The sequence below is a fragment of the Betta splendens genome, chromosome 4 (assembly GCF_900634795.4).
Source record: "Betta splendens chromosome 4, fBetSpl5.4, whole genome shotgun sequence".
In the NCBI taxonomy this organism is placed as follows: domain Eukaryota; kingdom Metazoa; phylum Chordata; class Actinopteri; order Anabantiformes; family Osphronemidae; genus Betta; species Betta splendens.
The window spans coordinates 16,966,366-17,067,577 of NC_040884.2; the positions used below are offsets into that span (position 1 = coordinate 16,966,366).

General features: G+C 44.2%; 2 protein-coding genes and 3 long non-coding RNA genes across 42 annotated transcripts in view; 3 read left to right on the top strand and 2 right to left on the bottom strand.

Moving 5' to 3' along the window:
- Nucleotides 1-628, top strand: part of LOC114854133 (musculin) — a 1,817-nt gene extending 1,189 nt beyond the window's left edge. Inside the window, exon 2 of the mRNA XM_029148253.3 lies at nucleotides 18-628. Within this exon, the coding sequence (XP_029004086.1) occupies nucleotides 18-98 (81 nt within the window). The 3' untranslated portion in view covers nucleotides 99-628. The remainder of the gene's footprint in view (nucleotides 1-17) is intronic.
- A 13,943-nt stretch (nucleotides 629-14,571) lies between these two features.
- Nucleotides 14,572-17,756, bottom strand: LOC114854270 (uncharacterized). Its single transcript, XR_003785753.3, has 5 exons — nucleotides 17,619-17,756; nucleotides 16,622-16,934; nucleotides 16,432-16,464; nucleotides 16,127-16,314; nucleotides 14,572-16,039 (listed from the first exon to the last, which is right to left on the bottom strand). It is a non-coding gene; the product is annotated as an uncharacterized LOC114854270 (long non-coding RNA).
- On the top strand, nucleotides 17,725-71,339 carry eya1 (EYA transcriptional coactivator and phosphatase 1). 37 transcript variants are annotated; one of them, XM_055508236.1, is made up of 22 exons: nucleotides 17,730-17,923; nucleotides 18,642-18,908; nucleotides 21,330-21,390; nucleotides 28,046-28,117; nucleotides 32,028-32,100; nucleotides 43,157-43,284; nucleotides 43,798-43,863; nucleotides 45,100-45,177; nucleotides 46,656-46,722; nucleotides 47,088-47,233; nucleotides 47,889-48,026; nucleotides 51,209-51,294; nucleotides 51,783-51,969; nucleotides 52,515-52,657; nucleotides 53,369-53,452; nucleotides 56,522-56,611; nucleotides 64,551-64,609; nucleotides 64,707-64,867; nucleotides 65,069-65,183; nucleotides 65,532-65,653; nucleotides 66,335-66,435; nucleotides 68,461-70,603. In XM_055508236.1, the coding sequence occupies exons 6-22, from the start codon at nucleotides 43,161-43,163 to the stop codon at nucleotides 68,539-68,541; spliced, it is 1,848 nt and encodes a 615-aa protein (XP_055364211.1). In that variant the 5' UTR covers nucleotides 17,730-17,923; nucleotides 18,642-18,908; nucleotides 21,330-21,390; nucleotides 28,046-28,117; nucleotides 32,028-32,100; nucleotides 43,157-43,160; the 3' UTR covers nucleotides 68,542-70,603. The 37 variants fall into 37 exon arrangements, with proteins under 37 accessions (XP_029003570.1, XP_029003556.1, XP_029003559.1 ...); XM_029147716.3 differs by lacking the exons at nucleotides 28,046-28,117; nucleotides 32,028-32,100 and adding an exon at nucleotides 36,169-36,458 and having other exon boundaries at nucleotides 18,642-18,702; nucleotides 18,795-18,908; XM_029147739.3 differs by lacking the exons at nucleotides 28,046-28,117; nucleotides 32,028-32,100; nucleotides 68,461-70,603 and adding exons at nucleotides 36,169-36,458; nucleotides 70,979-71,339 and having other exon boundaries at nucleotides 17,727-17,923.
- A 744-nt stretch (nucleotides 71,340-72,083) lies between these two features.
- LOC114853878 (uncharacterized) lies at nucleotides 72,084-73,061 on the bottom strand. The gene is made up of 2 exons (XR_003785682.3): nucleotides 72,784-73,061; nucleotides 72,084-72,566 (listed from the first exon to the last, which is right to left on the bottom strand). It is a non-coding gene; the product is annotated as an uncharacterized LOC114853878 (long non-coding RNA).
- On the top strand, nucleotides 72,815-92,983 carry LOC114853877 (uncharacterized). 2 transcript variants are annotated; one of them, XR_003785681.3, is made up of 4 exons: nucleotides 72,815-72,970; nucleotides 73,454-73,586; nucleotides 85,670-85,826; nucleotides 92,826-92,983. It is a non-coding gene; the product is annotated as an uncharacterized LOC114853877 (long non-coding RNA). The 2 variants fall into 2 exon arrangements; XR_003785679.3 differs by lacking the exons at nucleotides 85,670-85,826; nucleotides 92,826-92,983 and adding an exon at nucleotides 80,232-81,246 and having other exon boundaries at nucleotides 72,826-72,970.
- The last annotated feature ends 8,229 nt before the right edge of the window (nucleotides 92,984-101,212 follow it).

Genomic DNA, 101,212 nt, shown 5'->3' on the forward strand with positions numbered 1-101,212 from the left:
TGTGTCCTTTGTGGCAGACGTGGCCATTCTTGATGACAGGGCGAGCAGAGGACCCGGAGCCCTCGTCCAGCGGAAGACTGTGTGGAGCCTCTGCGTAAAGACACCTGTCTCCACGGAGAAGACAATGAGAAGCGCGCATGCGTCTGCATCTCTGGCCAATTGTTAGGAGCGTGTTTGCTGAAATCAGTATCAAGGCCCGTTTACACTGAGTGTATTTTTCTTCCTATTTTAAATCACTGGATTTCTGTTTGATAGACATGAATCTCTCTTCTCTCTCACTGAACGTTTCCATGTAAACATCGTGGTCGATCATAGAACGTTCCACCTCAGCAGCACTCTGCTGAACGCGTTGGACAGATGTTCCGGTTTATCACAGCCACATGTGCAGCTGGTTGCTCCGTCTATTTATTGTGTAATATACTGCAGCATTAGTGCTTTGAAATGTTTGCCCTTAGACAGAGGTTTGGTTGTGGTTCCTGATGTTAAACGTGGTAATTCCACAGCATGCACATGATAGTGTTTACTCTGGAAGCTGTTTACAGGTTGATGTTTGTTAATGACTGTACAGCACGTCTCATACACACGTCCTCACAGGAAACAAACCAAATAAACAAAGTTGTACAGTAAGGAAGTTGATGAGTTTCTAAAAGACACAGAATGTTCTCCGTCATATCATTACAACTTTTATAAGTCTGTAAATTGTTTTTAGATGAAACTATTGTGTTATTTTTTCTTTCAACTTAAAAGGTCAAAGGTTCAAGGAGAAAATACTCTCTCAGTCATAAAACGAGGCAGACCATGATCTCCAGACTTGTTTTTTATTTGCTAAACCCCCCAAATGAGCTGAGTACAGACGGATGACGGCGCCGACGCAGGCAGTGTGATGGGACGGCCCAACGACGCGCCTACATGAAGGAGGAGACGGGGAGCAGAGCAGGACTTTTCATCGGCTCCGCGTCGAGCTGCAGCTGTCGCCGAGTTTCCCAGAACTGTGAAGCGCCCTCCTGGGAAAAAGAGCAGCCACTCCGCTAATGAGCTGCCTTCTCACACTCTGTCCTGCACCATCCACTTCACATGTGACACAAGGCGAAGCGCATGAAACTGAAGCGTCCTTTATCAAAACCTCGCATCCACAAACACGTTGGCGGCTGAAGTTTGGATTCCAGCTCGTTTGAGCCTGTTGTGAAGCGAAGACCCTCAGGCTTCAGCTCAGTTTGTAACGTGTGAGTGGCATCTAGTGGTGATGGATGTGAACAGAGCAAACTCACAAATAGACGAAACCCAGTCCCTTCATACAGTTCCAACATAACAAATAGGACATGTTTGCTTCCAGCAGCGAGATCACTGGTTTGACGCTGTACAGCTCCTGTGTGAGCGTCTCACCTGTGCAGCCGATTTCGTCCAGCAGAGGTCAGCAGAGCTTTACAATGGTCCCATCAGCAGCCGCTGCAGCTTCAGCCTTAATGACGCTTTCTTTTTTCCTTTTAGTTAAACTAAACATCACTTGTTCAAAACTGATATTAATAAATCAGCTGAGAATTAGTGCATCAAACCTTTAGTCAGATTTTTTTTTCCACATAGACGTGTTTTTAATTTTTCTAACTTTTTTCATATTTTAGGTTAATTCTGGTTAAACACGTTGCTTTCATATAAAACAGCTTTGCGAAGCATCAAAGCTCGGCTCGATTCGACTTCTTTTTCGGCGCTGAGGTAATTTTTTTTTCACTTGCAGACCTATTTCCATGAACAGGAAGGAGCTATAGGTCCAAAGCCAACACTGAGGCGGCCTTTGTAGCTGCCCCAAAATCACTAGCTTCAAGCTTTAAAGCCTGCAGGAATCCGGTCTGGACACTTTGAGCTTTCCAAACCTACTTTCAGTATGTTTGTTATTCAATATTCACTCACTCAATACCACTAATGAGAAAGGGGACGTGCAGATCCAGAACTATTTCAGTCATGCTTTTCTAACGTATACACTTCCCAACCGGGCGACCAGTTCCTCCTCTGCGTCCAGGCTATGACTAGAAAATCCATTCTTTCCAGGTATAAACATGCTGAGTGTCGCCCTAAAATCGGACTTAACAAATGGGCCCGTCTGCAAATTGATGCAATCGCAGTTATTGCCATGTGATAGCAGCGCGTGACGCAGATGCCGACGTTTGATAGCCACTTCTAATCACGCTCACTTTGTGAACCCGCGTTGCTGTAACGCAACACCTCCAAGAATGTGCCCGTGACCTCGTGAACTCCGGAGAGACCCGCGACGGATCCAAAGCTGGAGCGCCGGACTGCTGGACCGGGCCCGGAGAAGGAATTCACGCTGCCAGCGGCCGCCGAGCGAGTGTTTACCTTCTCGCTCGCATGCTAATACGTGTAAATGCGAAAGAGAGGCCGTCGGACAGATGCAGGGAGACGGAGGTCTGCCTTGTGCGGGAGACTTCCTGTTATTCTGTGCAGATGACACTCTTCTGTTAGATAGGTGATTGGGTTACAGTGGGGGGGTGGGGGTGGGGGTTCTGGCAGCCTCCTCTCAGGAGAGAATGGAGGCTTTTTGTGGCAGGATGAGCTGAACGGAGATAGGGAGTAGATGCAAACTGGCAGAGAATAGGTAACGGAGGGTGCAAAGTTGAGAGGGTTGCCATGACAACGTCCACGCAAGCCCAGAGGCCTCTTCCACACACCGGGCGGCAACCGAGGAGGCGTGCGCTTCATCTGTTCGTTGGCCGACATCGCGGCTGAGAAACAGATCCGTGCGTTTGCTCTCGGGGCATGAGCATCCGTCCCGGCCCCGTTTACAAGCACTGGGTGTCGGCCCCCGGCCTATTATCATGTCCTCGCTCTCACACAGGACACTTACACCGCCGGGCCGCGGCACCGGGCTTGTTTTACCCACTGCACGCCTGAGGGAGGTTCTAAAAGCGCGAGCTGTGTTCTTGATCAGGACGTAGAAATAAGGCAGAACGTTAATGTTCATACATTCCATCACTGGCTTTAAGCCTAGCGCTGTTGAGGTTGTGAGACATGCGCAGCGCGTCCCCTCCTCCGGTGGTGGCACATTCTTCCCAGGTTCATCTTCTCGACAATGGGGATGATATTCTCCCCCTCACAAAGGCTCCCAGTCTGCGCTCTGGGCGAGGGCTCAGTGCGCGTAAGTAGCCCGGGTTTTCCCATCCCTGTCAAACAGCAGCCCAGCCCAGTGGAGAAATGAGTCCCCAGGTTGCTCGGAGGCCCGACCTGTCAAAGGTCCCGGGGGATTAGCCATTCACAGCCCACGCATTGTTCCCGGAGCCACAATGGACTGACGGGGGCCCGGCCCTTTGTCATCAACTCTGTTGTGAACTTCTGCTGGGGCAACAAAAGTGGAACACACCTGCAACTACGGATTAAGACGTTTTCAGCCTCTTTCTTCTTCTCTTGTGTCTTTTCCTCTTTCTTCAGTGACACATCGCCTTTGGCCCCGCTGCCCACATCAAACACACACATTTTCCTGGTCAACGCCCCCAGGAATGGAGGATAGGATTTTTATTTTTTGACCTGTCATCACAGTGAAGGTTTATCATTTTATCAAACGAATTGCATTTTTAAGTGTTTTTTACTAATTAAATTTCAGGAAGGATTTGTTTCTCAGGCATCGTTCTCGGCGACGGCCCCTGCATCACCTTTAACCTCATAGAGAAAATAATCTGCCAGAGGTCTGCGGTGGCCACAGCCACGCAACTGAATCCCAAATCCAACCTTTACTCCAAGAGGCCTGAACTCTGCATGACCACATCAGAAATCAAAGCGATTTCATGGCGATCGTGTAGAACGTGATGTACCTAAAACTCTGGGTGAAAGGCAGGAACGCGCTGCGCTCTGGTCCTGTTTGAAGTTTAGTGTGCACAGCTGCAACCAAACATATTCACATTTTATGTTCGGAAAACTACAGAAAATCACAGAATTTCCTAACTGTACTTGTGTTGGTGTATTTTTATTTTGCAAGTACTTCCATTTCAAGTCTTCACTCATTTCACGTGTTGCCGTAACTCGGCCCACGTCCACGTCGGTCTCTAGAAAAGGTCCAGAAAATCCTCCCTAACCAAGCGATCCCCTTAGGGTAATTGTTAGAGACCTTCAGTCAGACATCATATCATATCACATAGGATTAGCTTTATGGTGCATCCAGTTCCAAATTGCTGAAGTGGGGATTGTCATTATGGCGCGTGATGGTCTCTGTGGGTTAACCTCAGGGGTCAGCATCATAGGGAGAGACACAGCTGACAGCGACACTCGGCCAGTTAACACCGCTTGATGGATCACCTGTGCGTGGAAGCATGGTAGCGTGCGCGCAGGTGTGTGTGTGTGTGCGTGTGTGTGTGTGTGTGTGTGTGTGTGTGTGTGTGTGTGTGTGTGTGTGTGTGTGTGTGTGTGTGTGTGTGTGTGTGTGTGTGTGTGTGTGTGTGTGTGCGTGCGTGCGCGTCTCCCCGGAGAGCCTCCGCGGCCGGATGGCGTATCAGGTGGCACGTTAATTACTGGGCCTTCAAAAGGAGGCTGTCCTGGGGAGGGGAGGGGGGGGGCGAGCGCAGAGCTGATGGCTGCGCAGCGGTCGGGGAGGCCGCCTGTGGGGAAAAGGCTGCGGAGATGAAGGGCATGTCGGGATCTACATGGAGACCCGGCGATCGCACAGACACGGGACCCCTTGCGCACCTGAGCAGTGACTAAATGGATCTGAAGCCTATGACATGATCAGAATAATAACAATAAGAGACAGGCCTGCAAAATGTTAGACATTTCAATGACATCTATTTTAACAGATGCACCTTTTTTTTTTGCTAATGCTAACTGGGCTCTCCAGCTGTTTGGGAGCTTTTGGTGTGTTTGTTTGGAGCAGCGTTTTCACTGAAAACAGCAGCTGCGCTGGCCGGCGACGACGTGGGGCGAGTGACTGTGGTGAACCAGAACCGTAAAGTCCAAATCCACAAACCCAAAACGGGCAGCTCGAGCACGCTACAGCAGCGAGCGGCGCTCTCCCCCGTGGCTTCTCCTCCAGAGCGTGTGCTAGACAGTCGAGATGGACACCGGCCTTTGATCCCACCTGACCTGGACCTCCTCCATCACGCACGCACGCACGCACGCACGCACGCACACACGCACGCACGCACGCACGCACGCACGCACGCACGCACACACACACACACACACACGCACGCAGCTCAGAGCTCCCAGACCCTCTCAGACCCCCTTCTTCTGTCCGTCAGATCAAAGCTGGCCTGAAGTTTAGTGGGACCTGACCCGTGGGAGAGGCAGAGTACCCCGCTGTTTGGCCAGTCGCTGGTGTGGAAAGAGACAAACAGGCAGCTCCGAGGAGAGCCGGAGAGCGCCTCCGGGCTGATGGAGCTCTAAATCCATGGAGCTTTCCCAAGGCCACGCATGACAGGAGAGGTTGTTTGTTCTGTCATCGTGGAGAGACACACTCACTCACTCACACACACACTTGGGGAGACACATGCACTTCATTCACGGTGTTTTCCTTCTTTTCTGGATCACTACATCACAGATACACAGACACTCATAGTGTCTTTCTCGCTTCCTATTTGCACCTATGTTTGTTACCATTCACCAGTGATGATCCTAATAATCATGTGCCACTGTTTAGTTCACAGAAACATATAGCAAATATAGTTTAGTAAAAATAATATGTAAAACTAATTTCATTATTAAATCTTAAACTTTGTCTATTTTTATATTAAATGTATTTTTTTAGGTCTTTGTTCAAGACGGATGTTAGTTTTTATTTTGTGAAACACTAAATGAGTTAAATATTCTATTGAATATATCAAAGCTTCTTGAATAATGAGATCATAATGTCTTTTAAAAACACATTTGTGGCTGTAACTCTCTTAACATGACGCGGGTCTTCAGCTGTTTGAGTCTTTAGGATTGATGCACATACTGTAGGAGCCATCTGTCAAAACGGCTTTTCAGCGTATATGTTTTATCATTATGTGATAATGGCCTCGCTTTTGACCTCACCCTCATCTTTCTTGCTGACTTTTCCAGCAGCCTGACACTCGCGCCTGTAGCACAGATTAATCTCTCCGCTGATGAAGATGCGCAACAAAACCCTGGTGGGTGTGTAATCATTTAATAATTGCGTTGTATCGTAACGAGCAGATGTTTAATGATCTGTTTACCCACTTTATCTCCACGTGATTAGATCTAGATTAGACTCTGTGTTTGTCTGTTTTTATTAATAATAACTCGTGGCTCCGGTGAATCTGGCTCTTTGCTCGGATGTGGAGCAATTGCAATGGCTCATTTGCATCTATATTGCAAATAAAGAGAATTGAATAATATCTAATGTCAACAATGGTGGACTTGTATTTCACAGTCTCTCTTAGCTGGGGACCATAAAGCAAAGTTTTGCAGCATGAAATTTCTTTTGAAACCCCAAAGACACCTGACGCTAGTTTGAGCTACTTCATGCGTCTCACACTTGCCTCCTCGACGTTTTTATTAAGCGCCGTGCGATTCCAGAGCCCTTGTTCCCCTCGTCCGCTCGCTCTCTGCCTCTGGTGTGCAACAAAAGCACATACCACAGCGCCGCTCATTGACTTCCCCACACTTCCCTGTCGCTCCTCTGTCGTTTACAAGGTGACAAAGCTCGCGGCGGTGTCCCAGTGCAGCTGGCATCCCCAGTAAACGGGGGGCTCCCATGTGATCTGGCTGCACAGCGCTCATGTTATCTCCAGCGAGAGCATTTAAAGATCTATGTCTTTTCCACATGGCCCAGACTAGTTTAATTACCCTGCTCGGCATCAGCTGTGACTGTAAACGCCCACCGCTCTCATTCACTATGTGGGAACCAGGACGGAGGAGGACAGGGTCTACAGCAGCGCTTCCTCACGCCAGCGTGTTACTGTGTGTGTGTGTGTGTGTGTGTGTGTGTGTGTGTGTGTGTGTGTGTGTGTGTGTGTGTTACATACTTAAGAGCAAAGGTGCACAGTATATGAATTGTTTTATTGTTTTGTGTAGGAAAAATATTTATTCTATGTCTTTAAATTTGCTCTTTAAAATAAATCTCCAATTGTCCAACAAGTCATAAAACAAATGCAGTGTATTTGCATTTTCACATGTGTTATGTCATTTAATGTAAATCTCTAAAAACACTCAAAATAACAAATGTGTTTTTTAAATATTACCCAGGTTCTTGTGTTAGATTTGGATCATTTAACCAACCAAATGTGAAAAACTGTGTTCACTAACACTGTGCCTCTGAACAGAATGAGACGGAGAGACATTTTGATACAATCACCCACTGTGACCTTTTCACTCCCAGCCTGTCTCTCCTCAGCTGCTCCTCCCACCCATCACCCCCTGGCATCTCTGGCCCTGGGTGGCACCCAGGAACCACTCAGCTGGTAGGTTGGCTTACAGCAGCCAGGGCCTCACATGTCCTAATAATTTCCTTAAATTATTACATGAATATGCAAATAAAGTCTTGATCGCTAATTAATAGCATCTGTTTGGTTGCCGTGGCAGCTACTGGTGCAGCGTACAGCCACGCAGATGCCCCGGCGAAGCAGACCTGCAGTCAGATGTGTGCGATGTGCAGACACATGGGAGGCTGCTGCTGCTGATGAGGTGAGACTGGACCATAAAAAGGGGCGAGATTTGGGGATAAAGAGGCTGAAAAAGCATGAGACGAGTGATGGTGACAAGAGGCAAAACGATGAAGATGGAAGAGAGAAGAGAGGTCCAGGAGAGAAGAGAGGGGGTGCAGCTGTTTTCCTAAAGCTCGAACAGAAGAATAAGAATAACAGACACTTGTTTATTTCAAAGGAAACCAGTAGTGGGTGGGTTTGACCAGCAGCGTGCAGACTGCCTTGATGATGTTCCAGCTCTGCTCCTCCAGCAGCAGGTAAGGTCATAGCTTCTATTCCAGCCATGTAGAAGCTCAGACGCTGAAGCCGTGGGAGGAAGAGAGCGTCCTGTATTTCCAATCAGCCCCATAGCTGCATGGCTCCGTCTGGCGCTTTATTCAGTCCCGCGTCTTTCACCTTGTCCAGCGTAGAAAACACAATCCGGGGTTAAAAAGGGCCATAAAGTCCGGCGCTCCCTCGCTTTAAAGACCCTCTGGCTCCAGAAAATGTCCGTCGGGCTGGAGAATTTAATCCAGGGGATTGTGGCGTCTGGATAAAAGTTCAGAGACGTCTGCGAGGGGATGTATGAGGTCACGGCACTAAAGCATCACTCTCCGCTGAGAGGTGGGCACGGACGGGTCCCGAGGACAGATTCATCTTGGTCAGGAGAAGACCTCTTGAAAGGAGGGCATGTAATCGTAATATGGAGCGTGACAGAACGTGTCTTTATTAAATGCTGGCGTTAAAGGGAATAAGAGGGAGAGGTCAGACTGGATGTAGACCGGCTCACCGTGACATCTGAGATGGATCCTTCACGGCTGGTGATAGATATAGAATAAAGGTCAACTTTGATGAGCTTATCAATTACAAGGGAGGCATTAAGATACACTTTGGTCAATAATTTCACTGCTGCATGACTCCTGACTTCAACTTAGTCCAGTTTACTTCATTCCTTCTTCTTAGTTGATACTAGTCTTCCTCCCATCTTCCTCCCATTCCCTGTGGCGTCTCCCAGTGATCTTACTGGTTTTCTGGCTTTTCTGCCACCTGTGTTGTCTCTGTCGTCCGTCTCCAGCGAGGTTTCGTGTACTTCTGTAGTTTCTGCTGCTGCTGCCAGTGTCGCTGGACACGAGGAGCCATGTTTACACCCACGAAGAGTCGTGCAGTGATGCTTGGACACATTCTCTATTCAGTCCCGTCTCAGAGGTGAAGACCGGTCTCCCCACCAGACAAATGCACTTTTCTTAATCACCACTTGAGGGAAACATTTTGCAGCCGTGGCACCTTTTTTTTTTCATGGAATCACTTCTGTGGAGAATGCGTTCTTGGAGGCTGCCATTTTAAATAGTTTCTGGCTAAAATGTAGGAAATTTGTAAAATAAACAAATAAATAACGTAATTTTAAAATCAAATGCCCTTAAAATATTTATTTTTGCTGTAAGTTAAAACACAGTACTTTATTAATAAAGAAAGCATCTATTTAACACATTTACTGAAATAAACTAGCATTTTTAGTTTTAAATTACAAACACAATTAAATAATTAATCGAAATACCCAAATGCAGTTTATGTCAGTTTTGCATCCTATAAAATAAAATTTTTTGTTTAAATCATAAACACACAGAGTTTATTTTTGTTTGTGAAAGGGAACAAATGAAAGTGTTAGACATTTTAATAGCAGATTAAATAAATTGATGACTGCTTGGAGGTCAGAGTTTAGGCACTTCTTTATTTACCATTACACCACTGGATATGTTCAACATCCCAGGACACCCCCTTCCGCTGCATATTCAGACTTTTATTTACTCCTCATCCGGAGGGGATCGCGTTGATAAATGACGGCGCTGCTCCCTGGGACTCTCCTGTTTAAGGAGCGGCGGGGCGATTTATGAGCAGGCTCTCGCAGGCTTCACTGTGATTAATCGACGCGGTCCTCGCCGGCCACAGGCGGGGCAGGGGCAGCCGGCCCTCCACTGTTTGGATAGGGAGATAACATCAAAGCGGCCTGCTGCTTGTGTTAAGAAAATACTGCATTCTGGGTCAGCGCAAATGAATCCAGGAGGAGTTTGAAACTGTTTTTAATGGCATTTCCATCAATATATTATCACTCTGCAGAATTTGAGGGGAGAGGTCACGAGTGACATTTGAAAATGTCTTTGTTCCTTCGACCCCGGAGTTTCCTCGAGGCGACGGCTGACTTTAATGATTTATCTGTTTATGTTAGGCTACATTTATGAATGGAAGGTATCACAGGGCGCAGAGTATTGTCAGTGAGACACTTTTACAACTGTGACAGCGCTCGACACGTGAATTACGTCCTATTTGTGTTTTGTGCGTGGCCTCCTGACATCACATCATAGAAATGTGCACCCACTAAAAAGTGAAACCGGCTGAGATATTTACCTGCCCTGTGCTCCACACCTGCACCATTGATCACTGGCCGCACTGATGAGCTGCATGCTTCAGGGCTGACACCGCTGCTCTTTTGATCTCATAATGACCCCAGACCCTAAATCCTTCTTTTCTCCTGACTTCTGACTGAGGTGTGATGCTCAGTGCTGATGCTCATATTGTTAAAGACTTGCAGTTCTGCATTTAGTTGATCGTTGACACATTTAGTCCATTAGTGAGTGAGCCCCTATTAATGCAGGCAGCAGAAGTAAATCAGGCCGGGCCCAGGCTCTTTTTTCTTATCTCATTTACACATCAAAATAGTTTCTCTCCTTTCCCATTGTGAGAACACCATACTCCTCAAGCCAACTGGGAATCGTTGGGCGAATTTCCGCTCTTTATTTTCTACTTCCAAGTGCTTCCCGTGGTTCCTAAAAGGATGCCAATTTAAGTGAATTCAGGCCGAGTTGAAAGGCGCACTGTTACCTGTCCGCTGGGGTAGAACCTCTGCGGTGGCTGCCCTTTCCCATGCTTCCACTGCGAGCCGCCGACCACAGGCAGACAGAGGGGACACCTGTTCCCTCGGAGAGGTTGGCCAGCATCTGAAATCTTAGCATCGGCCCTGCCTATTGAGAAGCGGGCAGCGCGATAAGGAGCCTGCGCCGCGATGGGGCGGAGGAAACCCGAGGAGGGAGCAGGAAAGAGGATGCCTACGGCCAGATGAATCTGGTGCAATTTGCCAAAACACAGTGCCTCCCTGCACAAGACGATTACACGCACCCGCAATAGAAAAGCCATTGTATGATACAAGTCCCCACTTACCTGTGCAACCTTTAATGGAAAATCATGGTTTGTCTGTGCTGGGTTGCTGCTTTGGCGCAGCGTGCTCTTTTAAATGTACCATTCAAAACAGAAAGACCAGAAAAATGAATATGATCCATGTGTAAAGCCCACCGCCGCTGCTTGACCTTGGTCATAGCTGCAGCTTCTAGATACTATTTCCCCCCGACCAGGCTGAATCCTGCCAGAGACCCGGGTCACGGGGGTGAACGCGGTGCAGTTCAAGTTTGTCCAAGAGGTTTCCTCACTGCCCCTCACTGCCCCGTCCTCAGTCCATATATCACCTTCCCTGGCGAGGGTGACTCACCTTCTCCCTGCTTCCTTTGAAGCCCTCTAGATCCTCGAGCACTACTTATAATCACCGCTGGACCGGGCCCCGGCGCAGCCACATGCTCGCTGATTGTTTTAATCCCTCCAACGTTTTATGGTCTGTTATAGTAACGCTTGGGAAGTGCACCCTTGCTGATGCGGCGGAGTTGCCTGAATTACAGCATAAAAACGTCACGCACCTCAGCACTCAGCTATGCTGAAGATGGACAGAATGGCCACCAAGGGGCCGTCGCGGAGGCCCGGGTTAACGTCTCTGTGCTGCATTCAGGGGCCGCGGGGAAATAACCAGCAGCTTTGGTTAAAAGAGTGGACAGTTTGTGAGGAGCACAGATGCTTCTCCAGAGGGTTTTTTTAGGACATCAAACATCAGATATACTGTTTGTGGAATTGGAATGCTTCGTACAGTATAATGGCCACACTGATGACAGTGTGATTCATACGCCAGCGGAGTTAAGTATAAACAACAGGATGCCATTTCGCCAATGTGTCTCTTGGAATAAACCAGGGGTTATTTTAAAGCGGGATGGTTTTTGTTTTCAGCGGCTCTGTCTCTCCAGTGGCTGTGGTCGATGCGAGCACGGATATAAAAAAATCACATTTTCGCCGGCTGCTGATGTTATTTCCTCTACAAATGATTAAGACCCAAGCAGCAGAGCCAGAATGTAAAACAAACTGTTATTTACTTTGTTTAATTGTCTTTCATTTAATGCCTTTTATTCATAAATGTGGCTCCAACTTGGGCCAGTTGCTGAAAAGCACTATCGAATGTGAACAGCCAGTTTCTGTTGTTCGAAGTCTTGGGTGACAGCTTAATGTGGCTTCCTAATTTATTCCCCCACCAATCTTTCGACCCGGGACTAAAGGAAAAAAATTCTTTTGTAGAGGCAATAGAAGAGGGCATGTTATTGGGGACAGCCCGTTAAGCTGTCCTCACCTTTCCACATGACCTGCGCTTGCTTGAGATGTTTTCTAGCTGAGGCATCCTTCCTGCCAGAGGAGCACCGCAGTGATTTATGGCCCAACATGTTGAGAGGGAAATACAAGAGCACACACACACCGAGTTTATCGATCCTGGGAATCAGCAGCGAGGAAGAAGCGGCGGAGAGGCAGTGGAAGAGTGGAGTATGAAGACAGAGACAGACAGTCTGACAGGAGACTGATGCGGAAAAGGGAGGAGAGGGGCCGCGCTGTGCGCAGCGGGGGCCATTAGCCTCTTCCCCTCGTGCAGGAGAAACCGGGCAATGATGCTCTCCTGTAGCGAGAGGAGTGGAGCAGAGGAGGGCTCTAATAGGATAACTCCCCCATTAACCCAGGGGAGCTGTCTTTCAGAGATGCTATCAATCCGAGCACACGTTTCCACTGGGCCTGCCGCACCGTTGCCATGCAACGGGAGAATAACATCTGTCCATCATCCAGACAGACAATATGTCAAATCTGCTGGAGAGGACACGGTGTCACGGGATGCAATTAACTTTAATGTCAATCTTGAGCACGGTAAATAAAGAGGAGGTGGTAATAGATGGCAGACGTCCTGGGTTTACATCATTCTAATATGTTTACAGTGCAAACATCTGCACGGAGCACTCAAAGAGTTGCGTTCCCAAAGTAAACACCGTCTCCACGGCGAGCGCCCTTTGGAAACGTCACTAACAGCGCTCGTAAAACTTCACGTGACGCCGCCGCTCGAGCCCCCGTTTCAAAAAGTGATGTAATCAGCGACTCGTTTGGTTTGTTTACGCTGCACCACAGCACGGCTGTGTGGTGCCAGACGCTTTGCTGCGGCGGCGGGGGACGCTATCACTGCAGAGGCGGTATTTCTAATTTACCATATCGGCCTAATGTTAAATATTGAGATAATAAGATTTTCAGATGTCAGATTATTACAGGCTCGTACAGTTTCCAGTGCTGTGCTTAGTTTTAGTGAATAAGCCTGTTGTTTATTGGAAATGTATAAAGAATGAGTTTCTGTGGACACCTTGAGTGGATAACCATATGCTGCCACAGTAGACCAGACGCGCCTCATATTGAGAGCTGTGTTGACCTGGGAATTGTGTGGGAGGTGCAGAGCGGGGGCGGAGGGGAGCCAGGGGCTTGTGTGAGTTTCAAGAGGTACAAATCAAGGATTTAACTACTCCAGCCTTCGCCTTCGCTCAAACTGCACAAACCCGCTGCGATCACCGATAGTCACAACACGGAGAAAAAACTCAATGAGAAGACAGATCCGTCAATAAAAAGTGAAGGAGAGAAAGACAGATATTGCATCAGTGCCATGTGTCTTTATTGGGCTACAAATGAAATCAAAGGCAGATGTTGCCTCCCTTTGAGCGAGCCACATCAGCTGTCGCTCTCCAGCCTCCCCCAATTAATTCCCCCCAGAACGGACAAACCAGAGCAGCGATCAGCAAACGCGCAGACGCCTCAAATTCCACCGACGTTAAGTTATACAGACAAGCCAGCAGCCAGGCGGTGTTTGTGTATCTGGGAAACCCCTCTCCCATTCTGACACAGAGCTGCAGCTAGCGCACTAGCTCGGAGGGGGGGAGAGGGGGGTTATTATGGTTTAACATACCAGCAGTTTTCCCTCATCACAGAGAGAACCCACCAGCCTGTCAAACAACTGCTGCCGTCTCGGGGCAGAACGTTATCATCTGCTCGGCTGAATCCTCCGCCGGTGGGTGAGCGTCGGGCCTGTGTCTTCATAAACTAAGGCTGGTGAGGTTGGACGAAAGGGGTAGAGTCCATTCAGCAACAAGCATCACTAATCCGTTTACGTCTTCATGGGAGATAGACCTTGTTCCCTTCCATTACTTTGATTGAATATTGCACAGTATGAAAATGCAACATTGGGACCGTGCTGCTTATTTAGCTCTGTGCTTGGCCTAATGGTGCCCAATCAGTTCAGGTCCATTCCAATGGAGTAGGCAGCCTCTGCCCTGATTACGCTGAATTGTGGGTATTTCCTGCCTCTAAGCCTCGCATATGGCTTGAGTAAGGAAGTGGCCGAGAGACTACTGTTTCTCTCCACTACATCTTCATTTCTTTCTCTCTCTCTCTTTTTTTTAACGGAAAAGCAAAACACTTTTGTTTTTTCTGGCTCTGCTGTCAAAATAGTGAGCTGGGCTTTGGCTCGGCGTCTGCGTCCATGTAGCCAAGGAAAATCCCATGAGACACGTGTGGCTAAATGCAGTTTAATCCACATGATCACTATCCGTCTGCGGACTCAGCCACACCTACAGCACTGCTGACCCATTGCTGTGGGGCAAACACATTTCCATTCACTGTACGTTGAGGATGTAGACATTTTCAATACATTTGAGTGTGGAAGGTGTATCTGCTAATAATTAAATCAGTGACAAACTCAAACTACAGGTAAGTTACCCTATTTTTATTATAAGACAGCAGAGTAGAGGCTCTACAAATCTAATATCTCACTTCCCCTTAAAGAAACTGTAACATCATCATGAAACACAAGCTTTTGGCAAAATGTGATGCATCTAGTTAGATGTTAGCTGAAGATGGTGCTCTCAGCCTGAACACCTGCCAGACGCTGGATTATTATATGAAACCACAGATAAATGAGGGGAAACCTGGTAGAAGGTGGTCAGAGAGAAGCGAGATTAAAGACACTGGTTGCAGAGGGTAAGTCGGTGAAATCGTATTACAGAATGTCCAAGAAGGTCCAATAATGCAATTCCTTTCTGATATTCCTTGTGACTTTTTTAACCTTAACACACATTACATCCCCCAAAAGCTTTTTTCCTATTAGGATAAAAACTGTTTCTAAGATTCTAACCTCTTTTTTGAAGACTATGGATTACAAATCTTTCCTACTTTATGATTTCTTATATGTCTTATCAAACTTTTTTAAACGTGGCTCCACTTTTAAACATGTGTCACTCTTCCTCACCAATAAAACCACTGATAGAAGACAGACTGAACTGGACTTTTCCTTTTTTTACTGTACATACCTGAAGGGGTATTTGATTTGGCAACAGGAAAGCTCTCAGCCCACAGCTATATACTACACTGCAGCAGCAATGAATCATAGTAATTTGGTTGTTATTGGATTTGTATATCTGGATGTCTTGCAAGTTAAACATATAAATGCCCACCAATGGAAATTAATTACCAGATGACACCCTAGATTGTATTGTGTGCTGAAGCTTTAAGTCTAAAGGAGTAAATATACAATCCAAATGTTGTATACCTTTCTATATTTTTATGATATCGTATTCATACTCATTGTTGTGCTCCTCATGTTACCTGCATGAGCAAAACACCAGTTATCATAAATCTCAATGCACACAAATAGGGGACAAAGAAAAAAAGCTCAACATTTAAATAAAAACACCACCTCCTCCTTTATACATGTCAAAAATATGTGTTTTTCTCCAGGTGTGGGGTTGTTTCATTTTGCTTGTAATGTAAGAGGAGACTAATACAAAACTCCTGACCTCAAAATGAAATGCAGCATATAATGTAATAAAGTGTATTGTCTGATTTGTTATGGTAATTTTTCATTTAGCCACAATAACCTTAAGCTCGGCCACGTTGGACTGCGCAAGAATCACTTGAAACCAGATGTGGCTCAAGATAGATGGCTCTCAGCAGAGGTGCCCCCAAACATGTGAGCGTCTTCATGCAGAGAAACCACTGGCGCATTGTTGTGTTTTACTGTGCTGCATGACATAAATCATAAAAGTGATAGCGGTGCTGAGAATGAAAAGCATCTGAGATGCCGAGCGTGACAGTTCTGCCATTTCTGCGCTTTAGTGGCGGCGGGAGCTTTGTGGTACGAGACTGAGATCTCCTCGTGTTAAGCACACATCCTGTAGGCTCTGTCCCGTGGCCGTGACCTGATCCAGCAGGAGGAAGCAACCAATCAGGAAGATATTAGATCAGCTCTGGGAAAAATTAATAAAATTCTCTCAAGTCCGCCTCACCTTCTATACTGAGCCATGAGATTCATACAAGAGAGGTTAGGCGTGCACTCATCAGAGAGGCTCCATTAAACACCCCCCTCCCCATTTCTCCAGGTTCATATGATCTATGGGCATCATGATATGCTTGTGGAAGTTGTTGTGTTCCTTACCGCCGACATCCAGACAAGGGTGGTCTATGCAACCGGATCCTTTGACATCACAGAGAACATGAAAACATGAAACATAGTTATTGATCACAGAGTCCACGCTAATCAAATAGCACCCTGGTTTGTTTGAAGTTAAAAATGGTTACAGTGGGTGTTTACCGTTGCACTTCAGGACCCTCTGGCCGCACCCGTCTTAAACATACACAGACAGAAGTGTTATTTGTATTGTTAAATTTACATTAAGTCTATTTTAATTGCATCATCTCACTAAATAGATCTTACAATAATGGGCCTGACAGAGAAAATTGCAATCATCTGTGAGGAGCCTGTGGCGGCATAATGGACAAACCTGATTAATTTAATCTTGTTGCACTCCATTACGGCTGCACTTTATCATTTCAACAGATGGAGCACCAAGAAATTAAAAAATGCTCTCAAGTATATGTGGCACTCTCCATCCGCTCGCATCCCTTTATCTGAAGGTGTGTGGGCAGCTGTGCTGTAATGAAGGCCCGGACTGGAACCTTTGGATGAGTGCATTTTCAAACCCAAATGAGATTATGTGAAGAGTCAATTGATGCAACAAATCATCAGAATTGTCTCGTGATGTATGGCTGAAGGTCGTTAAGGGCCGTCCATCCAATCATGAGGTCCAGCTGATACTATCAAATGAGAGAATGACAATTGTGTTACTACTGTGGATGCATTTTATTTAAGCATGCATGTTAGAATTGATTCATCTGTCATTTGCATTTTCATGCAGAAACTTTCCAGCCGTGTTCTCCAAGAAACACACAGCACAGAGTAAAAGAAATAATAGAAAATATTTTTCTCTACTCGTGGTAGTGGACAAAGCTGTGCCAGATCTTTTCTCCAATAGTCACATTTTATAATAAGAAAAGCAGTGGTTCCCAAACTTTCTTCACTTTGACTTCTTAATTTTAAATGTTCTAATTTATCATTGTGCTTTCTGGTTTTCATAGTTGTACAACAGCGGTTCAATTTTGTCGCCAGTCAAAAAAATAACAATAACCAAAAATAATAATAATAACAACAAATAAACACTTCAAATGGGTATTCCTTTCATTAGGCTCACAACCACTCGGTGAAACGATCAAATATAGATTTTCTTAGGCCCAAAAAGGCCTCTGAACTAAAAGATGTTTACTTTGGTGGATATCTGCAGAAACATGGAGAAAGTGGAGGTTCACTGGAACTATAATACAGTATTTTGTTGAAGATTTGTGTAGCTTACCAAAAAATATCTGAATGAAAATATTAGCACATTGTGATAAATGAAATAAACAAAAAGCTGTCATTTTGGACCAATTCAACAGTACGCTCACTTTTCCTCGTGCCTGCTTCACCTCGTGCTACACAAGCTCAGGAGTCGGCGCGCGTGCGCGCGCGCACAGGCGCACGCGAGCCTATCTTGTCAGTTGCTCGACTTTGCGAGCACGTCTGCCGCGAGACGAAACTGTTTGGCTTCGCCGTGTGACAGCAATTAGCTTTTAAATTCTCTTTTTTTTCTCTTCTAAACTCGCATTTTTGCCCCGCCAGCCGCGAGAGGAGCGGCCGCTGACGGGTCGGAGGACGCGGGGGGTGATGGTTGTCGCGTACGTCGACGGCGGAGGCGCTCAGAAAAGTTAAGGTAGGCGGCCATGACGCAACTCCCCGCGACTTTTGTCCGCTCCGCCGCCAGCTGTCCGGGCGCGAGCGTCGCCTGTTTACTTGACTTGTGCGGCGCATCGACGGCGCTATCGAGCTATTTTGAACATGGGCGGAGACAGCGGCAGTTGAGCGGGACAGCTTCAGCTCAATAAATTACAGCTCCACTATTAGCTTTGGCAGATGGAGCCGTGCGCAGTTATAAATTAAAGCTCGGTCATCTGAGCCCTTCGTAGAGCGGACACCTAACTGAAACAAAGCTGCACGTATTTATTTTAGTTATTAGTCATGGTTTTAATTGAAAATAATTCAGTTTATAAGTCCAGGTTATGTTTATAATGCGCGGGTAATTTGCTGTTTGATTCAAACAAGGATGTGCGTTGACGTAACGTTGTACAGTAGCAGTCATTTGTCGTGTGGTACCGTAAAAACTATAACTTGTAAAAATAAGGCTTTCCAGGTACGGTACGAGCTGGATGCTGAACATTAATCAAAATGCCGTTGGCCTTTAGTGCACAGCAGTTGTGCCCAGGCTTTTCTCTCATACATTTTGCCCCAGGCTGCAGACATTTTTCTAATTATTTACTCTTTTTACTGTACACCACGCCTGGCAGTGATGGATAGCAGGATAAAAAGGGACACGTTCTCCATAGTTAGTGTATGTTGGACTGACTCGAGCGTGCATGGTGTTCTTCTTCCAGACCAGAAGACCTTGGAGAGATTGTGTTCCCGTCCCCCCCCCCCTCATTCCAAAATGACACAGTTTGTCTTCATTTTCTCGCACTCGTTTTCATGATGTATAGTTGAAGCACATCGTCGAGACAGAAGTGCAGGTTGTGTCATTGTGATTACAGCCCAGGTTGCAGAGGAAGCCTTGCGGTATTACAGCAGCATCTCACCTGGTTAACCATGAAAAGGTGACGTCGTCCGACTCCGTGCTCACATTTCGCTCTTCTTTCTGTCTAAATGTAAGTGCAGCAACCGGCCATTTGAATGCACCTGAGTGACTGTAACATTGCGGTTACAGCTCAGTGTTCACCAGAGGTCAGGCTGAAAGTATGAGTTTGTGATCTAGAGTGCTTTTTATCATATATGTATGTGTTATGTAGTATTAAAAAAAACACTGAAATAACGTCATCAGTAGTCTGAGGCTTCTTGAGGCTGTTTTTGAGTCAGCCAAACAAAAAAAGCACTAAATCCTCCCTTTATGAATTTGTAATACTTTATGTAATATTTCTTTCCACAATTGAGTTCTCACACAAAAATAAGCAGTGTAAATGTCACTTTCTTCGTGTGATCTCACATTCTCTGTATGATATATTTTATGGGTGCTTTTACTGACATTGTGGAATATCTGGTTTTGTTTTGACCCACTTTCATTTTTTTGTGTGCTTTTTGGGTTTTCAGTTGTTGCACTGAGATGGAACAGCTGTGACCCAAAGGTCTGAGTTCAGAATTCATTCACTTATAAAAGTTTGGTAGCTCAGCAGGGAAACTTCAGTGTATCATGTCTGCAGCAATCAACAGAAACATTTTCATTCACACATGTACCGTATTCCCTACTGTACTCTACATGTGCTTCACGTTTTCTTTAAGACTTGACTTCAGAGGAAAGTTCTCCAGTCTGTTCTTCTTACTTTTGAAGTTACATGCTCCTTCAATTACGGGGGCCGTGCAGTCTCTCCTATGGTGTCCTTGGACAGCTCTTTGAGTGCCTGAAAATGTTGCGGACCATTAATTCTGGATTGTCTTCATCTGTTTGCATAATTTTCCTTCCTTAGCTATTTCAGTCTGTGCACTCAGGTTTATTTTTCTCTCTTGTATAAATGTTTAAATCTTCAAGAGATTTAGATTTTATATCGTTTTTTCAATACCAATGACAGCTGTTAAAATTTTACGTCAGCCACTTTTATGGGATACAGGCTGTCAGGTGTGTATTGTGCTCAGCTGGTATGTTTTACAGTTTGTGTACTGAAACTCTTCATCTGCCAGCAGATACCTTATGGGTCTTTGCCTAAATATATTTTGTTCTGTTATTAAACTAACGCAAAACCTAAATTCATAAATATAGGTGAGCGGCCAACAAACATAAAATTAATTTTGTGAGAAGGAAAAAAAACAGGTTGTTTTCTTCAACCTTATACATTTTCTAACTTTTTCAGTTGGACTAATTTGCTGTCAGGCAGGAGGTTGTTTTTGCAACTCAGGCAGACTCCAGAAATTAATTTATCCAAATAACCAAGTCCTCCTGGGCCACGGAGGTTGGGACACTGAAATGGCCCTGGTAGGCAAAGCCGTCTTTTGAAGTCTGGAATGTTTTGGCTGACTTAGAGCAGGCGACTGGAGTGGAGGGATCATTTTCACTGACCCATGGGATTTTTAACCATTTTCATATACTGAGAACAAAACAAAGTGAGGAAATATGCCTGAATTCATTTGCATCGACTTTACTTTAAAGAACCGATGTGGAAAAATGTTCCTGTTTGTTAAATTTGTATTTACAATATATTTAATCCACACCTTTATTCCCAAAACTTGTATCTCTGTCCTGAGGGATAAGAAGTGTTAACCGTGTTGTTTTTACATCATTATTCATATAACTTTCCAAATTACTACTATTAGGATTAGTCTGTGGCTTATTAATGAATCCAGCCACAAAAACCCTGTTTATTAATGTGCTTTGAGTGCTAATGAGGTGGTCATTTGGACGGCACGCAAAGCAAATACCAGGCCCTTTCTAATAATACCCCCTTTGATTGTACACTCTCATTGTATAAATGTGCTCATTAGGTGCTGTCACTGTATAATTAGTTATGTCCAATATGTAGAAAATGACCACAGGAGTTACATTAATTAGCTTTATTCCTATTTATACATCGCATCATCTTAAGGACTACAGCAGCTAAATGCTATGCTTTTATTAAACAAGCCCAAGGAAAGGAAAGTGCAAAAAAACAGGCAATCTGGAGTAACAGGACACTTGAGTTTCCAGCGTAATAAATAATTCACAGGTCCTGTGTGATGAGTTGCTGAGGACAGAAATCCCTAATGACAGCTTTTTATAACCTATGACTCAGCTGGCCATTATGTTTCTGACATCCCTACACAGACCACATCCCCTGTGCCGCTGCTCGCTCTTCTCTCACTTCTCACAGCTTTGCCTACCGCATTGAGAAAACAGCGTATTACTGTACAAAGTGTATATGCCGTCACTCAGCAAAAGAAATCAAAATGAAAAACATATTCAAATTGAGAAATTAATCTAATAAGTCATTTGTCTTTTTAAGGTGAAGAAACACAAGCGATTAAACGGGATGATGAGTAACGGCTCTCTCCCAAAAACATGTGTGGTAACGCTTCTGTTCCATGTTTGTCATTTGCTGCGTTAGATCCGAGCGGGAGTGATTGAGGCAACCTCAACGCCTGTTGCTTCTGCTGTGCATGTGTGAGGTAAGAGACTGAATAATTGAGTTTCTGCAGTCTGCGTTAGGCCTGTGACTGATCAAGTGTTACAGTGTTTGATTGGCATAATGGCACCGTACCCCCCCAGGTGAGGTCAGTCGGAGCAACATCAGCGTCTATTACGCCTTATGCAACTCCCAGTGAGCGAAAGGCAAGACCCATATGGTACTGGTTGATATGATTATTGTTATCATTTGCAAACCCCAGCCCCCACTAAGGATAGGTGGTTAATTTTAGATGCAAAAAAAGATCCAATTACTCAGGCCTCTGCTTGTGGTTGTCCCCAGAGTTAGTGCGGGGAAATAAATCCTGTGGCCTTGATTAAGTATCTGACAATAGAGTTAGCACAGCACTAGCAGTTTATAGTAATACAGCGGACATGGGCAATTAGGCCCACCAAGTAATTTACAGTACTACTTGCAGGTGGTGACCTGGTGTGAGCTGGGGACCACCTCAGTAACAAATTAGATCATATAGGCAAGCAGAGTAGCAGCTCTGTAGGCCGGCCAAATAAAGCAGAGCCATCAAAGATTGTAAAAAGCTTGATGCATATTTCAAACTTGTTATGATTTTGTTTTGGTGCAAGAAAAAAAACATTTGGCGCAGGCTTTTCATCCATAACTTTCTACGGAATGAATGATCACTTTTATATGTTGTTGATCTTTTTACGTCAGTGTGGCCCGTTTTCCCCTCACTGCTCCCTATTAATTATGAAATACTGTAGGTCTTGCCCATTTCACTTTTACTACTTCTTCCTGCTGAACTAGGTGTGAAAGGCTGCTGTTCTTAAATAGGTGCATAAAAGTAGGAGTGGGGAAAGTCCCCCCCAGCACTCACTCACTTCAACATTATGTCATCAGAGTCAAAAAGGCACGGATGAAGAAATACAGCTTGTTTCACGCATGATTGACACCTTAACATATGGAGCTAATGAAGTGCGTTGTGTGGCTACTTCTCTGTACTGTAACAGGACAGACAGTGGCTGCCTTAATCAGAATCTTATCTTTTTATTATAATTTTGTAAAGTTTAATTCAAGTGAATAAATTCACAAGAAAACATAAAGTCAAACGTTTTTAATTTTTATTAAAACAGGAGGGAAGTTAAATGGTAAAGGCTGCTAATGATGGCACAGTCCTAGTGTGGACGGTTAGACTGTGTTACTCCATGAATAACAGTGCCCTCTTCTGCCTGCCTTTCCTGTCGGCCAGCGATTGAAACATCATTTTTGCTGTAGTTTACGGTGTGGAGACTGGCGCTCAGGGTCTGTGGCTTATCAGCCTCTTGTACAGGTCAACCGTGGGGCCTTGGAGTGGCTGGACCAGTGCAACAACACTGACCGCCTTGATCCTCACTGTCAGCACATTGGCCCTAGTGCGAGCTGATTTCATCAAGGCTGCTCCACAACGCAGTGGCTGCCCTGCTCCTGACAGAGCACCGCTGGGCTGGTTTCCTCAGCAAGCCTGTTTCATTTAAACTCAACATGTCTCCTTCTTTTTCCTCCAGTAGAGCCCCCCATGAGTGTTTGTGGTCAGTCAATGAGATGCGAAACAAAGTAACGTTGCATTGATTGTAAATGTCGTTACAGACAGTCAGCTGAGTCGGTTTAACAGTGCAATTATTAAAAACCCGCGAGCTTCATAACCTGTCGGAGCAAGCGCACCGCTGCATGGCTCTAGAGGCAGCTCCATCTATTTCCAACTATGACGGACACCCTGCAAATAGAGAGAAAAGCTAATTGGCATAAACTGCAATGATGTAAGCACCATCGCCCCACTAACAGCTGTGTGTGGTCCGCCAGTGCTTGCACAGCTATTTTGGAGATCCAGTCCAAAGGAAATGCAGCATACTGTATATTCGTACCACGCCTGCACCTCAACTTGGTCTCGAAGACAGATGGTGTAGGCAGCAAAATATTTAGTTTTGTGTGTTGACAGCGAAAGGATTAGCTTTATTGAGGTCAGCTATTATTTCTGTGGTCTTTTGTCACAGCTAATAGGTGCACTATTGTTGTAAGTCTAATATTTTTAATTTGCGAGTGGCTTTTCTAGTCACTCGTTAAGGACATGCTTCCAGTGGTATTTTCACAGATGCATGTGTGAACGTCGTGCTGGCTACTGGAACAATATTTAGCATTTCAGCTACTGCTGTTTAATCTCTTATTAGACTGTAGGTAACACGAAACAGCATCAACCTCAATCTTGCATTTGCCAATCAGCGGCAGATTGAGTGACAGGCACAGAACAGCATATCCCTTATGTAAACCCTTCCTCTACCACCACGAAATTAGAGTGGCTGTTGCTACACGCTCCCACCTCCTGCTTCTACACAAATGAGAAAGTAAGCACTCTGGTTCAGAAGTTCACATTTTGGATGCGTGCCGGAACTACTTAAGGCCAGGGATGTTTTTCAGAGGAACAGGTGGTCACAGTGACATAATTCTGGCTCGCTGTTAGGATCTTTAGAAATTAGTCCCTGCTGCTCTGCCAGAAGGGTTATTACTCTGTCAATATGTATAATCATAAGTTTATCTAGCATGTTACTAATGTAAACTGATTAAAAATGGAAAGACAAAGTTGAGATTGTGACCTGCACACATCTCCGCTTATACTAAATGTGTCCACAAACCGACACGTCACACACATGTACATCAGCGCTCGGCGCGTCTCAAGGTTCGTCTGAGAAAGCTATTTATTCTCGAACACTGTTAACTACTGGCACGTATGTGTTGGAGTGGAATGCCATTCAGAATGCAGAAAATATATTTAGTTCTCACCAACAGACAGCAAAAGGCACCAGTGGGTCTAGCCCCTGTGTGGGAACAGTTATTTTTGTAGCAGTATGGACTTTCAATTACTTTAATCTGCTGCTTGAGTCCATCAGGAACAGGACCGATTAACTTTTAGATACACCTACAGGACATATAGTATCCTGAAACTGTTTTAATTGTACTTAATTATTTTGAATTTATTACTTTAATACTACTTTTCTATAATAAGTACTATACGTTAATGTTAAGATGATATTAAAAATTAAGACATCCCTCTTGTTTTTTATCTTTTTATATCTTAAGTCTTTCATTTATAGCTTAGTTATTTCCTATATTATGTCATACAGCTTATCAAAGATTAAAAAAAATGTGTCATTCATAGTGAAATGTTGCGTCCTCGTTAGTAAGAACAAATGCAACTGCTGCTTGGTTTGTGTTATTAATGGGTGTCTTTAGGCTCATTAGTTGGGTGCTTATGGGCAGTGGAAATACCCCACAGCTGTGCTCTGTTGCCACATCCTCCTGTCAGACCCTCAGAAAACTCTCACTTCACCACCGTTCACACTTGGTCTCAGTTTCAGCCATGCAGACATGTGTCCAACAAACGTACTAGGTGCATAATAAATCTCCAGATGTCACGCTTTAATTAGATTAATGTAAAGCATTCTGAACAATCCGTTCATTCTTAACATTCACATGCAGACTGAATTATTATGCAGCACATTTTCATGTGTAAATTATTATTTAAGTGGAGGTTCACATGTATCTCCCTGGTAACAACAAAAATTCCTCACGGTTTTAATTTGGCAAACCCTGTGAGGTCTGTGCTTATATTTGGTGAAGGTTTTATCTAAAGCTGGCCAAAGCTAATGGCAAAGCCGTGTGATTCAACAGGGATGAAGTGAGAACAATGCCCAGATAAGTGTGTTCCTACCTTGTGCGTTGGGACGCACAAGGCCAGTGTTCTGAAGCTAGGCAACTGGAGGGGCCTTTGTTTGTAGTAGAAAACAGTTGGGCAGCTTCTGCAAACACAAATTATCCTGTTCAATTGGTGTTTAATTCCTGCAAAGTGTCATTCGTGTCTGTTTTTCCTGCCTTGTACAAACAGTAGAGGGCAGTGTGAAGGACCATTGAATGGTTAAGTGGAGGCGTCTGTAGAAGAGCAAATAAATTGTGTCAGGAATCACCAGTTATCATCTGTCATCAGTCAACACTTTTAAAAATCTACAATGTTTTATACTATGAGAAAAGTAAATGAAAAACTTGTTTATAACATTTTAGGGAGCTTTGTTAATTTACAACTAATACGACTATATAAAAAATAATTAAGATGTACTGTAAAGGATTAAAAGGTGACAAATATGAAGGAAAGAGTATTTTTATAGAAATATAAAGATAAAAACAAACAAACTAATTGACAATATTAAGTACATCTTTTGTCAAAAATAGCAACAAGCCTTTTACAGTCTGGTGACATTGAACTAAAAGCTTAAACTATACATGGCATCCATTTTATGACCAGAGAAGCTTTAATTGTAGCTAATTTATCACTTTCATGATTCAGTGCATCTATGTTGTATTGAATAACAGTCACTGAAGCATCATGTTTGTCCATGGCAATGCAGTTATTAACAGACTCATTGAACATATTGTGAATATGTATGTTATTTATAGAGAACTCTACTTTGACTCAGGCGAGGACGACTGAGCAAAATTGGCTTTTGAATTAAATACAAATTTAAAATGGTGAGAATCTACACATGCAGTTTCTGTCTCTCAGGATATATCAGTGGCATCTTCAAACTAATTCTCCTGCTCTAACTAGACCAATCAAAGCTCAACTGCTTATCCACATCGTTGATCTGCTAAGTGAACAATACCTTCTCTCAGTCCTCAAACTTTTTAAATGTCCTGGAGGAGTTCCTGTGTGAGTCCCAAACCTACTGAGATCTCTAATGAAGGCTTTACCTTCCAGGCAAGCATATTTCTCCAAATGACAGTAATTTACATATGATGTATTTAGAGAAGAAGAGGGCAGGCTAATTCTATTTAGAGATTTTCCTTTGTTTTAGGAGTCATTAGCAGCTAGCTCAAATCTAATTTTTACAATTTCATCAGGCCATCTTGGAAAGCCTCTGTGAGCTCATCAGAGAGGAGCATTTATTGCTAAGTGTTCTCTATTGCATTAGCACACAATAAAGTGGCCAGGGGCTGCTACAGACGTTTATGTGGAATCCAGTTAACACTCCGCCAATTCGTTTTTTATTGGGACACAATCAATTTTTATTCATTTTAAAGCCAGAATGCTTTCTTTCATTGTGTGCCTACCCCAGCTTATTATGGCCTAAACTAATTACTCAGTTGTTTTCACAAAATGCTAATGTTTATGTTAAAGATTTCCTCTTTGAAATGCAGGCCTGACATGCATATACATATGTGAAATTTTGTAAATTCTAATTCTGTCTGTCACACATGTTTCTCATTACCACAGACTTCCCACTATGTTTAAACCGCACTAATTGTATTCATTTAATTTGTAGGAGTCTGGCAATAGCAATAAGGTTTGAGAAATAACAGTGTAGTATGTTGATCTGGGAGATTTACAGTGTGAACAGACCTGGCTCTTTGGCCAAAACTGCAACTCAAACAAAATTACCTAAAATTAGAATTGGCCACATTTTAAAATGTATTTTAACCCTAACAAATTGAGGTTAATTTAGGTCTGTTTAAAGCTAAGTGAGCCTTGAGTTTTGTTATTTAACAGGTCTTATTATGGACTGTAATAAAGGCTACCAGATAAACAGACTAATATATATATTAAAAAAACAAACATATTTTATCATTACTGTTTATGCAAAATATTTTTTTGTCTTTGAAATAGTATCAGTCCACTACTGCAGTGGACTTCTCACAATCATATATGTTCTCATTACTACAAATAAAGAAGTTAAAATGTAACTTTTAGAGAATTACTCCACTCAGCATGCTTCACGTATTACAGTAATCAAAACCCACAAACGCTATTTATTTTGGTGCTTGTGTGAACAGTCGAGAGTTCAATCAATGTGTGGCGGAAAAACAGCTTAAGTCGTCTCAGTGTGAGCTAGATGGCTGCAACTTCACTGCGGTGTGATAATTAGAGTGCTTAAGTGCTCCTGGAGACAAGACAGGCCCAGATCCCCTCTTCCTCTTCTACCCCTCCTTTCATTCACCAAGAAGGTCATTAATGGCTCCCGTTTGACTCTGATATCATTCGTTGTTTGGTATCAGATGAACGCCTTGTACCCTTCACCGTTGGCACTGAAGCACGTTTGACCTCAACTGTAACACAGGCAACAGGTGTCACGCCTGTACCTGCAACCTTTAGGCTCCTGCTGCTGTTCCGTCACTAAAATCATCTTCTATTTGGTGTTTCTATTTAAAGTCACAAACACTTTCTAGCTGCATCCTCGAATGAGCACAGTAAATGTTGCCGTATTTGCTTTTGTGGGTGCATGCAGATGTTTTCTGTTCCAGTTTTGGGATTTGTCCTGCACTGGACTCTGGAATGCTTTCAACGCATTGATGAGATGACAAGTTATCATTGATCTGTTCTTACTTAGTGGGATCCATTAAATAATGTATGTGCTCCTGTGCATTACCAGTGCACTCTGCTGTCCTCAACCCATTAGAGGAGTAGGCCATGGGGCCCTAGTGGCTCTAGGCCCTCAAAGGTCCTTGAGCTTTCATTTAATTAAATTATCCTATAATGAAAACTCCCATAATGGGATTAATTTTAATTATTTATCAGTGACCGATTTGAGGGAGAGGCTGCATTAATAATGCAGGAAAAGTCGAAACATTTTTCAATTCATCACCTTTTCCTTTTGTTAAAGGTGCATTTTATTAAATGCTCTGCAGCTGCTGGAAATGATGGATAGTGGAGGTGCGGACTGTCAGGCCCAGAGGTCAGTCACAAGGGCTACTGAAGTGCTTGTCTGTCATTTAACAGTGTGTCATACTGATAAATTATCCTCAAAACGACATGCATGGTGTAATTGCATACAAATATATAATACCATCCCCTGATTTATATTAATGATTATTGGATTTTATTAATATTAGCATAATAATATATAGCCTGTAGTCTACTTTGTAAACCTCAGGTTGACTTGTTTTTAGAAAAGAAGAAAAATAGACATTAGAAGACTTTGGCGGTTGGCCAACAGAACAGGGAAGATTGTCAACTATCACAGTGTGAAACTGTAATTAGCTGGTATGGAAATCTGCTTACTTGAGATCTTGGGCATAAATCGAGGGATAGAGGTATAGCTGAGATCCGTAATCTGATACAACATTATAAACAATTACCTTTGTGATTTAAATGAGCAGATTTTAAATCTTTGTACCATTAGCATCAACTCACAGAAACCCAGGGAGGCAGAGCAGCAGAAGTGGACCAGCACAGGAGGCGCAGGAGAATGTCATTGGGATGGGGAGCCGGGTGCATTTATCAAGCCTTCATCAATAGTTGATTAATAATTCAGGCAGAGTCTAGGGCTTTTTCAGGGCAGGGTTTCAGCTAGCTTGTAATTTTGTAAATTGCATAGTCATCATGCAACGGATGGAGCAGTCTTCTGTGAGTGTACTTTGGCCTGTAGGACTTTAGTAACAAGTACAGTAAGAGCTTAATCCAGGTGGGTAGTATTGTATTCAGCTACTCCCAACAAATGGCTGTTACATAACATCCAGAAGGCAACAAGTTTTGAGCTTAGTTTTCTGGATACAAATGTGGCTGGTTTAACTTAAATGAAGATCAGTGAAAACTGCCATGACTGTTCAGACCTGACTTTTAATATATATTCCCACCACATAAAGAAAAAATCCCAAATATGTTTTGATTGTTTTAAAGGTACATTGTTAACAGAGCAGGCGTCAACCCCCTCAATTACCCATGGCCATTTTCCTGATGCCTCCCATTCAGCAGAATGGGCCTCTAATTGCCCTGACCAGTTTTACCTGTTCAGTGTCCAAAGCGCACTATTCTTCCACATTGTTTCCAAGGCAACTAGAAGCTTTTGTGACCTATAAAAAGTTGCTACTCCTGTAACCGATCCGTAGCTAGGTGGTTGTTTGTTTCCATGGCAGACTGCTGAGTTATTTATAGGACTGTCTAGCTGGTGTTGGTAGGCACATAAAGCATTACTAACAACTTTGTTCATTTTTTAGAAAGGACTTCTCTGGTGCGTTTTAGCTTGAAAGACAAGCGAAGAGTTGTTTTGGGAACAAGAAACACCTGGGGCTTTAGCAATTGAGTCACAGAGTCTAGAGGAAGAAAGGTCCACTAGCTTCTGCCCTGTTTTCCCACTGTCTGCTTTTTCCCCCCTCGATGCAGAAGCGGATTCTTGTAACAAAAACATAATGTTTATTTTGGACTTGGGTGCCTTTCCCCCAGATGACCGGAATTTCTTTGTTGTGGTTTCGTTTGTGCTTTAAACCAGGACATGAAGAGCTGCTGGTATTGATGAATCACATGTTCATCATCAGAGGTCCCTGGCAGTTCATCACGGTCATTTCCCCTGTTCTTCTTCATCAAAAAGGAACCCCTCCGTATTAAAGTGATAATTTATGTCTAATTCACAGAGTTGAAAAGGCATTCTAATTATCAAAGGTGTCAAGTACAGGGTTCATGAAGGGATCCCCCTAAAGGCACTTGGCAGCCGAACCAAACTTGCCTCTAATGTCAAAGTCTGTCTCAGGTTTTTAGCTCTGTTCAGTGTTTTTTAACTTCACAGATAAGAAAGTAGTGTCACATCCTGATCTACACTGTTCCACAGTTTTGTGTTGTTTTTAAAAATAAACAGAACTAAAAGACATCATTGCTTACAGAAAATGTGTAGACAACTGGGTTCGAGTTCAGAAAGCGTCAAAAAGGCTACAGATTGCATGGATAGACTCAAAGGTTACATATCACATTAAAACCATTTAGTTTATGGGCTCATACGTCATTAATCTTTTTTTGCACATGAATTGGACACACACTATATAATTGCCCATGTTTTTCTTCTTACACATGTTTCAGCGTACATTTTAACACAGCATTATAAAACAACACTTCCCTCTTTGTTAAACACTAACACCTTCACGTTCACTTGAGTGTTACTAAGTTGTCATCAAAGATTCACCAGCTAAATTATTGTGCTGTATTTACAAAACTATAACATAACTATGTCCTGACTAGTACAAGTGAGTACATAGTTAAGTTATTAACTTATATAGTTAAGAGTTCTACAGAGTACATAGGAAACACCTGAGCAATTTCTGCTGTTCTCAAGATAAATGCACTGAATTAAGTCGTTTACAGAGAAATAATGTTATTTTTTAAATGAATTCCTGTGTGTTGGGTGTTTTTAGTCATCTCCTCCCTTTAGTGATGCAGCCTCTGTTTATTTCTTATTCTTAATATGTAAAGTAGCCTGAGCAGCTCTTCCTGTTCAGTGGATGTCGTGTAGCAGTAGTGCACTAGTGAAAACAATAAATGAAAGGCTGTCTCCCTTACTCACGATGAGTGCTCTGATGAGTACCAGACACATGCACAGAAGTCACTATGACGGACTTTAGGGTAAGGTATTAGCATATATGTCAACACTCCTATCACATAGACTTAAACTATGATCCCATTGGTTATTTTGGAAGTTCTTGTCCTGTTGGCGTCCCCCAGATTGGACTCGCCTACTAGTTTTCAAGCTTGGAGTTCACACTGTCCTGCAGCCTGTAAAGAACTGTGCAGTTCAGCACGTTCCCGCTGTGCATTCTATAAAACGTTTGTCCATAGATGATGTGGTTTTGCAGAAGTTGAAAACTGAGCGATATTGTTGGAACTGGGAGAATTCCCATTCCTAACTTGAAACCTAGAGAAACTGTGAACGAACTTCTTAGGGAACCGACGATGGTCAAAGTTATTTTCCAGCCTGTAGTGTTTTTCATTTTATTTATGTAGGATGGAAAGCTGATGGTTATTGGTGAGGCAAATGGCCTTGTTTGTGCTCTGTATGCCTTGGCGCTCACAGGACCATAACATGAATGTGGAAGCATATTCCATCAGTGAGACAAACCACTGGCTCACACATGGCTGCCGCTTTTAAAACTGTATTTAGTCACTAAGCAGTATGGCACAGACCCAATCTAAGTGGCTTTCATCTGGCCAATTCAAACAGACGTTTGACCCCAGACATTTGCCTAATGTGTTTTTGTTATGTGGACTCCTGGCTTCACAAATGTCACAGTGGCTGGACTAGTGGGGGTTTGGTGAGTGGCTCAGGGGGTTAGGAGTTGGAGGGAGGTGAAGGGGTTGAGAAACAAGCAGTCAGCCTGAGGGGGTGGGGTGGCGAGGCAGCAGCTACATCTCTAACCCCTGCATTTTGTACCCAACCCCATTGGGAGTTGGTGGTGTGGCGAACACAAGTTTCCAGTTGAGACCAGCCCCCTCCTCATGGGTCAGACCCATTGCAAGTCTGCTGATCAGTGGCGCTGTGCTGACATGGGCCCAACTGGTTAGGCAGCTGTGGAGGAGACGGGGAGTGCCACATATCTGGCCGCCCAACGGGCGCAAGTCAGAAGCCAACCCCGGACAGTTGTGGCAGCCCTGACAAATGCTGCCATTAGAGGGCTGGTGGAAATTTATTACCGAACATGTTGGTATTTTAAAATGCAGCTGATTCAGATTTAGGGGCCATCGGTGAGGCTCTGCTTGACACCAGATTTAGTGTCGTACAATTCTAAATTCTCACCATCTTCATTAAAAATAATGGACATCTGCTCATCTTGTAAAGCTACAGTATGCATCAGATTTCACAGCAGCTGTATTTATATTCACAGTTAATGCCAAGTCTGCTGCGGAGACATCTACAGTAGGCACAGGAGGGGCAGGAGACAGCGAGGGGAAGGAACTGTGAGTAATTTGTAGGTCTAAATACTAAAGATGTTTCTATTGTAGGACAACTTTAGGCACAACAATGCCCTTTGTAATGAGCATAAAAACATTTCTTTTCTCTCAAAAGTTACATTTAAAATTCCAAGGTGTTCCAAGTAGGAAGTCATATGAGAGAGAAAATACTCACTGGAGTAATAGAAAAACTTTCAAATAGTTGATAAAATGCAGTTACATCATATCCTGTACGAAGCACCTCAAGTGTGGTCTATTCAAAATATTACCACACATTAATTTCTGCCGATTGTTGGGTTCCTTATAGACTTTCCCCAGGTTTTCCTCTCTAGTCACAGAGTACAGCTGTTGTCTCTTCGTGCGTGCTGGCTCAGTGTGTGCACTGACTAGATACCAGCTAGTGTGCACTGCAATGTTTTGAATCAACAAATAGCAAATGATAGCAATGCCTTTTGTGAGGTCTTTGTAATAGAGCTTTTGTTGTGTTATACATCATTCATAAGACAAATGGCTCTTTCACTTAATTCAAAACATATCCTCCTTGTTTTGTTTGGAACAAAGATGGCTGCAACAGTAAGGTCACTATGTTTGTTCAAGATTGTGACGTCCACTGAGGATAACCACTTCCCTTTCTTCCTTGCTCTCAGTGGAGGAAAGCTCCGAAGTATTTCCAGGTTTGAAGTATGCTGTGTTTGCTTTTATCAGTGCTCCTCAGCGAGGCATGCCAACTTCATGTTTGTTTATGAGGAGTTCAGGCTTCACTCGGAACTTTCATTCACCACTTGAAAGCACTTGAGTTGCTACTAATTTACCTTGAGGGATTTCAAAATTATCTGTCTGCACTACCATGATCTTTTTTGTGGTGAAAACACGTTATCATCAAAGTATTCCTTCAGAGTTTAATGAAAGCCTGAGTGATAGATGGGTTAATGCTACAGTATTTTGGATAAACCCGAACACTACATGCAGAGAAACATCTAAAAGTTAAACCCAAGGTAACATGTGTTTGACCCCCAAAATTGTGTTGCTTGCTTTTTGTTTCTGCTTTGATTGATTCAGCCGTCATTGTTGCTCCACAAGTTGGTTTCCAAGTTAGTATTACAGGGTTCACGCGAAAACACAAGCAGTGGGAACGGAGGAGGAGCGGACGCATACTCAAAATGAGCTTGAATTTCCCTTGGTCATCAGTGCTGCTTCACTTTACCGAGCATATGTCACTGGATGGAGCTCGGTTATTTTCACCAGGAAACTATGCACATTGAATAACTCCGGAATATCCAGTGCCTAGCACTTACAGAGCTCCTTGACAAATTGCCATGCAGCACATTTAATGTCCCACTTGTGTCAGGGCAAGGCTGGAGGATGGGAGGTGTGTGTTGTTAAGAGTTTTTTTTATTTTTAATAGTTGAACACTTCACCAGGTTATGCCTGTGTAAATATATAAAAACTGTTATTTTATCCAACGTTATCCCAAGTTCAAATTTCTGTCCTTTTGGAAACTTAGGAGTGTAACGCTCTGCTGAGACTTATGTCAAAAAAGGAACTTGATCTCTCCAATGTGTGACGTTGTATAAACACTGAAGTAGCTCTACCCAAACAAATTTGATTGCAACTGTGTCACCGGGGTGTTAGCATTTTGTTTCATCTCTACCATTTGATCCCTTGTCACACCGTTCCTGCTCCTTTCACACTGTTTATATATCCTTTGTCAAGATAAGTAAACTCACTTTACGGTGATGCTATCCTTTATGAAACAAGCGGAGGAGTCACCGCAGTTTGGTGTCCAAAAAGTAGGATTCCACTTAGATGTACATTAAGGCCTCGTTCCATCTTGAAAATGAAATCAGCTATTTGGACTGAGTCTATTCTCATGCATATGAGAAGCTGAGTGGACAACCTGTTGGCAGTGGAGGACAGTGCCGTTCTCTCTCCACTCTAAATTGCAGGCAGAGATCCCTGTAACCCCACATGAAGACCATCGAGTCCCATCAAGATAATCCTTAATAACGAAAGGCCTTTCATTTAATCTTAGCTCGCTTCTCACATTTCTTTCTTGATATAGTTTTTGGCGAGTGGTGTTTAAGTGCTGATGTCACTTGATCGGTACTAGTGAATCTTTAGTAAGCTTCTATTCGGCACATGTAGTTTTTATATTTACAGAAAATAAAACTACACATTGAATACTTTTAATGACTCTATATCAGTGCCTATTATTGTTGTATTTATACAAGTGCTTTCATCATCTTTATAACATCAATTTAAAGATTTCTCCATTTCTCATCAAACATTGTTAAACATCCATGTATTTAATACCTGGGATGTAAAAATAGTGAAACTGCTTTGTTGATTGGAGCCTTGATTTGAAACATACCATACAGCACTGCACGCGGGGAAGTACAAGGAAACGAGTTTATGCTGAAACATAAACAACTCCGGATAATGATACTGTGCAATTTGAAAATAACTCACTTGCAAAATTACATCTTGAGCTAATTTTATACAGCTGCTTATTGAAATAGAGAGCAACAGAGTAAATGCAGTAACTCGCTTGGCGTGTGTAACCCTCCGCTATTGGAAATAGTTACTTGAGAGTCCCCAAGCATCTGTTAGTCAATTGAGTTATCAGTTCGATGCGCAATATATTTCATGCTCTGATATTGAAATGTAACCCTGTGGATTTACCTGTGGGTAGGAGAGCATTTAAATTGGGGGCACTGCAGCTCCATTACATTCCTGCCAGCTCCTCGTTGACTACTACTATATGTTCTCTGTATATACTGTATGTATTTTGTTCTACACACACACACGCACGCGCACACACACACACACACACACACACACACACACACACACACACACACACACACACACACATACACGTATATAGGTTAGTGAGTGTCGACCTGCTTTCAGCATGGGTCGTGACCTCTAGCTGATCATGGGAAAATTTCCTAATTCATCACTAGGTTTTTTTTTTTTATTGAAACATGTGGTGCCATGTAACAAAAACAGACAGTAAACATACCTGACAAATTTTTATTCCTCATCATCGCCCACTGACTAGTAGGTAACAGACACTTACAAGCAGTGCATGCTAGCACAGTGTGGTATTCTTCTAGCCGTGGGTGTTCCTTTTCTCTCAGCACCTCTTTACCGTTATAAATGTATGATTTCCTTTTTTTGTACCCATTTTTCATCATTACACCTCATGTTTCATCCACAGTTTTATTATGTGGAAATTAAAAGAATTTGGTCCATTGATCTCTTTCAAGCATCATAGAACTAGCTTCCTGAGTAAAAATGCGTAACATATTTGAGAGCTGAAGTTGAACGAGCTTCTTGGCCAGCTCGAATAAATCACCAGTTTGAGCTCATCAGTAGCTGCATGGCCTTGTGTGGCAGCTTTGCACAGTTGAAATAATAATGTGGAGCAGACAGAAGGCAGTCATTACCTTGCACACAGACGCGGTGTGCACGTGTTGACGGAGGACTTCCACTAGACTGCTGTGGAGGCGGACAGAGCCCAGACACTTGGCCGGCCCTCCATCATCTGAGTTATTGACACAAACCTCTGTTTACCCTGTGATGGCGGTCCCTCTAAGACAGAGGAGTCCAGCGGTGACCTAAGACTCACTAGAGCAATGTGGTTTCAGTGAGGAAACAAAACACAACAGCGTAAGAGAAACAGGAGAGAACGGGGGAAGAAGAAGGAGCGTGTGGGCCCTCAGGGTGTGTGAGCAGGGCCTGGCGTTCCAGTGGGCAGGCAGGCCAGTGGAGGGATCTGCCCTTTCATTGTCTTAGCCTCCACTAATACAATCTGGAGAGGGCTCTAAGGCTTAAAGCTGAGTGAATGACATATGGGAAGCTGGTGTGAGGCACAACTCCCCCGTGCCTCCTCCAGACCCAAAGTCTTCCTGTGAGAGCACACCGAGCAACTTTTGTGCTTTTTCTAATCGGCAGCAGCCTCACTCTCCCTCCCTCATTCACTGCCTTTCTCTCGTCCTCCCTCCCTCCCTCCCTCCCTCCCCTCCCCGTCGCTCTCTCACTCTCTCTCTTTTTTTCCCTCTTCCTCAGACACTCGCGAGTCACTGCCTGAAGCTGTAATCGGACAACTCTCTTTCTCACTAGGACTGAGTCTCCTGAGATAGCGCACGGGGCTCCATGGGTTCCAACACCTAAAATGAAAAAGAAGACGGTAGTCTTGTAGTTTACGTTCGCTGTGCTACAGATTCTACCGCCACTTGAAGAACTGTTTCAGAAAGTTTGCTCTCCGTTCTGCTGGACTGATCAGCCTGTCTGTAGAAGATTTTAAAAAAAGAAGATATAAGCAGGGATAAACACACAAGGATTCAACTATTATTCTAGTGAGTATGACTTTAATATTTAAATTGTGTTTGACCTTCTGGTTTCGGATCAGCATATTTCTCAATGCTGTGTTTCGGTTCCTGGATGTGTTTTTTTTGTTTAATAAATTTCCCTTAGCATTTATTATACATAAGATATAATAATACATTTATGTCAACAGAGCCATTGAAGTAACGCAAAGTAATTTCTTTAAATAACATTATATTCAGTCCTGGTTAAAAATGGTACCAAAACTGCTTCACCTTAAATATTGTAAGAAGAGTAGTATTATTAATCTATAACATGGATTTATAAAATAATGAATATGAAAACAATATAAAATAAACAATAAAGGTTATTATCGCCCCATGGCAGCAGTCATCAATGATAACAGTTATCTAAAAATAACCAACTGTTTTGAATAAATGTTTAATTTTAATTTAAAGAAAAGTAAATTCACCCTGCCTTTTGATTCAGATGTGTAAAAAAAATATCATATTTGTAATATGTTATTTGGATTTTAAATAGTTTTAAATCCTGTGTTTGGTCATTGCAAATTATACTATTTTTTATTGAGGTATATAAATAGATTTGCAGTTTGTACAAATCCACATGTACATACTTAACTTTACTTTTTATTTTTTAATAATTAGCTTATATATTTAGGGGAAATATAGATCTATATATTTATTATTGATTTAAAAAAAAAAGCTTCTGTTTACTATTTTAAGTTTAACAAATGTACTAAATTTACTAGCTTCATTAGCAGTAAAATATTATTTAAATTAAATTATCACAAAAATACCCACGCCGGTTAACGTTTTGGATCAGGCGAGGAAAACGTGCTTTGGCTTACAGGAGTCGCTTTTCGACTGGCAGAACAAACAAAACCGACACAGTTAAAGCAGTTGACATCCAATGCCATCTGCTGAGGCCAGGAATGCTGCGAGGAGACCTGAGAGTCTCTCAGCGTCTGACCAGCACAACAGACCCAGAGTCCGCGCTGCATCTGCACTAGCCGGTATTTGACGTAGTGGACGACTCGCCCGCTTTAATCACTAGCTTCTCTAATTGAAGGATGTTCTGGTGTAATGTTCTGTGTGATCACAGGCTGACATCACAACTGTGTGTGTAAGGGGAATTTTATCTCTCTAATATTGTGCCTTTTCCCTCTTTTCCTTTTTCATCCTCTAATTCCTGACATTTTCAAACACCTGCCCCTCTCGGCGTGTAAAAAAGGTGTGCGTTAGATGAAAGAGGATAAATAGAGAGGCTGGGACAGACCAGTGATTCAGCCTGCTTGTGGAGTGGCCTCCGCTCCGTGTAGACAAACATGACAGTGTGTGTCACCGCCTGCTGCAACCATTCACTCACACAATAACCTTATTTATCCAATTAAGAGATAATGAGCAGGCTGATTTGGGGCTGTTTACACTGTGCATTTGCTTTGTGCCGGGAGAGATCAGGGTCTCTCTGCCTGAGTACAGAGCTCCATGCATGTGTAGCAGCAGTGTGCACAAGCAGGAGTGGTCGGCAGTGACGGTGCCATTGTTTGCCCAAGGCCTGACGTGTCTGACCGACTGAGCTGTTGCCCTCTTCTCTCAAAGGGGAGATGGAAAATGGTGAAAGACGCAAAGGGCTAATTAATCTAGTCCTACTTAGCTATTAGTTAGGAAGACGGAGAGAAGGAGAAAGAATGAGGAAATAGGGGACCTCCTGTTAAGTAGTTAATACTGAGCGATTAGTGGACAGGAGTTGTTTACTAAATACTATGGGTTGTTATTTTGTTAGCACACCAGTGTTTGGATCTGCCATGTGTGGCTGAAGGAGCAGGAAATGACTTTAAGGATTTCTGTTGATTGCAATAACAGGTCCTGAGTCACTAATACCCACTTGTTTGTTTTTAAGTGGACTTTAACATAAAGAGTGTAAGGAAGTCTATAAATGAATTAATCTCAAGAGAAATTGTGTATTGTGCCGCTCTGATTTTTTTTTTCTCTGCAATGTTTGTAAAACAACTTTTAGAATTTTCTTTTAGGTAATTAACATAATAAATTCATGAACATAATAGATTGTAGTCTTATGTTTGAGAGAATTAGGAAAACAAATGAGCAAGGTTGAACGGTATAAATAAAATGGTGAAGGGTTTTCTTTCTTCTTTGTGTTGTAAAGCCTCCCACGTCCTACGGAGGTCATGGCGGTAGGCAGGTTGTGATAAAATGTGCACCTTAAATCTTGTTTGATGGCCCCTCAAAGGCGAACTGGCCTTCTGGAAATAATTTCGAAGGTTGAAGAGCACAGTATTAACAGATTTAATGTAGCTATTGAGCGAGTTACTGGAGCGCAATGTCAAATTAAACCAAATGAGAAAAACACATTACAAGTCAACACTGTACGTCTGTTAACAAATGGTGCTTGTGATTTATAATTATGCAGAAGTACAAAAAATAAATTGATTGGAAAGCTATCCTCACAAGTGTAGCTAAAAAAAACAATGTTTTATAATTTGATATATGTCTATATTTAGATTTTTTTGTAGTGTTTTAGTACTGCAGTAAAATAAGATTAAAAAAATGTCATTTTTTAATAGAGATGAACATTTATAATGGTGCAGAGTTTGTTCATAATTGCATTTCAAATGTGCAGCCTTTGTGATATCTGTGCTTCAACTCAAAGTCATTTAATGTTGCGTTTGTTGGCAGCCGTCATTTTTTTCAGCCACATATAGAAACACAACTGAAGTGTAGCATTTTGTAAACTGTGTCTAATTCCACTCACATCTGTGTCCAATTGTTGTCTGCATCTACATTCTTTGTGAGTGGATTTATTTTTCCTAGGCCACCATGTGGATTCAGCTGACCAGCTTAAGTTGGGATTAGGTGTTTTAAAGTTTGATTTTGATTAGAATATTGTTTTTCAAAAGTTGTAACTCACAACACATGGCTTGTAGTCTGTAAAATCCAAAGGACTATAAACTGTCCAGTAATATGAATATCTATTAAATACAATACAGGGAGTGGAAAATGGAAATAAATAAACACACTCATATCTTTCTCAGTGGGATGTTCTGTTGATATTGAATAGTTTTAAATAGTTTTATAATTGTGTAGCAAATATGTTTCTTGGGTCCCTTCTGCCTGTATAATAACTGAGTTACAGTATATGAAGGCTGATGAAAACACTTTGTGCCAGGTCAGACAGCCTGCATGCTGGGATGATCTATGCTAAAAGCTTGGCTTTGACTGTGTTTACCTTTGGAAGCGCATGTCTTAGAATAAGTAAAGCGAAACAAAAGGGCCAGCGAACAACTGTGAGCCAAGCGTGTTGTGGCACTTGTTCATTTTTTTCCCCCCTTTCTTTCTCCTGATGACACTTCTAGTGCTTCATCTGACTGGGCTTTGTTCCTCTCAGCTTCAAAGACCTGACAGTTCAGGTTGAGCAGAGAAGCACATCAAAGATGGCGAATACAGACCTTTTTAAAACAATAAATATTTAGCATCTCAGAAGAAAGGCTTGTTTTTGCTTTTCAGTCCGTGCCTTCCTCTTTTCCGTCCTCCCTACTGCCCCTTTTTGTTTTCACCTGGCTGATTTCACCTGCTGGTAATGGCTGAGACACCAGCATGGGGATGTCTTCATTGCCCTGCACTGCTGAACAGAGAAACCAGCCACCACGCACACACACACACACGCACACACAGCATACCACATCAAACCACCACAACACTCTCTCTCCACAACTTCCCCCAATTCTGTGATCGCTGCTAATGTACTGTGGCAAAATGTGTTTCTCTTTCATGTGTGTGGCTTTTACTTTTGTGGACTTTCTTTTTCACTGATATTTCCCTATTGATAAGAGCTTTAAAAGTGAGGGGGTAAGACAATGGTTATTTTGCTGAGATGACTGTGTTATAAGCAGTGACGCATTAGATGAATTGCAAAGACTTTTGAGAAAGAGAGGCAGGAATAAACTGAAGATCATGCATCTGAATTCACCACAGTAATAGTTAGACATTAAAATCGGAGCAGAAATAATAATAAAAACTTAGGTATACTTGATTTTTCTTGACCAGCTGAATCCCTTTGACCTGTTTAGGGCCCTGTATACCTTAACCCTGGGCTGGAGTCAAGTCTAATATAGTGTTATAGCCATGCAAGTATATAGTTTTGCTTGATGTCTGGAGAGGGACGCGCGGAGCAGGAGTGAACGGCAAAATGTAACTGTCAGCTAAAGGAGAGTAATAGAGGCGTTTGTAGCGTCATAGGAAACATATGTGGCTCCATATGCTCTCCATGTTCTTGTTTCCAGTCTCCATCATTGTCTGAGATGCACCACTGGTCTGGGGGCCTCTAAAGTGCCCTGCGTGTGCGAGTGTGTCTCTGTGCGTGTGCATTCGCACCACGCATCTGGGGGCCTCTGAAGTGTCCCGTGCAAAGGCGTATGTGCACACATGCAGACACACAGGCGTGAGTTATGTGCCTCTGAGTTTTTGTGTTGCCACAGAGAAACAAAAGATTTATCTAATGTGTGTGGGTTGAGTGTCTGTCCTTTTTCTTCCTGTCTGTACGTTGGGAGTAAAGTGTGAAGTCAGGAGGTTGTGTGTTCCTGCGCTGCGCCGTGGCCCCAGGCTGGGGCAGGCCCAGAAGACGGTCATTAGGACCTGTCAGTGTGCTGGGAAGGGGAATGCTGATAAATTTCAGATAGTGTCAATTGCAGATGAAAGATCTGCTGAAGATGCTAGGGGTGTCACGCTTGACTTGGCTGCGCTCAACAAGTCCCATCTCCCTTCGAGCAGCAGGAAAGGGGGCAGGCTCTCCCACCCTCCGCTGCCCCTCAACCCCTTCTGTCCCCAGCCCCTCACCCCTCTGCCTACCTTCACCCCCCCTCCCTTACCTTGGCTAAGACGCTTTGCATGTTGATTGGGGGAGGGCTAATCCAGTTTGCAGCTGTCGTAGACCAATGATGAATCACCTTTCCGTCATTTGGCTGTTCTCCCCTCGCTCAGGGAGGAGGGAGGACCTGGAGGAGGAAACAACAGTGGAGCAGGGCTGCGGTTCGAAGAGAGACAATGTGCGCCTCTGTTCCCCGCTAGCCCTCGCTTCCCATTCAGCTCCAGAACAACAATAATGTTTTCTCAGACAAGCCTTTTTGTGTCATCGATGGCTCTGGACTGTGACATCGAGCTGCAGTAACAAGGACTGACATTGTTTCTGCTGGAGTAAGTGGAGGCAGGATAAAGAAAGGGAGTGTGGTTTGAGAGGACTCAAAGCCTTCTAGGTCCAGGTAAGAGGAGAGTTGAGCCTGTGCCACCTGCATTAGAAAACAGCAGCTCTGTGCGTTTCACGCCTTGGACGCTGCTGCAGTGTTGTCTGACTGGCATCAGTGTCAGATGAAGGAAAATGTTGGGCTTATTTTGGAAAATCCTTAACTGCTTCTATTTACACCTCAGTGTGGCCGTAAGCTTGGATGGTGGGATATTTTTGGGGGAAGAGTAAATTAATAAAAAACGACAGTGCAGTTGCCATTATAAAAGCATGTGTAAAGATTGAATTGGCCATTTTGAACTTCTTATTATAAATGAGATAGTTTTGTAATATAACATTGCTTAATATTTTTATTAAAACCACAAGTAAGGAAGTATCATAATACCAAAGAATTAATATACTATCTGAAACACATCAAAAGCACACAATAACTTAACCATTTAATCTCATATTTCTTTCTACATGTAATTTGATATTCCTTTGATTACTTAAGATTTGCTGTATTATTTATCTGTGCGTTCACCAGTGTTTATCGATAGAAAGATACTGGAAAGATTGGAAATTGTAGCATAATGTGCAAAACATTGTGTCCTAACTTCATTAAGTGTTAAAATGGCAGTCGTGGCATAGACTAATGTGCTCTATGGTTTGTTGCCGTACTCTTCGAGCCACTTGTGCCTCCTTTCGTCTACAGTACGTTGTCTATATACTGGATCAAATCCTCTGAGCGCAAATGAGAAGACAGAATAATGTGGCGTGGTCTTCTGTATAAACACAGAGACAATTAAGGAGCTTGCCAGTGCAAACACATGCTCCATGTGCTCCTCATCTGCCCATCACTAAAACCCCGCTCTCATAATCAAGCAGAGCACTACACTTCTACCGGGCACATTAACCATTGCCTCAAACCACCAAACATCTGTTAACAGTCTTTGATGCCACACACAGCAATATGTACTTCAAGCCCTTTTTGCTTCATGATACACCAGATCAAATTGACATGAAATAGACTTATAGCGAGATTGTTGTAATAAGAGAAATGGGAAACGATCTTGTCAAAATGTTTACTATTCATTTCAAAACTTGGAATCGGAGTCTGTTCTGTTTTTCTGTGTTGGACTGAGGCACATTTGGCTCTGTGTATATATCAATTATATTTATTTTTATCATTCTAAAAATGCCTCTATGTTAAATGAAATAAATGTTTTTGTGCAAAAAACTAATTATTAAAATTGCACATTTAAAGGTAATTATTTTAGGCTGATTTATTTATTTATTTATTTTTACCTATAATGGATTTTTACTTTGCCGTATCCTCACTTTATTTATCTAAATCTGGACTGTGTGTTGTTCAGTGTGCACGCAGCGCTGCATATCGGAATTGTGCGTCTTCCCTGAAAGGAGAGCGATGTGTAATTTGATTTGGTGTGTGCATGTGTGTGCATTTGTGTTGCAGGTCTATGGAAATGCAGGATCTAGCCAGTCCTCACAGCCGAGTAAGTGGAAGCAGTGAATCTCCTAATGGTCCCAATCTTGACAACTCGCACATCAATAACAATTCCATGACACCCAATGGCACTGAAGGTATGTGTGTGCCGTGCTGCAGCTCCTCATTCCTCATTCTCTCCATTTATATGCTTTTCCTAAATTTACAAAGGAAGGAATGACTGACACTGGACTGTGAGAGTTCTGCTTTGTTTTGTTTTTTATAATATTGTATTACAGCCAGTAAAACGTTGGAGACGATTATTGAAATGTTTTTTCTATGCTAAGTATTCTAGTGCCTTAGTGCTTGTTGCCCAGTGACTATTAGCTGTTTATTTAAGTACCCATGTAATTATTCAAAGCCAGGAACATGGAAATGACTTGAGTTTTGCATGAGGTTTCTCCTGTACATAGTTATTTACTCAGGCGGTTCATGCGCTTTAAATCCGAGCCTTTGTTTAGTGAAGCAGTCGTGCTCATGTCACAAACCAACAGGTTATTAAAAACGTCCCCGACTGTCACATAATGTCTAGGTTAATCTGGGCTTTGTGTTGTTGGTGCCTTCATGACACAGGACACGTGTGTCCCTTTGCCATTCTTTCTTTCCTGTAGGTGATAACATCACAATGCTTACCACTGCAGACTGGTTGTTAGGTTCTAACTCACAGTCCGCTGCAGGTTTGTCTACTCTTGGTGACACAATGACAGGACCGTTTTTGGTGTTTTCCTCCGCAACTCAACTGAGAGCAAGAATGAAAGGACTCTTGTTGTTTAGTTTTTCAAAACTTTAAAATAAATTTTCAAACAATATTTTCAGAAATATGTAACAGCTGCAAAATGATAAAGTTGCCTCGACTATAGTTCCTTTCATTCACAATCTCAATGGTATTTGCTGTAAGCGTGATATTGTTTTAAGCATGATCTGATACCAGCTGGATTTGAACCATGAACATTCAGATTCTGATCTTCCTGCATACTGTGCATTTTGTTTTTATTTGGACCCGGTTTTTCTAAATACCATACGGCTATGATTGTGTGCTATGTGATCTCAGTGTGTGCCAGTTGATGCATGCACCTTATTAGTATTCTTTCATTGGTGTGTTGTTTAGGAGATTTTCCCCCTTGTGAAAAGATGTTTCTGCACTGAACAAGCGTAGCAGAAACATGTCAAACATGACAGCGAACGGCTTATCCAACCTTGAAGGATCCTACTGAGCATGATTCCCTTACCCATGATTTCAGTTTGATCCCCCCCCCCATATAAGAAGCCAACTCCGGTGAAACTGATGAATCAAAAAAAATCCTGAGCTGTCAAATAACTGTGAAACAGTCCTTGTAGATCTATTCCTGAGCTGTATAATGGAACTAAGGTCAAACAGCATTTGTTACACACACTTTGTATGCTATACATTTCATTTGTAGTTGGCCATGTGGGACTCTCTAATATCAGAGATCTACAGTGATCTATTTTTGTATTATTCTACAAATATGTCATTCATCATTTATTGGTAGTGTAATTGATAAGTTGTACAGAGTCTGGAATTAGAGTTTCTAAAATTTCTGCTGCAAAATTGTTAAAGTTTTTTTAAAATAAATACCAAAAGCACACTTCCTATATGGAAAACACTGCGTGTTTTCAGCTTTCCAGGTTGACAGATAAGGATCAGGGATAAAGATAAAACTGACAATAAAGATAATGAACACATAGAAACCATTTGAACTGTACAGTAAATGTGTGTAATGTAATGTGACTATTGTAAAACTGTTGTTTGACAACTCTGCATTTTGCTTTTATTTTACTTCTTCATGCTCTCTGAAATAGATAGAGATTAATCTGATTAATCTTCCTATTTTTGTTTTTTTCCAGACAGTGATTTGGAGCATTTAGTGACAATGTGGCTTCTTTGTTTGCAGTTAAAACCGAGCCAATGAGCAGTAGTGAAATCGTCACCTCGGTAGCAGACACTTCTCTAGACAGCTTCTCAGGATCAGGTGAGTGGATACTACTGTAGTGGTGCGTGTGAACTAGGGGTGGATCACTGATGACCCGGGCCCCAGAAAGTGTCCCCGCATCTAAAATGACACTTAAATGCTTGTTCCTATGTGTGTGTGCGTGTGCAGTCTTACTGTATGAGCAGAAGAATAGACTTTCTCCAGCAGATTTCTATACTGTCTGCTTGAAAAGTACTGTAACTGCTGACATGGCAGGGAAGACTAATTGGTGAAGTGTAATGCACTGGGCCTGTCTGTGCAGTTGAGTGACATGGCATCCCAGTAGCCCTTGCTGTGCACGGGCTGTTACCCTATCGCCCTGTCAGAGCCAGGGTTTTCACACCCTCCTCTCAACACAGGCATATCACACATACACACATACAGTAAACACACAGTGGCATTTAAAAATAAAACCAAGGCCTCAAAATATAAAGTATAGAAGGAACCTTTTTATATTTAAAACACATCCTCCATGGTATTATGTTTTATTCATTATTTTAAATTTGCGTAACTGTTTAACAAAATACTTGATATTATGACACTAGTAGCACATAAACCGCTGGTATGGCTGTAGTCTCTGACAATATTAATGAAATTTAGTAATCTTATACTCCATATCCTCCGCGGGGGAAACCCACAGCTCTGTTCAGAGGAGCACGTTTTGTCCAGTGGCAGGTGCTGCTGATGTGGGAAAAGTGTTCAATATTAATAACGTGTGTGAGGGTTATGGCGTACAGTTACATGGAGTCAGTGCTTTCACGCAACCAAATCTTTCATTTTACATGTCATGACTAATTAGACAGATGTTTTCGAAACGGTGCCCAACTGTCCTGCACGCCTGAATTTCACATGGTGAAACATCATCATCATCATCATCATCATCATCATCAAATTTGAAATAATCTAACTAGATTAGAGTTGTTGTTGTTGTTTTTTTCAGATTGTAGAGTATCTGGTAAATTACTGCATCATATGTTCTTAAATATGAATCTTTCTGCAGATTTACACTTACTTCCGCTGTTTGTCCTTGGTCTCGACCACATCTTGGTAGAACTACAGTATAGCCTTAATGAAGAAATGATTAGGTACAGCATGAGTGCAGTAGCGCTCATTACCTGCAATCAGTGATGTCACCTTCAATGTGGTTGGGGCTTGAAATGCCCAGGGCAGCTGAAGCCACAGGCTAATCCTGATTCAGTCCATCCGGTGTGTGTTTACAACCGTGGTCGTCATAGCAGCTCAAAAATATCTCTGAGATACGCGGGTCAGCAAAAAACCCTGATGTTCTTACCTGATTATTTCACTTCATTATTGCTTTCCATTCTTCAGCCTCAAAAGGGTTATAGAAATAAATAGAGCAGTGCAATGTAATTAGAGTTTCTCTGGAATCCAGAGGTTCTGTTGGCAAAAGATAATATTTACCTTATTTTTTAATGTTTAAATATGTGCTTCCCTCTTTTCTTTTTAACTCTCCTCAGCTATTGGAAGCAGTGGCTTCAGCCCAAGACAAACTCACCAGTTCTCTCCACAGATTTACCCTTCCAAGTAAGACTGCTTTTATTTTTCTTTAAAAAAAATAAGCAGCATCCAACTTAATTTGGATCTTTTAATTAGATCCTTCTGCTAGATAGGGGGATCTAGAGTGGCTTCGGTTGCCTGGATGACTGCCGCCTGTACATTGTGAAATCTGGTCTAATTATTATCATGCAAATATTTCCTTTGCCATTTGTTGTTATTCCACTATGTATATGAGCCATGTGATGCTATCTGTCTTACAGCTTGGCTCAGGGTTTAAAATAAAAAAAATTGTCAGTTGCTGAGTTTGTACTTTGGCTTTGGGAGGAAAACTTGTCCATCTTTCCGCCTGTCTTCATTTCTCACTTTTGTCTTTTCTTGCGTCTCTCAAATAGCAGAACATATCCACACATTCTTCCGACTCCATCGTCCCAAAATATGGCTGCGTACGGGCAGACGCAGTATACCACAGGAATGCAGCAGGCCGCAGCTTATGCTAGCTACCCCCAGCCCGGGCAGCCCTATGGCATCCCAGCCTATGGTAAGCTTTGTAGAATACAAGTCTTAATCTCCTCATGTTGTCTAACAATACCAGTCTTCTTCAAATTGTACAGTACGATGGCGTAGAAAGAGAAATGTCTTGTCTCTTGCTCACAACGAGCCGAGTTCCAGTAATACATCCAATTAAGGCAAAGGCAGCACAGATGCTGAGTTGTTGTTCAGTGCTTGTGTATTCTTCTAGGGTTTGTTTGCCAAGCTGCTACACACTGGTTTCTTCTGGCATGGCAAGCGAAAGCAGTGTAGATGTCTTACGATAGGCTTTATTTACTGTATCCAAAGACTTTGTAGTGCTTCAACTCCAAAACACTGTCCAATATCTGGAGGAATTTACTCTGTTTATTTGAATGAAGGCCTAAAATCGTTCTTTGCATAGAAACTGTGTTGTTTGATTTGTTTTAAGCAGTGACCAGTTCAAGTCATGAGAAACAAGCAGGATGTTTAATTACTTCATTACATATTACAGATGATAACAATAATCACAAACCTTTCTGGCCCGAGTGTGACTTTAAATGTTGGCTTGTTTGAATCATGACAAATGACGACCAGCAGATGTTAGTAAAACACATTAATCAGATAATCTGTGTCATGACTGTTGTCCGTGCATCAAACCGATCTGGTGTCACTAACTGATTTAGGTCCATTGTGGGCAGGCATAAAGACGGAAGGAGGTCTGAGCCAGTCCCAGTCCCCGGGACAGACGGGCTTCCTGAGCTACAGCTCAGGCTTCACCACACCACAGACGGGACAGGCCCCCTACAGCTACCAAATGCAGGGTGAGATCCTTATGAAATGTGTGCTTTTAGTTTGCGTCTAAATAATGGGCAGTACTTGGTTCTTCACACAAGACTAGAGGAGAGCTCCCTAAATGAATAGGCTGATGCCCGACCATGAAGGCTGCCTTCCTCTCCTCTCCCCTTGAATTAACACCGATAGAAAAGTGGCAGGCACTTACGAAGCAGATCCACGCCACTCCCCTCTGCTTCTCCTCTGATCACGTTTGTACTGTATTTTTAAGAGCTGACACTTTACAAATTTACGGTCTTGAAAGTGATAAAGATGAGTTGTTACACACTGCACCCCTTCATATTTTACTCTTTCTGGCCAGCCTTTCCACCAATTTAAATGCAGATCAGGCCTCCTGCTGTGTAGGAATTTTATTACTCTGGCTTCGTATTGGTTCTCTGGCAGCACCTGCACCAGACGAGGTCTTTATTTAACAGCTAGCATGCTGTGTATGTGCTTTCTGCAATAACCAGTGTGTGACATTAGAAACATCTCCACATGTTGAACAGCCTCCAGAGCGTCTCTCAATAAATACTGCCAGCTCAGCGGCAGATGTGGCACGGGGAAGCCTCTTTTCCATGCCTTTTAGCCAAATACACTCAGCCACAGCCAGGGCTGTGCAGTGTGCAGCTGAGCGTCTGCGAAGAAAGGGCAGAGCCAGAGCGAAAGGGAACAAGAGAGGGAGCATGTGCAGCAGAATGCACAAGCTGCTGTCCTCCCCTTAGTGGTTTAACTCACGATGACAGTATTATGTGCCCATTCATCTTCTAAGTATTATGCTCTTGCTCTGTCTTTCTCCTTGCCTCTGTCGATCCCTGTCTTCCCTCACTCTTCCACTATCTCTGGCTCTGCATTAGTCATTGACAGCCATGTTAGATGACTATTATGGCTCTGAGTTCTCTGACTGGAACTGTGGCCCTCTCCCACACCATTGTTATTACTCTTCCTGGCCTATTGATCTGCCCGCCTCAGGGCTGGGTGTTGCAACCAAAGACTCATTTTCCACATGTAATGCTCCCCGTCTCCGTCAGTGTCCCTGCCATGAGCCTGTGGCCAGCTGTCAAGGTGGGACTGTTGGTCATGGATTTGCTCCTTGCTTTCCAATCAGATGCTGTGTATGCAGAAAATGTCCATGTGCACCTTTTGAGTTTTTGCATTTTCTTTACTGGTTTATGTAGCGGTGGATTGTTGTAAATGTCTAAAATGTCAGAGGTGTATAAGAAGATGGACAGATTGTCTGATTGTGGGACTGAGCAGATGCTAATTAGGTGAATAATTGGATTCCAGCATTCTGTCCCAGTGGCAGTGGGAGCTTGAGAAGCTGAAGCCACAGTTGCCTTTTTAAAAAGGAGAACCCCATCTGGACTTGATAGCCTATTCCCAAGTGGGGCATACAAACTTCTGCTACAAATATTGTGCACTGATGATAGACATAGCCCATGGCAAGGGGACTGATCAAGCAAAGCAAATGGACTTCCAATTGTGGAGCCAGAAGGCAGGAGGGGAGGAGGAAGAGAGGGAGGGTTGATGTCTGGCCGTGAGTGAGTGAACTAACTGGAGCGGGATAGGGGAAGGGGGAGAACACATGCCCCCAGGGGGAACCACAAGACCCCTTCTTTCTCTCCATGCTATAACCAGCACCACCACTCCCAACAGCATGGGCCCATTCTCACTGAAATAGCAGGGGTCCCCCCAGCTTTTATGTGGCTCCTTGTTCTCCACAGAGAAACCTTCAAGCCTGCCAGTGAGGGCTTTTATGACTGTTTGAACTGTGCATTAAGCTAATTTGTTGTCCTTTGCAGAATTACTTCTCCTTGTCTCTTTCTTATTGTTCTGCTTTCACTTGATGTTCAACTTTCCGTGGGAAAACAAAGGTTTTGAAATTCGCCCTGCAGGTCCTTGAGATGTCAAATAAAAAAGGTTCTGACGAAAATAACCAGCCGAAGCCAAGGATAAAAATAAGATAAGGATCTGCTTTGAGCAACAGCACAAATAAGTAGTTGTTCCTGATCTTTTTGGCCACAGTGCCAGATACTTAGCTAACTGACAATCGTAAAGTGTGCACCACGTCGACCCCTTTCCATGCTTTCCTCCATACGGTCTCTTTCATGCCTGCCCCCCCCCCCCCCCCCCGCTTCCCCGATCGCTCCCCCTCTTCCGAAAGCTGCTTCACGTTTGTCACGGTGTGGGAGGGCCCTCCTGATGGGTCCAGTGACCAGAGGATGAAAGAAACTCGCTCTGTTTGTCTCTGGGAACAAAGGTGTAATTACGCCCCATTTAGGAACAGTAAATTTATCTTCTCCTCCGTTTTCACTGATGCAACAGGATATTTTGGGGCTACAGGGGGATCGGTAGTGATAAGTGAAGAAGAAGTTTAAAGGATGCAATGGTAGCAATTATTAATGTTCCCTGTTAATGTATGGAGTAGCAGTTTGTCTCTGTATGGACAGAAACAAGCTAGAAAACCCAAGGGTCATAAAGTATGTAAAGGAGCTAACAGCTGTTTTTTAAAATCCAATATTCTTTTGACATCGGGACACCTATTTTACTTATTAGTCATTTGTGTATTGTTATAATGTTGTTATATTGTGTAATATTAGCAGAATAGTGTTAATATTCAGTGAGTTAAATGATCTTTGTTTTTTTCTTCAACCAAACTAATTGGCATATTAGTATTATTTTATAGGTATAGTTTTCTCATAACTAATGCCACACACATTATTAGGCCATTAGACACAGCCCCTTTAAATCATGATGACTCAGTCGCATCTACTACTGTTTACCTCTCTGTCCCACTGCGCTACTCTTTGTTGCAGTTCTTCACGATTAGTCCCACTGCATCCACAATACCCCCCCCCACTCCTCCAGTAGCCCACCCACTCACATTGTGTCGGATGGCTTTAGAAGCAGGTCCTCTGTATCTCTCTCCCCTCTTCCACTGTCACCTTATCATTCAGCGGCCCTGATCTAATCAGTGATAAGGAAGCAGCAGGAGGAAGATAAGGCGAGTGTGGAGTGGCCCCATCGGCTTCCTTCTGTTCACCACCTGAAAGAGGCTCATCTGTTTTTTTTTTAACAATGTGCCATTTAACTTCTGCTACTCCTTTGTTGTAGCACAGACTTAATTCTGTTTTTAGATTTTACTTAAACTCTGTTCTTATTCTGCTCCAAGGTGGAACTTTTACAACAACGTCAGGGTTGTATGCAGGAAACAACTCCTTGACAAACTCGACTGGCTTCAACAGCACACAACAGGTAGTAGTAAACTTTTCCTTTTCAATCTATTTCTGTTTATGCATCTATCACTTCAAATTGCAGACTTTTTACCAGCCTGGAAGTCCTTATAAAACACGCATAGTCAATATGTTACATTTCATCCGTGACACATTCGAAAATAAATCACCCAGGATGGCGAAAGCTTTGTACGCAGGATTATCTACTGTACCTCCTCCATCGCATACTGTATGCATTATGCCACGGAGAAGAGGGAGAAGTGGAAAAAAAAACACTGGTCGTTGTCCAGATGTAGGACAGAGCAGACATGTGTTTGCATTTATGTTTTGGAATCTGCTCTGTAAAGTAGCAACACTGGTGCAGGGCATATCTCACATTACTCTGCCAAACCTCTCCTCAACTTTGCCACAGTTTTGTCCATCACGGCCTCCAACTTTTTGATCAGAATTGCACCTCTAGGCACCTAACTAACCTCATTCATGGAGCATTTCTCTGTCGGTCTGTCTCCACAGGACTACCCCTCCTATCCAGCCTTCGGCCAGGGCCAGTATGCTCAGTATTACAACAGCTCACCCTACACCTCACCCTACATGACAAGTAACAACACCAGCCCCAGCACGCCCTCCACAACCACCACCTACACACTCCAGGAGCCTCCAACTGGCATCACCAGTCAGGCCCTCACAGACAACTCTGCAGGTATGAGTCAAACCACAGGCAGCTAGGCCTCTTTTGAAAGCAGTGGGCAACTGGACTCACCTACCGGACTTTCTCACTCAACTGAAAGCACGTCAAGCGTTTCTCATGATTTCATGTGGCATTAATGCATCATCTGGCAGTCAAGCACTGATTGTATCTTTACACATTACTAAGAAGGTTATGATTGCATTTGAAATCGTCATCAATCAAAAGCAAAGACATCAGGCTTTAACTAAACATAATTTTATACTCACTCAACCCATTTAGATAAATTATGTCTCTGCTTTTTGTAGTTGACGTGTATTCTGTTACCTCTTGTTTATTAAATCAGAGTGGAGCACAATAGCTTTTAGTATTTGTTCTGCAAGTGATTTATGACATGTTTGTTACCTGCAGGTCTGCGTAATCGCTAAATAATTTCCCAGGAAGCTGTCTGTCCTGGATCACGGAGTAATGGTCACTCCGACGTCTTTGCTAAAGGCAAATAATAGCTCATCCTTAATACACTCTTTTTATACGCTCTTCCTTTCTTTCCTTCCTTTCAGGAGAGTACAGTACCATCCACAGTCCATCAACGCCCATTAAAGATTCAGATTCGGATCGATTGCGCCGAGCCTCAGATGGAAAGTCACGTGGCCGGGGCAGAAGGAACAACAACCCATCACCGCCGCCCGACTCCGACCTTGAGGTAGGGTAAGCCTGCTACCTTGGCGACAGACAGCCTCGCCCTGTCTGAGGCACATGGACACTAATCTATTTACCGTGTAGCTGCCACACTCGCTTCAACACTTGATGGACATTCATGCTCCAAGATTTAATTCCTTAACATATTGTTGATGTGCTGTGGAATACATGATATCTTACATAAAGTTCTCACGTAGACCTCAACTGTAAATAAACAATAAGGCATGTGATTAAGTGAGTCATCACCGACGTGAATAATATATAGACAAGTCATCGCAAGGTGAACTCAAGCTTTGACCAACAAAGACATACAACACTTCAGCAGTCACCATATGTCAAAATAAACTCTCATTAATTCAGAGGGCTCTTCATTAATATGATAATATGAAATTGACCTGGTTAATGCATGTTAATAGCATCCTCCATAGCGCTGACATCATGGCATGTTAACATACCCCGTTAATTAGTTTGTCACTATTGATTAGCCTAATGTAAAGGGCAGGGGCTAGAAAGTGTGCGGTGGGGCGATGAGAGGAGTGTTGCGGTGACCAACCCAAGCAAATGGATCCCGGTCCCTGTGGCACACAAATACACGCTCCTGGTCTATTGACCAGGGGGATCAACTTGCAGCCCCACAGAGTGGCCCATTGATTTTGCCTTTTTTCTCTCTATTTCTCTTTGTTTCTTTCGTCCCCCTCCTCCCCGATGCCTCCAGCGGGTTTTCATCTGGGACTTGGATGAAACAATCATCGTTTTCCATTCCTTGCTTACGGGTTCTTATGCCAACAGATATGGACGGGTGAGTGACATCAGACGTGCACCTTATCAGCAAAACACATAAATATTAAAAGGATAATGAGTGGGGGGCTACATTTCCCTGTGCCTTTAAATCTGTAGCGAGAGGAACCCGATGTATAGATAATTGTTTCTTTTTTTTCAATAGCTCCAAAGAGGCTTGGCAAGTATTTAGCTGCTCTGTGCAGCTGTTAGAGCTGCATATGGCCTGCCAGGGCTTGGGTGTAGGGGCTCGCAACAGTTGCACTCTGGATCTCTTAAGTGTTCCTTTCTCCTTCAGAAACGCCACATTGTTAGTTTAATTAAGTGCTTCTCAATCCATCCTTTTCAGGAAGGACTCTCCCTGGAGACTCTGGCGGTTCACCAAATGTAGATCAGTCAAAACTCAGACATTCCCCTAAAGCTTAATTAAGGTTAAGTGTAGTGTAATCTATATACGTACACGCTCACACACAGTCATGAATCATTATTTTTATACTGGGAGGTTGTTTTCTATCCCATGCCATTGTGCATCCTCAAAACATGAGGAGTTTACTTTTCCAGGCTTTGCTGTTTGTTGTTCCATGTAAATTGCTTCTCCAAATTTAAACTTCCAAAACAAACAATTTGGGAAGTAAGGGAGAATCCTCATCTCATGGCTTTGTAAGGGCCACATGTTCTATACAGCTTTTAAAGTGCAACGTTACCTCCCTTGATGTAGTGTAATGCTCTTTACTGACTTTCTAAAGGCATTTTATAAATTAATCTCTATTTCATTCAGCCTCGGTGCAGAATTTCTAATCGCCGGTTGTTTTGGCTATGGAGATGTCTGGTTTTGAAGTCCAAAATGACATATTGCTCCTCGTATGTCAGAGAGCTTAGCGTCTGCAGCCTGAGCGCTGTGTCTTTGTTCTGGTGCGAGGGGGTGTTTGATGGGCCCTCCTTCGCCCTCTTTCAGGGTGAAAGAGGGCTGCCCCGCGACCCTACACTGTTTATTTACTTTATTCTCAGCCCTGCATGCTGGGTAAAGGGGTAAAGAGAGAGCCAAGGCTTAGGGAGCTGTGGCTTGGTGATGAGGGACTCTCCAACCACACGGACACACACATGAACACTCACACATGCACACACAGGGTCTCCAGTGTGCTCCTCTGAAACAGGAAACATTCCTTACTCTATAAGAGCCCATTCCATCGGCGCTCGTATAGGATGTGACAGCCACTCGAATCCCTCCTCACGCTTTGTTTTCTCTTTTATTTCCTCTTTTACCAAATAGTTTTAACCAAATAGCTGTTAAAACTACCAAAAAGTCAAGGTCTATCACAAATATTGAGCTGAACTGAAAAAGTAGTCTCCCAAATGTGCCTATCCACGACAATAAGCACCTATCCTCCTCCCTAATGTGTGTCATTCATGTCATCACCGTCTCAGTGGCATAAACACAAAAGTAACCAAACTGTTTACCCTGCTAGCTGCTCGGAGCTGACTATAAATAGACGTGTATCTGAGTGCGCACACATCCACACTTTCTCTCGCACGCTGTGACCTCCCGCCTGCTCTCTCTGCCTTTTTCTCCCTCCGTCTCGATCCCTTATACATACATAAACACACTGCTGTTCTTATCAGCTCTTTTAATTGGCATCAAGGCAGCTCGCCCCCATAAAGCTGATGGCTGGGGCCAGCTGTGCTGCTATTGGGCTTGCCAGAGTAAGAGCTTAAAGTGGGTGGAGATAGGGGGTGTTATTGGTAAGAGGCTCAGAGGGAAGGGGGGGACTTGGCCTCCCTGTGGATGGCACTGACGTCTCTGGACAGGTGGTGCTGGAGCAATGACAGCAGCAGCACTTTGGCCTTCTGGCCTGCTTGTATTCTTAACTCCCTGACTGACTGATTGTTTAGATTTAATTGGAAGGGATTCACTTGCAGTGGAGAGGACTGCCTTTTCCCACCAAACCAACGCATAGCTTGGGCGCTTGTGAAAAAGGAACCGGTAGCGCATTGGTGCGAGAGGCTAATTATTTTTGATGAAGTCCGACTGAAAGGCTGATTCAAAATAGGAGGTTGAGAAGAGGGGAAAAGGGCACCGTGGAGTGGGGATTGAGCTCTTCTTGTGTGGTTTGCCCTCTGTCATTTTAGAGAAAACACACGCATTGTGAGGTGTGACAGCTAATCAGTAGAAAGCTCAGGTGTGTCTTCAGGTGGTTTAGTGGCGTAATCCCTGCTTCTGGTGCTGCGTGTTCAGCCTTTATGGCCACGTCACCCAGCTGCAAAACAGATCCCCCTCTACAGCCTGTCATTGTCTCTCTTCATTCATTATTTGCTAAACACAATTAGCTAAAACACAAAGGAGTGGAAGCAATACTCTCTAATTAGTGACTTGGTAATAAATAAATAATCCTGCACATTGTTTTATGTATGTACTGTATCTTATTTAAATGCATACACCTCACAAACCATTTCAATTTAATCCTATTATTCTAGGAATCATCATGATATTAAATGAAAGAGTTTTTGCCTATTCATCTTTTAAAGTGTGGTTCACTCCTTTTTCTGTATTATTTAACAGACAGTGCAACATTGTTGGCATTACAGCATTTCGCTGATGTATCACTTACAGATATTACTATTATTATTTTTTTTATTTTATGTAAAAAATTTTATTAGTCTAAACTACGAGAGGCTGTCAAAAATTCCTCTGTAAACTAAATCAGATGAAAACCCCGGCACAAGTACTGGAGGACAGGTCTATTTAGAATGAAGCTGTAACCCAGCTCCTCTGGACTCACCACCCCTCCTGAGACGAGACGTGCTTTTACTGCATTCATTCCTGTCTGTGGCGTTTCTGATGACTATTCTGGTCCCTTTCAAGGGGTCGTAAACACAGACTCAAACCCTTAAGTCTGTCTAATGTCTTATTTTATGGGAACAGTCCACGGAAGAATTTAAAGGGATTCTGCCCTAAGTATCTCATAGGGAACAGTGTTATTTACCATTTAGCATTAACTCACACAGAAAAGGAAAAAAATATTAGGTCAGCATTGAAAGAATATTTTTATTATTGTTTTTTACGTCTATTTAACTGGTTGTATGTGTTTTCCAGGATCCGCCGACATCTGTATCGCTGGGCCTGAGAATGGAGGAGATGATCTTCAATCTGGCTGACACACACTTATTCTTTAACGACTTAGAGGTACTTCTATTTGTTGTTTTGACTATTTGTCTTCCTTTTTGCTGTTGCAAAAATGCATTTTGCTTCTCTGACGGTTTCAGTAGATAGGATGCCATCGGTTTTCCGTGTCCTGTCTGTCACCCCCACCGTCCCACTGTCACAGCAGCTAGCCCGTTTCGTCGGTCTAGTCTTTGTGGCCGCTCTGTCTGTGTCATGCTGTGAGCTTGGTGTCACTGTCCATCTACACCACAAACCCTCATGGATTCCCCCGTCGTCTCGCCTCTCACCTCTTCTCCTCCTCTGATTCATGTGCGTCTATAGTGTAAAATCTGTCCTGGGGGGCCCAGGAGTGGAGGGATCAGGAATAGGGAGGTGGGTGTAGTAGGTTGCTTTGCTCTAGGGAGAGGTGAAGGAAAGTCCAGAGGGTCAGAGATGCCTGGAAGTTCAGACTGTACGTACAGAGACGTGTGAACTACTTTGTACATAAACACTCGTAACAGAAATGAAGGACACCCTCTGCCTTTGTCCAAACCCAGCTATTAGCGTTCAACACATTTAGCAGTAAATAAATCGGTTTGTCATACTTGTGTGTTTTCTCTCCACACTTCTTTTGTCTTCTTCTCTAAGATATTACTGGCTTTTTAACCCTTTACATTTGCCTCGGCCCTTTCTTCCATTTCTTTCTGCCAGCGAATCTGATCCCACTGACCCTTCGCTATGCCGCCCTGTCCTGCTTTAAGCTGACCTCACAGCCGAGAAAATGTTTTGTTTGATACTTAAGTGTGAAGAGAGCTGTGGCTAGTCTGCCAAGTCTTATTACTCACCACCGCGTTTGGCCGTGTTACATGACGGATGCCCGAGAACGAAGAGAAAGAAAGTGTTCATGTACTGTACCCCCAGACGGACGAGTGACTGAGATTCCAAACGCAGTCATTGTGATCAAAGTTAATTGGCTGCAATTGGCTGGTTAAATATTTCCTTATGCCCTGGCCCTGTAGAGCCCAGTCTAGCTATACTTTATTTAATAGATGTGCCCCAGTCATTTGAAAGAAATGGCAGATTGTGACAACGCTTAAATGTGGTTTTGCTCAACATCTGTCCCGTGTTTTGATTCTTTTCATGTGATAAAACTGTTCGCAGATGAATTGGCAGCTCGGGCTGCTTCTAAAATTATTTTAAAACATAACATGTATATTTGTTCTGTTCTGTCTCAGCAACCAAATTATTCGATTTTGTTTTGACACTTTAAGCCACGCGTTTTTTTAGAGTAGTATTCTGACTAAAATAGACACGCGTGGTCGGCTGGAAGAATGCTTTTTAGAAGGTCCGATGTACAGAGCTCGACGCAGGCGTTGTCATTAATAATCACACCAGAGGAGGAGGGACGTTCCCTTGAAGGCATATAGATCTCCCCTCAAACTGAACTGGGCCAGTCTCAGTGTTAAGTGCCAGTTCTCAGCAACGCCTAAGCAGTTGAGTTTCCTCTCTGCTGATTTACAGTCCTTCATCTCAGATAGAACTAAATAGAGTCCAACTATAAATACTGCAGCCGGCAGCCGTTATGTATTTAAGCATGTGCAGAAATGCATATGGTCCATCTAATTTAGCCTGAGCCGTAAAGGGAGACCCCAGAGGCTGTGCAGAAACACAGGTGGAGGTGGAACAGGAGTTAACAGTGTGCAAGGGGTCCATGTAGGTTTTAACACCGTCCCACTAACCACCCTCCACAAAGGAGCAGTAAGTACTGTATGTACTCAGCTTCCTTAAAGCCTCACCGTATGTGCAGGACAGTATTATTTGCTATGTACCATAATAAAAAGTACCTTTTGATGACGAATGAATGCGTTTTTAAATACTTTGTATGCACATGGTTTGTTTATAAACCTCTAAAATTCACAATCAATCATAATCTTCTACCCAGCTTGCCAAAGCTGCAGGAAGCAGTCTGACCTTGTGTATTGTGTGCATTCGTGTGTGTGTGTTATTGGTGGCAGGACCGCGCTGATAGAGCCGGTGAGTGACGATTCAGAGGAAAGTCATAAAAAGAAAGAGGGCATGCCGAAGGGGTCAACAGGGATCAGTTTCACCCCTCTCTCTCTCTCTCTCTCTCTATCTCTCTCTCCCTCTGTCTCTCTCTCTCATTTCTAAGCTTTTTTGGCGCTTTCCCTTTTTTCATTCACTGTTAGGTGCCATTGAAGGTGGGTCTTGGAGATTCTGCACCTCCCCATAAAATTTCTCCTCCCAACACACCCACACAAACACACACACACACACGCACACAGATCTCTCTATCGATCGTTCCACACAAACCATTTGCTGCTCGCTCTTTAAAGAGTGGGTATAGTATTGTATGAACAGCACAATCTGTTTTTATCATCAAAATGTTCTCTCTGAAGGAAGTATTAGTAAAGTAATTCAAGGCAATATGATATGATATGTATTGATGGGATCTCCACTGTATTAATTTTCCTTTTGGATGAAGTTGGATTTTAGTAGCTCCAGAGAAAAACATATAATCAATATACTATTTTCAATTTATTAAAAACAAAAAGGAAAAACAGAATCAACAATTTGGTAACAAATAAAAAAAACATTAATTTAACTCAATTTCAGAATTTCACTTAGTGTATGATAAGCTTTAAATTTAAATTTTAATAGTATATAGGCTACTGTAATTAAAAGGATGTTCTTGATGTGTGTCTAATATAAAGGAAATTTACTGGTTGTCATTGTCGGCTTCCAGTGTGTCACGCGGTTAAAGTGGAGTTAATTGATGGTCCAGAGTGATTTGTATAATGAAGCCCACTGAGGCTAAGCTCACTGGGAAGACTGACAGCTCTGCTGTGACTTAGAGTGTGAGTTTACCGTAGGTGCGCTGCTGCAGCCCGAGCGCCACCGCCGAGCGCTATGTGGGAACCGGGGGCCTCTCTCTCGCTGGCCGAGCCCCCTGTGTTTCCCTCTCAGTGGGATGCAGGGGCTGCTGTCTGCCCCCCCTCCCTGGGTGAGAAAACAACCCTCCCTGTCTGGAGGATAAAGGGCATGGGGGCAAACCACTCACAGAGAGACAGGGGGAAAGGTCTTTAAAGGTGGGAACATTTTTAAATTAGTCCACCGATGCCTCCATGCTGCGTGCAGCGCTCGCTCACAACCGCACATGCATCTGAATCTGAATCTGTTTTGCTGCACACAAATTCACATTTTGCACAAACGTTCACACCGTAGTACCTAAAGCACACATGCATACCTGTGGACTAACCCTGTGACACTGTAAGTTGACTGCCTTTTATAGCTCCCAGCCTGCAGTCGCAGGGTTGAAACCTCCTCTGTCACTCTCACCCAGGGGCTGCCTGTTAATGAGAGATGCTGTGAAATGCACGGCTTCCCCTTCCTAGTGGCTGAAACGGCCCTCTGGAGCCTCTTAGCGCCGAGCCATTCTGTTGGTTTTATGTCCCACTTGTAGAGAAGCGTATCCTGCACTCGCTATTCCATGTGATTTGTAGCTTTATGATGTTTTCATTGAAAGTTTTTTATGATTTTATTCCCATAGAGGAAGAACTCCCTTCACATGCTTTTCATTGAATTGGGAAAAATGCAAACTTTACATGCCACCAATTAACATAGTTCCTCTGTTTTTCTTCCTAGTTCAAAATATGCCCCAAACAGCAATTTCTTAACTGTATCAGTACCAATGAAAAGCAATGAATTCATTTTTTATTCAAAAACTTTAATTGCTCAGTATTGAACCCACACTGCAGCAGGGAAGTAGTGCACTGTAGTTATTGACATATTTCGTCAGACGTACGTTAGATCTCAGCACACTTATGTGGCTGTATCCCATCGTTTGCCTGACGCGCTCCTCGACATAACTCCATCGAGTCTCGAGGCGGGTCCACTGATGTGTTTTGGAAAGACCACAGAGAAGAAATCGGGGGTTTCAAAGCCACCCTGTCAATCTTCACTTCGCAGAGATGGAGAACAGAAACTGTTGTACAAACAACAGTGTAACTTGGCAGATACGTTTGTCGCAGTGGGAGAATGCAGAAATGACTCAGATCTGAGATTGCATGTTTCTCTTCTTGGAGTGTGGTTTAAAGTTAGAAAGCCAAAACTAGGAAATAATAAGGAGCAGTTTGTCTATAACACATAACTACTCACTGCCTACCTGTGGAATGTTTTCTTTCTTCCAAACGTCCAGTTATTACAAAGACCCATTACAGGTCATATTGTGAAAAAGCGTGTCTGAGAAAAGCACTTTCCCCCTGATCGTGTGAATTCTTGTAAAGCCACCATGGACTTCTCTGTACCTGTGCTTTGTTTGGCGCCACTGTTTGAATTCCATGACTGTTCAAGCACAGATTGTGGATTGGAATGAAGTGGGCTTGAAGAACTCTCCCTTTGTTAGCCACATCCTGTGTTTGACCCCCAGGTAATCACAGCGCCCCTCCCTTCTGCATCCCCCCCCCCCCCACCACCACCACCCGAGACAGTGGTGGGAACGGAGGAGGTAGCTGCTGGGGGTCACAGACCATGAGAGGGATGACAGCCCTGCCAGTTGTGTGTAGAACGTGTGGAGGCTGGATGAGCTTTTTTCACATGGAGTTAGTTTGTACGGTCAGACGGTGGAGGTCTTCACCTCGGTCCCCGCTAACTTTGTGGCACACTACACAATGCCTGGAGCATTGCTGATTGCTTAGTGACAGATACCAAGGAAACGAGGATGTTCCTGATTACTTCCTTTTTTCGTGACGAGTTGTCTGTGACAAGACACAGACAAGAAGTGAAGACAGAGTGAAAGATGTGGATGGGGACCACCTTCAACTCATGTTTACTCTGCATGTTGTCTTTCCTGTTATAGGCCGTTTCGTAGCTGAAGTAAATCAGATAAAACATTAAAACCCAAAGATATTGTGTTTGCATAAGGAGTAATTGCGATTGCTACTGGTGGAGGGTCTTCACTCCTGAGTACAGTAGGAACATCTGTTGTGAGTTAGCAGTGAGTGGAGGTTTTATCGAGACCACCGTTGGCTCGGCGAGGGGAGACTGGGCGGATCCAGGAGAAAAGAGATGTTCAAACAATTCTGAAATCACCACCATCTTCAAGGTCTGTCATTTAGTTGTTAGTGGTACATATCCAGAATAATACTAGCACATTTATTTTTAATGAAGTCCTGCATGCATGTAAACTAAACTAAGTTAGAACATATGCATGCAAAAAAAAATACTTTTGAATTTTTTTGATAATGCTGAAATGACACTGACTCCTTCACATTCTCCATCACTTAGTAATATTCACCTCCCCCTAGTGTTTCTTTCCATAGTATTCACTTTGGCTGCACTGCTGTGCTTAACTGAGCTGAACCGTCCACGGCTCTGCGGTGTTTACGACGCCTTCAGAAGTGGCTCCTAATGAGAATGTGTAAGGGTTACTGTGTGACATTACCCACAGCCACCTCCTCTATTAGCTCCCCCAGTCCTCCCAGGGAGCCAGTGCAGAGGTTTATGCAGCCCCAGCTGGGAACAGTAATTGTTGGAGTCTGTGGATTCTTCCAAACCAAGTCCCCTTTGTGTTTACAGCACTTAACACTCGCTATCTGGAAGTCTCAGATGTTTATTTAGGATTGCAGTAGCTGCAAGATTAAGACAAACAACATTAACATGCAAAACATTTTCTGTGAAAGAGGTTTAGGCGTCCAAGCTGGACCGTCCAAATCTCTGTAATGTTTTTGGCCTTTTTAAATTGGGTTGACAAGTCTTCGCTGCATAATCAGACCTAATCAGGAATCTGGTAAAACTACTTAGGCCTAATTAGGGAGACACATCCAGTGTTTTTAGTGTCATGGTTCTGGCTCTGACTCCTAAAGTAGGCCCATAATTAGCATCCTGCATAATATAGTTCTCAAGTTTCAGTTCTGATCCTTGCTGGCTGCCGGACTTTTACAAACACATTTCATGGGAAGAACAAACACGAGGAAGTATTGTCATCCAACAAGGTACCGGGAGACAGCATGTAATTACGCAATGAAATACCAAATGAGGGCAAGGGACAGCGCTGTATGCTGCCGCAAGAGATGGAAGGGGCGTTCGCAGTCGGCTTATTGTGTCTGATTTATCAGTAGGCAATTACTGAATAATAGAAGCATTCCATGCGTTAATGTGAGAGGTCTTTGAAAGGCGGCTTTATGTGGCGCTCAACCAAGGCTGCTGTTATTGTTTTCATAAACAATCAGACCTGGCTCTGCTCCTTAAGGACTTTGAGTCGAGGCATTCGAGTCCTTAGAATCATTCAGATGATTCCTAAGTGTAATGAATCCACAGGTTTGTTGGCAGCAGATGCTTAAGCTGAGACAAATTGCTGCTTTCTTCAGCTATTAAAGAAGTGCTGGTGAGTGTCTGGAAACCGATTAGGCCAACAGCGCTACAGGCCCCCCACCTGCACCCCATCTCCAACTGTCAGCCCAGCTCCTTGTGAGGTCACTGTGGACTCTCCCCCAGCTCCTACCCGCCACTCTCCCTCCGCATCCACATCCCTACCAGTCCACCCCCCTACTGGGGTGCTGGAGCGCTGAAGAGGAGGGGCGAGGGGTCGCAGGGTCAAAGTCTTTTCCTCTTTGGATCTTGGGGCTTGCTGGGAGAGGCTTGGCGAGAGAATGGCTGCATTAGAACAAGGGTTGGGGGGTCAAGATTTTAATTTTGTTAAAGAACAGCTGGTTTGAGTTTCTTCTCCTCACTCCCCCCCCCCCCCCCCCCCCCCCCCCCCCCCCCCCCCCCCCCCCCCCCCCCCCCCCCCCCCTCTCCCCACAAATCCAGGGAGATGAAAAATTTGTTCAGAGGGGAACCAGTAAAATAAAAAAGGTTTACAGTCCAAAGCCCTTACCCCTGCCCTGATCTAGTATTAGAGAGGAATGCAATAACGTCAGCATTTGGCCTCCGTTAGATTGACTTAAAACAAGGAAGTCCTTTCTGTTTCTGGGTGTCTTGACAGCCTGGTGAGACTTAATTAAAAAGCTTAAAATCAGGATGGATGCTACATACTTGAGAACTGAGGAATTCACCCCATTGTGAATCAATATCCATGTAAAATAATAGTTTTACACAGAACTTTAAACTGGTGCGAAACTGGTAACGTTTAGTTTGGCAGTTTTACAATCAGTTTCCAACCTAAACCATTTCTACATTGCTTGACTCTTCAGATTATAAAAACAATCCTAGCTAGTTTTCTTTGTTGTTGATGTGTTGCAGGACTATCTGACATTTTGAGCTTACTGTCGGGGCTGCAGGGAACCGAGAGCGATGGGGGCGCTGACGAACTCCTATAAATGGAAAACTAATAACAGATTTTTTAGCCCTGCTTTGTCCCGCGCTCCTTCGCCCGGGCTGGCTGGCTAGCTAGCCTCAGGGCTGTGTTGGTGTGTGGCGCAGCAGCAATCAGAGGTCATAATTTCATTGGCGGTTAGCATCAGGTTCAATTTTTCTAGTAGGTTACATTTACCAGAAAGTCTGGATTGTGTTACTCTGCACCGGCAGCATCAGTGAAGAGCTGCAGAATCCTTCTACCTTTCCAAGAGGAGCCAGGCCTCCCCCAAAGGGGAAGAGGAGTGCACACATATGTTTAGAGATGCACACATACAGACCATTAGTGCCGAGGCTCTCTGGACCTTCGGCTTCCCTTTTACTGTATGTATATATCGCTCTGTTCCCTCCGGTTGAAACTGTCCATTCGGACTGATGATGAGGTTAGTTGAGGGCATGCAGACAGAAAAATGTGCAGCGTCTGTGTAAATTGTTATAAAGTAAAAGCTGTGCCAACGCTGAGGTGTCCAGCCAAGCACAAATTCCTGAATAAATATGGTTTTGCTAGTGAAAAATGTGGAGACTTTCTTTTCCCAAGATAGAAAGCTCTGTAAAATTTAAAAACATATGGTCGGTGAGTCTGACAGTTTTCATTTCTTGTTCATTGCAGGAGTGTGACCAGGTCCATATTGACGATGTGTCCTCAGACGACAACGGCCAGGATCTAAGGTACCACTCTAAACCGCACAGTGTCGCTGATGTCCTGTAGGGACCGAGGCCGGAGCTGCCCGCGCTAACGGATTTTTCCTGCCTCGCTGTTTCGTAGCACGTACAACTTCAGCGCCGACGGCTTCCACGCGGCAGCCACCAGTGCCAACCTGTGCCTGGCCACAGGCGTGCGGGGAGGCGTGGACTGGATGAGAAAGCTGGCCTTCCGCTACAGACGAGTAAAAGAAATCTACACCACCTACAAAAACAATGTCGGAGGTAATCCCCAACGCGCAGGGCCCTCGTGTCCAGATCCGTCACGTCGGCTTGAATGTGCACATCGCGTGGGTGTTTGTGAGCGTGTTCCCTCTTGTGTTCCAACAGCCCACATGCTGCACCACTTGGTCAGCGTAAATTTCGAAGGTTTCAGTGGTATTTCCAGCACTGGTCCAATCCAAACAATGTTACCCCGTGTTTCAGGTCTGCTGGGCCCGGCGAAACGAGAAGCCTGGTTGCAATTGCGAGCAGAAATTGAAGCCTTGACGGACTCCTGGTTAACACTGGCACTGAAAGCACTAACATTAATCCACTCAAGGTAGGACTCCAGTGAGGAAAATTGTACCCAGTCCCATACCGCACATGAATAAACTTGCATGTGGTGTAAATAGGTTGACTTCATACTTCTACCCCGTGTAAGAAAGCAACAATGCTCCAAATTGTCTTTTGGATACAGTCCGTCTTCTGATTTTGAAAGATAAGTGTGCTAAGAGACCTTGACCTGAAAGGGGAGCTGGGTCCAAGCCTTTATTACAGGACATGTTCTAAACCACTGATAAATGGCTCTGTCTCTATTTTCAACACACTATGTTTTGCTTTGTCCTCCCTCGCTGTGATTTAGAATGATGTCATCTCTTCTCTCTCATCCTGTGTGTGTGTGCTGCAGGTCTAACTGTGTGAACATCCTGGTGACCACCACACAGCTCATCCCCGCGCTGGCCAAGGTGTTGCTCTATGGCTTGGGAATAGTCTTTCCTATTGAGAATATTTATAGCGCAACCAAAATAGGTAAATAGGAAGATTGTTGTTTATTTTGGCAGATGAATGCTTGTTACGGGTTAAGAGTTAAGGCAGTCATGCTACCAAAGTGATGGGGGTGATACGTGCGGTGGGTGGGAGTGCTGATGATGAAATCAGTCTAATCAGCCTAGGATTATTTTCCTGGAGTTGGGCCTCCCCAGGCCTCTCCTGCTCAGTCTCTGCATATGAAACCACTTCTGCACATTTATTTCATTCCACAGCAACTGGACCCCCCCCCTTCCTTCTCCTCCTCCCTCCTTTTTCCTCCAGACCTTCCCCTACTTCAATGTTTCAAATGCAAAATAAACACCCCGCTTCACTCCTGCGCCATTTTCAGGGCCATCAGCAGAGATTTGGAGCAGAGTGTAGTCTTGGGCTCCTTGAAGCGTTAAGCGCCCCTGTAGCATGCAGGAATGATTTAGCTTTTTTAAGTCCATTTGGCCCAGGTTCGAAATTGTCTTGATGTGAGACCTGATCTTATCACATTTCTGTCTCGTGCTCAGCTTGTTTACACTGGGCCATATTTTGTACATGCGGTGTTTTTAAAGGGTCTTGTGTCACCCTGGTCCTCTGAATCAATTTGATGGTGTTTGGTGTGTGTACTTACACGTATATGTTTGCATCCACACAACACACTCCCCTAACATCCTGCTGTCGACTCCTCCACAGGGAAGGAAAGCTGCTTTGAGAGGGTAATCCAGAGGTTTGGGAGGAAAGTTGTTTACATAGTTGTTGGAGATGGCGTGGAAGAGGAGCAAGGCTCAAAAAAGGTAAGAGGCCCTTAAATATAGACATTAAACACACACTCTGCGTCATCTAGGTGACGAGATGCTGCTTGGCTTTATTTCCCTAAGGTTGAGAGTTCAGCGTGAATGCTCACAAAACACAAAACATACCTGAAGAAAGCAATTAGTGCTTCAGCGCTCCTCCTCAGCAGGCTTATTTTACTTTTATTCGTTTATCCGCTTATGCGGCATCCAAGTACGAGAGGGAAAATCTGCAGTGTGTAATCAGCGCTCTTCCTCCGCCATCTCAGGTTTACAGGGGGGGAGGGGGGAGATGGCATAATTATATATTCTTGCTCAGTGCCCTGAGCGGCGTGAATGCTGTGTGTGTAACGCTAGACAGGCCCTTTCAGGCATGAAGGCACGTCGTAAACAGAGCGTGCATTAAAGAGACTTAAATCATTGTTGATGAAATTAGAATATTTACCTCGGTGACGAGCGCGATACCGAAGGCTCAAAGCCGACATCTCCAGCAGCCGCTCGGGGAACATGACAGTTATCTGCTCAGGCGATTTGCCCCTTTTTACCTGTCGGCTCTTGCGCCGTAATTTGTGTATTCAGCGGTTCTGCCAAGTTCGGGGCGTAGACCAGATGCCACATGCAAGCCACACTCTGCAAACTCATTCATTAGTGAATTAATCAGCGGTGCTGCGGTATATTTCGGTGCCAGGTACAGTAAGCCGCAGTGTCAGCGCGACGACAGCGAGTTTCACTTTGAAAAGCCCCCGGCTCCTTTTTCGCCTATTTGTCAGTAAACAGCGATACGAAGCAAAGACAGATGAAGTGTAATTAGGCAGCGATTAGGAAGAAGTATCAACCTTTGCCCTGGTTGAATGTGTAAAGCAATAGCTCTGTATTATGAAAGCCAACACGCCCTGGGAAAATGCTCTTAAAGGTGATTGTGGAAAAAGATGCAAATATTTTTACTCGGCCTTGAGTTGTTGGAGTGTGACATTGATGGAAGCATGAGGCCTTTTTTATTTTCCCCTGTCTGACTGCTTTGAGTCCCACGACATGCCATGTGGTAAAAGGTTTCTGTGTCAACATCAGAGAGGACGTGAAATAACACGACAGTTTCACCTGTCAGGAGGCGCGTATCGGACGTGACACCGCATGGAACTACAAAAGCAAATGTCTAAAAGTCGTCCCGGCCCTCATTCCTTCACCTCAAAAGCTCCACATCCCCTGGAACAGCTCCGTCCTCCGTTATTACCGCTGCCCAGGATAGAATAGAGATAACATCTCCAGCTTTTTAACTTAAAAGCAGAGACAATTTACAAAACAAAAAGCAAAGAGCTTTTTAAGGGTCAGCGCAGGCTCTCCTAGGCGGAACATATGCCTGGGAGAGGCCATACCTTTGATAAGGGGAGGGTAATGGGCTCCAACCACTGAGGAGCAGAGGACTTTACCTGACAAGCTCCTTTCATTCTCTGCAACTCGGGTTTCTCCGCTGTACCGTGGCTGGGAACCAGCGCCACTCTAAACAGGAGACAGGAGGTTTTATTGAAAGGACACTTCGGGGAGTTAATTTGTGTGGAGGCTAAAAACTACGGCTTTAGCCTTAGAGAAGTTAACGTTAACGTTGATGCTGCAAAGCAAATTAGTTCGAAGTACAGATGTGTAGTCTGACCGCACAGAGTCTGTGAGTGACAGTCGGTGTGTCTGAGGGTAATTAAGTAGCTTTACATGATACATTGAATATATTCTTGAATTTGTGTAAAACAGTTGTCTTTATTTGTTGTATTTTTTGTGATTATAATGAAAAACAAATCAATTAAAAACTTAGCCTAGATATACAAAATAAAACCTGGATTTTAATTAATATAATTTATTAACAAACAAAAAAATCTTTTAGATTTATTGTGTACGTTTTAATCTACAAGTCTTTAATATATTGTTTATTTTCTGGTTTTGCTTTAATACAAACTAATTAATTGTGAACAATTTATATTGTCTTTCAGGGTTTTCAGTGAGTCCTTACATAATGTGATTGTTACGTTCTTTCCTCAGCACAACATGCCCTTCTGGAGGATTTCCAGCCATTCAGACCTCATGGCCCTCCACCACGCTTTAGACCTGGAGTACTTGTAGCACCACACCACAATCGAACACCCTGCTACGCCTCCGCAAACCCTGCAACCCTTCACCTCCGCCCTCCGGCCCCATCCCACGCTTGCCGCAGGAAAAAAAAAGCCCCCCTGTGCCGCCCGCTGTCTGTCTTCCACAACACAGGACGAAAAAAACCAGGAGAGTGGGGAAAAAAAGAGTCTGAGCACACGGTTAATGTGCTGACATACGGTCACGCTTCGTCTTAACCTTTAATATATATATATTTTTTTGTTCTGGACGCGAAGGAGAGAGGTGAATTTATGGCGCTGCAGCTGCTTGCCCTGGTTACTGTGAATTGGCCGCTTTCTGAAGCTGTCAAAGTGTTTTACGGCCCCCTGTTTGTGCCGCGACTCTGTCAGGGTTCACACCTGTGAGGAGAGCAGAGCTACTGATGGCCGCCCGCGCCTGCCTCACTTCAACTCACCACAGAGCCCCGCTGCAGCAGACCGCAGGCCCGCGACTACTGCCGCTGATGTTCCTCTGTTCCTCTCCTCTCCCCCTTCTCGTCTCATCCTGTGTGGTTCAGCTTCCTTTTTTTTTTTTTTTCTGTGAGGACTTTTCGAGTCTCCCGTCTGTCACAGACAGAGACAAAGCGACTGCTCCTGTGGTGATGGTCAGTCTGGGAGTCCTGTACTTATTTATAAACGGAGACTTTGCGAGCGGCACCGCGCCGCTTAGAAGGTACCTCGACGACAAAAGACTCGTGCCTTTTACAATGTGCTATTGATTTCCACCACAGCGAGAAGAAGACATTTATGGAAGAAAGAACGTGGGGGGTTTTCTAATAATTTAAGAAAATTACAAAAAACTTTATTTACAAGCTAAGACAATCGTGTACAGAGGAAATCTTTTGTGTGTTTTCAGTTTGTAATCACTGGACTATTCCTTCCTATATTCATTTAGGTACGTGCTCTTGAAAGGTGGCAATGCTTTTTCATTGACGTTAAGAAGCAGGCATTGTGTCGCACGGAAGCGTGTGCGAAGTGTTGATGTGATTAGGTTTTGTTCAGTAAAATATGTAGATATTGGGATTTTGTGATAAATCATTTTGTCATGACCAAAAGCATGAATGTCAAGTGTCAATGACCTTTCATTTGATTCTGTGATGTTTCTTGACCTTACATGAAACTTCAGTCACACCTTTACACAGCGTAACAGGTCTCCTCCACTGCAAGTCCTTTTCAGACTCATACTTCAACCTGAAATAGTTTTTTGTTTTTGTTTTTTAGAAAGGTAGCTGACACCTTGTGTCCTTACTGCATTTCACCAGCTTGCAGCCCTGACCCCATATATTTGGAAACAAACCTAATTCTTCTAAGGGTTTTGGATATGGCATCTGGAAATGTCCTGCCTTACAAGAGCCATATTAACAACAAATCTGAATCCATTTGAGTTTAAATAAAAGCAGGCTTGAATAACTTTGTTAACTTTTATACAGGCGCTATAACAACTCTTGTACAGCGAGCGTAATTTTGTATGATCTTGTGTCTTTCTTTAAAAACTACATTCTGTGACCCCCCCTTGAAGTAGCTGAAAACACACGAAGACCTTTTCGCAGAGCTTCTGCGTCTGTGGATGGGGAGACCACAATTAACATTGAGAAAAAGCCACTAACTTTGAGGGGTGTGTGGACGTACAGGACATGTGCTATCGACTGTGAATTTCTTAAACAGAAACCACGACTCGTTGCGTTTCTAATTTTCCCTCTTTTGCACATGAACACTGTTGGCCTTTACATTTCAATTGGGATCCCTCTTTCCCTCCCCCTCTACTCAAAACAACTTCTCCCCCTACACTCTGGGGTATCTACATATTGCTGCTAGATCAAGGTAATGGTAGGTAAATAGAGGAAATGTTTTATAGATTCATACAGCACGCTTTTTTTATTATGTTGCAATCATAAATGCAAACTGGAAATACTTTACACTACATGGGTCTCATTGTGAAATGCAAAAGATTGTTGTGTCTGCAAAATATGTGTACAGATGTTTTTGACATTATTATTTGATTGTGTTTAAATTAATAAAACTGATTTGTGAACTGGTACGTGCTGCTCTTTTCCTTTTCATGCTTTGCTCACACTTTAAATGTCATATTAATTACATATTGTGCCTAATCATATCTGGCTGCTGTAGGTGTAATACTAATGTTTATGGTCACTAATTCTCTGAAGTTAGGACACACATGTATTTACATATCAAACTGTTCCAAGACAGAGATCGCAGAGTTAGTTTAAATAACACGTGAAGAATATTTATGAGGCTTATTTTATGAGGCGGTCGAAGCTAAGTCTGTCCAGCATGTAACACTATCCTGGACGGGGAAGAAAGCCTCTGGCCTCGAAAACCACGTTGGAGAATTAAGCATGCATGGAATTTTATTTAAAGCCGTTTAATATCCAAATCAATTATGTTTTCAGATGGAGTGAGAGTGATGGCCGGGGTGAGGCATGGGTGTCTGCCAGGCAGGACAAAGCAAGTCGGACTGCTACCGCTGGAATCCACCGGCACAATAAGCCCTAATATGCTTTTCCCACTTCCGAACAGCTGAAAGACTAAGTAGCGTCTGAGGCCCTGGCTGGCCGTCTTCTGGGGAGAGCGGCGCTGCTCTCCGCGCAGCACAGAATGGAGGTCTGTTTCCTTTGATAAGTTTTCCCGATGCTCAGAGACCTGGCAGGACCAGACCAGACATTTTGTGAAAGAAAAAGTGGGTGTTGTGGCTTGTTGGCCAGTCGTTCTGGCTGCTCGCGCAAAACGGGAGGAAATAAAAATAAGAGCCTGCTTGTGTCTGTTGGGCCTGTGTCGTTTACCTGCCTGGCAGTTCTCTGGCCGATCTCTGACTCCTGGTGATCGTTTGTCAGCCTTTGATGTGTTTTAGACCCGGGTAGCTGTTTAGTGAATATGTCATGTGCTTGCTTTTGTTAGATATAGGTGTTCCTGTGCTTTAATCAGGCCTTACAGTAACCATGTAATTCTCCGGAGGCCTGCTCTTCACCCAACTCCCATCAAGCCTCTCGTGGAAATGAAGGCGCCATTACGTGGCGGGTCCTCTGCTGGGCATTCCTCTCCGGGACGTCCCAGCAAAGCGACCGCCTCCCATAAAACCCCACTGCAATAATAAACAACGCCATTGGTGATTTACAACCTCACCCAGACAGTGATTTCATGCAGATTTCCATAGAAGGGGCCTCTGACGGTGAATCACAATTGAGCTAATATTGTATTACATGCATATCAATCCCGCCCCCCCCCCAAAAAAACCCGATCTTCCACATCTCCTTCATGAGCGGGAAGCCCACTGATTGGCCGTGTTCTCCTCTTGGTTGCTAGTGCGCCTTAAGTCGGGGGAATTCGTCTCCAACCAGCCGAGCATCGGATCTCGGCCTCCTGCGTGGAGCCACAATGGCCGTTTGGCTCCGTCTGCTCCGCTCCAGCGTCGTCTGTTGTGGGTTTGGCCGGTGCTGTTTGTCTTGAGGCGAACGGTTGCAGCTCCTCCTCCAGCGGTTTTCTGTTTTCTGAACCGTCTTTTTTTTTTTTTTTTTTTTTTATTTTACTGCTCGCTGCACGGCTCTGGGCCCCGCCGGCCCCGGCAAACAGCAAGAGTGACAAACCTGTTGTCATGCTGTGGTGGGCGGCGGTGCTAAACTAGGGCCTTTGTTTACAGTTTGTTTATTCCTCAGTTACTGGGATTTGACAGGCGCAGTAGGGCAGGGACAGCTGGTAATCGGCGTGCTGCAGATGCCAGGGATCGCAGCCAGTAGTATCAGCTCCGAGAGGCCGCGCGTCCGCGGCTACGCCCGCTCCCCTCAGACGAGTCTAGACTGTGACAATGCCATTAATGTTATGTCGGTGGAGCGTTTGAGCCCGGCCGGGCTAAAAAAGATTTGGTTGCAGGTGTTAATGGACATGCAGAGTGAACTGTGCCTTGCAGAGATCAGCCAGGGTTAGCTATACAAAAATACATACAGTCACGTGGAGGTCTTTTTCATTATTCTAACATCTTGAAACCTGTGGAAAGCAACGAGGGGATGCGGAACATTACAGTCTAACAGTATTGGTATCTTAATTTATGCTAGAAATCATGGCACATTGAAAATTGAGGTTTCCTTAACATAAACTACGATCTACTGTATGAACGTAAATAACAAAGTCCAAACTAAAGAGCGTAACAAACAAATCTCACTTTTGTGACAAGTAACTAAATATTCTATGTTTAGAATGGTACCTGAATGCATCGCTGTTCCTTATCGTTGTAAATGGGCTTGACGAGTGTCAGTCTTTTGTACCGATTAGTGACGGTAAACAACTACGAACTATCAAGTTTTAGAGGCGGGAACAGAGACGGAGTGACGACATTCAGGACGATGAGAAAACGGAAGACGACAGCGAGTGGGAAGAGTTAGCAAACATAAGTTAGTAGTCATTATGTTAGGCGCTCTTACATTACTGATGCATTCACGTGCCTGTTGTTTTGTCGTAACTATCTCACGTCGAGTGAAAACAGTTTATCAGTAAACTCGTCAGCTCTACTGGTATTTTTACGGAGCTGCGTTGCAGCCTGTTGCTAGTTAGCTTGGTGTGCTAGTTAGCGCAGCGATGTGCGATACGTACTGTGCAGGTACCGCTTCTCTGTGGGGGTCAATGGTGGGAAATGCTAACTGGGATTGAACTGGTTGCGCACCTGCAACCAGTTCAATCAGCATGAGACAGAGAAGCCCTCGGCTCCACGCCGCCGTTGTCATGTCTGTCCTAGACTCTATCAGATTGGCTTCTTATGACATCTGACATCTCGGTCTCACTCTCTCCCTCCTGAGTTCATACTGTCTTGGTAGGAATGTTAATGCCTTGCTCCAGTGCACTGAAACGGCCCCTGTGCTCTGGCTCTGTCTGGGCAGGAGACGCGGGAGGGATGGAGTAATGGACGGCGAGAAGCCACGGGGACGGGCGAAAATGCTCCGTGTCCTGGGCGACTCCGCTCTTCTGAGGGATTACAAAGGGTTTAACTGGCGGATGAAGCCGAGCAAAGTGGTAAGTGACATTTCTGGTCTGGGAATATGGCAATCAGCAGCGTGGAACCTCGCCAGGTCTCAGAAAATGCTAAAAAGGCTCGGCGAGAGCGGCTAGCGGTGGAGGAGAGGAGGGGAGGGGGGGTCCGGGGGGACAGATCTGTTAACCATCAGTGGCTGCGTTTCATCCTACCGCCCCTCTCCTAAACCTTCAAGGGAGGCTTTGTGTACCTGCTCCGCAGACAGGAGCTGGGAATTTAGGGAACAGGAAACCAAGGCTTTCCCCCCTTCCTTCCATCCCCACACCTCACCCATTCCCATTCCCCTGTGCCTCCAGCTGCCCCCCAGCACACACACTGCACATTCACCACTCGCCATGGCCTCTCTTCCACGCACCCCCCCCCCCCGCCCTCTGATCACTCATACCTACGCCGTGAATAGGCATGTTGTACAGTATGTCATTTGAAACACAAACACTAAAACAGACCTACAGGCAGGTAAAGCAGATAAGGAGAAGCTGGCTGTTTCTCTTGCTGCACCCCCCCCCCTATCAAAGTAATGTTGTGTGGTCATTTATAAATCAAATGAAATGCTTTCAGGTGCCCTTGATCCAACAGCAGCCATCACTCAGTCCAGGTATATGAGTGAAACCTGCCCTGCATCCAATGGCCTTCGTCCCATAACCCCAATAAAACGAGATGCAATACATAATTCATAATTCTTTCTGTGAAACGCCAGCCCTGAGAATCGGACCGCTGGCAGAGTTCACAATGTTAATGGATTCGCCTAGTTCATGAACTGGTTAGGGCTGTTCAGTCCTACTGTCTCTGTCTCTGCCAGCGCGCAGACAGCGCCGAGCCCACTACAGGTATTTTGTTCAACGTGAGAGTTCAGAAAAGGTAACACGTGTACAGATGGCTGTCTGATCATAGTTTAGCAATAGTTGCTTGGTAACCGCAGGCAGACACGTCCGTCAGGATGTCACCAATCACTATGTGACTGTGTTCAGTCGAAAATAAATCACTTGCTAATATTCTAATCATCTACTAGTACAGTGTATAAGTGTGTATCAGGTAGTTTGTACACATTTATTGTCCATATTTGGATGATTTTACCCAGAGAGGCTTCTGGCAAAAGATAAATATGAGAATTATATCTCACAACTGAGTGCAAAAAGGCCCTAGATCCAACACTGTGAACCTGATCCTTCCTACGGTTGTGTCTGTTGTTGATTGACTGCTACGTTGCTAACTGTAGCTCAGAGTATAGTTCAGGCGTAACTCTGCTTCTGGTCGATTAATCCTTATGTGTTTTAACTATTTGTCACCTCTTTTGACTAGTTAAGAGCTGTCGTGAATCTCTCTCAAATCATTACAATGGAGTGTAGTCACTGTCTAATTGTATGTAAAGATAAAGTTTGGTCAGATAATCATAATTTTTTTTTAAGAAGGTAATGTTATAGTTTTCCAAAAGCATATTTTATAGAGATTCAGTAATGCTGTGATTAGACAAAGCTGAAAGAGCTAGACTGCTGTCTGATCATTAATACCCAGAGCAGCGAAGGAAATGCTCGTCCCTGGCACAGGGCTGACACCGATCATAAAGGCCTCATTGTGACTGCTGACTCGTATGCTAAATTAAAAAAATGGTTGTAACCCAATACGGAGCGGCAGAGGTGATAAGATCTGGAGTCGGCCCGTGTCCCTGCAGGCCCTTCTCCTGCTCAATACACCACAAGGGAAGGCAACACAGTGACAAGAGGTGTTCAGGAAGCAGCGAACACCCTGCAGATCAGCAGATAATATTTTTTTGGCAAATCATTTCATTCCTGAACCTTAAATTACATTTTCACCTTTCAGAAGGAATTGTCTGATGTCGTAGCTCGAGGCAGTGTTTGTCTGAGACGGAGGAGACGGGGAAAGAGGAAGCGCAAGGTGTTAGCAGACAGCTGTGTGTGTGTGTGTGTGTGTGTGTGTGTGTGTGTGTGTGTGTGTGTGTGTGTGTGTGTGTGTGTGTGCGTGTGTGCGCGTGTTTATAGCACTGCAGACGTGAACATTAGTGTTTTCTTTATGATTAAATGTTGCGTGAAGGGATTGTAAACCTCTGCGCATCTATCAGTAAACACATTTGTGTCTAACTGTGCGCATATGTATGCGACGAATGAGAGAGTCACTCTGCAGCGCCATGACAACAGTGGGACTGTCTGATCCTCGCTCTCTAATTGTCTGTGACCTCGTAACTGGAGACGCACTCTCAAGGCAGGAGGAGGGCCTTTCACACGGCAATCACTTTTGGATTTGTCCTCTCTGCAACTCCTGAATACCACTGGCAGAAAGGTGTGCGCTGGAGCCCGTACGCAGGGGCGAGCGCTTCCTTCAGTCCAAAGACGGCTGATCAGCGCGAGGCGAGGAGAATGCACAAAAAATAAGGGGACACCGTTTCAAAATGTATAAACGTTTGGCTGGAATTTGGATGTTAAAACATGACCCAGGTAGAATAATTTATAAAATTATGTGCAAAAAAGAATTCAAAACATAATTAATAAATGGCCCATTTTTTGGTAAAAAAAAATTGTAATTCTATTTTCAGACATCTTTTGCTCATTAATGCTTTGTTCCCATTTTCCTCGGCATGCTCTCTTCTGCTTCACGCTGTCGGCCTCCGTCCCTCTCTGCCTAGTATCTGTCTGCAGAGGCCGGTCCGTTCTGATGTCTCTGTTGTGCTCCACCATAAAGGGGCCTCAGTAATGGCCCCTGTCACACACAAAGGTATTAAGGCCTAAAGCCTCTCTCCCTCCGACGCCACTGGCAGCTGGGCCAAGGGGAATAATTCGATTTGGTATTTTATGCTGGAAAAGAGCCTTTCTTCCCAAGCCACATTTGCGCTTGGCTTCTCCTCAGCTTCGCAGCCCCCTGAAAGACTTTACATGACATTAACACATTTCAGAGAGCATTACGGCCTGAAAAGAGATTTGTCTAGACAAAGACATGGTTTATTTGTAGTTAAAGCTTCATTTCCTGCCTGTTCTTGACTACCACCTCCACCCCCTCTGCTGAAATACCCCCCCCCCCCCTCCCTGCGTGACTCCGGGCACACAATGGTTGGCGCCCTGACAGGTAAGAGGATTTCAATTAGTTTACCTCGGAATGGGCTCTGCAAAACGTGATTAATGAAAGCAATTAGTCTCTGTCATGTCTTCAGCACACTCCTGCTAAATCACCGGGCTGCTCCTCACTGACGCTAAGAGCAAATTACATCACCCGGATCCTCTCTTTCCTTCTCGCTCGCTCTCTTTATGAGCTCCCCACGTCTCAATGAAGAGAGTAATGGAAAAAGAAAATGAAACCCAGCTGATAACCATGTGTGGGTTGTTTTGCTTTATAACTTTTAAAAGTATATTTTATAAACATCCTTCTAAAGACGAATCATTTTAAGAATCCTACAGTGGGCAGAAAAAACACTGTAAAAAAAATGAAATTAATAGTAAATTGTTAACTGCTTGACTTATAATATTCAGACAATAAGTGTGTTACGTTTGATGTGCAGCTGTAAATTAATCAGGTGCCTGTTCTGCTTCGCTTATTATAGCAGATGATCTACAGCGTCACACATGTTTACTCCTCTGAATACTCTTTCCTCTCCATAACATCATACAACACACACACAAACTTGTAAACTATGGCAGAATTTATGAGGCCGTGTTTTAAACTTTTAGGCTTCAAAGCTCGCACGCGTTATGAACTCCTGTCACGGAACCGCAGAAACTCTCAACCTGACGAAAAAGAAAAAAAAAGATCAAATCAAATAAAGGGGAATTTACTGAGCCATAGATAATGTTTTGCTAGCTGCAGGCTGAGTGGACCCCAGCCAGCGGTAATCACTGCCCACTAGGAGGAGAACGGCCCCACCTGCTCCAAAACTATCGCATGCAAGCTTCCTCTTCTCACCGCTTTTTCTGCTTGTGTTATGTATTTACGCCACCGTCCCACTGCGCACAGCCGCCCACCGCTCCCTGGCTTCTTTTCCCAGTCCCCTCCATTCTGGCTCAAGCCCATTTGTTCCTTCTGAGAATGTAATCCTATAGGAAGGCATCACAATACATTTCAGGATATTTACTAAGGTTCAGTAATTACCTAAAACAATTGTAGTTAATCTGTAGGTTTTTATATTATATGGTGTTTGCATTTGTTTAGGGTTGTTTTTATTTGGTGCAGCAGGAAGTGAATGTTAAACCTACTTATATTATAAATACCTAAACAACTCAGCCTGTTCAGCAGCATGCGTTTAATAGTTTTAATCATTTCAAAAAGGTTATTCCTTAACATGCGATCAGTGCTGAAGAATTTTTAAATATGTTCACATTTGTGTTGCTTGGCGGGTTTTGCGCACCGAGCGCTCCAGACGTTTCGCTTATTTTACTCCAGTCCGCTGCACATTTTGCCTCATTGTTAAAACACATTTCCTAATATACCTCCGTAGAACTGTTTCATCTGGCACAGGCAAAAGGTTAATCTCTTAAACCCTATATTGGCTGGTCCGTGGCCTTAGGAAAGGTGTGTTCAGGATGACAGGACTTGCATATTTTGATGTGATCCTATTTCTTCATTTCCTGCTTTGGCTGGGAACGGAGAGCAGCGCAGGCTGGAGCTCGACAGGACGCTCTGCAGCTCCTCCAGTCCGTTTCTTCTGTCTGATGGAGAATGGGTTTGTCCCTGTTAGAATCGGGGAGATTGGTCCATCTTCTAACACTGTCACGTTCCTGCTTGTGCGTATGTGTAATGCGTGCTTGCTTGTGCAGCAGCTCGCTGGTGTGCCGGGGCTTGTGAGTAACCCGTTCCTTCCTGTAGACCTTCAGATAGAGGCTTCCTTGTCAGGTTGACATGCTGTATCAGAGTTCCCACCTTTCTGCGCACTCTCGCGCTCTCTCTCTTTCAATTTTTTTCATTCTGTTGTCTGAGTTTTTCCTGTCATTGTGCCAGAATGTAATTGTTCAAAGCGCCATCTGCCTCCAACACTTTGATATTTTTCCCAGGCTTCAAAAGAGCATGACAACAATAGGCTTGTGACTGCAGGCCGTGTCGAGTTAGCCAAGCCTATATTAGTTATCACGTCTTCATGTCTTTATGTTTGCTGGCATGGCTCGGAGACTTTTACTGGGTGGAGGCTGTTTCGAAAGGAAGCAGACTTGTTAGTGGTTTCTCAGACAGCTCGTTTGAGGCCCCAGGATATTTTTTGGTTTGCACCTGACTCTGCACTATAAGCTCAGGTAAATATCAGAGAGCGTAAGGTGTCAAAGCTGTAAATGGTGGCGTGTCTTTTCTATGTTAATAGCAATGTTGAGGTTTCTGTAATTGACACTGTCTTAATGTGTGTAATTTTTACACATTGTTATCCAGCTAACCGCAGGACCAAGCCTGTGTTTAAGCCTGTAAAGGACAGACAGGATCAAATAATTTGTTACAGATTGAACCCTGGCAACACTTAAGTAAAACCATGAGATCAGAGACTCTGAATGCAGCTTAACACACGCTGAAGTGAGACTCCATTTTCCCTTCAAATTAAAAGCTTTCTTTCTGAATGATTAAACACACACACATCATGTACAGTACACAGTGAGGTTTGCTGGTGACCACAAGTTAGTAGAAGGAAATGTTGACTAATGATATTGTTTATTTACAAAAGTAAAAAAATTGTTCATCTAAATTTGTCAACTTTGAGATATAATGTGTCCCTGTAACATTTTACATCACAGCTGTGACTAAGATAGCCCCAAAAGCCCGAAGCTAATATGAATTTAGCTGTATTTGCATGTTTTTATTCCTCAGGTTGTTGTTTTCTATTTTGTTTTGTGAGAAAAGTGTTTTTAAAATTCATTTAAACCTCACTCAAGTTGTGAATTTTATTTTTTGCCTCACGCTGTACAACCCAAAGCCCAAACACATCCCTGTTGTTATTCATTTAGTTGTAATGCAACTCTGTCAAGGGAACCTGCACTTGACAACAATAAGAATTATATTGCGTTACACTTTCTTGTGTTTTACTCCACATAACATTAGTTCACTTTTCACACAACAGTGATCCAATTTCTGTGTTTCTCTGTAACAAGTATTGTTTAGTGTGGAGGTTGCCAGCAGCAGGTTAGCACCTACTCAGCCCTGCTAACATGATATGCATTCACCTCCATGAGGGATATGCTCCACATGTTCTATTTATGGATGCTGAGTAAAATGACACTTCACCCTCAAACCCTGCTGTCTGAAAGGAAAAAAAAACAGAGACCATTCTCATATGTTACACGCAAGACAGATTAGGACAGGAGATGGACAAACAGGAGTCGGACATACAGTAGTCATGTCTGATTGTTGGTTCAGATTACATTAATTAATATAAATGAATTAGCTGATGTTAGTTTCATGCTTAGCATACACACAGGTTTTTATTGAGCATTAAAATAACCAATGTACCATATGAAAAGTAAATTAGCTGCACGCACACAAAACAATGTGTGAAAATGCTTGTGGGCTCTGGCTTGACAGAGTGTCTTTTCAACTGGACCTCCAGAGTCCCACCGCTTCCAGTGAGTAAGTGAACGAGGAGCAGGTACAGAGAGGGCGGCCTAACAAGCTCCCGTCTCCTCTAAAAAACAGACTTTCTCTCACTCTTGCAGAAAATGACACTTTCCGCTGGGACGAGTGAGGTTTGGCCGAGCTTCAGACGCAGATCGCAGCGAGCAGGTTGGCAGCAGCGATCGGCCGGTTCACCAGCGCAGGGAACGCTGGGAGTCACGGGCTGTGATTGGTGGCCCGAAACAGTCCAGGTGGAACCGGGCCGGCCGCTGCTTTTCACTTACTTACGAGCTCTGTTTCCACAAGCGTGAAGGGAGTGACAGGAAACAGGAAGCAAATGAGCTATAATATCCCTAATGAAAACATGCTCTACTGGAATTCTGTTTTTTACATTTTTAATGTGCATATGCCCATGAATTTAGATGGATGATGATGATGATGAAGAAAAAAATCAACATCTTAGAAAAACGAAATTTGTCATTTGTCAAAATGCACTGTATGTTCTATAAACAGTGCATATAGTATTTACACACTAGCTAGTTTTCACACTTATGACATGAAATCAGGTCTACAGACTAGAAGAAAACATTATAACTTGTTTCCTTTACAGATAACAAATCTTTCTCTCCTATTACCGGTCCATATTTGTCTGCTCATGGCAGGTTCAGAAATAAAAGGTGTGGGAGGTTTGTGTTGTATCTGAAGACAAGTCTAATATTGTTTCTTCTCATGCATATAGAGCATCTCTGCTCCTCCTCATACACTCATGTTTCCAGCAGGACTAAGACAATGCAGGAAAACATATGTGACATGCCGAGCAATTTGCTTTGATAAGCAATCAGTGTCTGGTATATGTCTGTCTGTGGAACGAGACACTGCTTCAGAGTGGATTCGCTCCCAAATGCAAAACGATCTTTTCATCATGTCGGTGAAAACACACAAAAAAGAAAACACAGGCAGCAATGAGAGACGCCGCACTTCTCACAACACTGAAGTTCAGCCCAGTCGCACTGAACTCCTGATAAAGTACGTGGTGTCCATGAAATGTTTTGACACAGACACATGCAGCTCATTGGTAAATAACTTGATTAAGAAAAAATGATTTGTGGTTCCACACGTTTTACCGATGTTACACTTTTAAAAGTACCTGCTTTAAAATGGAAAACAAATACAACAAACAACCATAAAAAGGATTTCTTGTGTTTATGGTCATAACATTTTTTTTCTTCAAAGAACAATGTTTACACTTTAAAAGCATTATTTTTTAAATGTATCTGTGCTATTTCCTCTTGTCGTCTTCCTCCGGTGACAGCGAGTGGATTTATGTGTATGTGGTTGCCCGCAAGACACTCTACTGTACCCTCCCTGCAGAGCCTGTCACAGAGGCTGATGTATTCCCCTCCACCCCCTCCCCCTCGCCAGGCTTTATGATGGAAACTGATACAAACACTGTGATAGGGTTTCGGGATAAATTATTCACGCTTCCATTGCTCTCTGCTGCTGTTTCGCTTCTTAGAGGACGTCCATCTTACAAATGGCCCCTTTTTTTAGACCTCATCCTTTTAATTGATCCGTAACAAAGACAATACATGTGTGATTGAGCGAGCGGAGGACTGCGGAGGTAAAAGTTCAGCGTAACACTCTGGCTGGCCTGGTGTAAGTTGTCAGGTGCTGGCGGCCGGTGCTGTGGGGCATTAGGTGCCTTAAGATTTACAGCCTGGTAAATGAAATGGCTGTCCATCAGTCGCAGGAGCGGCACATCAACGCAGCGCTCGCCTAATGCCTCTACCATCTGCTAGGATGGGCCTTTAATTGAAAAGAATTTGTGGACTGAACGGGAAGAGCTGGACCAAGTCCTCGCTTCCCCAAAGACAGAGGAGTAATGAAAAGAAAATAAGTTCTCTCCTCTTTAGTGCCTATGGAAGTCATAAAGAATAACAGGACATGATGATATAACAGACGCACTGCCTCGCTGAGTGGGTGAATAACTTTCATATTGCAGCCTAGCATCTGCTAAGACGGTTTTGAAGCAGAAAGCCAATTGGATTAAACGTTACGGCCACTCTGCTCACCGCGGCCTTTAGGGCTGCCTTCAGGTGGCTGCTCATAAAGCATTTCTTTGTGAGATTTATTTAGACATGAAAGATGTGTTTTCACTTTTGTGTCAGACGCACCCACTCCGTACTCCCACTACAAGAGTGGGATTTTTCTTAAAACAAACAGGAGGGAGGGAGGGAATGGCAGACATCCTGGAGGCCATCGAGGATAACTGATGAGTCTAGCAGGACTGGAGGCAGAATAACAACGCTCACCTTTAATGTGGCTTCCACCGCCGGGACCAGCTGAGGCCCAGACAGAGCCGGCGTGTGCCTCTGCAACAATCACGCCAAATGATCCCGCGCGTTCGGGCGGGAGTCGTGCTTTTTGACTGGTGTCAGTTGTGGGGAGGACTCTGGGTAAGGGCTATGTCACCGCGTCGGTATGTCCATGTGGCACTCAGACGCCCTTCCACTTGACAGCGTTTTCCTTCTGTGGCGAGATGACTGCTAGCCAGGCCAGCTGAGCTGCGCTGGCTAGCTCCGTGACAACCCTCCTGACTCCCAGACTATTCATCTATGTGAGAAAATATATCACTTACACACACGCTGAAAAAACAACACAACTCTGCTATAATGTGCTGTATGTACTAATTCTATGTGTTCTTCGGTTGAAAAGTGTGTATACGGGATGAGGTCATTGGCTAAATCATTTTAAGTGCCCAAAGGAATCACCCACACCCAAAGTAAACAGATATAGATACTAAAGGTAAACAATAATGAGCGTTTCCAGTGAATGGCAGATACTGTACTGCAGTGTGAATAATACTCAACATCTATTTTTCTATGTCTTTGTGGATGTCGGCGATGTTGGAAATAGGCACATGGGCCCTGTCTGAGCTCACGTCCCACGTCTCCTGTGTGTTTTGGCATTTCTTGCCTTTCGCAGCCATCACATGTGCATGCAGACCCTAAAGCGTACACCGATTTCACGCCAGTATTCTCAGGTTCCACAAGGGACGGCGGGGTTTCGAGATCAGTCTTTTTTTTTTTTATCGCGCTGCTCAGTAGAGGGTCGCCAAATGTGTTGGAAAATGCTTCACTGTGTGGCCTGAAGTTTGAGTTGGGAGTAAAAACACCCAGAGATTATGCAAATAGAAAAGGAAGGCGCTTCCATCAACTGAGCTGGAGCACCCAACCAGCCTCAGCCTTGTAATCAGATATATCTCCAGTCACAGCACAGAACAAATTGCACATGGGTAAACCATTTTGTTAAAACAATAGCCAGAAACAGGCGGGTGACACGGGCCTTGTCCCTGTGTGTGTGTGTGTGTGTGTGTGTGTGTGTGTGTGTGTGTGTGTGTGTGTGTGTGTGTGTGTGTGTGTGTGTGTGTGTGTGTAGGCATGGGTCACAGCTTGTGCATTGACATGGAGCCATTAGATCAGATGACAGCACTTCATAATATTGACACATTCACAGCATGAGCTGCGCTATTCAAGAGGCCACTGCACTGATGATATACTGTACGCACCTGACGTGTCACAGTCTAATTTTAAATCAGTAAACTACCTCGGTCAGCAGGCAAAATGACGGAAAGCTGAGCCGCATATTCTGATACACACATGCACATATACAGCACGCACATATAAATGTATGTTATGTAAGAATACTATCCAAACATTGTTAAATGTAGAAGCTTTTAAAATACGTTTATATTATAACTGACCACAGTTCTGTTCTTGTCGATCATGCAGTAAACCAGATTTTATCATTAACAGATTTTTTTTACATTCGGTCTCTGTTGATGGTTGTGCGTTTGTAATTTAAGCCAAAGCCAAATAAATCAATTCTGTTTTGCAAGTAATGCATTTTAATGCGCACACTTAACATTGATAAGTAGGTAATAGCTCCTAACTACTTTAAAGTCATTTTCTATAATGTTTTGCAATTATTTTTTCTATGTCTGTGTAAGTATTTTAATCACTGAATCAACCAAATGGTGAGAAGGGCAGGACAGGTTACTTCAGAATAATTTGTCAGTGTCTGGAGGGCAAATGGGGCAATTATGACGCTGATGGCCCAGAGATGATTCAAACTCATAAAGTCACCCCAATTATGTGTGTGAGCCAAAGTGGCCTCTGCCAAATCCAATGTAGCAGCTGTGGCTCCCCTTGCCTCCTTGCTCTTAAACAAACACGCTAGTCAGACATCAATAGGAAGCCTCTCTGTTTTAGCATGTCTGACCTTTAGCCACTGTCCCAGTCTGTGCTCACCAAGTCGAGACCTGCACGTCCCAGATGTTTAGCAGTAATCACTAACACCCATGTAGCTGCTCAACACGAATTAGATCGTAAACCTGGCGTAACCCCCCTCTCCCACCAGCGGCTGTGCCCAGCTGATCTGCAAAGCATGATGGACAGCTGCGTTGCCTGGGAGAACTGGACAAGACTAAAACAATTAAAACAGTGGTGCTGGATGGCAGGGACCCTAAATAGTGAGTGGTGGATACCGGAAAAGGAGCAAGAGAGGATAAAAGTGAAAAGGTATCAATGAGAGTATGTGTATGTGAGTGTCATGTGGTGCCACAGGGCCAGCTGGCAGCGCCCAAAGCTGGCATGACAGAATGTGACAGAGGATCCGGAGAGCGGGGACTCGGGGAATCCCGACACAATAATGCTGATGGCAGGGGCTAAAACCCAGATTTAATCAGAGACATCACACACCTGCCAATAGAAAATTACACAATGCATATTAATGGCAGGCCCCTTTTATAATGCTGAGCCCCCAGCAGAGTTTCCAGGCGGGCTCCAGCTGTCAGTCACTCAGCTTTAATGGAGAAGACAACGTAATGCAAAGCTATGCAATGAGCACCACTCATAAATATCATTTTAAACTTTAAAATTTGCATGGAAAATAAAAAAAAAAACTATTGAAAGAAATGACTATGTTCACGTGTGCAGGATTTTTAATATCCAACTAACTGTTATATAATATACTATACACTCTTGAATAAACAAGTCAGGTTCGTTTTCATTTCAAATTTCCAATTAAATCAGTGAGAATTTAGATTGTACAGCGATGTTGTCAGGCCGGGGCAGGCTCTGATTTTACCCAGAGCTTTTTTTAGTGTCCTAGAACGGCCATGGTTTAATCATACACATACACGCACCCTCATCAACTTGCACTCGTATGCGGCGCTCAGACTTGACCGGTAACAGTCCTGTGGTTTGGTTTGGATGCCAATCAGTCTCCAAAAATGTTTACATTTCATCTGTGCTGCTGACTTTGCTTCTCAGGTGTCCCTGTAGGTTACTGTATCACTGTTAAGGTCCATCTAAATGAGAGCAATTTTACACATGCATACACATTCCCAGACACACACATGTATGCTACAGTATCTTTTTTCATAGCGTTAGACAATAATCATTTGATCAAGACATGTTTTGTGTGTTGGGCCTCAGCAGCTATCACGTCTAACGTCTAAGTGTTTGCTCCATTTCAGGTTGTCAAAGCTTCCCTCTGATGACGTTGGGGATCTCTGCTGCTCGCCGCTCTCGGCCGTGACTCCCGCAATATTTCGATGTTTACGTTCACAATTTCCATCTGTTGTTTCTGGAACAATCAACAACGGGGGCCTGGAGAGAAGCACGGGAATGAGTGTAAGTCGCGCTCAACTTGGGTTTCATGAATGGGAGGCTGGGCCTGATTATGCTCAGCTCTGTGAAAGTGGAGGGGGGCGGGTCATTTTTGAGTTTTCCTCTCTTCAAGGCCCTCTCAGGGTTTCTGACAGAGGGCTGGAAGAAACTCCGGGCTCTGGGAATCTGTACAAGCTGAGAGAAGCCTCACTAGGATGAGATCAGGCACAATGAGCCCCTAACCCCCCCCCCCCCCCCCCCCCCTCCATCCAACTGGACAGGGCCAAGCTCACTAATGGATTTCAGATACATTACAAATTCCAACTCAATGTTCAAACATGGCCAGTGATGATGGAAATTGCCATGTTTATCTGCCGTGAAGTAACAACAAGCATTTCAAAAAGAGCAGGAAAACACGTCATGGGTAATAACAGCATGTAGGCTGTATGTATTCAAATTGTACACATGCAAAATTTAAAAAATAGGCATTAAAAACTATGAAATAACTGTCAAGCATCCAGAAAGAAAACTGATTTAATTAATGTCCTGAGTTCTCTCATAACTGAATAAATATAGCTGTAGAGTGTAATTAGATCCTATCACACTGTTATGTGCTTTAAAATGGAATGCTAAATAATCATTTAGAAGTCAAAAGAAAACTATTACTACTAAGACGTAATGTTAAACCCCCCAAGGACAAGTGGGAGCTTTAAAAGAAAGGGTGATACTGATGACTGTGTGGATAGAGGGAGAAAGAAAGCAAAGAAACACAGCCGGGATGAAAGCGTGCGTCGGTCCCTTGTGATGTGGCTGCAGACGTAACGGGTCCCAGCATCAGCCCGGCCCAGCGTTAGGTTTCCCCGTACCGGAAGTGGCACATTTCCCCTGGCGACAAGCATTTCCTGCAAAATAAAGAAATCATTAAAAAGATGACAGCCGGTCCGGCCAGCTGAAGGCCCAGGGGACCCGGCCTCGGAGAGCTGCCACCCACCATTAGCTAGCTGTGCTCAGCTCCACCATCGCCTTCTACAGCCACGCGGGTACACAACCCTGCCGCAGTGCAGATCTTTGCATGGTCGCTGCTCTGTGTGTCTCAACGTCTCTCTTTCCTGCTTTTTCTTCTTTTCTCAATCAATCCGCGGTCTGCGTGTGCTTCTCTGACACTTGGCCTCCCTCTTGCACTAATCCTTCGACTTCTTACAGTCCCTGAGGATGAAGGGTGGAGAAACAATGTGGGGGCTGAGCAGCAAGCTGAGAAATGCTCTGACATGTGAACCCCCAAAATCATGCAGGCCCTTCAGCTCCAGACTTACTGGAGCTGAAGGGCCCGGCTCCGACAGTGACCCCTGGCAGTCACGACATGCGGCAGCAGCCCCCCGGCCTCTGCAGCGCGGCCTTCTGGGAGTGCACAGCGCCACATTCCAGTCCAAACGCTTCCTCAAGCGTTTCCATCAGAAGACATTGCTTACCTCCGTCTGCCAGACAAATGTGGCTAAAGAGCCAGAGGGCTTAAGGCCGCATTAGGAGAGCTCTCCAGAAAACCATCAGTACTTAACCTTAGCCAAAATAATTCCACTGTAAGGAATATTTTCAAATAAATCCCAAAAGATAGTCTCATCATGTGCTTGGAGCTTTACAGGGGATGAAGTGATGCTGCTCTTGGGGAAAATGATGCTGTTCTTGCGTTAGCTGCTTATTGTTTCAGAAACTATCTGAATCCTCTACCAATCAGTCTTGTTAAATTGTATTATTTTATTGTAATGTTGTAATACAAAATAATGACAGTAGTGCCTCTTTTGCTTTCTTGCTTCATTTTAGATGGCCACATTTTTGCCTCTGCAATCCGAAGCTTTAGCCAGGACGCAGCTTAGATGCACGGAAACACTGGAAACAGGGAAGCAATTAATCCAGATGAGTCCAAAGGTACCAGAAAGCCTGTCTGGTTGATGTTCTTGGTTTCCAGTAAGCTTAGCTAATGGGGGATATTTTCTATCTATACTATACAAACCATAACCAAATGAGCGATACACAACAGTATTCTCTGCAAGAAATCAAAGGAAATCATTAATTAATTACCAAAACATATGGAACTATTCCATGAATCAATATAAGGTTGTTGTTCATATTGTTGTTGAGTGCACTTATTCAAGACAGGCAGATGATTAAAGCATGACACAAGCTCACAGACACCTCCAGGTGCCATGACTCTGTGTCCATGGTGATTAAGAGTGACACAGGCTAACACCTGCTAGCGCTCACTCATGGAGATTAATGTGGCCGCTCCAACCAAAGCCCCATACGGAGACAACACACACTCCCACTAGACCTTTGTCCCCTCTAGTGGGGACTGATAAAAGACAGGCTCCATCTCTCTCGGACCCGCCTGCCTGGGCAGCTCAGGGTCAGCGTCGCCGCAACCATTTCCATGTGTCGTTGCATTTACACATGCGGGCCCATGACTAGGAAGCAGGCCGCGGTTCCCCTGGACCCGGTGCCTCACTGTGACAGAAGGCTGGTGGCAGCATGAGGTCACCAAGTTTACTCTGCGATATTGAGTTACAAAAACTGGTGTCAGCAGGTCACTGTGGGTGACAGGTAGACAGATGTTAAAGCAAGAAGAATGATACAAAAGACGCACAAAGGAGAGGCCGGCATGACGGCAGCCGTCGTCACCAACGGCCCAGCGCTACGTGACGCGGGATGCGCAAGTTGCTAAGCTGCTTTGAGACTGTTTGTGTCTCATTTCCATGGCTGATGTCTGAGGTGGGGGACAGCGTGATCATGCCTCAGGCTTGTTTACACACACAAATGAGGCTGATAGAAGCAGACGCTTGCCTGATGGGATGGTTGCCAGGACCAGCTTCGACAGAGCAAGCATTCTATTGGACTGTTGTCTATTATGACCCTTCAGTGTTTACCCAAATTTGCACCCCCTCTCTCAACTTTAGTGCAATTCAACCAGTTGCTATATACATACATTCAAAGCTGTAACGGTGTCAGGGGGTCAGAGTCAGAGTACAGACTAACAGGAGTTCTGGTGTCGTTAGACTTTTACACCTCTGACGTGTTGAGGACATAGGATTTATCTCAAAACCAGCACCTCCATTATCTTTACCGTGTGTCCTTGCGGGGGTCAAGGAGATGCTGGAGGTCAATCCCAGCTGTCACTGGACGATCACGGGGCCGTGATCGGAGCTGTGGTAGTTTTACAGTGTGTTTTGATACTGAACACCTGGGTGCAGCGCTGGCTCCACAAGTGGTTTTCATTGCGCTACACAGCCTGAGAGCAGCTCCTATAGCCGCTCTGTTTTCCAGAGCAGGGCCTGCAAAATCTATTTGCGACACTAAGCCCTTAATGACGAGGGGGGGATGCTGAGGTAAGATAGGTACCCTTACTTCCCTCCTAAATCATGATGGAACTCTCCAGGATCTGGGTGTCCATCTGGGCCAAGCGAATGACTCACATGGTACTATTTATTTGGCCTGTTAGGGACTAAGGGATTATCTGACCCCCTTTTTATTTTTCCCTCGGTCCTAATAGCAGTTGATATGCGCTATTAGAGGGTATTCTCTGTGTCGTTAGTGCTCACATGAAGGCGGTGGTCTGTTTATAGAGTTCTAAATGACTGGGATTTGGAAAGCATTGTCATCACGGTTAAGACCAGGGAAATGATACAAAGCGCTTAGGATCCATGGGCACGCTTCAGTGATGGGGCAGGACGTATGCAGAACGGATGCAACGTTGGTCTAACAGCTAAGGTCAGCAGCCAAGCATAGTCCAGGCAGGAGGAGATTCCTGGTTGTATGTTGTACAGTTGTAAGCGGGAAACTAATAATAACTCAGCATAGTGTAAAATACCTTTCAAAACCACCATACTTACTAATACTAAAAAACACATTCATTCTAGTTCACATCGACAGTAATAGCTCATTCTTGAGGAGGGTGCTTCCCATCAACTAAATCAACCACTGCAGGAACCAAAGACCCACTAGGAACCAAAGTCATAATAGCAGTGTTTCCATATGATTCGTGCCAACGGCTGGACTCACTGACACATGGAGGATTTCAATCTGTTCATGATTATCAACAATACGTCGCTCAGCGTTAAATATGAAAGGAGCTGTTGTCACCATATGGGCCGCCATCACAATGACACACTATAATAAAGTCTTCAGTGTTTCGTGGGACGACCCTGCGGCCTGTGCGCTTATTCCACAGTTATTTTTAGCAAATTGATGGGCCGTTTTGTCCATTTTTACACCAGCGGGGAAAAGGAGGGACAGCAAAGCTGGGAGGTGCAGCAGCCGCCCCGCATTGTTTGGTCTCTCAATGCGAAAGGGAGGAGTGAGACGCGCCGAGGCTGGGAATCACCTCGGGGGCAGGGGCGGGGAGGCGGACACCCACTAGGAAACAAAGTCCAGGTGACATCCTAGTGTCAGCGTGGCCCATTTAGGCCACAGCGCACGGTATCGCTTACCGGGACACTCGGTTGTAAAGCTCTGTGCGACTCGACGCTTTTAACACGCAGACCTTTAGCAGACAATGTGTCGTACAAGATAAAAGTTCCCCCTCGTTCACCAGATGATGGATGTTTTTCTGTGTAATTGCCCTGTAACAGTATGTGCATGTGCGGCTCCATGGGAATATTAAAACCTGTGTGGTTAGAATAGAGAATGAGCTTCACCTTCAGCCTCATTGTGATATAACAGCATTGCAATGAGCGTCATTGTGATATAACAGCTGCCTCACCGGACTCGCCACCTCTCCACCTATTGATCTTGAGTTTCATTTTGCCCTGAGACAGTTCAGACGTGTCCTGACTTGAGTCAGCCACCGGGCTTTGACATGTGCTGCAAAGCGCCGTAGAAGGATGGACCAGTCCCGTTTCGCCTCTGTCTCTCTCAGGTGTGAGTCTCCTCTGTTTTGGGGTCGAGTCTGGGCCTCCTTCCAGTCACTGTGGTGGTCAGGCATTTTCCTATGATGAGGTACAGTCTGCAGTAATGCAACCATGTAGCAGTAGTATTCCTTAATGGAAACAGCCTAATTACAACAGCAAATAACCACAAGCCTTCACAAAGGATTAAATACACAGGGAAGAAAAAAGACAGGGACACATTTTCCAAATGATGAAAAAGTGAAACATCTGCAGTTCTTAGCAAAAAAACAAAAAAAAATTGCTTTGTCGCTTTGGATTTTGAAGCACCAGTTTGAGCTGCAACACAGCTGGTTTGGATTTCAAAGCCCCTCGGTTCCAAGGAGGAAACAAAAACAAATATTTGTTTTGTGGTTCGTTGTGTTTTAATGTGGACGCGAGATGAGACACAAAAGGAATCCAGAAGATAGGATGCTGCTCAAATCAGCATCTGTCTCCCTGGCAATTATCAGCAGCCCATGACTTAGTGCTCCTTCAAGGAACATTTGGGTCGTTGATTGCTGCATTCTGATGAACTCCTAATCTTTTCTATATAGATACATTTATTTAAATATATTTAAACTCTCTCTGAACAATTGAATCCCCTGTGCTCAGTGGATCATTTCAAATTAAGCCTAAATAGAAAATTTAATCCAGAAAGTTATTAATAGTGTCCACTGACCGATGGAAGGCCACAGTAAGTGACAGGTAGAGTGAGGACGAGGCCAATGGGGCCCGCTGGTTGTGAGTGAAGGGCCTGTGATCATCTCTCACACCCTCACCGCTGCTGTTGGTCAGCCCCACTGGCTGCTAAAACTGAATCTCAAGTTGTGTCCTATTTTGGTCTGAGGAACAGGTGATGCGCTTGGCTCCGCGGCGCTCCTCTGCCTCCACACCACCCCCTTGGGGCTGTTAGCGAATGCAATGACAACATGGCTTACCGAGAAAAGAAGCCGAGGCAAAGAGGGACCTCTGCTTTACAGCCTGGATCAATAGGTGATTAGAAAACAGCCTTGCTGCTGTGGCAGGCCCGATTATGTTTAACATGGAGGAAAAAAAGGCATTTGTTTCTGTTTCTTGCACCGATGCGTAGCACAGAGCTGTTTGTTCCGTTTTGTTGACGATTGCTTGACTGACTAGAAAATATCCACTCAGCTTAGGCAAATCTTCTGTTTTACATGCAAGCACAGTCATGCGTTAAGGAACTGGAAATGTCACTGCAAAACGCAGAGATCATTCAGGCGCCTCGTTATTTGCGCTGCAAGTGGATCTCCGCCGCCTGGTTTCTGGGTGGAAGGCAAATAGCAGCACGATGGACCTGTGCCATTGTCGGGAGCTGCACACCTGGACTCTCCTGTGCTCTGCACCTGCCCGTCTGCCTTCAGTGTAAACTTCTACCAGCCCACCATTTACATGCAGGTCAAATCCTATTCAAATGGCCCCATCTAAACAGAGGAGCATTTCAAAACAGGCACCCTCCGCTGACTTGTGATTATGCACCAATTTGTATAAGGTCACCGCTCACACAAAAATGGAAATAATTAAATTGAACTCCAGACAACAAGCTTTGATTGTTTCTTATCCCCATATGTTTAATGTCTGATTTTTGTATATATATTTTGTATTTCTTTCCATCTTGTACACAACCTTTACCTGCTCACCTCAGTTGGAGTGGGACTCTTCTTTACTTGTTATTTGCCTGGCGCATTAGCTAGCTTACAATTATTTTACATTGTAAATTATTACAGGGAACTGACTAGAAATTCACAGGCAAATTATAGTCCAATCAGGGAAGCTTCGATTTGAATGTCAGCCTTTCAGACTACCAAAGACCATTCAAGACAAGGAGCCCAAGGTTCCATGTGGTTTCAGGGGTACAATGTGATTTATTGATGGGGTATTAATGCAGAGTTGTACATTGTGTGTCATTTAGAGACTGAATTGAAAAGGTTGCTGAGCGTGGCAAGAAATGACATCCTGGGGGAATGTTAACTTTATTTAAAGAAATGACCCATTTATATTACCCACAGTAAAGACAAACTAGTACAGTGGCTGCTCTTTCCTGTGAAAGTGATCACATCTTTATGACTCCCGTCACCGCTCTTTACAGATCTGTTTCCCAGAGGTATTTGATGGGAAGAGCCAAGGAGGGAGGAAGTGTGGGTCTGCACCCCCATGTTAACAATGGCTCTCCTCAGACCCCCAGGCCCAGGCCCAGCCATTCATGAAACACCATGGAGATGTTATTGACCTCAAGGTTAACTCTCCTCAGGTAAGCCCAGGAGATAATGGACAAAGACCAGTTCTTTTACAGGTGGAGTGACACAGCATATCCGCGCCGTGCAGCTCCACTCGCATTGACAGATTTTCTAATTCACTGCAGATTCCCATAAAACTGGGTGGCCAAGGGCCAGCCCTGCCCAACAGAGGGCCCATTCATGCTGGGTGGGATGAGGCCCTGGCCAAATTAACCTGGATTAATTTAAAAGAGCAAAAGGTCCTTACATCCAAATAAAATGAAGATCAATAAATTAAATGTCCGGGTCAGGATGTCAAGTTGCGGCGATGATCGACTGACATAGGGAAAGCTTGGTTCTTTGGCAGCGATGGGGAGAGAAAGAATGGGAGCGAGGTCCTTAATTACTTTATTCCAAATAAGAGAAGTGCCTCCATGCGTCTCTCTTTACATGCTAGAGTTGCGCTCCTATAAACACCCTCACGTCACAAAAGAATGCTCATTACTTCTTTCATTTGGTCCTGGGATTAGTTACTGCAACAGAAAAGTAATCAAAGGAGCCACTCAGAGATTTTTAAACATGCTTGTTTTCCACTGTACGAATTATTATTTAACTGTGTGATTCATGTCTCTCAGGATTTTCCAGTGACTTCTGTTTTGTTTTGTGCGTGCTTTAACCTTTGTGAATCAGATTTCCAATTTTATGAAATCTCTTTGAATGCGTCTTAGGTTTTGTTTTACTCACTTGATGCTTTTTTGTTGTAATGAAAAAAAGTTCCTTGTGGTTCTGTGGTGGAGCAACTAGACCTAAACCTGAACCACATCATGTCTTTCACTACATGATCAATTATCCAGTAAGGGCAGCCTTGTAAGGACGCCATCTCATCATGCAGCCATTAATATCTTAACAGTGTCTGCCTGGAGATGACATATAGGACAATGGAAAGAGGGCCAAAGAAATGACCGAGCGTCCCAAGCCCGAGCTGTTAGAAGATTAAAGTGACTTGAAGATGCCGCAACACAAATTTTTCATGACAAAACCCAAGTCGGGTATTGTTGAGATTTTGTTGAGGTAATTTGAAAGGTTGTCTTCATTTTCAGCCGCTGACGACAGAAACAGCTAAACTAAATCACCTGCAACATTTATGCACTTGCGTTAAAGCATTAGAATCGTAATAAACCTCATTCACAACACACTTGTTTGGCTGCATGATGTGTTTCATTACTTTACCGTAAATATGCGTGAACAGGCACAAAAGGGACTAAAATAGAAGCGTATGCGTTGTCCTGCCTCCACTGTAAGGTTCACTGCTGCTTTCCAAATGAAATATCAAACCTGTTGCTGAGGCAGGCTTCACAAATATGCCAACAGGATACTTCCTCAGATTAGCAGGGCTGTTTACACAGTCCCCTGGTAATCTGGGCCACAGGGGACATACCTGTACTGTGTCAGAGGCTGAGCTAGAGTTACACACCAACCAGCCACAACGGCCCACACCAGAATACGATCCAGAAAGTCCAGCGGGACTGGCCTGGCTCCAGAGGGCTTGGCACTGCACGCAACTGTCCCCGTCCTGCCCTGCCAGACAAGGGTGTGTGTGTGTGTGTGTGTGTGTGTGTGTGTGTGTGTGTGTGTGTGTGTGTGTGTGTGTGTGTGTGTGTGTGTGTGCGTGTGTGTGTGTTTGCAGTTGTGTAATGTGGTGGCGATGGGAGGGGCTTCCTGGCTGCCACCTCCACATCCTTTCGTCCTGATCTTGTTTTTTGGAACATACTTAGGTAGTTGGCTTGCGTGCAGGCTCTCAGGTAGTACTGTTGGGACACACTGGCTCACACATGCAGCCACACAAGAGATGCCAAGCGTACAGAAGTACATCATCGTGGACAGACAGCTTTCATGTGCGGAAATTCAGGTTCATACTGTAAGTGAACCACGTTGGACTTCACAGATGTTCCTTTAACACAGTTTGAACCCAAAGTTTATCTTCCATGAGATGAGGCTCCTACTGAAAAACGTCAAGGTTTAGCATAGGAAAAACCTAAGGCAGGGGGACACGGTGGAGTAGTCGCAGCTAGTTTGTACAGTTTGGGTGAGAATGGACATATCTTGATGCATTTACCACCCTGCAGTGTTACACCATAAGGAAGAGATGACAGATGCATATCAGTGGCGCTAATGGCAGTGTCGTTACCCAGCTCAGCGTCCCTCCTACCCATCGCCTCGCTAATGGCCGAGCAGCTACAGGGCGTGTTCAACCAGCGAGCGAGGCAGGAGGATGATTCTGGAGTAAATCACTTGTGGAAAGGTGAAATGCTGCCAGCGCGAGTGGCCCTAATCCATGCCAGACGTTGCAGAACACCAGAGGAGCAGGTGCAAACAATTGAAGCAGCTGTCAGTGAGCTGCCGTGATCTCTTTTGATATCTTAATTGTTAGTCAATCCAAGAGCAATTTTGGCAACGTTGCTGTCAGCCCCAGGACTTGCCCCACTCAGCTCCCATCTGTCAGGGACTCATGGGGCTCTGGTGCTGCTCTCCCTCCCCGACTCAGGGCCCGTGTCTCTGGGATGTGTGTGTCCAGCCCGTCCAACATCTCGGAGGGAAATACGGCCTGATTGCTGCCATTTCCGCTCACTTTGGCAGTTCGGGTCTGGGGTGCGGGTTAATGCTGATAATTGCCACGTTTCAAAACTACTGGAATTCATCGGGCCTCCCACCCGACTCTGTCCAGCCCCGTCCTGACCCCCTTGTCGGTTCAGTGTTCCTAAACATTATGATTAGCATAAGAGCCGAGTGCGTGCCAGTATAGATTCGGCGCTAGGATCTGAGCCTCTCCAGATCCCCCTGCTATGGAGCTGTTAGGACGGGGGTGATCACGAGCTACGTGGCCTAATCTCAACAGATTTGAGTCCTAGCAATTGGACAGTAAACAGAGCAGAGGGAGCGAATGCAGCTCTCGGCCAGACGCGGCTAAATTATAGGAACTGTTCTGACTGACTTAATAGTGTAATTAAAGTCGAGAGGCTCTCCGAAAAATTATAATTAACATTCATAACTCACATTTCCAAAGATACACACGTACACATTCGCAGACGGCCAAGGGGCGTCATTATAAAGAGATAAGTCACCGTTCAGTGACAGGGAGTGTACCGCTCCGGCCCACTCAACATTAGGGGAGGCCTGAATCTAGTAGGCCCAACCTGACCCTCCCTGTGATTTATGTGACCCCTGTAAGCTGGGTCTATTTGAGGGCCCAGCGAGGAATGAAAGTGTTAACAGTGGGTGTTGGGGAAGGTGGACTCTGAGGGGAGAGTTATGAGTTTTCTCAGCTGAGCAACAAGCTTTGGGTTTCTGACATTGTTTTCATCCAAGAGAGAGGGAAGAGCAGTAGTAGTAAAAGGTAGGGGTGGTGGAGGGGGGCACAGGCAGAAGAATGGGAGCAGGGCGGGGGAGTCTGTGGAGCCCGCAGGCTTGAACTCCACAGCTGAACCACTGACCTCGACCATCCATCAGTGCAGGGGTGTGACAAGGCAGGGGCACGGGTATGTGACAGGAGGGGGCAGGAGAGGAGCCTAGAGTTTGGTGATGGAGGAAAGGGACCGAGGAGCTATAATGGGCTTTGGGACATGCAGGAGGCCAGCGGGGTAGTGCAAGGCAAAGAAAGATCAGCGTACTGTATGATGGAGTAGGTTAATGGGCCCGCAAAGCGGAAGGCCGCTCTGTTTTGACAATATAGCAACGTTTGTACTCTGCTCAGATCCATAATCTCACGTTCACTGGATCGGAAATCTCAACACTTGCACTAGATGGAAGAGATATTTTATACTATTTCCATTTTTGTGGCGTTTAGGCAGAGCCCACGCTAAACTGACCCCCCCGACCCCCTCCATTTGGGCTCATGCTCTCATTTCAGCTGTTGCCCAAGATTCACTGTCAGCTCTACACACACAATGCGTGGCCAATGGGTAGACTGGACCCCAGCATCCGTCCTCAGAGGGGCATTGGCCCTCTGCCAGACAGGCCTGGGCTGGGGGGGGGGGGGGGGGGGGGGGGGGGGGGGTCGCAATGAAAGACTAGAGCAACACTAATGGTTAACTTTGAATTGAGCTGCAGGGAAGAGTCTGGGAGACAGAGGGGAGGCTCGTATTAATATGATCCAGTTTTAAACTCCATAGCACATATTCCGATTTCATTAGTGGCCAAAGATGGAGACTTATGTCGGCAGCATTAGCAGTTATTGGGGTGACTGTGTTTGTCTGCTTGACACTGTGTAAAAGTGGGTTAATGCGTGGAGGATGGCTATATGATCGGGGGGGGGGGGGGGAGAGATAGAGAAAGACTCCTAGTTAGGTTATGGTGCTGCAGCGTGGACAAATCCATGAGCAAGCGAAACCTCTGTTTTAAATAGCAGGTATCTGGTGTCAGTGAGCCCTGAGAGAGGCCCTCTCCATCAATATGTTCCTTTGCCCTTGTCTGCTCCTGATATCTTTATCTTGTCAGGAGCTCTCCTGTATGTTCCAGCTCAATGGCTTCCGCCTGCTCTCAGCCCGTCCTGTGCAGATGGACCCTTCTGTTGGTACGACGCCGGCCCCGAAGGCCGTATGGCGAGAGGGGGGGGGGGGTTAAGGTGCAGTATGGGTGAGTTGGAGTTAGTCTTATGTCAACTTTTGGTCTGTGGGGGCCTCATTACATAGAGCCCAGTGGAGCAGCTTGTAGAGGGTAATTAGACCATTATAGACAGTCCGGGGAATAAAGGAGCACTTAGTATGTCTAAAGATGTGCATGTTTCAAAGTATGTCTTCATATGTTGCAAAAATAAACATAGTGCATATTTACAACCAGAGTTTTTATAAAACCCCCACTGTGCTGAAATGACTTCTCTCCATAGTCTGGTGGCAGGAGGAAGCCCTCTCCGTTCTTTCCTGTAATTTCCAGCTTATACCGAGATGAAAATGGGAGCAGGATTGTGAGAAATGACAGATGTGGCTCGGTAGGGCCATTGAAGAGGTCATATGTCATCACAGGGTCGCACACGCCCTTTGAGCAGGGGCCGAGGGGGTGTCTTCCCACACTACCTGGAAAAATAAGGCCTGGGAATGTCGCTAACCTGGACCCAACTGACTCCACTCCCCTGTCAGTCTGCTCATCAAGTCCTGGATTTATGTTGGCAGGTCTCTGGTTCTGTCTCCCTCCACGAGTCTTTCTGTAAATTCACCATCTGCTACAATGTAATATGTTTCTGCGTAAACAAGCATTTCTCTTTTTATATCATCTAGAAATTTTGTTTTCATCTCTGTCTCCGTGCAGCAGAGAAAAACACCTTGTGGACTATAGATTTGTCAGATATTACACCTATAAATCACACTCATCTTCTAGATCATGTTCCTCTGCCTGGTATGTCCTGCCAGTGTAAGAGTTTCTGACAGACCGGCGCCTGAACTATATTTCATCTCCGTCTCTCTTCCTCGCTCGCCCTTTCTCTTTCAGTCTCTTGCAGCAACTTGCTGTGTGTGTGTGTGTGTGTGTGTGTGTGTGTGTGTGTGTGTGTGTGTGTGTGTGTGTGTGTATGTGTGTGTGTGTGTGTGTGTGTGTGTGTGTGTGAGAGAGAGAGAGAGAGAGAGAGAGAGAGAGAGAGAGATATCTAGAGACCAAGTGTGTGTGATTTTTTTTAATAGCCGTTGGTTACCTGCTCACATATGATACGCCCCCAGACCTCGTGGACAGATGGCTCTTACCTTCCAGTTGTGAAAATCAAGCTTATACAAACACAGACAAGAGCGAGATGCAATGGACCAAGCGAAGCATCGCTCTGATATACAGTATTAGTTGGTGTGTGTGTGTGTGTGTGTGTGTGTGTGTGTGTGTGTGTGTGTGTGTGTGTGTGTGTGTGATGAGGGCTGATCCTCTGGCGTCCGTCATGCGCAGCCTATCGTGTGGAAATCATTAAGTAGAAGCACTAGGCCGTCACTTCCTGGCAAAGCTGTGAAATGGAGCGCTGCATCACGCTGCTGCACAGGTAGGAGCCTTAATGAAAGCAGCGCGGCGTGAACAGGCACAGTCTTCTTTTAATCCGATCAGCAGTTCACTGTTAAACTTGTTGAACCATTTTAAAGAATAGGTGAAAACAAAATAACTGCTCTTTAATAATGTACGTCTAGAGACAGAAGGCCGGTTTTGATTTGTCGGCCTCTCGTGTAATTTTCTGGTTTCATTAATTGTGGCCGCATCATTTTAGGTATGAAACCTGAACTTCTTGCTGTCTTGAAACTCAATAGTCCTTTTAGTGTCAAGGTTGGCCCTGTCCTGCTGCCTCTCTCGTGGAATCCACCATCATGTGACCGGCCCCCACCGTCCCAAACCGAAATGAAACCTATTGATCACTGGTTGCTCCGAGCAAGACGTTCACTGCTGCACGCGCCACAACCGTTTGCAGTTGGATTCTGTATTCAATTATTAAGGAACTTCACCAGCTGAGAATTTAATGTTTTCATAATACTAATACTGATAAAAACAATGCAGTGCAGTAATGTCACTGGACTTCAGCATAATGTAAAGCTCAATACAGTTGAATTAAAAAATATTGTTAGAATGACTAAGCACCATATCAGTAATTAGAAATAAATCATAATGAATAAAACTGTTTTCAAAATAATCAAATAAAAAAGCAAAGCAGTTTTATATAATTTATGGTTTTCAGATAATTTTATAATAACTTCTTATAATATTAATTTAATTATAAGCACATAAGGGCATTGCAGTACCTAATAATATAATAATAAAATCTTTTAGCAATATAAAATTAACAGGTGATCATGTAATATTATAAATAATCTGAAACTTCAATATTTTATTTTAATAAAAATTTTGTGCAAGTGGATTTTTAAGTTATTTTGGAGTTACCATGTTTTCCTCTAGCTACATAGTCGCCTGAATGATAAACTGCTTGAAATGAAAGACATTCATCCCATTTCGACAGGTTGTGGGCTGAAAGCAGCCGAAGCGTCGTGGTACCGACGGTAATAGAGCCCAGATCGAGTGATGGTCTGCCCGCTGGCCTCTGCTCACTCAGGGTCACAGAGACGGGTTTCATTAAAGGCCACACAGCGTCGGCTGGACTGCACATGCTTGTACCTGTAGCGCCATCTACTGGACAGGGAGCAGACAGGGAGCGCTGCTACAAAGGCTTTTATTTCCATTGTTGACCTCTGACATGCAGCTGTAGCATCATAGCCACTCAAACCTATTTTTTATTCTAAAATTACCTGATGTTTTCTCAAAGTCGAATGTATGCCACTAGTCCCAGTTTATCGTATTGAAAATCATAAAAAAATGTTGAAGCATTATTTTAAACTAAGCTAAAAATCTACAGCGAAACTTTATAATAACACAAAACTGTGTCTGCTGACTGCATGTGTTTGCTGCCATACACAGCTCTGAACTCTGAGCCCTCTCAGGGTAAATATGCTTGAGCCCGGCCCGGACGGGGCCCCTGGGTGTCGTCAACGATACTTTGGCTGCGCACGGTTCATAAAATGATCAATAATAATCATAAGTCAAAGTTAGAGCCCCTATCATTGTATAATTTGTTAATTTTAGGACACAGGGGAGTCCGAGTTTCCCTTTGCCTTTTTAAGAACAAGGCGCTTCATTCATTCATGGTCCGTGAACTCAACACACGCTCTGTCCAACTCTGCTGTTGGTTTTCCGTAAAGCAGCTCTTTTATCAAGTTTGTCTTAATGGTCGCCTCGCATCCAGCATCGCCCCCGACTGCGCTCGTCCGTCTCAGACGTTCATAAACTTCCCACAAACTCCCAAGCACCCTTTTGCGTAAATTACAATTGGCGGCACTTCTGGCATTGGCACAATAGAAAATAACCTGCCTGTGATTGTGACGCTTTGACCATCTTCCCCCTGAACGTGGTTCCAGCTTGGCTCCTGGCTGCGGCTTTGTGGTTTCATCCCACATGGTTCAGTCGGTCAGGAGCAACGCATACTTTTATTCCCCCTGCCTGCTACACTCAACATGCTAATAAGGGAGGACCACGGGGGTGTTTTCACCAAACAGGGGAGACGGTGATGTCACCAGCGAGCTTTATCTGAGACGGGATCTAAGGCGGGGGTGGCGGTGTAGTTTCCTCTGGCAAAGGCTCAGGGGCCCAGGAGTGAACCCGGGGCTTTGCCAGGGAGCCTGCCACACCTTTTTTGTATTATGGGCTGTGAAAAGCAAAAGGCGGCACGCAGCAGACATCAGTGACAAGTTTTAAC

What these genes read in the sequence shown, in the direction of transcription:
- eya1 (XM_029147723.3), top strand. Translation starts at nt 43,161, where the DNA reads ATGGAAATGCAGGATCTAGCCAGTCCTCACAGCCGAGTAAGTGGAAGC. An exon ending in TCAACAGCACACAACAGGTA is followed by an intron (nt 51,295 to 51,782) that starts GTAGTAAACTTT and finishes CTGTCTCCACAG; the next exon opens with GACTACCCCTCCTATCCAGC. An exon ending in CTAACATTAATCCACTCAAG is followed by an intron (nt 65,184 to 65,531) that starts GTAGGACTCCAG and finishes TGTGTGCTGCAG; the next exon opens with GTCTAACTGTGTGAACATCC.